Source organism: Cricetulus griseus, chromosome 4 (assembly GCF_003668045.3).
Source record: "Cricetulus griseus strain 17A/GY chromosome 4, alternate assembly CriGri-PICRH-1.0, whole genome shotgun sequence".
NCBI classification, from domain to species: domain Eukaryota; kingdom Metazoa; phylum Chordata; class Mammalia; order Rodentia; family Cricetidae; genus Cricetulus; species Cricetulus griseus.
This window is the reverse complement of record NC_048597.1, coordinates 195869526-196013704: the sequence shown is the minus strand read 5'-3', so window position 1 is coordinate 196013704 and position 144179 is coordinate 195869526. Positions and strand designations below refer to the sequence as shown.

Genomic DNA, 144179 nt, shown 5'->3' with positions numbered 1-144179 from the left:
GTCACTTTTCTTAGCGAGAGTGGCCACTGGTAGACTTTTCCATGCTCCAGTGGGTAACCCCTCATGCAATACGGGTAGCAAGTTGGAGGAAGTGTGGGGAGTGGCTATGGCCAAGATACATTGTATGCCTGTACGATATTTTCTAAGAGCAAATAGAAAACATTTTAAAAATGAAGATAGGAGGTTTCGAGAGTATCCACAGGCTTTATTATTAATAAGACTGCTATGCTAGTTCATTTAGTTCCACTGCCAGCAGATTTTTGTTTTGTTTCTGAGTTTTTTTCCTTAAAAAGAAAATACCAGAACAAAATGGCAAAAGATGAACAGATGAGTTAACAAAGAAAATATAAAAGGCCTCTCAACATATTAAAAGATTGTCAGTCTTACTTACAGCAAGAATTGTAGAAATCAGAGTCATGCAAAGATAATATATTCACAGGGTGAGTAGCAAAACTTTTTTCAAAGGATAAGAGTTTCCAACATTGGAAGCAGGGACATAAATTGTCGCAATCAATCATCTCTGAGCAGTGTTTTGGCAGTCACGATCAGAATTAGAAAGGCTCAGATCATATCCTTTAATCAAGAGTTTCGCTTCTGAGGCTTTATCCTTTGGGTGTGTGACACGCGTGGGAGATGACATATGTACTCAGTCACTGTTGCAACACTTGTGATAGTAGAAGGCTGAATATATCCTGAGAGTGGGGGGCTTGAGTAAAGCATGAGGCATCTGTTTGTGGTGGATGGCACTGGGAGCCCCACTTCTTCAGGCTTCCCTTAGCGGCAGCCCTTTTCCATGTCAACTGGTAGAGCCCTGCCACCTGTGCCAGAGAATGGTCCCCTGTGCCTTGGCATCAGAGTTTGATTTGCTTTGATGTATGGCACATGGATAGATGTGGATTCAGACAACTTCTTTAAAAGACTCTCTTGGATTAGGGTGGCTCACTCTTGTGGTTATCTATTGCCAGGAGAATAACACATTCAACTATTCCATTGGTCTTGGGAGGAAGCAAACTAATTTGTCTCCAAGTAAGTTGGTCCAGTTCAACTCAGTCTAAAGTAGAGCCCAGCAGTCATTTTGCCAAAGCACCGGCATGTCCTGGTTAAGAGTTTGTTGGTGTAGCCCAACTCACAACATCCAGTCCTTAGACAAACCACAAACCCAGTCTCTGCTGTCAAATAGCTTTTGCTCTCCACCACTGAGTTCTGAGGTGGTGTGGTGCACAGCACAGTTGCTAACCCGCTCTCCAATAGGTGCCTACCTGAAAGAGTTGTTGAACTAATAAGAAATAATCTCTGAGAATTATTGTTAAACTAAATATGTGCAATGTTTAATTATTAATGTAAAGCAGTCTGTACACATGTACAAAAGACACACACACACACACACACACACACACACACACACACACACACCCTTAATACTGGCTGATTGAGAGAAAGGGATGGGAAGAGGCTATTTACTGTATGTACTCTTATCACTTTATTACTGTCTCTATTTTGTAAAGAGACAGTAGCTATGTTACCCAAGTTAGCTTTGAACTCCTACACCCAAATAATAGTTGCCTCAGCCTTCTGAGTAACTGAGACTAGGGACACCACCATCCCTTATGCCACGTTGAGATTTTTAACTGTTTATGTATATCATTTAACTTTTTTAAAGTGAATTATTTTTCAAAATGCAGGCTATGGATAGTGTTTTGTGGAATCTAATAGAACAGGGGGAAAGGACATAACAATCACTTCTATATTTCTTCTATAGTGAAAACTATCCAGTGTTCCAGAAGATCCAGGAGGGTTCTTCACTTTTTTCTGAAGTTAGGAGTATTCAGACTTTGTCTAGACATAGAAGTCTTAATTTATTTCTATCCTGGTAGATAGAAAATATATGTAAATAACTCTTAAAATAATCATAACAACCCTAGTTGCCCAATTTAAATGATAGGCAAGTAAATTGATGAGACATTTCAAGAAAGAAGAAGCCTGGCATAGGGGAAATGTTAGGGGGTCCATGGAAATGACCCCAACTAAGAATCCAAGCAGTTGTGGAGAAAAATGCCATTGATGCCCTTCCCCTATAATGAGATTGGTGTCTACCCTGGTTACCATTCCTAGAGCCTTCATCCAGTAACTGTTCAAAGCAGAAACAGGCACCCACAGCTAAGCACTGAACCATACTGCTGGAATACAGTTGTGGAGAGAGAGGAGGGATGAGCAAAGGAGCCAAGATGGGGCTGGAGAGATCTGCAGAAACTGTGGACCTGACCTACTGAGAGCATGGAGACCCTAATCATAAAGCTGGGGAAACAGCATTGAACTGAACCAAGCCCTCTGAATGTGGGTGCCAGCTAGGAAGCCAGGGCAGTCTATGGGACCTCTAAGAGTGGAACCAGTCTTTAACCCTAGAGCACAAATGGACTTTGGGAGCCCATTCCCTATGGAGGGATACTGTTGCAGCCCAGATACATCAAGGAGGGCCTAGCCCCCCCCCCCAAGCGATATGACAGACTTTGAAGGTCCCTTGTGGAGGCCCTCACTGTCCCTTGGGAGGAGTTGGAGAATGGGTTGGGGGGGTTGGTGGGGAGCATGGGAGGATGGGAGGGAGAGGGAATGGGGGATGGACACATAAATATGAGTGGCAATTAAAGAATTTAAATAAAAATAAATAGAAAAAAGAAAGAAGATTCACTAATAAGCATATGAGAAGCCATTCAGCATCATAAATCAAGAAGGAGTGAAGTGAGCTTAGAACATCCAGAGACAATCCTTTCTCAGTACGCCTCCTCATCCCCTAGCTCTCACATTCTTTCTGTTTCCTGTTCTGCAGCATTTCCTAAGTCTTGGGTACTGGGGTGGGTGCTGATGTAGTTGTCCCATTTACAGCTGAGTACTCACAGGCACTTACTCTCAGCACTTTGAAGAGTTAGATCTCTGCATTAACTACTTCCTGTTGCAATAGGAAGCTCCTCTGACAAAAGTGTGGAGCAGCACAACTCTATGAAAATAAACATAAATATATAGAAGGCAGGTTGACAACATGACCTTTTAGAAAAGCACATTAATTTGACTGTGACTTGTCTAGCCATGTTTTTTCTTGTTTTGTTTTTGTTTTTGTTTTTACATGTTTATAGCTACAGGCATGAATTTCCCCTTGTGGAGCAGGTCTTACTTTCAGTCAAGAGAGCAACTGTTACTCCTATAACAGCCTTGCCACTATTGCACCAGTGGGTGCATACTGCCTAGCAGTTTGGTATTATAGCATACAGGGTCCCATACTGTTAAGACCTTTGATGCCCTTTCTCCCAAAGTGGCCTACATAGGCACCATAGCCAGCAGGAAGAACTTACTTCTTTCTAACATGGACAATTTGTACATCAGGGAGCTATTGTGCTTCGGCACTCCTCATCCTAGCTAAAGTTTTAATAATGGGAAAACCTTGTGGCATAACATGTGGGCGAGTGAGAAATCAGAAAGTATGCATTCTATTTTTTGTTAACCCCCCCCAACATACTTGAACCACATAGCACTAGTGCCACAGTCTGTTTCCTCCTCTCTTCCTCCTCCTCCTCTTCTTCCTCCTCCTTCTTTGGGTTTCAAAATTCAAGACCTTGTGCATGCTAGTCAAGAGTTCCATCATTGAGCTAGATGCCAAGCCCCCATACCCCTTTTAAAGAAAGGTCTTGCCATGTAGCTCAGAATGACCTTGGACTCTCTGTGTTCTTCAAGCCAACCTTAAACTCACAATCACCCTGCCTGCATCTCTATTAATTCCTGAATACTTTTTTATAACACTCTACTAGCAACATTTGACAATGTTATTACCCAATGATAGCCAATTAACACTAATGAATTTAGATGAAAAAATTCTACTGATTGAAATTCAGTATCACAAAAGGAAGGTTATCCCTTGAACTATCACGATTTTTGTGTAATTTCAGATATCAATCAACTACTTGGAAAATATGAAGGTAAGTTACCCAAATTGATCTCAGTGCTGTGGATGCTTCCCAAATTCCCAAACCTCGGGAGACACCCCCAACACATAAACCGCCACACAAATACAATTGAGGAGGTTGTAGAAGGTGGGAGAACCTACTCAAAGATGGAAGTCTGTGAAGTGAGAACAGTTCTGGTGGACATTGGACAGTTATCAGATATAAGTTCAACATCAGTATATGTCGCAGGAAAAGGAAGACTGCACAAATTGAATCCAACCCTCACCCCATGCATGTAATTGGAAGTTTCTGACTTTTGAGCATCCTTTAAGTGCTCTAATGTACCATCTTTGTTTTTGTTTTATTTTTGGCCATGTCATTCAAGTTTACTTCTCAATACACTTATAGTACTGTTTCCATTTATCATATTGAAAAAAGTATGCTTAATTTTTATTCCTCTCAATACACTTACCTAACTTTGTTTCTTTCCTCTTTGCCCCACCATCTTGTTTTCTACCATTTTGGTAGTATGTTGACTCTACATTTTTTTTCTTGGTTTTTGCTTTGGGGTTTTTCTGAGACAGAGTTTCTCTGTGTAACCCTTGCTGTCCTGGAACTCACTCTATAGACCAGACTTGCCTCTGCCTCCCAAGTGCTTAGATTAAAGGTGTGAGCCACCACCACCCAACTTCTACCTTATTTTTAAGCACTTTTATTTTTGTGGTTTTTGTTCTTACATTTGTCCAGTTTTAATTGGAAACTTTCTTGTTAATGAAGAATTTTGTTTCCTCTTTTTTCCCATGTATTCCTTTTCTCTACCCTTTCTTTAGTGTTGCAGAATATTTTTTTACACTGTGAAGATGTGTCTTTGCTAAGGATCCTTTTTATTGGTTTAATAAAGGGCTTAATGTCCAATAGCTAGGCAGGAAGAGGTTAGATGGGACTTCCAGGAACAGAGAGGGCTCTGGGAAGAAGAAAGGTGGAGTTGCCAGCCAGACATAGAGGAAGCAAGATGGGCAGATGGAGATTAAGTAATGAGCCTCGTGGAAGAATGTAGATTAAAATATGGGTAAATTTAAGTTATAAGAACTAATTAGGAACAAGGCTAATCTAAGGCCAAACTTTCATACTTAATAATAAGTCTCCATGTCATTATTTGTGAGCTGGTGGTCCCAACAAGAAAGTACTGTTACACTTTAGTTTAACTTTTCATTTGCTCTATTTTGCCCCCACCTCACTGTCTCCTTCTATTATGTAACCTATTTACTACCTCCATGTTTGCCCTGAGTAATTTTTAACATCATAGCATACTCTACCTTAGTTTTTCCATTTTCTGTTTCTGGCCATTGGTGATGTCTGAAAGGACTTGAACTGATTTAGAATACATTTCTATGTTGTTGTGTGATTTGTTGCTATTACAAAAGTCTTTTCTTTTCTTTGCATGGTAGTGAGCATTGGTGACTCAAGAGTAGGTTGTTCAATTAAAAAATTATTTTAATCAATAAAACTGTTATAGCCAAACCACACTATCAGGACATGGAAAAGAAAATACAGATTTTTTTCCCCAGAATGTAACACAAATGGCCTCTAATTCCATTGTCAGTGGTATTCTTATTCTCCTCAGAAACCTCATAGGCAACTTCTTTTTGCTCTCATTCCTGTCAACATTCTGGTCTCCAGAAATCCCACCAGAATGACCCATTAGGGCTTCAGTTGCTGTGGCTCCAAAGTCTTCCATATTCTTTCTATGAACAAGTTCCAGGGACCCACAAATCACATGATCAGGTTAATTACAGCAACAGCCCCACTACTTAGCATCAGTTTTTAACATTATTTGCTTTTCTTATTGACAAATTATCTAACACAAACAACCTATAATAAAAGTTTGTTTTGATTGATTTGTTGATTGTTTGGGGTGGATTTTCATTTTGGGGGTAGATTTTTCTCAGTTAAAAATTTCTTAGAAGGTCTGTAATTGTGTCTCCTAGATGTTTCTAGATTCCACTGACAATTAAAACTTACCATTACTCTGTGTGTGTGTGTGTGTGTGTGTGTGTGTGTGTGTGTGTGTGTGTGTGTGCGTTTATATATAATAATTGTAGAAAGGGGGCCATGGACAGAGAGGAAACAATCTTACAAAATGGTAGAAGGGGGAAGAGAGATTAATAACATACATATGGGAACCATAAGAAATGAAAGGAGTAGAATGTTCTTTTTAAAAGGAGAAAAGGAGCCAGCGAATGGTAAAGTGGTAAATAATATCAAAGCATAGATGCGGCAGGCTTTCTTTTTGGGCCACCAATGAGCTCCCAAATCATGACATGGAGACTTATTATTAGTTATCAATGCTCAGCCTTATCTTATGCTTGTCCCACTAGCTCTTATAACTTAATTTAACTTATTTCTCTTCATCTGCATTTTGCATTGGAGCTTACCTTTCTTTCATTTTGTATGTCCTACTCCATGTCTGGCTGTCTGATGGCTGCCTGGGGGGCTGGTCCTGGATGTCTCCTTCTTTCTCTCTTCTTTTCTTCCCCGCTCCAGCCTAGATTCTTCCTCCTATTTATTCTCTCTACCTACCAGTCCCACCTATCCCTCTACTGCTTACCTACCATTCATTTTTTTATTAGACCAATCAGGTGAGCATATCACCACACAAACACACACACCGAATTAAAAATGAACATAGAAAGAGAAGATCCTGCCTGATCTCAGAACAAATCCCAGACACCATCAGCAAAAGCCACCTCTGCACAAATTAAATTTCACTAGATAAATAGCATAAATATAATTATAAAAGTACTAAAGCATATTTACTTTGATTTTTCCTCTTAATTCACTAAATGAAATTTGACAAAAAAAAAAAAAACACAAGGTTACAATCCACTCTCAGGCAAGAATCAATAGGAAAGTGAGACACCAAAATAGTGTAAAGAAGGAAGATGGGAACAAGTATATATTGAGTTCAGGAAATGTTAGAGATTCTGGCTTAATTCCATACCACATGTGTAGAGTTACCAAGATGTAAAGTAATAAGGTTAACACAACAAACTGCAAATATGTAATTATTCCTTTTCTCATTTTAATTGGTAGGCCTAAAACTACAATGTAATAATTACATTGGTATATTATTGTGTATTCATGTAGTAACATATCTAGAGGTCATATGTCTAAGCATACTATATAAAGCAATGTTTCTATGTCTTACAATAAACTTTGTATACATTTAAATGGGATTCTAGGAGGATATATATACTATAACCCTGAGGAACCATTAAGAAAATAAATTTTTAAATAGCAAAAAGTGGTTATAATTATTGAAATATTGTAGAACATAGCTATTTGATCATAAAGATATCCATAGGAGAGACAGAGTAAAAAAAAAGATGTTGGATAAATAACAGACATGAACTAAAATGGCAAAGATAATCTATATTAATAATACTACTAACTGGGAATATATTGAAAAACTCAATCAAATGATAGAGATTTCATACTGGACCAAAAAACACGATGCAAATATCTTCTGTCTATATAGAAAACTTCATATCCAATGATATAAATCAATTGAAAGTGAAGGAACTAAGAAAGGTATATCATGCAAACAGCAGTGATAGGCAAGCTGTAGTATCAGTAACACTATCACTCATAATGGATTTTAAAATCAAAGTAGAAACAGTTTGAAAGTAGAATAGTTTGTAGAGACGGGGCATTTTGTATAGACAGGGGGCAGCCAAAGGGTTAATCTGTCAGGTTGTTACAACAATAAAAAATCCCCAAAAAGCTGAAGTAGAAATGAGCACAATTCAATGTGAACTTGACAATTCACCAACATTAATTGAAGGTTTCAATACTTTTCCTCCAATAATAGATGGGACATCCGAGCAGGATTTGTGAAAAGGAAATAGAAAACTTGCATAGGTGCACACCCAAACTAAACCCAGGAGACAGTTGTAGAACTCTACACCCCACAACAGTAGGGTATGCATTCACTTGAGCACAGTGAACACTGTCATTACAAAAAAATATTTATTTTATTAATTTTAATTATGTGGGTGTGTGCGTGTCTGCATGTTGGTATGTGCAGGTGAACACAGGTCTCAGGAAGAGCAGCGATGTACAACTCCCCTAGAGCTGGAATTAAGAGTATTGGCTATTCTTCCAGAAGTTCTGAATTCAATTCCCAGCAACAACATGGTGGCTCACAACCCTCTATAATGGGATCTGATGCCCTCTTCTGGCATAAAGTTGTACATGCAGATAAAGCACTCATACATAAAGTAAATAAATAAATGAATAAATGAAAGAATTGTAGAAAATACTTCTCTAATCACAAGAAATATAAATTAATAATAAAAATGAAATATTCACAAATGAGCAAAAATTAAACAATAGAATATAATCAGTAAGTCAGTGAATAAATAAAAAAGCACAAAGTACTTTAGGACAAATGAAAAATGAAGGCATAAAATACCAAAATGTATTATTTTACCTAAGATAAGACAGTAGTTGAAGGAGACTTTATACTCAGAAATGTTTATATTTTTTAAGAAAGAAAAAAATTTCAGCTATGATGTAACATTACTTTTAAGACACCATGAAAGAACAAACTAAATTAACAGCAAACATAAAGAGAAAATAAATAGTTGGGCAAAGAGCAATGAAATTAGAAAGAAAAATTATGGTGTCAGGATATACCAGCAGTCTAGATTCCTTGTTCAGAATGAAAAATCATAAGAAAAAAGTCAACTCAACTGAAAGCTGGTTGTTCAAAAAGATAAAATATCAACAAAATAAACTTCAAAAGCACAAATTATGGATATACAACATGGAAAAAAAACATTGCTACCAACCATATAGATACAAAAGAGGTTAGGAATGAATGCTATAGATTTCAGTGTTCCAACAAACCACATTAGTTGGATGAAAACTTAAACTCCTAAAGACACAAACTGCAGAAGCTAGCTGAGTCTGCAATAGAAAATCTGAATAGATTGCAAGTGGAGACTGAACTGATAGTTAATATTTAAGAAACCTCCCGAGAAAGAGAAGCCAACTGCCGGATGACTTCACCCAAGAATTTCTCACTTACAGAATGATTAGTTCCAGACCCCAGACTTTTTCAAAATCTAGAAGAGGAAGAGAACACACTGTGACTCATCCACTGATGCCAGTGATTCTTCAATAACAAAACCTGACAAAGACACAGCAAGAAAGGAAACCACAGAGCAAGATCACTTGATTATACATGTAAAATCCTTCTAAAGTAAACCTAATCAAACCCTGAGGCAATAAGAGTGACTGTAATCCATGACTATAAGGGTTTGCAACCAGGAATGCAAAGCAGAAGAAGAAGAAGAAGAAGAAGAAGAAGAAGAAGAAGAAGAAGAAGAAGAAGAAGAAGAAGAAGAAATAATCAGTGGAAAACAAACAACAACAAAAACAGAAACAAAATATAACTGTGCCATCTGATAGGGTAAGATAATCTAACAAAAGTCATCATTTATTCTGATAAAGAAAACACTCTACCTACCATAAATGAGAGGAGAACATCTTCATCCTGATGAGGAGAACCAAAAACAAAGCCAAAAAAATTAATACCACAAATGCCATGCTTACAATGACATTTAATGCCAAAAGACATTACTTCATTTTAAGACATTGCATAGATGAAGCATAAAACAAATTTTATGCTGCAGCCTATACACCCATAAAATGAAGTAAAGTTATATTTTGAATTTCTTCATCAAAGAATGGAGTTCTGTCTCTTCCTTTCCAGTCTGAATGCCTCATTTTCTTGCCTAATTGCCTTAGGTGGTATGCCCAATACAATGTTGAAAAGAGCTGGATGAGCCAGACATCCTTGTCTTGGTCTTTACTATAGTGTGAAACCATTGTTTTCTGTAAGTGTTAAATGTCATGTCATCTATGGAGTGTTACTTCTTGCTTCAATTTTTGTTTTTGTATAAATCAATTTAGTAGGGTTTCATTAACATCCCCTCCACTCTATATGCAGTTGGTTATTAATATTTTGCTGAGGTCATTCAGTGGGAAAAGAATTGTGCTTTCACATACATGTGCTGTGATAAGTATGTATATGACAGAAAAAGGACGGAAGGGCAGAAGGAGGCAATGAAAGATGAAAAAGCCAGACTTTGCTGTGTCCCCAAGGAAGGTCTTACACCCACTGAAGAGAAGATGGGGATGAGCAGGAGGTGTGGGAGGGAAAAAAGGAGGGAGGGAGAACTGTGGTTGGTATGTAAAATGAAAAATTGATTTTTTTTAATTAAAAAAGACAAAAAGAAAGATAGATGGAAAGAAAGAAAAGGAAAGAAAAAAGAAAATTAGACACCCTTATTACATACATACAAAAATACCATTACCTCTAATAGATCCTAGACCTAAGTATGAGCCTACTAGTCTTGAGGAAATAGAACTAAGTCTTTATACTCCTGGATTATGACAAATCTTTGTGCATACAACCATGAAAATATAATCAATGGTAAAATATATCCATTCCATTTTATCAAAATTAAAAATTTTTATGCTTCACAGATTGCTATGGAAGTGACAAAAAAAAAAAAAAAACAACCACACAGCATTGAAGAAAAAAACATGTTGAAATCATCTATCCACAGAATATCCGAGCATGACTCATGACTCAACAATGAGACAATAATAATTTTAATAGGGAAAGGAAAAAAAACAGCCTGTCTGCAGAGAGGATGTACACGTGGCTTATAAATCAATGGTAAAATGTTAAATGCCATTAGCTATTAGACAGAAAGCACCCGAGGTAAAACTTTACCCCATCTAAGAGGGTTGTGATAAAAATACCAAATAACAAGTACTGGTGAGGAAGTGGGATAGATGCTTGACTAAGCCCATCACTGTTGGGAGCGTTAAATGATGTGACTACCTGGGAAAACATATTATTAACCTCTCAAAGTATTAAACATAAATATAAAGCAATTACATTAGCAGCTAAGATAAATAAAAAAAGTTGTCCACAAAAAATTTATAAATCCATGTTGAAGTAACATTACCAATATTAATCAAAATGTAGAAACAACTCAAATGTCCATCAAATCCAGAGTAGATGAACAAATATAGTCTGTGTGTAATGGTATTGCATCAGTCAGCTCTCAGTTAACTATAACAAATGATAATCAAGCTATAAAGAGAAAAGCTCTACTCTGTCTCACAGTGGGAGGTTTCAGTCCATGCCCATTGGCCTCACTGCTTCTGGCCTGTGTAGAGACATCATGCCATGGTGAGGAGCATGTAGTAAGGCAAAGCTGTACCCCTCATGGTGACCAGGAACTATAGAGAGAGGAAGGACAAGGAGCTTTCTCCAGCGACATAGAGAACGTCCAGTACATCTCTCTCCTGGAGTTTATACTGCTCCCTATAGTTCCATGCTGGACACTAAACCTATTAACACATAGTCTTTGAGCAGCATTCTAGATCCAAGCTATCACACAGCTATTACTTTACAAAATAAAAAAAAAATGGGAAAGTACTAATAGATACTATAACCTGAATGAATTTTGAAATATACCAATCAGAATGGCAAATATTACAGAAATTTGCATGTGAGAATTCTCATGGAGAGGCAATTCTAGGACTAGAGTGGCTGGATCCCCAGCAGAGTGCTTACAAGGCATGCACAAACCCCAGATTTTATTTCCAGCCCAGAGTGTTGGTCCCCAGCATGTAACCAGCACACGCGGAGTGAGATGTGTCTGCTAAGGGTGCAGATTTATTTGAGGGCAGATGAAATTGTTGAAATTGATCAACTGTGGATATTCCAAAAAGCCACTGAAGCTCAAATTTGAAATGAGTTGATGATATGGCATTCAACTATCTCAGTAAATGTTAAAATAATAACAAAATGATAAGAAATGCATTGGACAAGTGAACTGTAAGAGCTAAGTTGAATACGGTAATGATCATATATTCAGAACATCCTGGGCCTGCAATCTAGAGCTAATAGACTTTAAACCCACAGGTTGAACAGCTTGTTGTAGGACAATTCCATTGGTATGTTTGAATGTCAACAGGTTACAGTTGGTGTGAGGTAAGAAGGAGATCTTGGGGCAGTGTAGCAGGCCTCCATATTACCACACTGTTGGTGTTCGCAGCCTGTTCATGGAGATGTAGAAGCAATGGGAAAATGGGAATTGTGGCTTGTATCCTTATTTGCTTTTGGGCTTTGACAGGGAGTCTTACTATGTAAGTTACGTTGGCTTCACAATCACAATCCTCCTGCCTCAGTCTCCCAAGTCCCAAGACTCCAGGTATTACAAATAAGAGATGGTAAAGGGTACAATGTGATCTCTGCAAATAAAAGTCGAAATAGAAATAGTATTATGTATTTCACGGTATAGATTCAAGATGGATTTGACTGCATCTAACAATTTGGTTTGCTTTTTTAGAAGTTTGGTGATTATAGTCAGTTCTGAAATTAAACAAAACCTTATCAATGGCCACAGAGAGGAAAGAAAACACTAACTCAAAGGTTGTGTTTAGAAAATGTTTTAAATTACATTTCAAATTTATTTTTATTGTAATAGTGCACACCTTTGATCCCAGCATTTGGGAGGCAGAGGCAGGCAGATCTCTAAGTTCAGAGGCCAACTGGTCTACCAAATGAGTTCCAGCAAGATAGCCAAGGTCAGAAAAATGATGCATGGTGAACAATGCCTTGGGAAATTGTGAGAGAGGCTCCAGGAAAAAAAGGCAGAGGGACTTTTACCTAAGGTACATTTTGTTCTATGAATTGTTCTTGGATGTGATTTCCTGCCTCCAGCAACAAACATTTACATTCCATTTATAAGATGTGTCCATTCTTGTTGGATGTCAGAATATAGCTAGAAACTAATCTTGTCAGTGTACCCTGAAAGTGGATATGGCCTTCTGACTTGCTTTCATGCTTTCCCAGATATAATGTGGAGTAGATGCTAGGTTATTGTGTTTAAATTGCTCTGTCCTGAGAAAGTTAATATTTAGTATGTGCTTACTAACATCTATTTACATGTTTTTCTAATCATGTTTTTCTGAACTCAAGCAATCTTCCTTGAACTGTTACTTTCTTTGTTACATCCATGCATAAAAGTACACCAAAACAGAAGTAAGATTGTCTACAGCATTAGATTGTAGTCTGCCCTCTTCTTTCAGGGCCTCAGATCAAGGTCCAGGAGGCATGATCTGCACAAGACAGAAGGGAAGAAAGAGAGAGAGAGAGTGAGAGAGAGAGAGAAAGAAAGAAAGAAAGAAAGAAAGAAAGAAAGAAAGAAAGAAAGAAAGAAAGAAAGAAAGAAAGAAAGATTATTGTGCATGTGTGATGTGGACTGAGAGGGAGCACACTCACACCACAGCATGCCTGGGGGAGTCAGGGGATAGCTTTTTGGAGTCTGTTCTTTCCTTCCACCTTCATGTATCCAATGAGTCTCTTTTGCTGCCCCAGAATACATTTTATAGTTGTCTAGTGTATGCTCTATATGCAGTGGTAGGTCAATGTGGCACACACATTTTGTTGAAGCAGTTCATAGAAAAAAATGACCTTTGGTCAGAATAAAAAAATATTGTACCTGTATGAAAAGTGCCTCAATATTTGAATATGAAATAGAACTGATTATAACATCTAATAACTTTCCTGAACTTGATCTTCTATCATCCTTTCTTATAAATTCTCCTGTAGGTAATCTTCTTATAAATTGATTTTCAGTTAAGGCACAAAAAAAACCACCAAAATATTCTATTTTATGACAAAAGGTACATGACTTAAAAATAGATTCTAAGACCTTGGAGAAGTACTGCTTTATTTCTTGAGGTCTTTTCAGAGGCTATTGTACTTCTCCCGCAAGGAAAATCCACCTGAAACCTCTGTCATTTTTAAGGCTAAAATCTACTTAGTAATAAACTCTGATGTGGTTGTATTCCAAATGAAACTTTCAGAAAAGTTCCAAGATGCAGCTCCTCAGGAGAGCGTTTGCCCAGTACCATGTCCAAGGTTTGATCCAAGAGATGGTGTGGGAAAGAGAATGACTTCAGAGTATGGAACTTGGGGTAAATTTAGCTATTATCACAAGAAGTAATAAATTATTACATCATGTATAAATAATGCCTCTTGTTAGAATTTTCTAGCCCTTTGTGTTTTTTTCTTTTGGATCTAATTTGGTGGGGGTTTATTTTGTTGTTATTTATATGCAATACTTCCACTGTCTACTAGGTTATAAGTAAGAGATGAAGGCTTACTCTCATTTCCCAACACACAGCATTCTCCAGTAGCCTATCTACAGGAGTTACCGATCCAATGTCATTTGAATGTCAAATTTGTCTACCAAAATTCAAGTACAGAAAAGCCAAAGACACGTTTAGAGGCAAATGTGGCTCCACCACAGGTTTAAATGTCCTGATCTGCTAACTGAGCTTGCTTAACAGATGCATTTCATGCTTCTCTCTACCACGTCGCTGTGGAGACTCAGTGGCTCACTGAAGTCTTCCCAGCACGTGGGCTTTGGTATTTTACCATCCTCTAGATGCCTTGAGAGTGTTCAGACACTGTCTTTGTAGAACATGCAGGTACGCACTTGACCAAAACACACACTGCATTGCATTGCATTGGAGGGGTAAAGAGTCCCAGGGTTTGCCACACAGGGCATACTTTCATGAGACGATATAGCTTTGCCAGGACGGAAGTCTCCGCTGTCTCAGAGATAAGGCCATTGAGTCACTGCTCAAGAGAGCTGAATGTAAGTAAGAGTGAGGTAAGGACACCCAAGAGATATGCCAGATGGCGTTCAGAATGGAAAGAAAAGATTGGAGTTCTCATTTATATATTTGCCTGAAAATAGGATATAGAGGATAATTTATTACCGTTGAATATATAGATTGCCAAAACATGCTAATCAATGTGTCCTAGGGAAAGTGGAAGAGGCGAATGCGGGTGCATTTCTCTTTTTGTTTCATCCAATCAGAGCTCCTGATTCTGACCCAATCTTAACCATAACCTTCATTAAATGTAGCCCTTCCCATTCCTTCTGAGTCCACCCAGAATCAGCTTCGGTATGATAAACATTGTATGGCATGCTAAAAGCTTCCCCACGGCTAACAACAGCAGCTGTCTCCTCTTCTTGATCTACACGGCCAAGAAAGTTTTCTCCATGGTAACAAGTGCCAACCTGAAATGAAGGAGAGTTAATGCCAGCAAAGATGACCAGCAAGCACTGATAGATGAAACATGGTGGAACAGAGTCTTGGCCTTTTCATTTTCTAGGACTGGAGGGATAGGGGCACCACATAGCTTCTCAGATAGTCCCTGTGGGGACTGAGCCTGCAGCAAGAGCAAGCTCATCACTTTTACCCTTACTTTATCTACCTTCTCCCTGAACTTGCTCCCAAGCAAACAACTCCAGTTTGCTATTGGGAAAACCCAAAAAGTCAGCGTAAGTATATTCACATTCTGGGTTATCTTATTAGTTGTAACAATACCTGTGATGACATACACATATTTAAGAATGACTTAGGTAGAGAAACTGTATGTTGAAGACTATATCCATGAGTAAGACTGACAAAACCCTTCTGAGTTTAAGTACATTACAGTATCAAAATAACGGCAATCTAATCATATTTGATGAGAAATGAGCAAAAATATTCAAAGCTGTCAAAGGCTATCCAAAAATAGGCATTTACATGCATTATATTGATCAATCTCATTCTATCTGAATGTTGTACCTTCAGGAACTAACTAATAATATCTTGATGCTATCATATTTTTTTCATGTTTTCATAGCACTTTACTAATGTACTAATGTTGGCATAGAGGTACAAATTAATACATGCACCTGTGAATGATTCATGAATCTGTCGTGCAACTATTTACCAAATGGAAGTATTTGAAGGGATCTCCTTACTAGTGAGACTGATTTAAACTCTTGATGGCCCGCTGGGAAGATGCAACAATGAGTAAAGTGCCCACCGCATAAACACAAGGACATGAGTTTGATTTCCTGAACCATGTTAGAACTATGTGTGGCAGCACCCATTGGAAACCCCAGTGCTGGGGTGCAGTGTGGAGACAGGCATATCTCAGGGGCTTGTTGGCCAGCCAGTCTAACTGAGATGATGAGCTCCCAGGTTCAGTCAGAGACCCTATCTCAAAAAAATGAGGTGGGGAAGTGCTCTTTAAAAAGAAACCCCAGCGTCAACCTCTGGATTCCACATGTATCCTCATGGGAAAGCGTGCCTGAACACACATGTGCATACACAGGCATATAATGTGTGCCCACATGTGCACACACACACACACACACACACACACACACACACAGATAGTGTGTAGACAGGAGGCTTTGTAACTAGATGATGATGTAGTTTGAAATCTCTAATTTTATACATGAGAAAAATGAACTCCAAACATTTTGAATTGCTTTCCCAGAACCACACTTTGACTGATGTCAGAACCAACTTATAACACAGGGTTTTTCTGACACCCAATTCAAAAGCCTCTCCACTCTACCATGGAGTGGAAGACTTTTGATTGACTTTATAGTGACTTGCAATAGTTTGTCCCTGCCATGCTTTCTTTGATCCTGCTGGCTCTCCTGACACACACCAGCATTCTACTTCTTTTCATTTGTAAATCTCTTTGAATGCTCTGACTTCATTGTATTCCTCATTGTGGACCCATCTTTTGACCTTCACTCACTGGTCCAAACCACCCACTCACCTTACTCTATATGGTTGTTCCAGAGTGTATCTTATTTTGACTTTCGGGCCTTTCACCCTCCATTCAAAAGTTGCTGATGACCACAGATGACAGGGCTGACAGTCACCAGGGCTGTAAACACTGATCTAAGGTCTGACACAGCTTTAAGTTACCAGAGCACTGCTGTTTGTATCCGATGTTATTGTCCAGTGGACCATACTTTAACCGGCAATGTGCCCTCAAATTCTTTCCTCATTTTGGTTCCCAAATTTGGTAGATCTAGATAAGAGGTTGGATAAAGCTGAGAATGTGTGTTTAGTCCCAGAGGTACATCTCTAATTTCATCAACTTAGTTACTATTGAGTCAGTGTTATAATGAACAAAGTAATTAGGCTGAGTATAATTCAGAAATGCAGAGAAAACAATAGTAACAATGGAAGTAAGAGCAATATTCAGAGTGTGGATTTAAAAGAGAGTCTAATGTAATCTTTGATCTATCATCTATTACCTGCATAAATTCAGATAAGCCAGTCTCCTTTTCCATGTCAGTTTCTCCAAATGTCCAATGTGAAAATAGCCATAGCTGCTTCAAAAAAAGAAAGAAAAAGGGATTGTGAAGAGTAACTATTATATATTGGCTAATTCATTGAGAATAACCTCTGGTGGACAGATAATACAATAGAAACCTTAGGAAACAAGTAGTTATTGTGGAATTGACTAGTGGATGGAGTTATGCATCTGCTCATTTAACAAACGTCTGATGGTTATTTAATTTTATATCTTTATTTCTAATTGTTATTTATCAATTATGCATATTAATGTGTGACAATTCAGGAAATCTTACAGTGTGCACTAATCAGATCCAATCTTCATTTATCAACACTCCTTCTTCTCACACTTCCCAACCTCTGCTCATCACTTTTTGACATGCAGGTCAACTGTTTCTAGCTTCCAGTCTCTTTGGCTCCAGAAGGTACTCTGCAGACTACAGAAAGAGAAATCTGGACACCAATCTAACCACAGAATCCTTTACCCACAATTTGTCCTGACGTAAAGATGTGCTAGGGCAATGGTGGCACAGAACCTGTAGGATTAGCCAACCAATGTATATTTTATCTCAAGGTCACCACTACGAAAGGGAGTCCACACCCTACACAGACTGGCCAGGAACCGGAGACTGGATTGCCCATAGATGTAGGGGAGAACCAAACATGACTGGCAAAAAACAAAACAAACAAAACCCAGTAAAATAATTCCTAATGATATTCTGCTATACTCATAGATCAGAGCCTTGACCAGTAGTCATCAGAGTGTCTTCCTCTGGCAGCAGATTGGAGCCAATATAGAGACCCACAGCCAGACGTTATGTGGAGAGAGTCTAAACTGGAGGTGTCCATTGGACCTCTACCCTAAAAGATGGGGAACAGTGTGGAAAATGGGTATGAAAGATTTTAAGAGTCAGAGGGGATGGAGGACACCAGGAGAACACGGCCACTGAATCCACTAAGCAGGACTCATATGGACTCACAGAGACTGAAGTGTTAACGTAAACACAGGACCTGCATGGGTCAGCATCAGGTCATCTGCATATATGTTATGGCTGTTAGCTTGCTGTTTTTGTAGAACTCCTAACAGTGGAAACGTGTATGTTTGATTCTTTTTCCTGCTCTGAGGACTGTTTTCCTCCTATTGGGTTGCCTTGTCCAACCCTGATACAAGGACATTTGCCTTGTCTTATTGTATCTTGTTTTGTCATGTTTAGTTGTTTTCTCTTGGAATCCTGCTCTTTTCTGAAGGAAAACACAGCAGGGGTGGATCTTGGAGAGAGGGGAAGTTGGGGGAGAATTGGAAGGAGTGGAGGAAGAGGAAATTGTGGTTAGGAAGTATTATATGATAGAAGAATCTATTTCCAATTAATAAAAGAAGTGATACATGGAAGATGCAATGTACCTTGTACAAATTCACTCAACAAATATGTTGCTATGAAAAAAGAAATTGTTACAGGAAGTTGAGGATAAAAATGGTAAGTTAGGACAGATAAGCTTCTCAAGTAGGGAGGCTGAGATGACTCAGCCAGTAAAATATGAGTGTCTGAGCTCATTCCACAGCAGCTACATAAAAGCCAGGCATAGTGGCATATGCCTACAATCTGAATGCTAGGAGAATACCAGGGTCTAACCTAGCCTAATCCATAAGCTCCATGTCCCAGTGAGACACCATGTGAACATGCCCAGCTATGTAACACATAAGGCAGAGGCAGATAAATCTCCGTAAGTTTGAGGCCAACCTGGTCTACATTGCAAGTTCTAGGCCAGACATGCTTTATAGTAATATCCTGTCTAAAAGAAAAACAACAACAAACAAACAAAATAATACACACACAATACACACTCACACACACACACATACGCACATAGTTGTCCTCTGGCTTACACACACACACACACACACACACACACACACACACACAATGTGGATGGCTCCTGAGGAGTGATACCTAATGCTGTCCTCTGGCTTACACACATACACACTGATTTTTAAGGCATGGAAGGAAAGACATAAAGCATTTGCTTTGTAGGAAACAGCATCCAAAGAGATTTTTTTCCTTCCCTCCCCCCAGGATAAAGTCTTCCATAGTTTTTAAGCAGTAGCAAAGGACCCAGTAATTGAATAAAAATAATACTATTATAAAAAGCGGGAAACTTCTTTATTTAGAGAAGATTTTCTCATAAAGAATAAATTTCACAGAGAGATAATGTGACAAGTTCAATAAATCAATAACAGAAAGTAATATGTGGATTGAAACATCTCTGGATGAATCTAATTTACGAATCCACCCACAATTTGTTGGAAAGAGAATGTTTCCTCCATGGGGTGCTTTCATTTCGTAGTTCTGTACTTGTTCTAAAATGAATGAGAATTCTTGAAAGAGGTGAGCAGGAGCCTAGACAGCTTGCCTAGATTAGATATTGCCTCTTTCCAATAGTGTTTCAGATTCAATAAGAATTATAAAGGGGGAGGGAGAAAGGAAGAGACAGACAGACAGACAGACAGACAGACAGAAGACAGACAAAGAGACAGATACACAGACAGACAGAGACTACACGACAGATAGTTCAGTTTCTAGCAGATCTTGGGCAGCAGGGAGACATACTAGAGATGCCAGATTACCTTATGACCCTCAAATTTAAAAAGCCTCTTCTAAAATGGGTAGAGAAAAGTGGCCACACAAGGGTCACAGAAATGGAAAACCAGGAGTGGAGCTTATCTTCATCTTCATAGCTTGGTTCAAAGCCCAACCACTCCCAGTCCTGATGCAGTGATTTAAAGAATGGGTTGATAGATTTTGAGGTCAGATATGAGCTTTGCCAGTTGTCCTTCTACTTGGTAAACTGGAAGCTTAGAAAAATTTAAAAGCCTTCTGGCGGTTTTGACCACAGCTCATTCTGCAGGCAGGTTATGGGAGCCCTTTAGCTAGACCCCTGGTCTCTGCTATGCTACAACTTGCTTTCTCAAGTCTGGTCGTCAGGTCCTGGAAAGTAAGAAACTGGTGGAAAGGTGGCCTATGTGGAGGCAGAGAACAGCATGCCTCTGTGAAAGTCTCTCCATTGAATTCTCACTTTCTTCTTAACTATTGCCACCAGGATGAACTCCAATAGGCCAATGTCCCACTGTTTGGCTAACGACTGATAATGGTTTATTATGCTATCCCTTTGAGCTATGTACATTTGAGGCAGAGAATTCGCTAAAGCATTGACTCTGAAGCTAAGAATTTTGAGTACCTTGGAATACTCTAGGAAAGATGTGCAAAGACTCAGAACTCCTCCTAACACTTCCTTAGTTATACCATATAAACAGCAGCCTATACTTAGCTTTGACAATCCTTGGCAGGCTCTAAAGCTAAGGATACTAAGAATAATGATCATGTGACCAAAGTCCTAATCTGAAACTCTGCCTTGTGGGAAAGTCTTCATGAACCAGGTAAACCAGATAATGCCTCTTTCCCTTGGGTGGCCCCTGTCATGAATTATCTTTGACAACTAACTGTATCATGTACTGACCCCTTTTGATACCCATTAGCTAAAGTATATCTCCCAACAATTGTCTTTATGTGAGAAAGAAGAAAGGAGAGGTGGGGTAGACTTTGTACTCTATAAAGGTAAATCCTCAGGCCACTTTCAGGAAATAAAGTAATTTCATTGTTGAGAAATTTAGCCTACAAGAGCACTAAACAACTATGGGTTCATTGAGTGGTATTATTTGTAGAAAACAATATGCTTACCACTGTGTGCCAATACAAAGGAGGAAATAATAGCAATTACCAAGGAAAGCACGGGCACAGGAAAAGCACTCATGTGACCCAACATCATTGTGTGTGTCAGGAGTAAAATGTGAACTGAGGCCCTGAAGTCACACCTAGCTTTAAACCAAAGGCAATACCAAGCTCTTGCCCTTGTCTTTGGATAACACAACTGCCATCAAGAGCAAGGCAATGTTTTTGCTTTTTATTTTCATTTATTTCTTACCATCACTCTATGGCATTAAGAATCTCAAGGGGTTGCTCAGGGACACCAGACTGATAGCTGGGAAACCAGTATAGGACTGTTCCAGACCCCCTGAAGGAGGAAGGAAGTCAGTTTGGAGGTCTGGACAATCTCCGGGACCACTGGTAGTGGATCAGTATTTACCCCTAGTACACAAATGAACTTTGGGAGCCCTCTCCACATACAGGGATACTCTCTCAGCCTAGACACATTGGGGAGGGCCTAGGCCCTGCTCCAAATGATATGACAGACTTTGAAGATCCCCTAAGGAAGGCCTCACCCTCCCTGGGGAGCAGAAAGGGATTGGGATTCGAGGGTTGGTGGGGGGCAGGGGAGAAGGGGAGGGAGAGGGAACTGAGATTGACATGTAAAAGAAACTTGTTTCTAATTTAAATAGGGTAGGGTTGGAGAGATGGTTCAATGGTCAAGAGCAATGCTACTTCTTCCAGAGGATCGGGTTTCAATTCCCAGCACCCACATGGAAGCTCATTACTGTCTGTAGTTCCAGTTCCAAGGGATCCAACACCCTCACACAGACAGTAGGCAGACACAACACCAATGCATATAAAATAAAAATAAGTAAACCATTGAAAAAATTTTTTAAAAAGAAAACTATTTTTTAAAGGATTTCAGAGTATGAGAGCTTCAGAGAAAAGAGAGTCAAAGGTTATGTAGCAGATGGGCAGCCAGGATGAGGGAGGGACAAGAGCCAGGACAAAGCATCCCAATTGGCAGTGTAATTGGCTTGAGCACAATTCCATGACACCCTCTGTTTGTAAGCGCTCAGGTGACTGGAGTCACAGCAATTTCTTACTTTCTCCATGGGAAGAGCATCTTCAGTTGAAGTTCTCACCACTCCCAATTATCTCACCCATGTGAAAATTACACAGGGCTGTTGCTAATTTCCATTTTATTCTTAATGACAAAGATTGAACACAGCAGACTGAGGAAATAATTTGTATAGCAGAGGCTATACAAAGAACACTGTGCAGTGGATAGATGACTCTACCGTCTACTGATGTGGAAAGATCTATGCGTAGACTTCCTAAGATTGCTGAAACAAAGAATCGCAAGCTGTGTGTCTTAAAATAACACAAATTCACTATCAGCTTTAAAGGCAAGCAGTCGAAAATCAAGATGTTGGCAGGGCCATGCTCCTGCCAAAACCTGGAGCAGAGAATCCTTTATCTTGTCTCTCTCTTGCTTCTGGCATTTTGTCAGCAAGCCTCACAGTTTGTTTGCCTCTGTCATGTCATCTGCCCCCATGTGCCATTCTCCCTGTATGTCTCTGTACCCACTGCTTACAAGGATACCAGTAACGTTGGACAGAGAACCCACTGTTCCAGTATAAATTAATGTTAACTAATTATATTTACAGGCAACAGATTTCCACATGATGTCACTTTCTGAAGTACCAAGGCTTAGGACTACAATGTACCTCTAGGGAGATACAGTTCAGCCTGTAATGATAACTAAGCTAACATAGATGAAGACAGGAGCCTGCAGGGCAGAAAACACAATACCTTTGTGTAAAAGAAGAAAAAATACACACAGGCAAACCACACGCATATGAAAGCCCATTGAAATATGTCTACTGATGAATTACTGAAGTGCTAGTGGCTTCCAAGCAAGGCAACTGCACAGTTGCCAGAGATGACACAGTAGAATCATGCTTTTATCAGTCACTGCTTTTCTGTGCTGTTTGAATTCTGTGTCAATTTTTTTTTCCAAAATGCTCTCTGTACAGTCATTCTTCAGCTAAATCTATTTAACATGCAGTTCTACCAAATATTGGAGGAAGGTTTTCAGACGTTTCTTCTTCTTCTTCTGAGCTGTTTTGGCAAATGAACCAGGGAATTCACTCAGTTTGATGCTATTCCAAAAGGCTGAGTGCAAAGAGAGAAACCAGCATGAGGATGAGACTGGACTCAGGTATTGTGTGGTCAGCATCAGAATTTAAGCGGACACAGGAGGCAGTATGGAGTTGGGATTTTCCTACAGAACACACGGGGTATAAGGCCAAGTGGAGGTCAGGGTCAGGAGTGGACAGCAAGCCTACAGCTGTGGCTCATACATAGTGTTTTCTAACCCTGCCAATCCCCAGAATCAATCATCTTTTCATCAACAAATGCCTAGGCCCTGGGGATTTGGGTTCAGTAAGCATTCTGCTTTCTGAATATGCAGACAGAAATTTTGGCAAACACTGAAGATTAGAAACAGAACCTCAGTAGAGGAGAGGACACTTAATGATTGTTTTGGTGTTAACCACTTTCTCTACCTCAATCTGGCTTAAAGCAAACCCTGATCCTAAAGGGTGGGCAGTTTAGAATGCTGGAATGTCCCAATGCCAAGCTGTCCCAAGGGCATTTTGTCCACATTTCTGCTTCTTTCCAATAACTTGGATACAAAACCTTTTCTGATACAAGATTCTATTTTTGTCCCACACCATTTAGATCAAATGGGAAGATGGTCAGTTTGATATTCTGAGGAGTTTAAGAAAGTAATCCTCAGATACTAGTTCTAGAGTATTACTAGTTCTTTCCAAGACAGAATTAACAAGCATGTTGCTGCTAAGAAAAAAATTCCAAGCTTTGTTTTAATGTAATTTGCTTTATAATAACTCATTGCTAATATACTATCCAAATATAACTGGCAATGAAAATAAATTTATAAAATGCTAATAGTTATTTTTTCTTCTTAAGATTTTTAAATTTGTCATAGTTAAGGCTCTAATAAATCTTGATATAAAGAAATTTACTTATTACGTTGAGCCCACAGTTCATAAAATGAACTTCACTTCACGTATCTTTCTTTTATTTTGGTTATTAAAGTATTCTTATATAGCTGAAATTCCAAGGAACTTTAGTCTATATTCCCCATGAGATACAACTATTTTTGGATTGATTTGTTTATTTTAAAAGCATTTATTGAGCACTCAGTAGAAGAACACATTAAACGAAATTTTCCATAAACTGCAATATTAAGGAAATTTATTTACTCATAAAGATGTCATAAAAACAGTATCAAAAGGCAAACGGGAAGTAATTATTAAATAAATTAATACAGGTATATTTTCCAGCTATAAAAACTATGTTTCTAAATTGAAATAAATGCTCAGTACAATGAGTAATTAGTAACTTGTAATAATGTTATTACATGAAACAATAATAATTATTAGAATATTTATAGTAATAATAGCTTGTATTAATGGAGGGTTTGCTTTGTGACAGGCACTAGCTGCCATACCTGATAACCTGTGTTTGATCCCTAGTACCCACATGGTAAAAGAAGAGAAGTGACTCCTCCCACAGATTGTCCTCGGACTTCCATATATGTGCCATACCACCTAAGTCCCTATACACTTACATACACATGCATATATAAACAAATGTAATAAAATGCTTATCAGTTGATGAGGTCACATCATATCCATGCATGTAGATGTTCAATAAATATTTCTTAGGTTGATTTGAGTATTCACAGTTGTACATGTGTATAGTAATTTAATTACTTATTTTCAAGAGAAAAGTTTCCCAGAATAAGACATAAAACTCAATCACTTGTTCTCAGCTGTGGCAGCATATTAGAAATATGGGGGATTCTTAAAAATTCTGATGTCAGATACAATAAAGTATTCAGGAGTGCAGACTGAATTTTAAAAACCTTCCTTGATTCCAGTGTGTACAAAAGAATGAGAATTTTTGCTTTAGATCATCTATAGCTTTATTTTCTAAGCCTCCTTGGAGATCAGAAGCAACTTGGGATCTTCCTAAAACTATATCCCTTCCAATCCCACACTCAGTGATGTCCGCATGGTGCTCACACTACTACTGCTGTTTTTCTCATACATTGGATTAGATTTAAGTTGCAGTGGCTCATGGCTTATTGTAGGTGATCCTGCTAGAGATAATATTTTGTTTAAATGGTATTGATGAGCAACCCTTCAACCGTGCTTGTTTTCCTTTCCCTGAAACATCTCTTTCCTCCTCCTATGAGCCACAATTTCTTCCTGGAATGGAGTTTTGGAAGTTTTAACAAAATACTATCTATTTATTCTCTAACACCTGGGGATTTGAACTGAGTGACACTGCTGAAGTGCCCTAGAGAATGTTATAGTTGCAAACAGTTGTGTTGCTCTTTCACCAGAAACAATTAATACTAAAAGGTAGTTTAACCCAGTACTTTAAATACTGTTTTCACCACAAATAAGCATGTATATGTTGCTAAATGTAATTATAAGCTTAAAGAAGCTTTGCTGACAGTGTTTCATATTGGGGTATAATTCTGACTTCACACAGAATCAAGTAGAAGTTAAAGCTTGTTCAGAGTGGTCAGCGGGAGTCCCTGCCACCTGGTTTCTAACCTGTGCTTTTTCTACTTCAATATACTCAATTCTTTATGGAAACTTTTCTCTTTTTTCCTCATAAATACAAACAAATCTTTATTAAAAAGTCATATTTGGATATAATTCCTGTAATTAATTTTAACACTTAACAGAACTTTGGCAATCAAAATTCAGACCTATTGAGGAAGTTGACATCTGTATTGATAGGATTTGATGTCATGATGTCTTCTGCAAAGAGAAACAGTGAGAAAAGTAAGTAAATAAATGAGTGTCTATGTCTCTTACTCTAATGGCCCTGTTCCCTTTTGAAAAAGATGCCAGACTTCACGTTCTAAGTGTGCAATTCATTTTCTAATGAATGTTTCTCTTGCAGAACAAGAACATCTGGGGTAGTGGTTATTCTAAGAAACCAGGCCAGTATAATTTGTGTAATAATTCTATGTGTTACTCTTGTTCGTAATTTTTCCACATGGAAATAAACAGCCATGTTTAAAAATCTATAAATTTCCCACAAAACTGCCAACAGTTCGACTTTGAAACAGATATTTTCTGTCTTATAAAAATGCAGGAGAGTTGGGAAGAAACAGAGGAAGCAGCCAGAGATCTTGCTTCTGCTGTGCTTATTTACCATGTACATCTGAAAATGGGTGTTGGCACTCCTGGTATACCTACCTTGCTCATGGGACTCCACAATAAGACCCAATGGAACCTTGCTGCGCAGAAAACAAACGTTTTATGCAGAAAATCCAAAAGACCAGAATGATTCTAAGATGTGATTGCAGGTATTTAAGTGAATAAAAATCAGTTTAGTCCAGTAGTTCTCAACTTGTGGATCTTGACTCCTTTAGTGGATTAAGGGCCCTTTCACATGGGTCACATACCAGATATCCTGCATATCAGAGATTTACATTACGATTCATAACAGTAGCAAAATCACAGTTATGAAATAGTAATGAAAATAATGTTATGGTTGGGGGAGTCCCCACAGCATGAGGAACTGTATTAAAGGGTCTCCGCATTAGGACGTTTGAAAACCATTGATTTAGACTCTGCAGAGAGAACTCACCTTTCCCCAGCTGTATGTTCCACATTCTCTTTTGCCCCTGTGACTACTGACCCCTTGGCTGTGTTTGAATAGATGGAAGCCACATTTTTGAGAAACATTTAGAAACTCTGGAGACCTAAAAAGGTGAAAACCACATCAGAACTTATCTAATCAAGCCTTAAGACATTATTTCTTCTTCATCATAGACTTCTCAGAGCCTCTATTTCCTCGTCTATGAAATGAAGGCATTAGACTAGAATGATCTTTCTTCTCAGTCAGGCCTCTCCACAACACTGTGTTTCTACATTTCTCAAATTTAATATTCATTCAACAGGGAATACAGCAGAAATCTAAATTTTCATGCAGATCTTTGGAGAAAATTATTTTGCTGCCAGTAGAAGGGGATTCTTTTTTCAATTTGCAATTGTCAAAAATTCTTCGGAACCTAAACATCTAGGATGCATACTTAAAAGGCAGAAAGTTGGACCCTGATCATCCTGCTAAATCAAACCCTTTTGGACAGAAGTAAGGATTCCAGAACATGTGCATCCAAGGACAGTTCTGAAAATAAAACATCTATGTGGTCAAAGGATACCTGAAAGAATGTTCCGTCTCTCTAGGCTTGAGAGACACGGACATAGATACCACCTCACATTTATTAGATTGGCTGTTATCAAACAGAAGAGTGGACTGGAGAGATGACTGGGGTTAAGAGCACTTGCTATGCAAGTCTCAAGACCTGAGTTCAAATTCCCAGAGCCAATGTAAAAAGCCATGGCTGCATGTGTGTCACCTCAGCACAGGGGGGAATACTGTTGAAGCTTGCTGACTGCTAGCCTATCTCCAAGCTTAGTGAGAGAACCTCTCTGAAGAGAACTAAGCAGAAAGCAATGGAACTGGATGCCTGACATTCACACTCGTGAATGAACATACAACACACACACACACACACACACACACACACACACACACACACACAAGAAAACTTATGTGTTGTCAAGAAGTGGGAGACAGGAAAGTCTTATACACTGATGATGGCATTGAAAATTAATTCAGCCATTTAAAAAAAAACAGTATTGAGGTTCTCCCGCACACAAAAATAATATTATTAAAGTAGAACTCCCATGTCCCCCAGAAATTCTACTTCTGGGTGTGTATTAAAAGGATCAGTAATCAGCATATCAAAGAAAAGATATTTCACATTGCAGCCTTATTCACAATAGCGAGAATATGGAGACCTCCTGAGTATGCATCAACAAATGTGTTGACTTTTTATAATGAGGAATGCACTGGGGATTATATTCACGCTTTGGAAGACAGGGAATTCTGCCATTTGTGAGAACATGGATTAACTTAGGGAACATTATGCTAAGAGGAATAAGTCAGCTGTAGAGAAACAAATGCTGCATGAACTCACCTATAGATGGAACCAAATCAAAAGCTCTTTACCAGAGTCTGGAGAGAACAGGAATGGATGGAGAATGGGGAGATGTCAGTCAAAGGGCACAAAGTTTCCCTGAGAAAGTAGGAGTAAGTTAATGGTGTTTTATTGCACAGCAAAATGATGGTAGTTACAGAAGCTAAATAATAGATTATAACTCATCTCGCAAAGAAATGGCAGCTATATAAGGTGTGGCTGTGTTAATTGACTTGGTTTGATCATTCTAGAATGCACAAACACATCAAAATTCACAACATACTCCATTAGCACACAACATTTATTATTTTTCAATTTTTAAAAAGGATGTGTGTGCGCATGCATATGTACATGTGTGTTTGTGTGTGTGTGTGTGTGTGTGTGTGTGTGTGTGTGTGTGTATGTGTGTGTGTGTGTAATGACTTCCTTAATGATTTCCTTAGGGATAACTGTTTCCTCTGAGGTCTGAGAACAACTGAGAATCTGAAAATAAGTCTTTGAAGAGGGAAGGAGATGGAGACAGTGGAATGGTAGAATAAATCTAGTTTCTTCTCTGTCCTGTGTTAAAATCCTCTGACCAAAAGCAACTAAGGGGAGGAAGGAACTTATTTCAGCTTGCTGGTCACAGTCCATCATTGGGAGAAGGCAGGCCAGGAACTCATGAAGGGACCAGCAGACAGAGCTGCTTGCCATTTCACACAACATTGCCTCTGACGGAGGGAATCACAGTCAAGAAAGTATAACAGAGACCATTGAGAAACACTGCTGACTGGCTCACTCACATTCCCATGCATAGCAAGCTTTCTTGTGCAGACCTATGTGAAAATGGTGCTGCCCACAGTAGGCTGGGCCTTCCTCCCTCCATCAGCAACCAAGATAATTCCTTGCAGAGATGCCCATGAGCCAGTCAGATCTACACAATTCTTCAGTTGAGTCTCCCTTCTCAGGTACTCTAAGCAGTGCCAGGTAAAGCTAACAAGAACTCCAACCCCTCATACTGAATGAGAAAGAAGCAAGTGGCAGGAAACTGAGGTCACATAGGGAGAATGTCCCTCCTCGCCAGCATCTCCCACCTGGGCTGCACTGTGTTTACAGACTCCAGTCTCTAGTGGCAGTGAGAACTGCGTATGCAAACATCCCTTGCACTCACTGCATCACCGGATATGCCGGCTTTGGTTTTCTGTGATGTTTGGTACCAGAAAAGAAGTTGAAGTTATGTCTCACTCATGAGAAAACAGCATTCCTAGGGAGGCAGAGAGAAAACTGAAGAACATGGAGTAAATTTAAGATTTCTGAAGTTTGTGGAAGCATGGAAATAAACCCATTGGTAAATTCAAATATGTTCATGCTATGGTCGGTGTTTTGCTCAAATTTGCTTTGATTTGCTTTGCATGTGTCTATAGTTCTAAAACGTTTAGGCTAGTTCACTGATGAGACTCAGTGAAAAAAAACACACTCTTTATCACCATGATTGCATGGCGATTTTAAGTTTTTACAATGATGCTCTTGGAAACTTATGCAGCATCATTGTTCTTTTTGCACAAACATACATACAACATAGAAAAGGGGAAAAAATTCCTCATCGTTTGGTGTCTTAACTTGTGATCAACCATCTGGTCTGCATTTTTTTCAAAGGAAATTTGGAAGCAACAACAACAAGTATGGGCATTTACAAAATCAAATTAGTAATTCTATATAAGTTTTTTTAAAAAATGGAAGCAGGCACAAAATAACTATATACACATAGTGTTTTACTGTTGTCTAAACAGAAACACCTATTAATAACTCACTTAGACCAATTAAGTACTCCATTTACAGCCCAACATTCCTGTCTTAGTTAAATTCATTGTCATATATGAATTCCTAATCATGGAAATGGATTTTACATTCAAATGATCCACCATGTCTTTGCCTTCATTTTGACCCCAGCCCCGTATTTTCTCAAGCCAAGGAGGCTGCTAGAAGCAAAGACTTTAGCACCAGACAGGATGGAGTTGTACTATCAACTCTGCTAAGTATAGCCATGTTCTCCAGACACATCTTCTCTGTAAAGTAGGGGCAAGTGATTTGCATCTTTATGTTTATTTTGAGGTGATTCATGTAAAACATTTATCTCAGCCCTTAGTGGATTGGAAAGCAGGTATATTCAATATATATATTATATATATATATATATATATATATATATATGAGTTATCATTTATTCTGGGGAAAATAGACACATATCATGGTGCATGTGAGGAGAACAGAGAACAACTTTCAAGAGTCAATCCTCTCCTGCCATGAGGACTGAACTCAGGTCATCAGGCTTGTCAGCAGGTATCAAGAGCCTTCCCATTGAGCTGTCTTATAAGGCAAAAACACTCCTTTAATTTATCCTAAATCAGATGGGAGAGAATATACAGTAGCCTAAATTTAGTTATAAAGGCCACAGGGATGGGGGAGATGAAACAATATAAGTTATGGTGTTACTCATGTGTGCATATGTTTGGAGATGAACGCTTGGAATTGGATCATCTATCTGGGGCTTGACCCTAGAAAATACTTCCTATTCTTTCTATTCTTCCTGGGAGAGGAAGATCTAGAAGAAAATGCTGAGAGATCAGAAAGAAGGAGCAAGCCACGGCCACACCTTGCCTCCTTAGCATCTCAGCAGAACAGAGAGCGAGTTCCTCTTTCTCCCTGCTTATATCATGCTTCTGCCCAGATTTCTCACTTCCTGTCTGTCTGTACAGACCTCCAGACCTCTATGGTTAGTTGGTGGCAAGCTCTATTCTCTGACCCTTACACAAGCTTTAGTTGTACAAGCAAGATACAATGGGTAGTAATAAAAACTCAATTCAAATGAGCTTAAGTCAGACAGGAAAAAAAAAAAACAAAACAATGTATTGGAAAGGTCCTGAGTTTCCAGAAGATAGCCCGTGTACTTTGGTGTAATGATAAATCTTTCTGCCAAGCCACCCAAGCCCCGATGCCATGTGGGTGCTCAAAATAACACACAGAGATTAATATTAGGTACAAATGCTGCTGGCCAATGACTAAGATTTCTTATTTGCTAGCTCTGTCTTAAGTATCAACCATAATTATTAATCTATATATTTATAAAGACTTATCAAGGATGCTGGCAGAATGCATCCTGTCTTCCTGGCAATCACATGGCCACTGTGTCCCTTTCTTACACTTCCCAGAATCCTCCTTCTCTCCTAGTCCCACCTAACTTGCTCCCCTACTGGCCAACAGTGCTTTATTTATCAACCAATAAGACAAACATATACACAGAAGGACCCCCCCATCACTTTGGTGTTAGATTTATTATGTAGATTGGCTGTCTCCTTGATGAAGATGATAATTCCTGACATCCATGATTTTAAAAATAATCCTTTAAAGTAGACCACACTACTTGGACAAAGACATTTTTTACCTTATTCTTAAACTATAGATCAATACTTCTAGAATTCTCCCCACCCTCCTCCCTCTGACTAGTGTTGAGAGGATGTCTTGTATTAAGGACTTGAAGCTAGGAAACCTAGGAAGTCCTTGTCCTTTTCTGTTCTTCCTTTCTTCCTCTAATTGCCTAGAAAACCAAGCTTTTAATTCTCTCCACAATACTCTGTACTTCCTTCTAGTGGAGAACTCTTCTCACCTTGCATCTCATGTATTTAAGTATGTGTTTCCCCATGTTCTTCCTACCTTTATCAATAGCAATGTTCTTAAGCTTACACTTACTAAGGGTTTTTTTGTGTGTTAATGGGAGCTATTATCTGTGTAACATATAGTGATGATCAATAAATATTGTGTGAATGAATGAAAACATTATTATTTGTAAAACAGTAATTCTCTGGTTTGGTAAAAAGACAAGAAAATAGAATTCAGGAAAGCATTTGTAAAATGCAAAGTATCATGGGCGTGCCAAAGTTAATATCTCAGTATATAATCACATACTTAAGTGCATCTCATACTAGATTTTGTTATGAAGTAACAAAATCAAATGTTTAAAGAGAAAGAATGAAATTTAGATGCATTTTAGAGTCAAACACACCCAGGTTCCATTGCTAGCTACTCTGGTTGTTGTTACTACATGATGAATGCCCCTAACACTTAGTGGTATGACACAGCAGGCAGGTAGCATTCATAGAAATCTTTCATGCTTTTGTTATACATAGAGAAATCAAGCTTTGACTGGACTGGAAGTTTTCTCCCTGATAGTTAGCTTTTATGGTGCTGAAAAGTGCTGTAAAAACTGCTGAAGGAGAAAACTCACTAGCAACATATAACAGTAACCTAGCAGGCAAAAGTTGACAACTCATGCAACAATGACATAACTTACATGGAAATAACCAACCACTTTTTGATTAGATTTGAGGCCCACTACACAGAAAGAACATAAAACTGGTGCTGTAAACCTGTTCAAAGAACATGTCTTTGAATATCAAAAGCCCTCAAAAGAAATGTACTACTATTAATTGGAATGGTATCAAACTTCCCTCTAGATATTTATGTTTATACACATAGATTAGTGCTATTTTTAGCCCCTGGTCAGAGAAACTTTGTTTCCTGGAGGCAATAGTTGAAGCATAGACCCATAATTGATCAATGTGCTGAGAATAAGTGACTGTTGATTAGTCAGTCCTAAACAGGGCTCCAAAGCTCTTTCCCTCTCTCTAAAGCTCAGGAAACATCACAGAAGAGAGAACAGGAAGAGTTTAAGAGCTGGGTGGAGTATATGAAAGAACTCCATAAACCTCTGTCATTCTTAACATGGCATGGAATTTACACCCATGAACCCTCAGCAGCAGTGTCTACCTGCACAAGACTGATCCTATTGACATCCATCTTGGATGGGGGAGGGCTCATAAAGCTCCATCCCTTCCTGAGGAGCTATAGGCAGCTCATGATTGCTGGAGGACAGGATGTCATATTCCTTAGTTGTGTAGCCACTGGTATGCATTGCCTTTATTCATGTAAATAATCGTCCACTCATACTAACGGAGGCAATCTTTCTTATTAAATACTGTGGGCCATACATAAACATACAAAAACAGGCATGAACATAAGACAGTCCTTGTCTTACATGGGAGGGAAGGAGGGATTTGATGGAAGGGAGAAAGAAATTAGAACTTTGATTAAAGAAAGTGTGTGTGTGTGTGTGTGTGTGTGTGTGTGTGTGTGTGTGTGTTATCATGAAAAATATTTTTTTTACAAAAAGAAAAAATAAAAAAAAAGAAACAAACCTCTCATGCCATTGTAATCGGCCATGGGGCCACAATAACTGATGGCTGCATAGTGTTGTCCATTTAATTGCCTCACTCTCATGACTGATAATACAGAACTGTTAAGCAGAGTGCCTGTATGTGGCTTCCCTCAAATGAAGGCCTAAAGAAGATAAGATTTCATATACACCTCCTTGGTTTCTACTAGAAAAAGCACCACAAAAGAGCAAGGTGAAAGCTGCATGGCCTTTTCCCACCAAGCTTCAGGAGCCACTCCCAGTGGGTTCTGTTAGCACTAAGTGAGCCACCGAGGTCAGCTCTGTTTCAAGAGAAAAGAACATACTTTAAATTCACCACACAAGCTCCACCACCTAGCATTTGAGTAGGCAGCAGAAAATTATTCTTTTGAAGTTTTCTATCTATAAAATGCAGTCCTTTGAGGATTAAAGGAGATTATGAATGCATTTATCTCAGTAAGCTTTCAAATATTCTTCTACCATTGAGAAAAGATACATGGGGAACCCCTTGTAACCAAGAAAATGGCATCGGTGAATTCTATCACCCTGGCTATTAGAGAAACACATTGCTCTCTTGCATTCTTCTCTAATAATTCCTTGGAAACCTCCTGTGTTTTGTAGGAGTATACTTGTAAAACAACAAATTCTAAAATATTCTCAGCCACAATCATTCCCAGTTCCAATGAACCCAACTGTGAGTTTGCTGAACCGAATTCATGGGTTTGTAACTGTCAAGCTCTCACCCATACCTGTGCATATAGCTCTATCTCTTATTAGCTCTAAGTATTATATGCAACATTGTAATTCTGTCAAAAATGAAAGAAAATATTTGACCAGAAAAATATCTGTTTTTGTGTTAGGCAAAGAGACAGTAGGAGAGACTGGAAGTTGATCTTCATTTAATACAAAAGCAAAAAGCGGAGATTATCAGGTTCTTGGCTAAAATGTCACACTGAATCAATAGCCAGACACACAATTAGTGAAGACAGAAAAAATCAGTAACACGGGTAGGACAGTCATCCTTATTATCAATCTGTGATCAATTCCTCCAAGGAGATTAATTTCATCTAACAGTGTCCAGAGTTGCTCCCTTCTTGTTCTTGTTCTTTGCTTTTCACAGACCAAGAAATATTTGATCTTAGCACACACACATAAAAACAAAACTTTCCCCCAGAAATATATTAAAAGGCTTAATCAACAGGAAACACTGAATAATATATCTGTCTAATAGCAGGAATGATTCTGCACAGAGATATCGGGGATCCCTGAGAAGGCTCTGCCCTGGAAAGCCCATTGTTGCAATCATTCTCTAACACATTATCCCTTTTTCTGAGAATTTGTGACAGACATGGGTTTGCCGTAATTTCTATATTCAGCATCTAGTTTTCTAGAACTTTCCTTTGTGTATGGATCTTGAAACTGACCAAGAATTTCCTCTTAGCTCTGATTATGTTTTCTCATCTCCGGAGCCCTATGCTCTGTTTCTCAGGCACTACCTCACTTTCCAGAAGGTTTCAGCACTAGAGAAACAGTTTGCTACGGAATGCAAGCATCAGGAGCTCTCCCTCCCTCCCTCCCTCCTCCCTCCCTCCTCCCTCCTCCCCTCCTCCCTCCTCCTCCCTCCCTCCTCCCTGCCCTCCCTCCCTCTCATGTTACTAAGGGGAAGGGAAGTTAGACTCTAGCAGTGCTTTTTAGCAGACCACCAGCTGTTTCTATGACAATATACTAATCTTGGCCACAGTCTTGTCCCTCCCCACTGGGTCTTTCACTTTTCATTCTCCTAGTGACTCTTGATCAGTGTCAGTTGAGGAGACTATCCTAATCCCTGAAACATCTTCTTTTGTTGCCTTGTATCCACCCTGCTCTTCTCTGAATGCAGGTGATGAATAAAGATCAATGTTCAGAAAAGTAGGAAAGAAGGTAAATGCTCTCTGTTCTTGCACAAAGTTTATTCTATGTTATTATTATTACTGGAGCCCCAAACAGGCTGATTAAAAGCATGGGAGACTGTCCTGTGTGTGTGTGTGTGTTTTATTGTAAAATGACTGAAGTCAGGAGGAGACTTGAGAGGGTTCTGGGAAATGAGCTCATTGCTACAATTTAGTTTGAAGTTGACAGGCAGCTCCCACAAAAATTCCCCTGGTACAGAAAAGGGTGGCCTGCCCAATCTCCTCATGGATGACACCACTGCTTGAGTCAGGGCAGAACAAATGCATGATGGATAAAAATCAGTGTGTAAATTATGCCAGCAGCAGAATAGATCAGAGCAACCAAGAAAACTGCATATAAGGAAAGGTTTAGTTAGGGTGTTCCACCCATTTGTTGTTCACTGTCTCTGGAGTTAGCCAGATCTCTGTTCATTTAGTCATTTTACAATTAAGGATTTCTATAGGTTTTTAAATATCTTACTTTTTCATATTAAACCACTTCTGGAGAATCAGAAGTATAAATGTCTATGAATTTTTTTCTGATGTTAATGAGAATTAAACATATATACCCAAAATACCAATGCCCAACTAATCTCACTATTTAAAAAAATCAGCTATTACAATCTAATTAAATTGATAGCTATCTTTAGTTCATAGTAATTCATTCCAGAACATACAAAATATAAAAGTAGATATTAAGCATTAAGGAATCATTTACTATACTTATTAAACATGTATCAGTATGCAATCTTCAAGTGTACAAGGCTATAATTTTAAGCCTTAAAGCAATGATTTTGTAGTAACAGAAGCTTTTGTGGAAAGTGTTAAAGGCAGAACTCTACATGTCACTGACTAATGCTTTTTGAAACAGCAAAACTTTCAAAATTATTCAAAAGGCTACCAAAGTAAGATGCCTCTTTCATCTTTCAAAGTTTTTTGTATATAAATAAATACCATGCCATCTACAGTAGTGAATCAAAGACTATAAACGAACAACAGGCTCCCATTGTTTCTCTGTTTTAAAAAAGAAATCATAACTATATAAATCACTTATTATTTCAAATCGAATTGTGTGTGCATGTATGTATGTGCACGTTTTGTGTGTGTGTTTGTGCATATAGTATTATAATCCACACTGGGGTTTCCCATTTCCTAAATACAATTCTAAAGTAAATAGTGAGCAAGAGACATATGGCAAGCACATGGAAAGGACTCTTTCTTTTTTTATTTGAATTAGAAACAAGATTGTTTTACATGTCAATCCTAGTTCCCTCTCCCTCTTCTCCTCCCTCACAGCCCTCCCCCAACCAAAACCCTACGTATCATATATCCGGAAAGGGCACTTTAAATATCTAAATAAGTGAATTAATTTGGCCTTCAGATGTGATCTGGGACGAGAAATTTTTCTCCCGAGTCCTTATAGACCATATGATCATATTCACTCAAATATCACTAATAAATATAAACAGAAAATTAAGCCTGAGAACTAGCATGTTCTCTCTGTGCACATCAAACTTAGGATGTCTGAGAATGCGAGAGTTTGGATAAATGATTCTGATGACAGTTTAGTAACAAGCAGGTCCTTCTTGCTCATTGCCTCACCATCTCAATCCACACTTAGACATAGCTCTCCAGGCTGCTGTTGTCTTCCCATGAAGGGCTAGCACTGTCCAAGTTAGGAAATCCAGAGACCAAGCTCAGTCAAACGAAAGGAAATTGCAATAGAAACTGGTCTATACTGCAAGAGAGCTTGTGGTCTTGAGCAATATTCCATCTTTCTGACCTTTAATTTTCTGCTTCATAAAATGGAGATGATCAAAATTTGAAGAAGTTTGCTGCGAGGATTAAATAATGAACATAGAGTGGTGAGTCTGTGCCTCGGAGTTGCTCTAATGAGCACTAGTCTCAGGTCGGCATCTGTCTTGAGGAACACTTGTGTGTAAATACCTCCTGGACTTCCGACATGTTTCTTTATCCCTTTATTAGTCACTCACAATGGACCAGATTAGAATTGCAGCTTTTGATCATCCAAAAGTGGATGCAATAGTGTTCAAACTGCCCTCAGAATAACTGAGAAGGTAAATGCTATGGAAGTCCAGAAGCCATTTACCCAAAATAAGAGTAAATGAAAGAAGCCTTCTAAGAAAGACAGAGAGGAGAAGCGAGGAAGGAAGGACGGAAAGAAGGAAGGAAGGGAGGGGGAGGGGGGAAAGAAGAAAGAAGAAAGGAAGGAAGGAAGGAAGATATAGAAATAAAGTACTAGACACCAGGAGATGCCAGGAGCACAGGATAGACAAGACTCTAGTGCAGTGGCTCTCAACCTTCCTGATGCTGCCACCCTTTAATACAGTTCCTTGTGTTATGGTGACCTCCCAACCATAAAATTATTCCATAGCTACTTCACAACTGTGATTTTGCTACTGTTATGAATCATAATATGAATATCTGATATGCATGATATGTGATATTCAACCCCCAATAGGGTCACAACCCATGGGTTGAGAACCACTGCTCTATTGAGAAAGATAAAAAAGAGCACGGAAGACATCTAGGGAGCTATGACAGCAGTGTGAGCATGGAGACTGGGAGAGAAGTGTTGGGTTGACCAGTGATCTTAGTTTATAGTCCTGAAAACCTTTCTTTGGAAATTTCTCAGTTCTACAAAAAGGTGACAATTGATCACCCTAGCTCTGGGACTCAGAGCAGACTAGTTAATGCAACCTGGGATAGCATAAACTTATTGAGACCATGGATGAAGAAAGACTTTGGCAATACTCATTAAGTGGGGGCTTGGTTATAAAGAAAGATTAGGAAGCACACCATGATGCATGTAGAACATGGTTCCTAGAGCTATATGGGCGGGAAGTGATTCAGATGTATCTGGGCACTTGTTATCTGGAGAGAAAAGGCTGACAAGATCACTGCCTATAAGGATCTTCTATTTCAGTATGAAATACAACTGAATACACACATCATTGCAAAGTACACCATAGAATGACGTGAGAGCAGGTCAGGTAAAAGCTGGTGGGATTCGGAGAAGTATGTTATAGGGCTTGCCTGGAGGAAGGTGATCTTGATTACCTTGGGATGACTTCATGGAGTAAATAACCTGGGAGAAAGAGTGAAGGAGAACCGCAGGAGGATGCAGAGAGGTTCACATGGAAAGCCCTGCTCTGCGGGAGGGAAGCAGAAAATACACCTGGCACCTCATACTCTGGCAGAACAGCTGAAGTTATGATGAGGAGTGAGTCATTCCTCCAATTTGACTCTTTCTCCCTCAAAATTTCACCCCCCACCTAGTATTTCCCAGGGGTTCTGTAAAACATACTCAAATGGAGTTAGTTCAACTGTGGCTATCCTTCTCTTTCTTTGTCATTAGACTCACTAGCTCTTTCTTTAGTTGCCTTTAGTCTTCAGTGTTAGCACTAGCTAAGCTGGCCATATGCATATTAATAACCATCTTCAGAGTGATTATTCTCCACAACATTTGCTTTTCAGGACTAAATGTGGTGGCTTGAATGAGAATGTTCCCAATAAGCTCATACGTTTGAAAATTGACCCCCAGTTGGTGGAACTATTTGGGAAGGATTAGGAGGTAAGACCTTGTTGGAGAAGGATGTATCACTGGAGGAGGGCGTTGACATTTCAAAAGATTCTCACCATTCTGAGTATTTCCTCTTTGTCTCCTCCTGCTTACCTTCAAATGTGAGCTCCTGGCTATTCCCTGAAGTCAGACCTTTGCTCTACCATCATGAACTCTAACCCTCTGAAACTGTAAGCCCAATTAAATGCTTTCTTTTATGAGTTGCCCTGGTCATGGTGTTTTGTCCCAGCAATAGAAAAGTAAGTAAGATAACGAGTTGAATGGGAATTGGTAGCAAAGTTGAAACTATATGTTTTTCTAGTGATCTGCTTCCTCCGTGTCACTCGCAGCTCCCGCAAAATGAGTCACACTGCTGAGCCACGCTGTTGCTGCTCTCCAGCCCCAGCTCTCCCTACTATGAAACACACCATTCACGTCTCATTTCTCAGCAAAATTATAAGACATGCTGAGTGTATTTTCACATTAATAATATTTTTAGCTAACAACACTTTGAAGAGTCTACAGACCATTTACCGAGGAAACTAAATTATTTTAAATACTTGTGTCAAGATTAATGAGCCAAAGCTTTTCTAAAGTAGTAACCTAACGTTTTATTGTGGGTAGAAGCACAATTCCCCAATCTCTGAAATCCAGAATTCTATATTAGATTCTTTCTTAATTACTGAGAGTAAAAAGAATGTCGTGCTCTGTATTTTTCCAGTTTTAGTCGCAGCCATGTCCTCTCTAAAGTAATTCAAATGATTATTAAACCCTTTTCTAATGTAAATGTATCTTCAGAACATTGTGGAATTATTGCAAACGGGGAGTAGAATTTATGTTCTTGTCATAAAAAATAAATGTGGAGGCTAAGCTATCTTTTGTTTTGCCTTTCTTCTTGCCTCTCCTAATAGGTGCTCTTGGTACCAAGGTATTCCCAGATGCTGAGAGGCACACATTTCGTCTGAACAGCAGGCTGACCTTTCCAGAAAGGAGCCAGTGTTTGTAGGCTAAAACACAAAGGAAGAGCGGAGTTACTGGGTGACTGAGTGCAGGAAGAAAGGTCATTAAACCAGCAGCCCCAAGTGTCCATCACATTTTTGCATTCCTTCCTCGCATTACTAGACTGGTCCTATTGCTGCTTCAGGAATGGAGGAAAGTCTCAAGCTCTGACATCCTAAAACTCTCTCTGGGGTGCCTGCTCATTTCCTGGGGGAAGGGGGTGCAGAGAGAAAACAGTAGATGGCGCACCAGCTGTGAGGAACACAGCCCCCACTGCTCCTGGGAAACAAGAGTACATGCAGCCTGCTTCAGGAAGGCAGGTGACCTGGGTTACCCCTCCCCGCCACCCAGTCACACCCATACCATTTTGTGTGATTATAACCAGATGTCCTCATTTCCCCAGGCTCCAAATACACTTAACCTTTCTTCTAAACTGTTCTGAATTCTTTACCCTTCCCTTAACTTAAAAAAAGAAATGGCACAGACTGCACTTATCCATAGTCTGACTTTTCACCACAGCCCGGCGTGCCCCTTTCAAATATTCACTTCCTGTCTCTGTTCGTTTTAATCTTACAATTTTGCTTTTCAGCAACCCACCAAAGATTTCTGTGTGTGACTTAAAAGAAATATTACAAGACAAACCTTCTCTTGGTCTAAGCTCTGTGGAATTATTTGCATATGTAATCTCTTCCGGAGTCTTCTGCTAGCACAGGCCTTTGGGCCTTTTCATCTCCAGTCCTCATGATCTAACAAAAGAATGAATTATGGTATTACTGATGGAACGAACATTAAGCCCACAATCTTCTGAGGCTCTGGCAGTTTTAATGGGAACCAAGGAAAATTTAAATTATACATTCTTTCACGAATTTATTTCTCTTTCCTGTTTCCCTCTCCTGTATTATCAATTTTCTGACCTTTTGTTTATTCAGTTTCCTATCTGTTATGGAACAACCCTGAAGCTGCCTTTGAACCGTTCCTCAAAGCCAGTCGGTATTCATTGATAGAGACGTAAAGGATTGTGTATTGCTTTGTTAGGTGGTTAGGTTTATCATTAAAGATTTATTTAAATTAATAAACCACCAATTTCAAAGAGGAAATGGATTGCCTTAGCGTTTTATGTTTATACAGCGCCATCTAGTGGTAGAGAAATTTTAAACCCCCATGCCATTGGGTCTGGTTTAAAATCTCCAAGGCGTTAATTCCAGAGCTTTGGGGGATTTTGGTTATTTGGTTTGGTTTGGTTTGTTCATGTGTTTTGGCAGGGGTTGTTTTTTATTTTCCCCCTCCTGTTATGGGGTCTCCTTTTGTGGTCACCAGGAGTTTGAAATTCTAATTTGTTTTGTGTCACACAGGAAAGACTAGGCTACTTCAATATTTAGAGGAATTATTGCCTTTGAACTTTGGACTTTTCTATACTTTTATCCCCAGCTGTCACAAGAAAATAGAAGACATAATATGACGATATTAGGGGAGAATTAGTAATCCAACAAAACAAAAACCATGGCTGCCCTGTTCTCTGTTTTAAACCCTTCCAACTTAAATCTGTCTTCCTTAGTTTTCACATGCCCCAGAGTCTTTAAAAGGCGTGTCCATTATAGTTATTAAAGAGATACATTATCTATGAGGATAATAGGCAGGTTTTAGAAGCTGGCTTACTCTTAGCAGGATTGAAAATCACCATAACCTTCCCTCTGTCCATTTGGAAAGAAAACATTGAAGATCCTACACGAACCAGAAACTTCTGATTTATATGATTTGTGCTTCTCAGAATCCATTTGCTTGTTCAAGACCTTGATCTTGTCCTTGAAGGACAAGCCTTCAAGGATGGCTTTGCTTCAACTATGAGGTATTCCAGGATGAGGTCTCTTTTCTGTTCCCACCTCCCCAGCTGCAGGGTTTCCAAAGACCTTTCCTAGGGACTCTCTTCAGTTGGCCCTCACCAGCTGACCGAATATGCAAGAACCAATTGACACACACACACACACACACACACACACACACACACACACACACACACACCACACACTGCTGGTTGTCCCCTTTGCCCCTGGAGGGCTAGACTTGCCCAGGCTCTCTTTCGAGTTCTATTATGCCTTCTTTACACTGTGTCAGGGTCTTCTGGATAAGCTGATAGACATGAAAGCGAATTAAAACATGCTGAGAAAGTCTTAAATGTTTTGACTGGCAGGAGAAAAATAAAGAAATGACTTTTAGACTTCACATGATGTCTGCTGAAGTTCCCAGTACAACCCCATCAGATGGATCTTACTCATTCCGTTTAATGTTCTTCTCAGGGTTGTTTAACACATGGGAAAAGGCTTCCTTGTATTTGTATTTTCATCATTAAGATACAAAATTGAGCATCCATTTTCCGACTGGCAGATTTTCCAACACATTTGCTGTGTTTATTAGAATGAGAACAGGTGGAAGAGCTGCACACGTCCAGAGACGCTTCTGTTTAAAAGGACTCGGTCCAACACCTTGTTCTAAATTTCAGTTAAACTACTACAGCGCTCTCCTTTCAGAAGTGGCATGGTGAGCTCGTGATCTCTTCCAACACCGCCCCCAGACTCTTAATGCAATGGCTCTTATTCTGTAGATGGCATTAGCAGTGATTTCATAATTGGTGGTTAGAACTGACAAGCAGTGGAGCTTAAATGGTTGTGGGGATCCTCGTTGATTAAAGATTTTTAAATTAAACACCAGTTCAGTACTCCATGCTATTGAAAGGGCCAATCTCACTCAGCAGGAAGGTTTGTGGAAGAGCGCCAGGCAGCATTCACTTTCAACCTTCTCCAGTAGTGCCAAGTTTATTATATGTTAGAAACGGAACAGGATTAAGCAGCGCATTTCTAGAATGTAATCATTTAATTTTCACGTCAAGATATGAAGGCAGTTTAATTATTTTTTAATTGCATAACCACACCCTGCTATGATACAAGATTGCGATGAATACACTATCTTGCAATGTTAACTATGGAAAAAAATCTTTCTCTTTCTTTTACACACACACACACACACACACAAACTATTTATAGAAATTTATTTAAAGTAATACATAATCTACAATCCTTTATTGGTAGCTCTCCCCTTTGAGTGGCCATTCAGTCACTCAAACTTTTCCTAAGGAATTTCTTTTTTTTCTTTCTTTTCTTTTCTTTTTTAAAGAAAGAGTCTTCCTTCAGTGTTGCTACAGGTTATCTAGTTCCGGAGCTTTCTAGGAACCTTAAGATACTGTGCTGGTTAGTTTTTGTCAATTTGATACATTGTAGAATCATTTGGGATAATGGACCTTCAACTGAGAAGATTTCTCCATCAGATTGACCAATGAGCAAGTCTGAGGAGCATTTTCTTGCTTTATGATTGATGTGGGAGGATTCAGCCCACTGTGGATGGTGCTACCCCTGATCCTGTGTACAAAAAACAAGTGGGGGAGCCATGGAGAGCAAGTCAGTAAGCAATGTTCCTCCATCATTCCTGCCCTGACTTCCCTCAATGATCCATTGTTATCAGGATATGTAAGCAGAATAAATACTTTCCTCCCCAAGTTGCTTTTGGTTGTGATGTTTATGACTGCACTAGAAAACAAATTAAGACAGGACAGCTTTTCTGACTGTTCTTAAAAGCAGAGCAATGAGACTCAGTAGAGAGGGTGGAGAATAACCTCAGTTGAGAGGACCACCCCCCTCCTCCTCCTGGAACCCATCTGCTCATGGCTGGCCTCCGTTCTTGTTGGCTGCATAGAGAGCGAACACACATAGACATCTCAGGTGGGACTCCACATCATCTCCCTACTTCAAAATAACACAGCATCTCTGTAGTGCTTTATAAATACTTTATAAAGTATTTAGAGTTCTAATAAAATTTTATAGAGTTTATGGGTAGAGTTAAGAGGGTAAAGGACATCATCTTAAGAGACAAAATCAAAGTCTGACAATTCTGAGGGACAAATGATGCCTTATATTACACTTCTTATCTTATGGGGATTTTTGTGCTTTGGCTACTTAAGAGTGCTTGACTGCTAGGGATGAAGACAAACGGATGTTTGCATCTTCATGCTCTAGAATTCAGTTCAATATAGGCAAAAGGACTGATTTGATTGTTGTAGAAAAGGGACAAATGATTCCTGTGGGTTACAGTAAAAGGAAGGTTCCCTCATGGAGACTTCGATCTCCCCAGACATGGGCCTTTGACCAGGTTTATTAGAATCAGGCATGAGCTCCTGTGGAGCAGGTCTCAATTTCAATCAGAAGGGAGCTGGTTAATCCCCATAACTTTCATACCAGTGTGTACAGTTCACATGTCAGATCAGTATGCAGGGTCTCACACTCGATACGACCACCAGTGAAGCACCACCTTCTGGTACTGTGAACGACAGCCAGTAAAGACAAAGTTTGGTTGTTCTACAACCAAAGTATGTGGCATCTTCAGTAGTAGTGTCTTATCATCTTGTTATGGTGAACAACCAAGACCAATGGCAATAGCTTGTGCTGTGTGTGTGTGTGTGGGGGGGGGCGTGTTCCAAGACTCCCTGACCAATAACTAATAAGGAGGTATCCAAGCACTGAGATTTTCATTTAATTAACTCCTATCTTCTGGCATTGTCTACCCATGCAGGACATCTGTTTAAACTCCTCTTGTTTTATTACATTTTTAGTTAGCTTATAAAGTAATAGGTTTACATAAGGCTTTGTTTTATATCCATAGTTCTTAGTTTTGACTAAGCCTCCACACACCCCTTCCTCTCTCCCATCCCTCATCTCTGTTCAAATGTTTAAACCCCAGTAGTCCTGTGATCTTTCATGTCGAATACCCTCTGCTATCCTCTCCCCCACTAAGGCCTCTTCCCTTACTTCCCCAATAAGCCTCCTTTCTGGATTTCTGACCCCTAAAGATCCCACAAGTTAAACATAGAAATCTAAAACGAAAGGTAGGCTTCACAAATAAGAGAGAATATGTGGCATTTATGTTTCTGGATTTCTTACTTAGCATAAAATTTCCCAATACCATCCATAGGGGCAGAATTACTCATCTTATCCTTTGTTTTTCTACCTTTGAACTCTCATCCAAACTTTAAAGTTTGAGGTGTGTATTCAAAGGCTCAAATAAAGGCACAATGGAAAAGATATACTATTAGTTTTTTTTTTTTGAGAATTATGTGCAGATTAAAAGTACTAACATTAAAGAAAAATGTTTTAAATAGGATACAATCATGACTCTCATACAAGTGTGAAATTAACATCAAAGATTTTTTCATAAAGCTAATACTAACCAAGGAAGCAATAAGATCCTACAACTGATTAAATTGATACACATTGTACGTGTGTTCTTCAAATTACCTGAGATAGAAACTGTGTTGGGTTGAATGAGAATGGCCCCATAAGCTCACACGTTGGAATGCTTGGTCCACAGTTAATGGACTGCTTGGGAAGGATTAAGAGATGTGGCATTGTTGGAGATGTGTCACTGGGGGTGAGCTTTGAAGTTTCAAAGGCCCATCCAGGCCCAGTGTCTCTTTCTGTCTGCCTGCTGCCTGCAGATCAAGATGTAAAGTTCTCGGCTGCTGTCCCAGCACCATGCCTGTCTGCTTCCTGCCAAGAAGATCATGGACGTTATAACCCTCTGGAACTGTAAGCAAGCTCCTCATTAAATGCTTTCTTTTATGAGAGTTGTCTTGATCATGGTGTCTTTTCACAGCAATGCAACAGTGACTGAGACAGAAACTTAACCCTCAATACAACAGCATCAAGAGTGTCAGAGGGAAGACTTCAAAGGTTGATCAGGCCACTGTCCCTCTTCCATTATGAATGGATCAGTCATTATGTCAGGATTGTATTATCAGAAGAGTAAATTAGTGGATAAAGGTGAGTTTCTCTCCTTCCCTCCCCCTCCATGCCTTCCTCCTGTATCCCTCTTTCCTCACTCCTTACCCTATCAAATGGCACAATACCACACAACAATGAACCCCTTACCACAAGAAGACCTCCTTGATTCAGTGCTGGTCAGCTTCTAGAACTACAAGAAATAATACTTTTTTCTGAGACAGGGTTTCTTTGTGTAGTCTTGGCTGTCCTGGAACCGGTCCTGTAGAACAGGCTGGCCTGGAACTCATAGAGATCTGCCTGCCTCTGTCCTCTGAGTGCTGGGATTAAAGAAGTACATCACCACTGGCTGGCCACAAGAAATAAATTCTTATCTTTTATAAATGACCCAGTATCAGGTATTCTGTTATTGTATCACAAAACAAACTATGATATTTGGTAAGTAAAGGTAGAGTCCAGTCTATCACCCGAAATTAACTTCCACATCTATCAACTAGAGTTGATGACCATCAGCACTACTCTTAGTCATCTAGATAAAGACCAGTGACCTTAAAGAATCAGTCAAGCCACCTGGTTTCTCTTTGTAGTTGTTTACTCAAATTCTATTAAAATCTTTCTAGATGTTGAAGACATTGAAATTATAGATTGCTTTCAGATGCTCAAAAAAAATAAATCATTCCAAGCCCCAATTATTCACAAATAACTATAATTAGAAATAGTCCCCAACCCCCCTTAGGTGACTATGATTGTCATTTGTACCTTGACAGCCCCATTGTCTCTTATGGGAGTGTTTTATTTTTCTATCAGTGATATATACTTAGGCATCTATCTTTTTCCATATATAGAAAATTAGGTGGCTGTGTGACCCTTTGCAGTGGCCGTCAGAGTACTAACATATGTAATGTGCTCAATAGATAAGTTTCATTAAATTTAATGTCTCTCTTATATTAATTTAGTTAGTTAGGATGAGCTTTGCTTGCAGGTAAAGATACCAGCTTCCTACCAAGTGAAGTCTTGGAATCTCTTCCTCCACATTCATATAAATTCCAACTCTAGGCAGTATTTTCTTCAGATCTAGTCTATTCCCCAAACTCTCTCTCTCTCTCTCTCTCTCTCTCTATATATATATATATATATATATATACATATATATATATATATATGAATAACCACAGAAACCAGGAAATTATAAAGGGGGAGGGTAAAAGGGGAAATAGTGGGATACAGGTGATATGAAGCTGGAACTGGAAAAATGGGAAGGGGCGCTCCAATTGGGGAGCAGGGAGGGATGTCAACACAGGAGGGAAAAGAGGGGGGCAAATAACACCAAGGTTGTTTGATAAAAGCCTCAAAGAATCTTATTCTTTATATTTCCTAAAATCATACAAAATAATATGTCTAGGAATATACATATTAATGTATATATATGTACACACACACACACACACACACACACACACAATATATATATATATATATTATATAATATATATATATATATTATAAAGGTATTTGCGCTACTAGGGCTGGCAAGGCCCTCCAGAAGAACTGTAGATTGCCAAAATCCCTCCAGTACTAGGCATGAGAAATCTCCTATAGAATGATTAGTTTTCATAGCTTAAGTGATTCACAAAACATACAGACTATGGTTGTTGCCTTTGGTTATCTCTCAGTAGTTGAAGGCACCCTTGTTGTTAAAGACACTGCCAGAATACCAAGAAGTCTGCTGTGAAACAGTCTGCCACAGAAATGGCTGCACAATGAGATCTTATACACAGTCAAAACTCATGTATTCTACACAATGAGATATCAACAATGGCAGCATTACTAGACATGCTGATTTGGCAAGAGTAAAAATCTCACAGGGTCACACCCTAGGACAAGGAACTAACTGCAGGCAACTGTTTGAGAGAGGGAAAGTTAGCCTCTCCCAGGAATGAGTCCCCTAGTTGGTTATCCAATACAAAGTGGTCCACCCTAAAACCACATACACACAAACAACAAAACGAGATCCACAGGTTGTGTCTATATATTTGTGCATACAGATACATAAATGCACATGTATATGTAACAATAATAATTGGGGAAGAAGAGACTACCAATTTGAGAGTGATGAAGAACATGGAAGGAGATGGAGGGAGGGAACTTGGGAGGGGGAGAAGGGAAGAAGAAATGATGTAGTTATATATACATTAAACACATACAAATATTTAAAACTATTAAAAATCAATTTATCTTTAAAAAATTATATGAATGTTTCTATGTGTGTGTTCCACATATGTGTGGGTGCCCATAGAGTTTAAAGGAGAGCATCAGATCTTTTGGAGCTGGAGTTTTAGAAGGTTATAAGTGATCTAATGTGGATACACTAGAAATGAAACTCTGGTCTTCTGGAAGAACTGCAAGCACTTTTAACTACTTTTGACTTTTGCATTTAAAAATTTTAAGCCTAATTTTAAGGATGCCTCTTATGTTTTGAAACACAATTTAGATCATGTGTGGGTTGGTAGTTTACTGAAATTCTCTCTGTCTCTCTCTGTCTCTCTCTGTCTCTCTCTCTGTCTCTCTCTCTCTCTCTCTGTCTCCTTCTCTCTGTCTCTGTCTCTGTCTCTGTCTCTCTCTCTCTCTCTCTCTCTCTCTCTCTCTCTCTCTCTCTCTCTCTCTGTGTGTGTGTGTGTGTGTGTGTGTGTGTGTGTGTGCCCATTCTGCGTGCATGCATGCACAATTGCGTACACCTATTAGTACTCTGAGGCCAAAGGGGAAAGCTGAATGCTGAGTGTCGTGGAGAAGATGTTGAGCGTCCTACTCTATCACTTCCCACCTTTTTCTCTCGAGACAAACTGTACTAGAAGCTTGCCCTTTTGGTTTGACCATCAAACGCTAGCAGCCTTCCAGTCTACACTGCCAACAACACCGGGGTTACTGGCTAGGCATGTGCACATGCCCGGCTTTTTACATGGATTCTGGGTATTGAATTCAGATCCCGTGGCATGTGCAGCAAGTGCTCTTACCCACTGAGCCATTTTCCTAACCCTACACTTACTTTCTCTTGATGTCATTAGCAATACAAATAGACCCAGAGAGTTTAAAGTATTTCCTTCAAAACTAGAAATAAGTGCGTTGGAACTCAAAAGTGGTTGGCATCCCTGCATAAAAGATGCTTGATGTCAATTATTTGTGCAGTAAATGGATCTAGAATTCCAGATTAAATTATTCACAGTTTGAGTCAATTAGCTTTTGATTCAATGCCTCTGTCTTTAATGACAAAGTTATTCCAGGAAAAGTTGAGCACTGGAAAAGTTTCTCCTACCTAAGATCTCCCTGAAGGGAAGATGTGAGTCACTCTGTACTTACATTAGCCAATAAAACCACAGTGCATATCTGCTCCCTGCAGGTTTTAATTTGCACAACAATAAACTGCAAGTAATGGGCCTTAGGTTAAATGGTTGAACATAAAGTTCAAGTCAGAACTGGGATAAAAGGTGTCTTGACAAAAGGTGAGGTAAATGTCATAAACCATGTGGTCTGAGAAGCCTCATAGAAATCTTTCTCCCATCAGGTAGCTGATTTCCGGCCTCCACCCCAGATGACATCATGTGTGTTTGCACTTTAGTTTTTACAACTAAGTTTCAGTGCTCACAGCCTCTAGGGGGATGGGACAGAAATATATTTTTGTATTGTCAAAACATGGATTTCCCTTCAGTGCCCCTCCTTTAAGTTACACTTTGATCTCCAAGTAAAGTGTTTGGGCTGATTTCCCCCCTTTATTTATTCATAATTTTTAATGTTTTTTTTCTTTATTATGCACTCACTAATTTTTAGACTTTAATTCATTTTTAAACAAGCAACTATTAAGAATCCAGTGGTTTCTCAATGGGTGTGACACTGGTATTTTTCATAAGAGAATCCTTGTTATTAGACAGTCTACTACATTTCAAGATGGTACATAGGTACACATAAGGAAGAAAGTGAATCAAGGTGCCATCTTTGACGGTCTCCTTTCCTGGCACCACTTGAAAAATATGAACAAGGCAGGATCATTGGTTAGCAATACCCTATGGATAAAAAATTAAAAAGTTTGAAAAGCAGGCAGAGTTCAAGTACTATAAACGAAAATCTCCAAGCTATTGGTCACTCTTTTTCAAGCTCTGGCTTTCATTGCTGAGAAGTAGGCAGCCTTGGCTGTTTAGTGAGTGATGAAAACTGCTAGCCAAGTATAACAAACAGCAGCACTAAAGGTAATCAAGGCCTTAAAAGGATCCAAGGATAACATAAGTAGAAGTAAGCTGATAACAATAAACATAACTAGTTAGTTATTACCCTTGAGTTATAGGAAGCAACTTCTAGCTAACAGCCAGGCTAAATAATATTATGGTAAATCATTTTCACCTTCATTCATCCAGAAGAATGAGCAGCTGCTTTTTCACTTAGGACTCAAGTGCCAGAAGAGGAGCGCAATTGTGTTCCTTCAATATGGACTATAAGGAAAAATGACCCTGGGTACATTTTTCATTTTCTTTTTCTAAGTATGTCCACCTGGTCTTCCAATGTCCAAGGTCTTTCACCTTATACTATCTTTGTCAGTATTCTATCTCCTTCCTCCTAGAACTTGCCAGTATCACCAGCTTGTATGCCTTGTTGGCTTTTTCTTTTTGACTCCAATAAATTGCCCTTGAGTTTCCTTCTGTGTCTCTCCTTAAATTCCTTTATCAAGGAGATAAAGACCTGAAAGGGGACCTCTTGCCACACTACTATAGCACAGACATGGATTACACATGGGCTCCTTCACAAAATAACCCTCAATTCCTGAACAACCTGGCTCCTTTACCCTGCTTTCTCCTCAAAAAATTGCAAGACAATTCACTCCACAATTTGCATTTCCAAACACTGCTAAAGAACACTGGGTAAGGTCCACTGCTGGATGGTGTCAAGATAAGTAAAACAAGATTATGAACTTTAGGAACCTCCCAGGGAAAGTAAATAAGAAAACATACTGCAGGGTGATTTAGACAATCCACACCACCAAACTCTGACTACCAAAGAATTTCAAAATGGCTTCTTAGACAAAGAAATACTCAAGCAAGAGACTGAGCCAAGTCTTGAAGAACAAATACAGTTTATCTTGACAAAGATTTCCAGACTCAGAAAAGGCCAAAAGATGAATCAAGGTTCAGACAAATGGTTTGGAAGAGTCACAAGCAAACTCATAAAAGCTGGTCAGTGAAATTGGAGTGGGGGAGATGTTTCCTGATGGACAATTGGAGAACAAACAAGCAGATACCATAGCAAGAACATATTCTGAAGCAATTGGGGCATGAGATGATACTACCAGATCTGAAACTCAGAAATATAGTTCTGGAAAGGACTTTAGTGTAATCAGACATTTCTGTCCTGTCCACCTATTCCCAAATATCCAGGGGAAGCTTCCCAAATAATTGATTCAGAAGCTTAATATTACTTATAGTCAGCCACTAGCTCAGGCTTATTACTTACTAGCTCTTTCATTTTAAGTTAACCCATATTCCTTATTTACCCTCTGCCACATTGTGGTACCTTTCTTAGCATGGCACATTGATCTCCTGCTCTCTCTGCACTTGGCTGGTGACTCCTGACTCCCACCTTCTCCTTCCCATCATTCTTAGTTTGGTTGCCTTGCCTATACTTTCTGCCTGGCTACTGGACCAATCAGAGTTTTATTAAACCAATTTGAGTGACAAACCTTTACAGTGTACAAGAGGATTATCCCATGCCTTGGGAGAAATAGATCTGGATACAAGGAAAACTATTTTGTGAATATTTGAGTAATTCAGAAAAGGGGTGAAGGACACAGGTATGGATTTCAGAGAGTACATAGATATGGTAAGGACTATGGTAACACTTCTGGCAAGAGCCCACCAAGAATATACCTTTAATTGAACAAGTTGCCTTCATTGCTCATTATAACAGGGAGGCTTCTCATCATGAGGAAGTAAGGAGTTTCAAGGAGACATTAGTATTTGTTTTGAGTAATTTAGACCATAGTTTAAGAAAGTGGACTTATACAATGGGGCAATTTTATGTTTTGGTATTTCAATACATCTTACATCTTTAGCTGGAGAGGGACTGGGTCCATATCTGTGAGTGCATAATTAACTTTTTTTTGAACCCATTTTGTCATGATTTACATTGTGTAAAGACGATAGATGTTTAGCAATGAGTAAATGAGGCAGCAGTCAAAAGACAATGATTTAGTGAGGATTGTTTCTTCATTTTCATTGTTAGAATATTTGAGCAAATTAATAAACTGAGGAGCAACACCAGAGAGTGGAATCAATAGGGAGGGATAACTGGAATAGTACTCTGTCTGAAATCATGACTTTTCATTGGTGGACTCCACATATAATTTGATGCCTCATTTTAATACGTACTAGCTAAGATACGAAAATGTCAAGGAAATGTGCTTCTTATCTACAGTACCTTTTCTGTCTAGTAGCTATATGATTCCAAGGAAATTGATCCTTTTTAGCTCCCATGGTAATGTAAGACTATCAAAAACTCTAGAACTCCAGCTTCTAAAATTTTTGCTCAGGGTTCAAAAAAAAAGTAACTACAAATAAGCAAAGGAACTAAAGTCTAAGGGAAAAAGGAAATGACTCACACAATTGCTCCTCTGAATGTTCTTTATTCTTCTCCTGCTCTCGTTCTCTCTTGCTGTTCTGTTGCTGTTTCTATTTCTCCATTTCTTTGTCTCTAGAATTCTCCCGAGTTCTTGGGTTATGGACATGTATGTTGTTTGCAGCAGTAATTCTTTTTACAATACAATAAGAGGCTTGAGTTTCTCAGGGGCAGCAAGGCAGGTAAGATTTATGCACAGAGCAATAAGCTAAAACTGCTAGGAGAAACTTTTAGCAACCATAACTTAGGGCTGCAGGTCAAAGAGAGGTTCTAAGTTTAATTTGCACAAGAAACAAAACCTGGCGCCTTCCAGTGCTCTAGTCTCAGTGACAGCACAGGCCTTCAGGAAAGTTTACCTATCCCTGAGGATGAGCAAATGGGCTGAATACCTTTGTCATTATCTTCTCAGGGGAAATGGGAGGGAACAGGAAATTTCTGTGCTAAAATCTTGGGTTAATAAAACAAGAAGTTTGAGAATCTTTTAGTACAAGATATTTAGGTTATTGCTTTCTCTATCTGTCACTGAGGTAAAGCTAGGGCATGCTTATTTTTTTTTTCTATCAAGGCAGCGATGAATCAACAATTTTGGACTTGTAGTAATTCTATGTCCTTGGGTATTTGGGAATGTCTTAGATGGGATGCTTTCGCCTGGGCCCTAAACACTGACCAAATGCCTGCCAATAAAGGTAATTGCAGGAAGGCAGGTCTCTGTAATTACAATGGAGAGGGGAACAAGGACCTGATAGTGGGAAACAGGTCTCACACATAGCTAAGGAATACAAACAGGAAACTAGGACCTGCTAATAGAGAACAGATATTTGCACATAGCTAGGGAGTGTAATTAGTTAAACTCAAAATGCATGGGAGAAATTTGTTCCCAGTAAACGATCAGATAGTGCTAAACTGTGGGAAGTAAATCCTAAATTTGTTACAAAAAGGAATAAGCTACAGAAAGAATCTACACCAAAACACAGCCAATTCATTCATGAGATTATAATGGCAGGTACAGCTTTGTACTGGTTTCATCCATCAGGAGAATTCTTAATTCTTCTGAATTATCTCATGATACATTGGCTGTATAATTATTGTGAGATCTTGTGGCTTGTAGCATAAGACTGAGTTTCAGTTTACTTTATTCAGTCTTTCATGGCCAGAGGGCATAGTTTAATGGTGTACGAGGACCTATGACCTTGGCTGTGCATATTGGAACATACTCTTTATGTTTACCTGTTCGATATTAATAAAGAATGATTTGCTAAGGCCATCTTGAGACCATCAGGGTCTGGTATGAATGTAAAGCCAAACCTAAGAAAGAAAGCTGAGAAGAAAGATAAAAAGAAATTCAGCCTTGATCACATTATTTGAACTGAAAGATTAGAATTCACCTGGAGCCAATTTTAACTTTGGGATTTTCACTATACTTGCAATTTGCTAATTGGGAAGCCTAAGTTCACTTTCCAATGGTTTATAACTTTGTCCCTAAAGAAACCACCATATGGAGTGGGCAAAGGTATGTGTTGCCACATCTGGCAACCTGAGTTCAATCCCTGGGACCCACTTAATGAAGGAAGAGAACAACTGAAAGAAAATTTCTGCTTCCCCCCACACACATGAAGAGAAAATAAAACATAATACAAAGGATGATTAAGATGATGGTGACAGATTCAATAGACAGAAGATTACCTGGCCTACTTCACTAAATTATACAATCAACCAAGGTGTCCATCAACAGAGAAACAGATGTGCTGTTCTGAATTGTATCTTCTGAGAACTAAAACTCTTACTTTCATATAATTTACTTAATTTAAAATGAAAAACATCAATTTATTTGTAAATACACTGTTAAATTTTGTAAGAATGTATGTAGACTTTTATTTCTGACTCAGTCCTTTCCTCTCTCTTTCTCTCATCTGTCTATCTATCTATCTATCTATCTATCTATCTATCTATCTATCTATCTATCCACTATCTATTATGTATATCTATATCATCTATCTACTATCTATCACTATCTTCCTATCTCTCTGTCTCTATCTCTGTCTCTCCTTCCTTTCTCAGTCCCACTTTCTCTCTTTCCCTCCCACTATTTACATGTTAAAGAGTTTTTAAAAAGAAAAAATGTAAAGAAAGCCTAAGTGAGCAGGTCAGATGGTAAATCCAATGAATGGGTTTGTGAAATAGAAGGCAATTTTCCAGTCAGCTAATATGGAACAATTATAGAAGATTCCCCCAGGCTATTTCTTTTCTTTTCTTTTCTTTTCTTTTCTTTTCTTTTCTTTTCTGCTAATCTGTTAGTACTAGAGAGGACAATAGGCTTATTCTGTTTCTATCTCTGTGACCTTTTGAGAAAGTCATTTAACCTCTTGAAACTTCATCTTTCTCATTTAAAGTATTCTTATTCTAAAATTTAAGTGATACACAATATAATAAATTGCTGTTAACAATAGTCATCTCATTGTGCTTTAGAACGTTTGAACTTACTCTCTAGCTTTTTGTGTCTTTTATCCAAACTTCCTCTTTTGCTGTCCCTTCTCCAGTTCCTAGCATCTAGAAATGTCTCTTCACTTCCATGAAACTGACTATTGTAGATTGCACAGGGATGGAGAAGATGCAGTATTTGTATTTGGATCTCTGGCTACCATCATGTTCTTCAGTTCTTCTGTCCTTGTTGCTGCAAATTATTAGACTTCACTGTTTTATGGAGAAATAAGATACATCTATCTTTTTCACCTTGGTATGTGCTGTACTCTTGTGAATAGTAAACACTGGGATGCAGGCATCTTTTAGTACAGTGATTTCACTTCTTTCAGCTGAATTAGATAGCACTTCTGTTTTCACTTGGAGAATCTGCGCACTTACATCTTGTCTGTATTCATTTATATTCCTACCAACAATGTATAAGACTCTCCTTTTAGCCACACTCTCACTAGCACCTGTTTTGGTTTGTCTTGTTTGGCTATGGTCACATTAAGTGGGTTAAGGTGCTACCTCTTTATGATTTTGATTTGCCTTTTCCTATGAATTACTAATGCTGTGCATTTTTTCATATACTTGCTGGATGCTCTATATTCTCAGGGAGAAATGTCTATTGCTCATTTTTAGTTACATATTTTTTACTGCTTTTAAGTTTTTTAGTTCCTTATATGTTCAATATATTAATTATTGGTAACATGAATAGCTACCAATTCTGTAGCTTGTCTTTTCATGCCATGTTATTTCACTTGCCATGCATGATCTCAACGTAATCCCATTTGTCTGTCTGTCCTCCCCCTCTCCTTCCCTCTTTTCCTTTTCCATTTTCTATTTATTTTTTCAAGACAGGGTTTCTCTGTGTAGCAGCCCTGGCTGTCCTGGAACTCTCTCTGTAGACCAAACTGGTCTCGAACTCATTGAGATCCACCTGCCTCTGCCTCCCCAGTGCTGGGATTAAAGGTGTGTGCCACCACCACTTGCCCCCCCTTTTTTTTCTTGAGAGATAGAGTTTCACTATATAGACCAGACAGGAACTCAGAATCCTCCTGCCTCAGCCTCTCAAGTGCTATGATTAGTATTTTTGTATTTACTGCCTAGAGTACAGGGTTTTATAAAATAAGTACTGTTTATGGTTATAATTGAAGTGTTCCCTGCGTTTTAGTATGGTGGTTTAACAGTTTCATATTTCACCTATAGTGCTTCAATCCACTTTGAATTGTATCTTAATATAGTGAGAGAAAGGGCTCTGGTTTTATATCAATTTCCCCCAGTACTGTTTATTGACAAGATCATTCTTTCTCCAATGTATGTCTTTTGTTGTTGTTGTTGTTATTGAGTGTGTGTGTGTGTGTGTGTGTGTGTGTGTGTGTGTAACTGTCACAGGTCAGGGAATCATAGCTATATGGACTTGTTTCTAGTTCTCTATTCTATCAAATTGCTCTATGTGTTGTTTTTTTATTCCAGATGCATGCTGTTTTACTTACTATGGCTTTATAGTATGTTTTGAAAATGTCTATACTACACAAAGTGGTTTATAGGTTCAAGTCAACTGCCATCAAAAGCCTAACAACTTTCTTCACAGAAGATTTAAAAATCACAAATTTCATTAAAGAAAAAACATGAAATGGTGAATACTCAAAGCAATTTCAGTGCAGAGAGAGAAAGCTGAGGTTTCACAATGACTGACCTCACTTAAGTTCTTTAGAAAATATTTTAAGGTTATACTTCTTTCCCGTAATTGTAGAAAACTAGAACTATAAACAGGAAACAGAGGGTTTCAAACAGCTCATAAATGGAAAGTACTAAAGAGACACCTAGAGATAGATGGTGGTCTTTGGCTGACACGGAGCTGCCTCAACTTGTCTGTTGTCTTTTAAAAAAATTCTAAGTATCCCGTGGTAGAAACTTTGAAAAGACAGAGAAGAAACAAAAGCAAAGCAGTGTGCACCCCTGACAGTTCCTTTTCCCAACTCCATTTTGGGGCATCCCCTTTGAAGCAGTTATGCATGATTTTAGGAAGTGCATATCTGACACTAACAAACAAAACTAGGACCAAGAGGAAGGAAAAATAAAGCTGACAACTTCTATATGGATCAGAGTTAAGTTCTATTCAAGTTATATGTGTCTGTGTTTCTATTTTTGTAAAGTTTATTAATTTCTTCATAATTGTAATCTAAGTACATGGCATATAAAGTCCCTAACACCTATAGATTCTATACTGGGTAGTTTTAATTTTCAACTCTAGAAACACCTGGAAAGAGATTATTAATGAGGAATTATCTAGATCAAGTTGGCCTGTGAGCAAGTCTGTGTGGGAACTATCATGATTGTCATGATTTTCATGATGAAGGAAAAGATTCAGCCCATGGTGGGTGGCACCATTCACTAGACAAAGTATTGAAAGATTTAAAAATTAATGAAAGACTTAAAAATTAGCAAAGAAATATAGCCCAGAAACTGACCAAGGCTACTACTATGACTTAGTGCCTGGAATTTACCAGCCACCAGCAATTACTCCCTTACAAGGCCATAAGATAACTGGGTACCAAGAATTCCCAGATGGCCACCCTCCCAGAAGGGCTCATGAAGGAAACAGATTGCCCCACCGGCCAATGTGTCAATCATTAACAATTAAGGGTCCCGGTGAAACAAAGAGATAGCTACCATTAGTTAGCACATCCTGAGTTCTGCAGGTTTTACAACTGGTGGGGTCAGGAGGCTATCTGATTCCCAGGCCTCCCCTCAAGACAAAGGGCTTCCTAGGAACCCATGACTAGTCACATATTCAATGGACAGAGAGTCGAGGCCCCTCCCTAAGCTTATGGTTTTTGCCTTTAAAAACGCCTGTGCCTGGGGGACGGGGCTGCTCTCCAGCCTGCATGCTGAGGGAGCCCGTTTGTACAAACGTCCAACTTTCATTAAAGCCTCTTGCTGTTTGCATCAAGTTTCTGCCTCCACTCGGTTGGGGTGGCTGCAGTCCTGGGAAAAGATTCTGGAGGCCTGAGCTTCTGGGGTCTTACAGTATCTTGAATACGAGAGGAGAAAACTAGCTGAGGGGAAATAAGTATGTGTTTATTCTCACTCTACTGTTGACTGTGGATGCTTTGTTTCTTCCTTGACTTCTCCAAAATGATGGTTTGTGACTTAACATTGTAAGCCAAATAAATACTTTCTTCCCAATGTTCCTTGTATTTAGATTATTTTGTCACCCTGACAAAAACATAACTAGGACAAATTTCTACCCACATAAACATTTAGTACAAAGTAGTAATAAAGGAAATCACTGAAATGTGGATTGGGGTGCCCTCTAAGATACTGCTCTTTCTCTCCTTTTTTGAACTTACCCCAAATATAGGTCCTAGTTCTTTTCTGAACTACGTGTTTCACTTTTTTCCTTTTGCTTGACCTGAGTATCACTCCTTATCACCAGACTGCTAAGGGCTACAGTAATGATGAGTTCAGCTTTCCCCTGACCCATCAAGAGAATTGTCCTTAGTCTTTATCTAGTGCCAAGCATGAGCAGGAGGTTAGGACAATGCTGTGTATCATTACATTAATGTGGGGAAAAGGAAGAAAAATTGACTTCCTCGGCTCAGTTGTATACATAAACATTCCAGTTTCCTGAGGATTTTAGAAAACCCAAATGCTGACAGAATGAGGGCCACTAATACCCACAAGGCAATGTAGGCTACTGTCCATTTTGCTGCTAGTGTTAACAAAGCTGCTGTAATCAGATGTTCCTGAGGTATATTAGCTATCCATTAATTAATTCCTTGCTTGTATCAACCTCATCAGTGGCTGCAGTGTATGAAGATAAATTAGCTTTACTTATCGCTGTCTTAAATCTCTTAGGAGATAATGACAGCTAATTGAAACTATCAGAATTAAAAATTAGTTAGCCTTCAAATCAGCAAACTAGAACACACATTGTCTAGTTTAAGCAGAAAAGTAACTAATTAAGATGTGGGAAACTTACCAAATCTCCAAGAAAGTCCCACAGAGGGTAGAGGGCCTATAATGATTAGGCTAGAAGGCTCCAAGTGAAACTCTCCACTCCTGCTTCTAGAGAGGGGGAGGGAAGACTTCACCCTCACACTTCCAACACTGATTCAGGGTTCAGTTAAATCTAGAGGCCTCTAAAAATGACATGCACTTCTTTTCTTTGTGCTTTGCAAAAAGCACAGAGTCCCAGGAAGTTGCAAAATTAGTTCAGACAGGCCTTTCCAACCCATCCACTAGTGTCATTCAATGGTTACATTTTACATAAATTGAAAAAGAAGAAAATTGTGTTGGGGTGTATATATATATATTTCTGTATAACTGCATAGGTTCATAAAGGCACAGTACAATCAAGATGCCATACTGTTCCATTGCCACAACCATTTCCTTCATACTTCCCCTTCATAGTCACACCCTCCCTTTCTCCTCCCTCACCACTAGCAATCATCCATCAATCTTCATTTCACTCTGTTTTCAAGGTCACATAGTGATTAGAACTGAATTGCTCATCACAGGAATTTCTCCTTTGCCTGTAAAGAAAATCATGTGAACAGAAAACAGAACTTCAGTAGGCAGAGAATGTCTTTGGGAAGGAGATGTAGCAGGCTGAGCTCAGAGCAGCCACTCTCAAGTGTAAGATGAAGACTGTGGTACCCAGAGATCAACAGCAACTCCCACACAGGACTAAAAGTAATGAGGTAGCAGTCACGATCACAGAATTTCACAAATAAAAATAGTTTATACTTGGTGTGTCCAAATTATGATTCAAAGGATATCTATACATTAAAATTTCCTTCCAGCCTCTTTTCCTTTTAATTATTTTTAGCTTAAAAATTTGAAACATATATAAGAAATTTAGAATTCTACTATATGCAACTGGATATAAATCAAGATTACACCATTATCATTTAAGCCTACTTTATCACATTTCCATCACTTATTCTCTTATCTCTCTTGGATTCTTAGCTGCATTTTGTACAACATTAGAAGTATCCTTGTTGTGCCCAAATTCTGAACCCCAAAATTACCAAGAGGCCCATTTTGATGCAAAAGCAATGAGTCTTTTATTGCAGTTGTTTAACGAGCTATCCCCATTAGCTCAGGCCTTTCCTCCTTCCACCATGGCGGATGGCTGGGAAAAGACCTGGAGAAACCACCAGACAAAGGTCTTATAGGGCAGTGTAAGGGGAGTGTCTAGGGGTATGCATAATCTCAGGATTGGTATACCTCCAGGCTTGGAGACCTGCCCTGTGTTGATTGGTTAACTGGCTGTTATGGCCCATAGGCTCTCCCAGGGCGGTTGCTATGCTCTGCACATCACTGCTGTGCACTTGTGCGTAAAGCACACCCACAGGCATAAAGCATAGCCCCACTAGCTAACTTCTGATTGGTTCCTTGCCATGAGGTGGGCATCTGACCTTCTGGTGACCATGACATGCTCAGAAAGGTCAGGCAAGCACGTGTTAGCCTGTCATAGCTGCCAAAACGGGGGAGGGGGGCTTGCTGGTCCCTTCATTCCCCACTTCTCAAAATATCCATGACAGGACTCAATCCTGAGTCCTGAATGTTAGGGGCTCAAAGGTGTGTTAAAGGGCCCTGCCATTAGCTGACAGATTTTTCTGAGGGAGTGACATTTGCATCTGTTGTCATACTGTCCCCTATGTAAGGGAGTTTCCTTTTTGAATTAGCATTTCAACCAGGGAAAATGGGCAACATATTCTTTCTCATGCTACCTCCTGCTGACTTTGGGATGCAGTTAGGGAGCCAAGAGGGCTGAAATTCTAATCAAAAGCAAAAAGGCAATTTAGGCAATGAGGAAGCGGCTGGTTGGCAGACTCTGTTGAAGGGACAGAGGGTGTCCACGTGGGCTGGACTGGTTCAGATCCACAGCAAGTCCAGGGCTTGCAGTCCTTAGAAGCAGGCTGTAGTCAGCAGCTGACACTGAGATGTGTCTACCAGAAGCAGAAACCTGTTTAAGACATGTTTAAACTGGGAACAGAATTTAAAACTTATTTAATTGGAATTCTTTTTTTTTTTTTTTTTTAAGATTTGGTTCATTTATTTTGTATACAGCATTCTGCTTCCAGAAGAGGGCACCAGGGATGGTTGTGAGCTACCATGTGGTTGCTGGGAATTGAACTCAGGACCCTTGGAAGAGCAGTCAGTGCTCTTAACCTCTGAGCCATCTCTCCAGCCCCTTAATTGGAATTCTTTAGACCCATAGTTTTAGTCATCAGGAAGGGTGGGAGTTCCAAGACCAGGGCAGAAAATCCCATCCTTAGGAACAGACAGGTGGGATAACATAGGTTGTATTTATCTGGAGTCCTTTTGACCTGTGAGAAGTGGATCCACAATTTATGACTTTTGATCCTCTGAAGTCTACATGAAATTGATTTTAAAAAAAGGATATAACAATTTTAGATACATTGACATTATCAATCTGTACTGAAACCCACATTGCAGAAAAAGCAGATATCTGGGTATCTGTTAAACAGCAGGAACGTACTCATATTTTTGTGTCCTAGCAATTAGTCTTCTGTCCAGAAAGCCAGGTATGAATTGGACAGAGGTGCCTTTGGCCTGATGTAAAGCCCTTTAAGTTTATACCCAGATGACAACCAAAATAAACCTAAAAACCTTGAGCTTGTGACTGAACAGCAGGTAGTCACTACTCTATCAGCTTATCAGAACTTTAAAACTTTTATGTTCTTACATCCTTAGATCTTTATTAAGGAGCAATATTAAGGCTTGGTTTTTACATATATAAAATGAGCTACCAAGGTGACCATAGTCTTATGGATTTGGCTGCCTGGTGCTGCCAAGCTGACAACCATTAATACTTTCAGAGATCTGAGAAGGGTAAATTTATACATTTTCCAAATCTATTAAAAAGTGACAGGGGCCAGTCTATATAACTGTAGTTAGCCATACCCAACTGTCAAAGCAGAAGTATCAAAGAACAGCATCAATCTTCACCAGGCCTATAAGATGAGAGTTTTCTTTCTCTCTGTGGAAGAGGGACATGGAAAAGACTAACCTTGTTTTGTCTAGGCAAAGGGGGTGCAGTCAATTTTCCAGTATCCAGAAGTTTTGTCCACAGTCTGGGCCAGGTCCTGGTAGTAGGTGTTGCATCTGAGCATCTTGTTCACTGGTCAGCTTCATCATCCAGGTGCAGGAACTGGGGTGCCTCGTAATCTTCTTTGGAGACTTTGGGTCACTGTCAGGATCTGGCAGTCTGTCTGATATTATAGACTTTTAAAATAACATTTTAAATGTCACATTCTGCAGGTCTCTGAAGCATTAGAGGTTTGTCTGTTTAGTTACTTGCCTTAAGCACATAGGTGGCTAGGTAAGGCCTTATTTCTGTAATTAATTAATTTTTAGTCTGACTATAACAGTTTTTGACAGTAAAATATTTGAAATTTCTCACAGTTGAATTTAAATTGCATATAGTTATCCTATGTTCTTTAAACAGTAGATACATGTACACATTTTAGTTGCTTGCTTAAGCATAACTTCTGAAAAGAAAAACTGTATTAACTTATATTTTTAACATCTTACAATAGATTAGCAGCTTTTATACAACCAGAACTTCACATTGTCAGGTTTAGCTTTAAAAATAATAATTTTTAAATTGAAGCTCTTTAGGTACAAACATTAATAAAAACATTTTAAAAGCATAAACATCTTATAATCTTATAAATTTAAACATTTTATAAAAAACTGTTCTTAAAAAGAAATTTAAAATCTCTTAAAATAAAATACTCTTTATGCCTTAAAACCATTATCACCTGGGTGACTGTTAAATTACAATGTTTAGCATCGCTGTATATAAAAGCATTAACATTTTAAATCTTAATTAAAAAATAAACTTGTTTATAAAATGGTACCTCCTGGGCTGGAGAGATGGCTCAGTAAGTTAAGGGCACTGACTCTTCTTCCAGAGGTCCTGAATTTAATCCCCTGCAAACACATGGTGGCTCACAACCACCTTGAATGAGATCTGGTGCCCTCTGCTGGCATGCAGGCAGAAGAGTGTATACATAATAAATAAATAAAATCTTTTTTTTTTTTTAAAAAAAAGGTACCTCTTAACTTCCATGTGGTCACCTTCAGTCAAGATGGCAGTCCGAGTATCTTTCAATTTCAGCAAAATGCCTCACAACCAGACATATGACCAGCCTGCCACATGGCTGACTGCAAAATGGTGGCAACCTGCACCATTTTTTTAGCTGTATGCTTGTAACAGAACTTAGATTATGCCAGATAGAGCTTTTTAACAAAACAATCATATATAATTTTTTGAGAAATAAACAGAACTTTTTAAACAGAACCTAATATGGTTAAAATTTTAACATATTACCAATTTTTAAAATTTACTATTTGTAGATATGAAAAACCATAGCAAACAGTTCACATTTCCCTTTCGTAGTTTTTAATAACTTTAAGGCCATTCTGTTTTGGCTCACCCACCTCGTGCTGTGTGCTCAGGGCAAACACCTGAAGTGGAGGTGGGGGTAGGGATGGGGGGAGGGGGCTGCCAGTAAGCCCATGCCTGATTTTAAAGGAAATGCTCAGGTTTCCCTTATGCAGTGTAAAGGTGGTCACAGGTTTGTCAGAGTCTTCGTTACATTAGCATGTGCTTCTTTTCTTTCTAATTTCTTAGAGATTTTATTATTAAGATGTTGAACTTCATTAAATTCCTTTATACCTCAGTTGAGATTCTCATGTGATATCTAAGCATTATGTGTATTAATTTTGATACTGTTAGACCCCCCGAAAACTCAAGTATCCGGGGTCCCAGGCCACGTTCTCGGTCACCCCAATCACCAGGCGGATTCGAGAGCTTGCTGCAAACTGCACGAGGCTTTATTGTAATTTAACGAGCTAACCCCATGTTAGCTCGGGTCTTTCACTCACCCGCCATGGCGGATGGCTAGAAAAGACGGCTCCTAGGGGCTCCCAGAAGATCTTATAGGGCAGCATAAGGGGAGTGTCTAGGGGTATGCACAGGCTCAGGATTGGTGTGCCTCCAGGCTTGGAGGGCTTGCCCTGTGTTGATTGGTTAACTGGTTGTTATGGCTCATAGGCCCTCCCAGGGTGGTTGCTATGCTCTCTACGTCATTGCTGTGCGCTAGTCCGTAAAGCACACCCAGAGCCATAAAGCATAGCGCCACCAGCTAACTTCTGATTGGCTCCTTGTCACGAGACAGGCATCTGACCTCTAAGTGACCAAGGCAGGTTTATGGCAAGCACGTGTTTGGCTGTTATGGCTGCCAAAAGGGAAGCTGGTTCCTTCAGATACATTTAATTGTCTTTGCATCTCTGGAATGAAAGCAACATGTTCATGGCATGGGTCTTCATGTGTCCTTGATTTCAGTTTACAAAGATTTTACTTAGAATTTTTGAGTCTATGATCATGAAAGGAATTGCTCTATAGGTTTCTTTCTTTGTTTGTTTTTTCTGTTGTATATTTGTCCCAGTTTGGGTACAAATAATGCTGACAGTGTAGAATGAGTTTGGTAATGTACCTTTCCTCCTTATTGTTGGAACACTTTGAAGAACTTAGTTAGCTTGTCTTAGAGAATGGGTAGAACTTGACAGGAATCCATAATTTTTTGTTTGATTGTTAGGAGGCTTTTTATTGTTTGCTTTGCTTATATCCTTTTTATTTAATTTTGGTGGGTCAAATGCAGTAGGAATTTATTTCTTCTAGATTTTCCAGTTTTCCTGGATTTTAAGTTTCAAAGTACTCCCCAGAAATCCTCTTCATTTGTTGTAATAATTCCCCCCCTTTCTTCTCTGATTTTATTAATTTTGATCTTCAGTTTTTTAAAACTTTGGTGACTTTTTCTATTTTGTTTTGTTTTTCAAAAAATGCACTCTGCTTGAGCTTCATAATCATTCTTTTAGTCTCCATTTCATTAGTTTCTGCCTCAATCTTTATTACTTCTTTCCATCTACAACCTTTGGACTTGCCCTGGCTTTGTTTTTTTTTTGAGGTTACACCAGTAGGTACACAAGATGACATATTTCTGTAGGGTTTTTTTTTTGGGTTTTTTTTTTTTTTAGTTTTTAGTTTTTTGTAATTTTTATTGTAATAACTTATAGCTATAAATATTCCCCTTAGAACTGCTTTAGATGTGTCATGAGTAGTCTGGAAAGTTTTTGTGGTTGTTTTAGTGAGAATGGCCCCAGTCGGCTCATATGTTTGAGTACAAGGTCCCCAGGTGGCAGAATTGTTTGTGAAGGATTAGGACATGTGACCTTGGTGGAGGAGGTATGTCACTGAGAGGCTGAACTTTAAGGTTATGGAGGATGCATGTTCTTCCCAGTGTTGATCTCTACCTCCTACTTGCAGATCAAGTTATGTGAGCCACCATGCCTTTGTTCTGCCATCATGGTCTCTAACCCTCTGAAACTACAAGTCCCAGATTAAACTCTTTCTTTTATAGGCTGCCTTGGTCATGGTGTTCTAGCACTATAATTGTAAGCAGTATAGTTGAGCTGGAATTTTCAATTGATCTCAGAATTTCACCCTCCCCCCCAGTTTCTTAGAAAACCCACTGGCTGTTCAAAAGTGCATTGCTCAGTCTCTGACTCTGAATAATTTCTCTGGACATTGATTTCTATTTTTATTGTACTATGATCTGATACTATACAAAACAAAAACAAAAACAAAATCCTTCTAGTTCTGCTGCATTCATCAAGACCTGCTTTGTGGATGACTGTATGGTCTATTTAAGAGGAGATTCCATGGGTTGCTGAGAAAAATGTATCTCCTATGTCTGTTAGATGAAATGTTCTGTATACATAGGTTGAATCCATTTTATCTATGATGTAAGTGAAGTCTGAGGTTTTTTTGTTGTTGTTTTTGTTTTTTGCTTTTTGTTTTTTTTTCCGAGACAGAGTTTCTCTGTGTAGCTTTGGAGCCTATCCTGGCACTCACTCTGGAGACCAGGCTGGCCTGGAACTCACAGAGATCCGCTTGCCTCTGCCTCCCGAGTGCTGGGATTAAAGGTGTGCGCCACCAATGCCTGGCTAAGTCTGAGTTTTTTTTTGTTGATTTTTCAGTTTGGATGACCTATCAAGAGATGACAGTGAGATATGGAAATCATCCATTATTATTGTTTTAGGACCTGCCAGGCCTCTTATACCCATTAGAATTTGTTTTATGATATTTTGAACCACAACGTTTGGTGCATATGTATTGCAGTTATTATATCTTATTGCTATTTTATGGTTAAATGTTCTTTCAGAATTTCAGGAGTAATTTATTTACATTATTTCTGACAACACTCTCTCCCTCCAACTCTTCCCATGTATCTCCCTATTCCCTTTCAAACTCATTACTCTTCTTTTTATTATTATTGACCTCTGTGTGTGTGTCTTGTTAGGACTGATCAGTGGTTCATCTCTGGAGAAGACTGTTTATTCTTCTCTTACTAGTCATTAATTGCTTTAGCTCTTCATCTAGAAGTAGGACCTTGTGAGATTTTCCTGACTATGTTGACATGTCAGCTGGTATTGTCATTGTTTAAGTTTATGTGAGGGTTTTGTCAAGGTTTAGGGCATGCAACTCCTTGTCATATGTAGCAGACGCCCTGGTCCTTTGGCTCTCTGGAATAGGGGTTGTGTTTTAGATGTATCAGTTGCATATGGGCACCCATAGTCGGTCATTCTCTGCATTTTGCCCAGCTGTGAATTTCTGTGATGGGCTCCATCTGTTGCAAAACAAAACTTCCTTGATGAGAAGTGAGAGCTACACTTCCCTATGTGTAAATCCAAAACATTACTAACAGTATACTAGAAAGGAAAAAGGGAGAAACAAAAAGCAAGTAAGAAAAGAGGGCCAAAAAGGAAAAGATTGCACAGTGGTGAAAAAAATGCATAGAATTTTTAGACGAAGGCATAGAGGGGGAAAATAAAAATACTTAAAAATATAATGGCTTACAAATATTGCTAAACCGGTAGTAAAAGAAAAAAGGGTGAGTAAAAGAGATGGAAAAAGGAAAAAAAGATGAAGAGTTGGCTCAGTGTCTTTCTGTTTCCAAAGGTAAGACAGGCTATTTACTTTCTGGTGAAATGTGGTTAATTTTCACCTTGGGAGTAAAAGTTGGGTAGTTTGTTTTCAGTTTACAGTAAAAAGTGAGATTTTCATTAGCTTGGAGTTTCTCTTTTATTTTTTTGCATAAATGTTATTATCCTCTTCATATCAGTCATGAAAAATACAAATAAGCAACAGAAAATGAACTCAACAGGTTACAATAGTATATTTTTATGTATGTCTACATGTAAGAATAATTTTAAAAAGAGAGAAAAATTGGCTTGACCTAATCAATTCTGGCTAAAATAGGTGTGGACTATAACTAATCATGATTTCCTGTAGTATGTTTTAGGCTTTTATTATATAGCTTACCTTTTGTATAAACCCTGATAACTTGAAGTTTCTTAACTGGCATGGCCACCTGTAACCACAATATTTATGATACCTAGCATTCCTTTTGGGCCCAACAGTGTATAAAAATATGAAACTTATGCTGTTTGCGATAACGACAATAACGTTATGTCAAAGTATCTCTCAATCTGGTCAGCACCATGACAACTGTGGCAGGTTAATTTTTACTTTGCAAGTAGTGTTCTAATATTTTACCCTTTGCTACTTGTTGAAGAGGGGCCAGTAATGTCCCCCAGTCCCAACTTCAAAGACATTTCTTGGCATGACAATGTTCTTTTTTCTCCTTCTTCTAGTTATTTTCTACTTCTGACCTAGTTTGTCATTTCTTTGGGAAGTCAGATGAAATCTGTACTACTGTACTACCACTACTACTGTAGTGTATTTTTTCACATATTTGTTAAAGTTGCACTTAATTCTTTTGTATAGGATTATGGCTATATGAACATTTTGTACTCCAATGTTTACAAGTGTTTTCAACATGACAACTTCTAGATGAATGGATACTTAGAATAATTCAGGTAGGGACATACTTTATGTATAAAAATTAGCCGTGTGTGTGTGTGTGTGTGTGTGTGTGTGTGTGTGTGTGTGTGTGTGTAGTGTTAATTGTGTGTTTGGCACTCTATTCAATGCTATAGATACATGTTCACCATAGCAAAAATACACTTTGTGGATGAGGAAATAAGGCTTCAGAAAACCTAAATGATTTACTCAGAGGATCCAAGGAAGAGATAGATAATAGATGTGAGCTCAGGTCAACACATTTATTTATATTAGTTTTGGATCACTGGGCTCCTTTGTTCATCAATGTGTGATTATCATAAACAGCTTCCACTCATTGTTTAGACACTACAGACTGGTTTTTGTTACACGTCAAAGTAGGAAGTAGGAAAGCAAAGAAAGTCCTTGTACTGGGAGAGCTGGGGAACTAGGTCTCCAGTGTTCATTTCTTCCTCACTTTGCACTAGCAACTTAATGTTCTACAAAGTCTACAAAACAGGTAATCAGGCTGAACCAGCATAAGAAGATACCGAGTTTAACTCTGTTTATTAGATTAAGAGTGCTAGTGGCTCATATAGTAACACAAACATGACAGAGAGGTTCAACCAACTCCAGGATCCTAGCGCTGTTTTTCTTTTTTTCTTTTTTTTCTTCTCTGAGTCATGCTACTCCTCCCTGAATACTTATTTACTTAAGCGCCTCTGTATCAGACTTCAGCAGCAGCAGTGTGTTTCCCATACTGGACTGATTATTGGCTTGCTTTTCTCCGTAACAGTTTTCAACTTTTAAAATGGCCTTTAGATTTAGAGTTAAAGGGAGAAAACCTATTGCAAGCCTTGCCTCAGGTACCGAGTGATGAGTGATGTGACCTAAGTCAGCAGCTGATCGAACAGTGGGGAATCTGAAAATGCTATAGTGCTTTCTGACAAAGGGAGTGACACTCAGACAATCCGGGTACATCAGGGGCTCACAGAGCAGCAGGGCTGACTCTTGGGGAGAGGACACCTCTGGTTTCCCAGTCACCCCACTTTGCTAAGATGCCTATGCTTTCACTGAGTGGTGACGGCTGCTTGGGTATCCAGCCAGCTTCTTGTTTTCTCCGTCCCGGCCGTATTCTCCCTTCCGAGTCTTGACCTGCCGGGAGACAGATCTACTAGGATGACATCTGGCACCAAGAGGGACACTGCTGGTTCTGGGTGCAAGGCGGCAAGCCAGTGTCTACAGCCCCAAGGCCGGCAGGGTCAAGTTCCTCTGGGACTCTAGGGGAAGGCCACAGCTGAGGTGCTGCCACGCTAGGCCTTGTGGGCAGGCCCCGACCAATCACCGTGGGGTATACACGAACTCCAGCCAATCAGCGCCTGCCTTGTTCCCGAGTCCCGCCCGCTCTAGCCCAGGTCCCCGAACCCCGTCCCGGCGCCGGCATTCGCGGCTGTCGCTGCAGCCGCCTCCGGAGCCGACTCGGGCAGCCCGGTTCCTGGCGTCCTTCGTTGTCCCCTGTCGCCTTCACTGAAGATGAGTCCCTGCGCGGCCGCGCGCTTTCCCAGCGGAGACCCCCGGCGCACCTTCATCTAGCGACTGGTGAGGGAGGAGGCGACGGCGTCCTGCCAGCCCGGCGGGGGAGCAGGGCCCGGGGAGGGGACTCGCGGAGGGGTGGCTTCGAGCTCCGCGCCGCGTGGCACGGGCGAGTGGCCCGGGAGCGCAGCCCCGCCGCCCCCTCCAGCTAATGAATGGCCTGGTCCCGCGAAGTGCTACGTCGCCCGGCTGCCCGACACGCCCTCCAGCGACGTTGCACTTCTAGTTCCGAGAGTTGTCTGGCGTCACTTCCTAGAGGCTCCCTTGTCCCCTAAACCCTTAGTGGAGTTTACAAAGTCTGAGCTCAGGTGGACCTTGCTGAGTTTGCAGAAAGATTTACTGCTGGGTGGAGAGGGACTGTGTCTGTTGTGCAGAGATAGGATAAAGAGGCCTTTGGCTCGTAGCTATCAGGTTGCAAGGGAATGTTAGTTCAGAGGGGAAGTGGCCAACCCCATACCTAAGGCCAGGTTTGACTTGATTATCTGATGTTCCAACTTAGTCGTAAAACTTGAGTTGTGTTAGCCAGAGGGGATGTTTTGCAACAAGCAAATGCTGAGTAGCCCTGTTCTTTTACCTCGAAGTAAGACATTTGAAGAAATTCGTCAGACATACTGAAAAGAGTGGTGGTGCCTTAAAAGATTACATTTTTTTTTTTTCGTTTTTAAATAGTGTTGCTACCTCCCTAATGCAAATTCGCAGGCATTTTTGGTCAGTGCCTCACTTCCTTGTTGAAATATTTTGATTTGTTTTTTATTGTGTTAGACCTACTTCATGGTAAATGTGGAGACAGAACTTTTTTTTTTTTAAACGTGTTTTCTAAAAAAGTGTTTGCAAAACTTTAGTCATATCGCAGTTTGAAGAAAAAGGTTGGCTATGTTGGTTTTCACTTTTAATAAAACTTTTTTGAAGGACTTTCGGTATGCTAATTTTTGTGTGATGATTTCACTTCCTTCTTAACTTTCAAGATGCTTCTGGATTGTAAACTTCTAGACTGAATGAGTGTACTTACTAAAGGATGTCGGTATGACTTGTTACTTTCAGTGACACAAATTAGTTTCTTATTACGGGGGACTACTGCTTTGCCACATCCGGATGCACTTATTGCCCCCTAAATTTTGGGCAGATTTTCTTTTATGAAAACGAGATAGATACTGACCTAAACTAAGTTTCTAGGTCTTTTACACAGAGAATATTTGAGAACGATATGAATTACAGTATCAATAGAACTAAATTATTTAAACCATTGTAAGTGCTTATTTTTAAAAATGTGTTTAGGTTTATAAAAACTTTTCTCTGATTATGACTTGTAATCTGCAGCTTGTAGCACTTACATTAATAAAGATACAGGTGTACAGGGGAGGTGTTTTGGTGTTAAAGAGCTCAGTGAAAACAGTCCTGCTTACTGATTGTGAAAATTAAGAGGAAGTATAACGTGCTTCCCTCCCATCCTGCAAGGACACATGTCAGCAAGGCATGTATCTCCAAGGGAGGTCATTGTCAGTAGCTCACAAAGGAAGAAATGGAGGAATAGGGACCTCGAGTCACTTGTCTATGGTTCTAGGTGTAGCAACCCCAAGGACAGTTTTTCTTGACTACACAGTGTTATATCCTATTGACATTCCTAAATGTTGTCTGAGAGCCAGTTGTTTAACAAGTGCCATCCAGGGCACTCCTCTCTCTGTATGATTTTTAGGTAGGCTACTTGTTTCCTCATGGTAAGGTAGTCATATTTATAGTCACTAGTAGGGTTGAAATGAGACTTCGTTACTTTAGGTAAAGCTCTGTATGTACATGTCCATATGAAAGTTCAAAAGATGGTAGATACTATTTTATAAGCACTGAAACGTAGCCTTTTAAAGATTTGGTTGACAAGTATTTCAAAAAGAAAGGGTCCTAATATAGTATAGATGTTTTCTGACTTATTTACCAAGATGTCTTAGAACAGGTCAAGAGATACCTTTAAATCTCCTTTTTACAAGTGAAAATATTGAAACTTAGAGAAAGTAAGTGGTATGTTCAGGGTCCTTAGGTAGTTATGTACTTGCCTTAACTAGCTTGGGTGTTCTGAATTCAGAATCTGAGCATTGTGTATTCTATTACACAGTCTTAGTTACTGTTCTGCTATTGTGAAACACCATGTCCAAAGTGACTTATAGACAATATTGAATTGTTATTAGCGTGCTTACAGTTTCAGGGTTAGTCCTTGATATTTTGACAAGGAGCATTGGCAGCAGGCATGCTGGCATGGCTCTGTAGCAGTAGTTCAGAGCTCAAGTCTGATCCTCCAAATAGAGGCAGAGAGACAGAGACACTGAGACTGGGCCTAGTGTGGGCTTTTGAAACTTCAAAGCCCACCCCCAATGACATACCTCTAACAAGGCCACACTTTCCCAACATAGCCACACCCTAACTCTGTTCAACTAAGTGAGGACCAGACATTAAACATTGGATCTTTTGGGGGCATTATCATTCATACCACCACAAATACCTGTGCCCATCTGAAACTCTACCTGGGCTTCCAACGGTATTTTTTTTCTTGTTTGAGAATTTCTTACATGCATATAGGGTCTTTTGATTAAACCTACTTTCCATTTCTTCCCCTCCAGTTCCTTCTCACCACTGTTCTCTTCCATTTTAATATCTTAAAAACAAACAAACAAACAAACTCACTTAGGCCACTTAATGCTGCCTGTATGTGTATGGGTGTAAGGCCATCTACTGGAGCATGGGTAGCCTCTCAGGAGCCACACCCCTGATGAAAGTGACTTTCTCCTATCAGCCATCAATTATTAGTAGCTCCTCAGCTAGGGAAGTGACTTCATGATTGCCTCCCTGCCCCATGCTAGGATTTTGTCTGGCTTTATCATGTTCATGCAGTCACAGTGGCTATGAGTTCATATGTGCAACCATCATGTTGTGTTCAGAAAATCACTGTTTTGCTGTATACTTCCTCTGGCTCTTAAATTATTTTATCTAGTCATCCACAATGCTCCCTGAGCCTTGGGAAGATGATCCAGAAACCTCATTTGGAAGTGAACATTCCACAGTCTCTTAAATGCTGCATGCTGACCTGCCCCGTGGCTCTCTGTGTTCATCACTATCTACTACTAAAAGATGCTGTGATGAAGGTTGAGAGATGCAGTGATCTATGGATATAATGAGAAGTCCTTAGAAGTCGGTTAAATGTTATTCTCATTTAGCAGAATAATAGTAGTAGATTCTCTGCTAGGGCCTATGACCTACCCAACCATTAATTGGCCCCATTAGTGGTGCCACATATGAGCTCCGTCTTATGAAACAAGCAATAAGTCCAATCAGAAAGTGTTTACTCCATAACATGTGTGCCACTATTACAACAGTGAACATATCTTGTCAGACTGGTTGTTGTAGTTCACAAAGTTCAGATGGGTAAGATTGTTGATTTAACTGTTAGTTAAAGCTGTTTTTAACATGTGAGACATTGTTTTTTTGTTTGTTTGCTTGTTTTTCCGCTTTCTTTTGTTTGGGATATATTAAGGGAGTAGGTGATTAGATTAGTTAAAAAATATAATTATACTCTTAATTATTGATGGATATAAGGCCAGTGAACCGTTGTTCAGGACTCAATGTTGACTGGCTAAAATCTTTGTGGTGGGACAGTCATTGGGGTTGAACCATTGCCAGTAGCTAAGCTGGCTAGCTATGCTTTGCCAGCTCAGTTTCTCTTCAGCATTTCATATGTATGTCATGTATAAGACAAAGTTTGATTTGTAATTTGTTTGTGCATTATTTACTACTGTGATAAGACATCATGACCAATACAACTTGTAAAAGAAGAGGTTTATTTGAGGTGATAGTTTCAGAGGGTTAGAGTCTATTATCATGGCAGAGCAAAAGCATGGTGGGAAGAATAGCTGAGAGCTAGCTCACATCTTTATCTGCAAGTAGGAGGCAGAGAGAGACAGTGGGAGTGGCTAGAGTCTTTTGAAACTTATAAACTGGTTCCCAGTTACATGTCTTTTCTGAGGCACACCTCATAATCTTTCCCAAAATGGGTCCACCAACTGGGGACCAATTATTAAAAAAATACAAATATGTGGGCCATTCCCATTCAAACCAGTATAGCTTGCTATGTTTGTTTCTGATTCCCTTACTTTTTTTTTTTTTTTTTTTTAATTAGCCCATCACCGAAGCCAGGAGCCTTGCCATTTTAGGATTTGGTGAAATGTCCACTTCAAGCACAAAATGCTCTCTAATATCTAACCCACCCTGATGTGGAACATGCAAGAGTGGGGTGGGTTTTAGAGCTTTGGAAGAACAAAATTAATGAGTTGACTATTTTGCTATATATTGTGCTTTTAGTTTTAACATTTTTTAAAAAGACTTATTTATTACCTATGAAGTATTCTGCGGGCCAGAAGAGGGTACCAGATCTCATTACAGGTGGTTGTGAGCCACCATGTGGTTGCTGGGAATTGAACTCAGGACCTCTGGAAGAGCAGTCAGTGCTCTTAACTACTGAGCCATCTCACCAGTCCTAGTTTTAGCATTTTAAACTACTGAAGGCATTGGTTCCTTTTTCTTGGTGCCATTTAAATGCCAAAGACTTTTATTCTTTTCTTTTAGTTTCAAACTAAGATTTTTGAAGTAGGTGGGTTTTTTGTTTGTTTGTTTGTTTGTTTTGTTTTTGTGGGAGTGTGTTCAATTAAAAACTGTATAGGTTTGCAGAAACAGACCTGGAGTTAGAATTAGAATTCAAGTAGTTCATTGCTCTCATCAGAATAGTCAGTGTCAGAAAGCCAGTTCCATGTAAGACTTCTGACTTTGATTGGGGTTTCAGGTGGGTATGGAAATAACATATCTAGACTCTTCGATATTTGTATCTAATATACTGGTTTCCACTGTACACACAGTGCACTTGTGCCTCACTCTAAAGAGTCTTGTAACTGTTTTGTTTGTTTGTTTTTTGTTTTTTGTTTTTGTTTTTGTTCCCAAAGAATAGATAGCAAGGAAAGGTTTTCACCCTACAAAGGAAAGGTTTACATACTATGTATTAGGGAAGGAAGATTTTCCTTTTTTTTTGTCTTTAACATTTTATATAGTTTTACTAGTTGTATTGAATCTCATCATCATTTTATACTTTGAGATTTCAGATCACACTTTCTGTGCATGGTGATTATAAACTAATTTGTATGTTTTCATGGCTGCATTTTTGTCTTTGTAAACCATCTAGAGTTTATATTAATATAGGTATAAAGTGTCAAAAATTATTTTTTCCAGATAGCTTTTCAGTTTTTCTGATACTCTTAGTTTAATTATTTCCCCCAATGACAAGAGGCCATTCAGGTGAGCAGACACATTGTCTGCCATGAAGTAAACCAGAGTAATGGGTTGTTTTGGTAATGGTTATGATGTAGTTTTTGGGGGTGGCCCGTTGGAAGACATTCTCTTGAAGATAATAGATGTGAAAGTGTTTGTAGCTTCTGGGGATGTAGCTTATAGAGTTTAAAGGTAGAGGAGGCAGTGAAAGAGACCAACATAGAAAGGTTAATAGCCTTTTTTTTTTTTTTAATGAATGAAAGGCATTTAGATGTGGAGCTATTTACATTGTAAAGTACTTCAAGAGAGTTAGATTTGTAATTTCGCTTTTCCTTTGTTTTCTTACAGGTCACCCTCGCAATTATGGATATTTGAAAGGCTCAGACGGTGTGGAGGGGGAGTTCCCCTCCTCACTCCCCCTTGGTGCTTGACTCTAGGAATAATTTCTAAACTGGGATTTTTTTTTAAATGAAGAACTTGTATTTGATATGAACTTTATAGAACTATTTATAACTTTTTGATTGAAGTGCCAAAAGATTATACAAAGATATATAGTTTTATATAATTGTTGTGACTATTTAAATACCCCAAAGGGTCATATCTTCTTGGTAATTCTTCTGAATATTATCTTTGGGTCCTATCTTTTTCATTTTTAAAATTCACTTCAGTGACTCTTCTGAAGGAGTAAGCAATACAAAAGCAATTATGATGGATTCTGCCACCCCTGACTGCACATCAAAATGCCGATCGCTGAAGCATGCTTTGGATGTCCTTTCTGTGGTAACAAAGGGGAGTGAGAACCAGATCAAGGCCTTCCTCTCCAGTCACTGTCACAATGCTGCAACTGTCAAGGATGCCTTTGGTAGGAATGCCCTGCACCTGGTCTCCTCCTGTGGGAAGAAAGGAGTGTTAGATTGGCTTATTGAGAAAGGAGTGGATTTGCTGGTGAAAGACAAGGAGTCAGGCTGGACAGCATTGCACAGGAGCATTTTTTATGGACATATTGATTGCACTTGGTCTCTGTTGAAGGTAAGTGTCAGTTTATCTAAAACTGACATTCACTTTTCTTTTCTTTTTCCTTTTTATTGAAAATGTACTCTCTCTCTCTACACACACACAAACTTTTTTTTTCTTTTCCTCCTACCTCCTCCCCATCTCCACTTCCATCCAGATCCACTTCCTTTCTGTCTCTGATTAGAAAGTAAACAAGCCACACCTTTAATCTAGGTTAATGCCTTTATTACCAGCACTTGGGAGACAAAAGCACCTAGGCAGATCTCTGAGTTTGAGGCCAACCTGGTCTACATTGTGAGTTCTAGGATAGCCAAAGCTATACAGTGAGGCCCTGCCTTGAAAAAAATACCAAAAAAGAAGGAAGGAAGGAAGAAAGAAAGAAAGCAAGCAGGCTTTTCTAGGATAATAATAAAATGAAGTATAATAAGATAAAACAAAAACTAACACATTGCAATTGAACAGAACAAATTGAAGGAAAAGAGCCCAAGAAAAGGCACAAGAAACAGAGAACTACTGGTTTCCACACTCAGGAGTCCCATAAAAAATTGCTAAACTGTAATCCATATTATATACATAAAGGACCTGTAGAGTAAAAAGATAGAAAAAATATAAGATAAATAAAAGTAAAGAATAGGTAAAATTTAAAAAAAAAATGTTTGGATATAACATTATAAGACAAAGAATCTCCAGTGTTGCCATTGAGTTTATTTTCTTTTGGCTATCTGCTGGACGCATAGCCTGCACTTAGGAGTAGTTTCTTTCCCCAGTGAGACTCCCTTGGAGAAAACTAAATTTGCAGGTGGTTGTCAATTGGAGTATAGCTTCTGGGTTAGGGGTGGGGGCATGTGTCTACTCCTCCTTTCAGCTCTGGACCCCCTCTGGTATTGAGTGTTGCAGGCTCAGTGCACGTTGCCCCAGTCTTTGTGAGTTCAGATGTATTTCAGTCCTGTTGTCTAGAAGGTCATGGTTCCTTGGTGTCCTCTGTCTTCTCTGGCTCTGACATTCTTTTCACCTCCTCTTCCACAGGATTTCCTGAACCCCGAGGGGAGGGATTTGATGGATCTATCCCATTTAGGGCTGAGTGTTCCAAGACCTCTCACTCTCTGCATATTGTCTGGCTGTGGGTCTTTGTATTTATTTCTATCTACTGCAGGAGGAAACTTCTCTAATGATGGCAGAGCAAGGCACACTGATCTGCTTCTGTAGCTGGAGTTTAGGCATGTGATTTTCTTAATCTATTTCATGTTGCATTTTCTAAGAGAAGTTTATATGTGTTTGATACTGTTACTGTTATAACTCATCTTTAGATTTAAAGTACCATAGATCTTATTTACTTATATGTTTTATGTAAAATTTCAAATATACATCAAAGCTCCCAACATATAATAATGAGCTGTTGTGCAATTTTATGTTGTGTGCACAGTATGTTATGTGCGCTGTATGTTAGTGTCAGAAGAAACCTTGGAAAGAATTTGTTTGAAAAAAGAATGATTCATGAATTGGACAGCACCTGATACCAGAGAGGTTCAGTGTGGAGATGTAGCTTAGGGGCAGAATACTGCCCAGGATTCTCAAGACTCAGGTTTCCACCTCTAGTACCCTATTTATACCTCTCCCCCAGAGGCTTGGAGAGCTGTTTTGGTGCATGTGCAGAGTGGAGACCTCATTAGAGGTTAATTGGTGCTGGTGACTGGTCAGGTCTTCAGTTTTTCTCTGTTTATGTTGGGCTTCTGCTTGCTTACAATGAAATCCACTGTGAAAGCTACTCCAGTCTAACATCATTCTGCTGAAAAATTTAAAGTATCTTCGAGTTTAAAAGATGACAAATTATCATTGACTATTTTACCAAGGTACTGGTTGTTGAGCATCAGTTAGGGATAAGAATTATGGTTTTGAATAATATGTCCACTTCTTGTTTATCTAGAATAAAAGGTTTTTTGCTTAAAAATTTGATAATTAAAATCAGCTTAATTTATCTGAAATTTCTCACTAAGTAGATTCTGTGTAGGTTTCTTTTATGAAGTGTTTTGAGAAATACCAGTGTTACGGCAGTAATGAATACTGAGTCATACGTTGTAAATATGCAACTTTGCTTTTTATAGGCATTTTTTTTTAAAGTTTATGCAGGCCTAGAAAATACTAAACAAGTTTTCTATCCTCAAGGAATTTGCAGTTAAATTAGAAATCTTACCATTACTATTTTCATCTTTTATTTTTCAAAAATAATTTTTTACATAAGATTATTTTGGAAAATATTTTCATCAAAATAACTTCTAATGTATATTGGTAGTACACTATCCTTTTTCTGTAGCTAAATTGTATAAGTGCCCTACTTATCGAGTCATCGCTGATAAATGTCCAAACATGGAACCTCAGTTGTATCTACAAAAGGAGAGTAGTAGTCCTTCCTCATATCTGCCCACTTCTTTTTTTTTTTTTTTTCTGGTTTTCGAGACAGGGTTTCTCTGTGGCGTTGGAGGCTGTCCTGGAACTAGCTTGTAGACCAGGCTGGTCTCGAACTCACAGAGATCCACTTGCTTCTGCCTCCCGAGTGCTGCTGGGATTAAAGGCATACGCCACCAACGCCCGGCCTTTTTTTTTTTTTTTTTTTTTTTAATATCTGTCCACTTCTATAAGGGGCATCACCAATCCCTTTTCTCTCATGTAGGGAAAGCTGAAGACTTAAAGCATCAGTTGGCTCCAGTCTTACCCCCTCTGAAACCTTGGCTGGGATATTGTATTGTTGCTAATTCCATTGAGCTTTTGAGGTTTCTTTCTGTTTGAAAAGTTGCTAAGCATTTATCCGTATTTAGGACTTTAATTAGAAACAGTTGTGATTTGGCCTGAATTTGGGCTTTCTTGCTATGGATTTTCATGGTAGTATGGGTGTGTGTTGGTTATGAGAAGTTGGGATATTGTGCTTTGGCTGCTTTGCTTAGCTTGACTGTTTTACCATCAAAGCCTTATTGACCACGGATAGATAACTAATAGTAAAGTTTCAGTGATAAAACATTTCTGCCAAAATGTTCTTCCAAAACTGTTCAGTATTCTCAGGTCGTAAAATAGCTGCTTAGCCTGTCCTTTCCTTTGGCCTTGCAATTTCCCTTTCAGTGGAAAGAGCTGCAGGACTAGTCCTTCATTGAGGGGCTTCATGTCAGTTCTCTGCTGTACACCACAGTACTTCAAGTGTTACTCATTGACAAAACACTATAACCACAGATGCATGTTCAGTAAATTTACATCTGATAAAACTTAAGAACTATAGAAATTTTATGTCAAATATACACCCATATTGTCTATACTATCAGTCCTGATTGCCAAATGCTGGAGACCTTATTAGAAAGTCATTGCCTTGCTTTGACAGCTTTATTTCATGATGAGACTGAATGCCACAGGCTTTATGTTTATCGGATTCTTCTGCATGTGTTGCAGTGTACTTTAAATGCTTTCCTTTGTAATGCTGGGGTGAGCCTAGGGCCTCAACACATGCTCATGGCTGCACTATACTTAGTCTTTATATAAATTTTGAGGCTAGATCCTGTTTATTTTCCCAAGCTGAATTCAAATCCTACTGCCTAGGCAGGAGTCACACTACGCCTGGTGCCGTTGTATTTTTATACAGCTGTTTACTCACTGGTCTGGAAGAACTTGCTTTGAACTTTGCTGTTGTTATGAAAAGCTAATATAATTCTGAATTTGTAGATACACTAACTGCAAAATATTTAGGACAAATATCTTTTGAGTATACGATACATGCCATAGAGTGATCTATGTATTACAGTCATTGCAGTGAGCTGACTGAGCTCTTTTTTTGATTGAGTTTATATACTAGTACGGGGAGATGGGCAAAAATCAAGTAATTAAATATAAATGGAAAGTGCTCTTAAAATATTGTAGTGTTAGAGTTTTGCACATAACAGAGACCAACAGTGCTAACAGAAGCAAAAAGATCTTAGGGTGTCAGATACTCTACAGTGGAGACAGCCAGAACATCCAAGTGACTACTGTAGACCTATAAACACAAGCCACATTTTTAAACTAAAATAGAAAACCTATAAACTAATTAGAATAATTGATCTGAAATTTTATCTTCCTCTAAACCCCAGGAATAATGATTTTTACCTTACTCTGTTTTAAGACTGCATAGTTAAAACAAAAACAGATGTTACTGTTTCCAGTAGCATTAGTGCTCTGTGATGGAATGATGTATAAAGCCCATCTGTTGCCTGAAGAAGACCATCATAAAATACCCAGGCTCTTAAGCCTGCCATAGACTTAAATGCTATTTTGTAAATTACACATCTGGGGGATGTATGCAGAAAGAATTGATCTTAAATAAGTGGTATATACTGAGCATATACTATGCTCAACATATGCACCATTGGCACTCAAGATAAATACATTAGGAAGTATTAGGAGCTCCAGAGAACATGAGTTCAAAGTCTTGCATTCTGTTGAGAGGCTCTTTTAGACGATGCAGACATATGTGGTAAGTAAGGTCAAGTGGGAATACATACAAGGTAAAGTATGTGAATCTGAGTTACTGAGTTCTCATTTGTCATACTTTTAGTTTGGAATATTATGCCTCTAAGACTGCCTTTCTTATATAAGATCAGGGCAAGTGAGGTGAAAGAGATGGGGCACTGATGATGACATTATAGGAGACAAACCTTGACTGCCACTGCCATTGCTGTGAAATCTTTGTAATCCTGATGTTTATAGACATGAAATCTGACTGTAAAAAGTGAGTGTGTCTGTAAACATGCATAACTACCCATAGACAAATATCAGTATTTCTAGGCAACCAGATCTACTTTATTTGTTTTGTTAGATGTTACTGTAACAAAATACTTGAAGTAAATTACCTTATGATGAAGAAATTTTATTTTGGTTTATGATTTTGGAGATTTCAAACTCATTGGTACCATTGCTTTTTTGAAAAATATCCATTTGGCCCTACTTGTCAAATGGTCTTCTACAGAGGCATCCCACAGTAGAGAAGTATTTACCTTGAAAACTTGTCTTATATACTCTACTTTGATTTAAAGTGTTGTTTTGGGGCTGAAGAAATGACTCAGCAGTTAAGAGTGCTTGCTGCTCTTTGGGAGACTGTAGCTCATTTTCAGCACCCACATTGGGTGGTTCACTGTAATTCCAGTTCTAGAGGAGCACATGTCCACTTTGGCATTAGTGGACACCATTACACACACACACACACACACACACACACACACACACACACACACCAAAACCACAATTTTAAAATATTATTTCTTTTCTTGTTCTGCCAATAGTTGAACATTTGACATTTTTTAGTTCTTTTGTTTATCAGTGAAAAATTTATGTTGATGTGAGAGATAATTATTACATGGTTATTTTTCTTTTTAAAATGTGTTTATGGTATTGATCATTTGATTCTGATAAGTTACTGGTTTAGAGTAGATTGATAATATGTACTTTTTTTCCTAGCATGGTGTTAGCTTGTATGTGCAAGATAAAGAAGGATTGTCACCTTTGGATCTTCTAATGAAGGACAGGCCAAATCACGTTGTGTTTAAGAACACTGGTAAGAATAGCTCCACATAGTTCAGCAAGTAGTATTTATTCTGATTAAAATATTGTGGATTTATTTGTTTGAATATCTACAAAGAACTTTTACTTTCACATCTGTTGATTATTTTTATTTTTTGTATTCATAACATCCTGTTTTGTCTTTTTAAAATTATATGTTTAAGAGTTAAGCACAGCCCAAAGGGTTGGCAGTTTATAATTGTTATTTTAAAGCCTTAATGTGCATCCAGAAAATAAGGTCAGCACCCTAAGTAACTGAGAAAAAAGTAACTATTTTACCCACACATTTTAAGACTTAAAAAAAATAACCAGTTTATTTCATAAGTGTCTTCATGTATGTACATATATTGTGGGTGTATGCCTGCATTTGTGTATGAATAGGGATATGCTTATGTGACAAAGTGCACATGTGGAGGTCAGAGTCTCGCCCTGGGTATTGGTTCTTGTCTTTCACCTTGTTTGAGATGCACAGCATCTGCCAAATTAGCTGTTCTCTAAGCTTCTTGGATTCACTTGGTTTTGCCCATCTACTTGTTGGAGTGCTGAGCTTACAGATGCTCACTCCATGTCTGGCTTCTACATGGGTCCTCGGGATTTGAACTTAGGTCCCCACACTTCTGTGGCAAGCACTTTTGCTCACTGAACCATCTCCCAAGGCCTACTTGCACATACTAGCATCACTTCTTCCAATTTCTTTGCCCTTTTGGTTTTGGAAATGTGAATTTACAGGAAAGAAGAAGAGAATTCAGTGGGCTGTTGCACAGTTTTTATCTAAGCTTAGTGAGAACACAGCTTTGCACTACATTGCTCCCGATGATCAAAATTTCATTGTAGAATACTTTTCAGTCTTCCAGAATAAAACTGAAGGCTTATCACAAACTTTCCTCTGATTAAATTAATTAAAGTAAAAGGCTCTTTGTCTAGTCATTGTGATTTTGTGTATCAAGAATGAACTGTGAAAGTTAATGTTAGTCTTGGGTGTGTTAACAGCTGTAATCCCAGCACTTGGGAGGTGGTGTCAGGGTGAGGAGGTCACAGCCATGTTCTGTTTCAATATGAATTCAGAGATCATCTTGTACTCTGGAAATTCAAACTCAATACCCCAATTCCCCTAAAAAAGAAAAGTTAATGTTTGTATAGTAACACATAGTAACTGATACTATGCTCACTTTTATAAACACAGGTATAGTTATAAATCTTACCCTCAGGTTTTCTTGGAAACAAGATAGACATAGCTGCTGCTGATTCACTCAGCTGGAGGTTACATGTCAGCTCTTAGTGAGGGCCAAATACTGTGATATTCACATCAGATTCAGGCTTTCACTCTGATTTGCATTTTCTGAGTTTTAGGATTTCCTAGAATTACATACTGTGCTAATAGAGTCATTTGTAGAGCACTGCAATCCTTCTAAATATGCAGCTAAATTAGTTTCTATTGAGTCATGTTTCAGGTAAACTGATGATTACTTTGTATCTATAATTAGGCTAAATTGTCATTCACTTAAACTATAACAGTATGAAATCTTAATGTTTATTTCAGATCCCACAGAAGTCTATACTTGGGGAGATAACACAAATTTTACTCTGGGTCATGGAAGCCAGAATAGCAAGCATCATCCTGAGCTGGTGGACCTGTTCTCCAGGAGTGGGGTTTATGTCAAGCAGGTATTTTGAGAGATCTTCTGTGTACTTTGAGAGACAAGACAAAGCATTACTATATTTGATAGTTTGGGTTTTTCACATTTTTGCTCGCTCTCTCTTTTTTGTTTTTTTTGTTTTTTGAGACAGGGTTTCCCTGTGGCTTTGGAGGCTGTCCTGAAACTAGCTCTTGTAGACAGGCTGTTCTCAGACTCACAGAGATTCACCTGCCTCTGCCTCCCAAGTGCTGGGATTAAAGGCGTGCACCACCACTGCCTGGCTGAGAGAGTAGAGTGCTTCCCTGACTGGGAATCGAAGCCAGGTGGACGCTGTGAGAAGCTGAATCCTAACCACTAACTAGACCACTAGGGAGCCATTTTTATTCTTTTGAAGGTCTAATAACATCTTAATGACCAAATCCATTAGGAATTTGCTACTTCTGGTTTTTGCTGCATTAGCTTCAGTCATATCAATACTAGACAGAACCCCAGATATATGTGTATGGGGTGTTAAGCCATTTGTTTCTCAAGTGCATGTGTTGCAGATGGGTGTTATTTTTGGTACATGATCCTGAATTCTTAAACGTGAGTGAGTGTGCACTTTCAGCTGGTAACATGTGAAGCTTTTCTCCATGCTGTCTATCCTGGTGAGCGATGTACTTTACTTCACCAACTGTGTCACCGTCAGTGTGCTCCTCCTGTCTAACATTACGTGTGTGTGCGCGCGCATGCGCGCCCGCCCGCATGAGAGCCCAAGCGACACATGCTTAATGTCTTCAATGTTACTCCTCTCTTAAGCTTTATTTTCATTGTATTCTGGGCAATCTTGTAAAGTATTTAAATTTAACAAGCCTGAAAGTCTTATTTTTGCCACTGACACTACTCACTTTAATGCTAAGATTTTTACATTTTATGCCTCAGATCCCATCATTTGAGTTCATCTCTGTCTTATGAGCTATGTTAATCTTTCAGTTACTATAAAGAAATGCCTGGGATTTATTGAAAGGAGGAAAGATTTATTTTGGATCAAGTTGTGGAGTCCATATTTAATTGGCCCTGTTTTGGGGGTCTGGTGAGATGGTACAGCCTGTTGGAGACTATGATGGAAGACACTGCTCTCCTAAGAGCAGCCAAAAAGCAAGTGTGTAGGACACTGGTATTCCATAGTTCTCCTTTGAGGCCATGCCCCTAATGATCTTTAACCTTTCACTAGCCCCACGTATTGGATTTCTACTACCTTTCAGTAACACCAACCTGAGGACCGAACCTTTTACATGATGGGAAGGAAGCAAAGAAAGAAATGGGAAAGAGAAAGACTTAAAAAAATATAAAATTCTTTAAGGCTATATAATGATATTAAAGCTGTATTTGATTACAAAAAACAAAAACAAACCAGAGATCAAAAAAGGACAGTGTTTCTCCAACTGTGCATTATCAAATCTCTCTAAAAATACCTTTTTGATGCTTCTACTATTTTTGTTAATAACAGATTCTGTTTGATAAATCTTATTCTCCATTTTTTACTCTTGCTGTTTGACACCTAATTAAACTGGAAAACAAAGGACAATTATTTTTTTGTCATTGAAGACTGAAAGCTTACATTCCAGTGTTAATCTCCCACTTAATTGTTTGCCCTCCCATGTGAGTGTTTATAGGTATAATTTAAAATGAATATATACGTATTCATTATATATATACATACATATACATATACATATACATACCCCTGGACCCATTATCTAACTTATACAGTTAACAATATTCCTCTTATAAAGATTTTTTTTTTAAGAGTTTTAATAACACAATTCTGTTTTTTTCCTTAGGTGGTGCTTTGCAAATTTCATTCAGTGTTTCTGTCCCAGAAAGGGCAGGTTTATACCTGTGGGCATGGTCGTGGTGGACGGTTAGGCCATGGAGATGAACAGACATGCCTGGTAATTGAGTCATTATATATTAGACATTAGTAAGGTCATGTTGAATTGGAAACATTAGTTAATTTTTTATTCTAATTGTAAATAAAAATAATTTCAAAATTAGTGATAGTTTTAAGAAGTCTGAAATTGAAGACTTAAATAAAAGTGAAAGTATCTCAGAAATATTTGGCATACAGCAAATACTAAGTCAGGAAATATGTGTTATTTATAATATATGTGTATATATAGTATATGTATGTATATGTATATGTAAATTATAGAGTTGAAATTAAAGGTCAGACTAATTGTAAAACCCTTTCTCTGAAGAAACACAAGTTTTTATTTCCTTAAAGTAGTCATGATCTGAAAATGTGAACAATATTTTCTTTATAGTATTAGAATGGTAGTTTTATGATACTGAAACTTAGTGGTAACTGGAAGAAACCTAGTTTATTCTATACCAGGAAAAGGCTGATTTTTTAAAAACAATCTATGAAAGGAAAGAAAGCTACAACATCAATAGTAACTGTTGTTACTTATAGTGAGCCTCACAGTGGTCTCGTCAGCTGCAAGCACTCTTCTACATTTTGTGCATTACAGTGACACTAAGAAAGCAGTCATGTATTGATTGCTTAGTTCTCAGACAAGGAAAATGAGGAAAAGAAAACTTGAAACTTTGATTGAGATCAGATAGCTAGTAACACATATTTCCTGAGCTTTGAGTCCAGGATGAGTAACTGCAAAGAAACAGGGTGGTGTCTGTTTGGTTATTCCTTGAAGGGAAGTTATTTTCTTTCCCTTCCTCCCTAAAATACTGAATAGTGAAGGGCTCTGTCTTAGTTAGGGTTTCTATTGCTGTGAAGAGATACCATGCAAGGCAACTCTTACAATGGAAAATATTACATTGAGGTGGCAGCTTGCAGTTTCAGAGATTTAGTTTATTATCATCATGGTGGGGAGCATGGCAGTGTGCAGGCAGACATGGTGATGGAGAAGGAGCTGCTACATGTTGATATGCAGGCAAGAGGAAGTAAACTGTCTCACTGGGTGTGGCTTGAGCATATATGAGCCCTCAATTCCGCCTTCATAATGGCATACTCCAACAAGAATACACTTACTCCAACAAGGTCATGCCTCCTAATAGTGCCACTCCCTTTGGGGACCATTTTCTTTCAAACCACCACAGGCTCCTTTTTATTCATGCCAGTAAATTTGCATTTGGGATACAGAAAGGACTTAAAGTCACTGGAGCTCCAACAGGTTGGCTAAGCTGGTATTTGGAGGCCTGACATGTTGAGATTGATTCCAGGGGGAGATCCCACAAGTTTTCCTATGACGTCCATACGTGTATCATGTGATGCGTGTCTGCGCACACAGGCAGGTGCATGTGCGCGCGCGCGCACACACACACACACACACACACACACACACACACAGAGAAAAAAATTCAATAAACAGTTTTTAAAAATGTTTTAAAACTCACTTGAATTATTAGATTGACGTTCCCTACTGGTCCTATATCTGTTTTGCTCTTAAATAATATAATTTTAATAGTTTACCTGCCCTTTGATGTGATGTAGACTTTGCCTTTGGAATGGGCAGTCTTTTAGTCAAGCCATTTTGGATGTAGTGTCACAGAGTGTGTGTGCGTTTTTACTATAGACTAGTGTATAATAATCAAATTAACTCCGTTTCCTAGGTTCCCAGGCTTGTGGAAGGATTGATTGGTCACAATTGCTCCCAAGTAGCAGCTGCCAAGGATCACACTGTTGTGTTAACTGAAGATGGGTGTGTTTTTACATTTGGTCTCAACATTTTTCACCAACTAGGAATTATTCCCCCACCTTCCAGCTGTAATGTACCCAGACAGGTAAGCTCCTGTTTGTAACCAATAAGGTGTTTATTTGCTATAAAGTGTATATGGATAACAGATGTAACTTATTAATGAGTAACTGTATTTACTTAGTTAACTTCATCTTCAGTGATATGATACATACTTTTCTGATGTGACCATTGTAGCTTGGGTCCTGGAATTTTGGCTCTCACTAGTAGTAGTGAGAGCATGAAGAAAGGATGGACAGACAGACCTATGTATAGGAAAGCTGGGATCAAGTGGTAGTGTGCTTACTTTGATGGATGGTTACCTACTGCCACCAGCACCCTGGAACCTCAGCATGTGTATTAGGAGCAGCACAGCAGGAAGGATTTCTGGTTTTGGTAGGAGGCCTCTGCATACAGTCTCAGGCTATAAACATCCAGGAGGAGGGGAAGCTGCAGTTGCTAGTCTTTGCCCACACTGGCCAGTTGTTCATAAACACTCATAAAGCTCCGGAGGAAAGCTTTGCCATTGCTCTTGAGCCTTACCCAGGTGAGGCTTTGCCATTCCCTGCAGCTGAGGAATTAGAGCCCTCCACATGGCTGTGCCCATGTCATCAGAACACATTAGCTCGGGACCTCACTCACTCAGGGTTTCCTGTGCTCCCTACATTTTCTTTTTCCATAAGGAAACGACAGTACAGACTAGCATTCATTTGAAGTTAAAAATAAAAGCACTGGAGAGGTTATGCACTTGAAAGATTACCTACTAAATTACCAGAGAGTTAACTTTAAAGATTATAAAAAAATTACTTGTAATTGTGTGTGTGTCTCTGTGTAAATGTGCACCTGAGGACAGGTGCCTTCTGGATGTAGAAAGGAGCTGGAGTTACGGGTGGTTGTAGACTGTCCAACATGGTCCTAGGAACTGAACTCAGGTTCTCTGCAAGCAATATGAGCTCTTATCTCCCGAGCCATCTCAGGAGCCCACAGATTTAACTTTAAAGTGTTTAGAAACAGAGATGAATGTGGTTTGATTTTTCATTCTGTTTTTCCGTTTTTTGGTGCTAGAGATCGCATTCAAGATTCTTGCAAGCTAGACATGATTTTTACTATTTCATTTTACTCTCAGTCCCAGAGTTTTTAGTTTGAAACTTGTTTTCTTTAAAAAGAAATCTATCAATATAGATATACCTGCACAAGCAAGGCACTAAGAAAAAAGTCTTTGCTTTATTAAATGTGTCTCTACTCTAGTGTCATGCCTGCTGACAAGAGAGTATGTGGGTCAAAGTCCACCATTCTCCCACTTCCATCAGCACATGGACACCATCAAAAGGTGCCTGTTTCCCAGACTTAGAAACATGGACTAGGAGGAGTACTCTAAACTAATCTTTTATTAGACTCATCACCCATGACAGATGTTTTCAGTTTAGGATTTATATGTCTTATATGTTAAATTCCCTTATCCTTTAATCCTTTGTATCTAAAATTATTATTGAATTGACAGTTTTAATCAAGCATATAATTCTTTCTCTTTTCTCTTCTGGATTGCAAATGGATCAGCAGTATTACTCCAGGATATTTGGGTGTAGCCTCTAGTTGGATACTTTAAAAAAGATCTGTGTCTTCAACTTATCAGCTTGTGGGTATTTAGTTTTGTGGCATTCTGTAGGAACAGCACGTAGATTGCACTCCTATTTTATCATCATTTTATAGGCACCTTGAAATCCTGGGTTGACAGGGAAGCTTCTATTTCTCAGGGGCCACCTGGCAGTATTTGAAGACAGTTTCAGCAGGAGTGGGATGGTGGTGTTGATGATAGCTAGCTAGTGGGTAGAGTCCATGTGTGCAGAAGACAGCCCTTCATGGGAGAAAATCATCTGTGCTAAAATGTCAACTGTATTACCATTGTGAGACCCTGGATAGAGAAGATTTAAAAATCCCCATTTCTTTTTAAGAATGGTTACTTTGTAAATTTTTTTCTATGGCTGAAATCTGATGATTTGCGTTTTGTACAATGCTAGTTTGAGTTGTTAAAACTGATGCCTGAAAGTGGCTGCATGTGTGTTCTGAGGATCTGGGTCTTGGTGGGAGTGGGGAGATGTGTTAGCAGTTAGATGGCAGAGGTTGTGAGGAGGATGTTTATTACCCGGTGTACTGTGTCTGAGAGAAAATTGCACTAGATTTTAGATATGTAGTCAGCTGAAGTCTTGCTTGTCATTTTCAATAGATACAGGCAAAATACCTGAAAGGAAAGACTGTCATTGGAGTAGCAGCTGGCAGGTTTCATACCGTGCTGTGGACTCGAGAAGCCGTTTACACATTGGGACTGAATGGTGGACAGCTGGGTAAGAAATCTCCCATGCAATATCTAAAAACTACAGTATAATCTTAGAATAGATATCTTATGGTTTGCTTATTTGTGTAAATTTTTAGGTCACTTACTGGATCCCAATGGAGAAAAGTGTGTCACTACCCCCCGTCAAGTCTCTGCCCTTCATCATAAGGATATTTCTGTGTCTTTGGTAGCTGCAAGTGATGGCGCCACTGTCTGTGTGACCACAAGGGGAGATATTTACTTACTTGCAGACTACCAATGCAAGAAGATGGCAACTAAGTATGTGTGTTTCTGGAAAAGAAGCCTGTCATTATAAGCTATAAGAATTCAGCTCTCCAGCTGTTCACTGACTGCTAGGTTCATGCTGTGCTTTGTGAGAAGACAGAATGGAAGGGAAAATTTCATGGTTTTCTTTGATGACTTTTTTGTTTTTTTGATAAGGATCCAATGGATATATAACAGTTTGCTAATTATAAAATAATATTTTTGAATCATATGTAACATAAGATATGTCCCAAAAGGTTTAGTTTTCTTCTTAATGTAACTGTTACACAGAATGAGACTAATCCTCATTCTTGGTTTATAACATGGTCGCTATATCATCTGTAGACTTTAATATCTTATATACTATTTATTAAAAACAATTGTTTATCATAAACACTCTATCTAGGCTCACTCTTTACATCTTAGTGGTATGCTGCTTATCCTTGTATAGTGTAGCCTGTTGTGTTTAGCATGCCGTGGCAACCTGCAGTAAACTAGCTGTTACTTGAGATATCAGAGACTGAGAATCAAATTTAGGCATAGGTGCACATGCCAATTGTAGCTCTCTGCCTTTCACTTATACATGTTCTCATAGTATTACACCTGTGATTTTGTTTAGAGTGATACAGAGAGCAGGTATTTAAAAATAATTGTAAAGTAATTTGTGTTTCTGATACATTTCAGTCTTTAGTAGTTGATTAACCCACATCTGATTTGACAGTATATTGTTTTAGGTCCTTCCAAAGTATTCACCTGTTGTAGAGAAATCTTTTTTTTTTTCAGACTGATATTTAAGAGCCATATTTGAGCAGTGCTTCATTCTATCGTATTTATTAGAGTAGGGAATACAGGCATGGAAATATTTTTTTGCCCAACTATAACTTATTCCTGGAAAAATATAACTTGGAAACATAGAGAACATGTTCTTGCTTGTGCATGATAGTGATGCTGAGATAGGGACTTCTTCAGGTTGTTAACGTGAAGCAGCTCTGAGCTGAAAGTGTTACACCCAGGTGGCACAGCCTGTCTTCCCTATCGGACGTTGATTGTAGCTTGCATTTTTGTATCAGAATCATGAACATGTGATCACCTGTGTTTCTTAGAACTAATTAAATAAGGTGTGAGTTGACTTGTGGAATGTTAAATTGTAGTTTTATTAACATTTGTAAAACATTTAAAAGTTTTTCCTGAACATATTACGTTGTATAACTATACCTTCCTTCCAAATTTTCACTAAGAAATTGTTTTGATGCAGATTAAATTAGTACATGATAACTTTGAAACTAGTATTTTTTGTCAAAGCAGGTAAACTTTCTGAGAGGTTAGACAGTTGTAGAATAGCGGCAGTTGTAGGGCTGGCTCTATACTGTGTTCTGCATATCAGACATACAGAAAAGCAAATGTGTGCCTGATGGATGAGGTATTAGCCGCGGTGATGACTTTCATGGTATGTGTGACTTTAGGATTGGCCATATTTAGGCATTTTTGTCTTATTTTTAATTTTTTTATGTTAAGATATGGATATACTTAGGAGCTGATAGAGTTCCAGTGAAAGAACCTTCAAGTGAGTATTTACCTTAGCCAAGTGGGGTTTGGGTAAGTAGAGGCTTTGAAAGGAGAGATGTGCTGTAGGAAGAAAGATCTGCCTGGGAGGGCTGCAGTGAGTTGAGGTGGAATCTTTCTATTTTCCTTGTCAATAATTGTTTGAATAATATTTCTATAAAATTAATCATGTGTGCTTTAGAGAATGCTAATTTATAATTTTTTTTTTTTTCCACTCAGACAGCTAAACTTGAAAAAGGTTCTTGTGTCTGGAGGTTGTATGGAATACAAGGTTGATCCTGAACATTTGACAGAAAATGGGGGTCAGAAAATATGCATCCTTGCTATGGATGGAGCTGGAAGGGTGAGTATCTATGTTAAGGACAAAGTAATGTGATTTGTGTAGATGTGATAATGTGGAGTGTAGTGCCTGGTTTTTGATGGTTACTACTGATGCTCCTTCCCTTCTTTGACATCCTAGTGTAGAACTTGGGTTCCAGAGACACACAGGACTGTCTCTAACTCAATGGTGCACAGTAATGTTGCTGAACGGCAGCTTAAAGCTTCACTTGCTGTTCTTAAAATAAGTAGTTTGAATTATTTGATATGTAAACTGAATATCCGTAAACAGTGTTGAAAGTTGTAGAAAGAAGATAATGTCATATAATCATTTTTATATCAGTAAACATGCAATATATTACACATTTGGGCCATAATTGAAAAGATTGTCCCCAAATGTATGTATCGTCTATGTGTGTAGAGATTATGATGCCATTTATTCTTTTAAATGTATAAATAATGTGCTTCTAGGTCTTATCTCTTAACTGTAATTTCATTCCTGTACAAATATATCAATGCATTTCTCTAACAGAATGGCTGGTTTAAGTGTTTTTAATTTTTAAGTTATTTGTGTGTGAGCACATGCTGTGGTACACTTCTATGGAGGCCAGAGGAAAAGTTGTGGGAATTCCTCTCTTTATATTGAACTTAGGTCATCAGGCTGGCCAGCAAGCATTTTTAACTGGGAGCCCATTTCACCAGCTCTACCTAAATTTTTTTTTTTTAATGATAAAGACATGCTTAATACAGGCTCATAATTATATTATAAAATACAGATATTTTAAATTTTAAATAGTATTATGAAGTTTAAATATATTTAACATTACATTTAACTTTTATATATTAGTAATACTGATAAAAATCACATGCTGGTTAAGAAAACAGTTTTCTTCTCATAAAATAATGACAGGATAAGATATTTGTGAGTTTTAAATAGTGATATGAAGCTTGAAATTTTAAAAATTGAAGAATCACGTCTGGGCATGTTTGTCAGAACCACAGAGTGCCCCTTCCTTCCTCCTGAAACACCGAAGACTTTAGACAGGCACAATGGTGCTTTCCTGTAGTCCTAGCACACTGGAGACTGAGGCAGAGACGTTGTGTTGGAGTCCATGCTGGCTGCATAGGAAGATGCAGTATAGCTTGGGCTGCTTAGAAAACCCTGTTTCAACCCTGCCCCTCAAAGATAAACAGACACAACAAGATGGAATTGCAAAGCTCCACCTCCTGGTGTGTGTACAGGCACAAGTTGCAGCCATTATTTTCAAAAATTGATTATGAGGACTCAGACTTTTGGAAATCATCAGTTTTAGCTGGATATGGTGAACCACTCTTTAATCCCAGTGCATAGGACAGTGAGGCCAGTGTTCAGACTAGCCTGGACTGTATAATAGGCTCCTGTCTTAAAACAAGTCAATAGCTCCTCCTTTGCTATCAGCAGTTTCAAACGTAGAAGGTGACATGTGACCAGACACAGGTGCTGCACCTGTAGATAAGGTTGTGCAGGACAGCCCAGCACCCTCCCCTTACATCCTTCAGTACGTTAGCAGTACTCCCTAACCTATTCCCAGGACTGCTAGGAGTCACTAAACTGGGGTCACTTATTTATTTAAGACTTTGTTTTAGCTATACAATTAAGTATATCTTCTTTTTATCCTTAGGAGTGAATTGGAATGAGTTTGGTAATTACATTAAAGTGTTGGCTCTAGCATTTTGGTGTGCTAATAATACTTCAGCGGGACTGTTTGCCCTAAGCAACTCATATGGGAAACAGCATCTCCTTCAGGGGAGTGCCACGGGAACTCATTTAATATTTCATGTTGTTCAGTCTACTTTCCTGAAAGGTGTAGTTCTCCAACATCATCTTGATTTTTGTAGTATCTCTCTCTTTGTTTTCTTTTTTTAAAAGATTTATTTTATATGCAGTGTGTTTTTCCTGCATCTCTTTTATATGGAACAATAATCATCAAAACACACATGTTAAGGATTTTATTTTGACAGCGCCAATTTTAAATTCAAATTTGGTTGTTGTGATGCTGTGTTGCTTTATATTGTGCTGTGGTTTGATTTCATTGTAGGTGTTTTGCTGGAGATCACTTAGCAGTTCTCTGAAGCAGTGCCGATGGGCTTATCCACGCCAGGTGTCAATCTCCGATATTGCTTTAAATAGAAATGAAATTCTGTTTGTCACACAGGATGGGGAAGGATTTAAAGGGAAATGGTTTGAAGACAAAAGAAAAACTTCTGAAAAGAAAGGTCAGTTTGTATGATTGTACTTCCGTGCTCTAGTCAGCCTTTGATGCGATGGTACCACTAAGGTTACCCCTACATTTGTGGATTTGCCTGGTTAGTCCAGTGTCTATCTCCTATAGACAGAAGGTCACTCATGGCACAGGGCATGGGTATCTCTCTATGTTGCTAGTGTTTAATGTATTCCCTGGCACGTCATGGTCCTTCATTACTCTTGAATCAATGAATTAGTTGTTACATGTTTACAGTATATCTTACAAACATTCATGATTACTCTGAGAGTTATATACTGCTTAAAATTATTAAATATAAAAGGAATTTTACATAATATTGATTTGTTTTATTTCTTTATAGATGCCTCAAGTCTGTAAAGATTCGAGGTGCACTGACTGTGCTAGATACAGGGCAGGGTTTGGTTTTTTTTGTTTGTTTTTGTTTTTTAAAGATTTTATTTATTTATTATGTATACAACATTCTGCTTCCATGTATATCTGCACATCAGAAGACAGCACCAGATTTCATAACGGATGGTTGTGAGCCACCATGTGGTTGCTGGGAATTGAACTCGGGACCTCTGGAAGAGCAGTCAGTGCTCTTAACCTCTGAGCCATCTCTCCAGCCCCCAGGGCAGGGTTTTAATGATTAAAAATGTGGGAGACAAGCCCCCTCATAGCTTATGGAGTGCAGAGACACCTTTTATTTAAAGTTCCCTGAGGTAGATAACTAGTACAATGTGCATGTGGGTTTCTTATGAGTGTAGGGATGGGAATAACAGTAGTAGAGGAAGCATAGCAAAATCCAGGAGACTGAAGTAGACTACATTTGAAAGTGTAACCAGAGCACAGGTCTGTCTTGTAAGAAGATTTGCGAGTCTTTAGATTTACGCCACTCTTTTAGTGGTCTGATAGAATCCATGGCCTCATGCTCCCAGCTGCTCTTCAGGGTTTTCACCCCATGCCCCTTCCTGTACCAAGTTGTACTACTCCTATCTTAGATTTTTTATTTTAATTGTTCCTTTCCCCTCTCCTAATTGATTGCTATAGTTCCAATTTATACCATCTTTTATTATTTCTGTGTGTGGAATTAAAGTAATAAGAGTCTTTATGTATATTCTCTGATTTAAACTTTTATTTTCTGCTGCAGCCAGAATAATGACTAGTGTAGTCATTTCTCTAAGGTATGATTTCCTTGCTAGATTAAACTTTTGAGGGTAGGGACATTTCTGTCCTACTGACTCTTGATTGCCCTGTATTGGTGATCACTGAGTCACAGTGGCACTGTATGATCATTCCAGTATTTGCTCAGTCCCTACAAGAGAAAGGGAGAAACTTGTGATGACACTTAGGTTCATACCAAGCTAATATGGATAGAGCTACCAGTGTGAAAGGTGACTTCAGTTGCAGTGTGGAAAGTGTTTGTTGGGAGAAGAAATTGTGGCTAATACTGAAAATTCTCTGTATGTAATAAGTATGCAGCATCTAATCTGAGTTGAAGATGGACTAAATTCCTCAGAAGGACTTCATGTGTACTTTTATATTTTTCAAATCATTTTTTTATTCCAGTTACTCCTAAGTCTTTTTAGTGATTTCATTGCAGCCTTGATTAATGATAGTTCATTTATTTTCTTTTTAGCAGACATTTTACCAAACCTGCATCATTCCTCATCAGATGTGTCTTGTGTGTCTGATACAAATAGTGTGTATGAAAGAATTCGACTGGAGAAACTTCCTTTTGCACATAGAGCTGTTAGTGTCAGCACAGATGCAAGTGGGTGCAACTTTGCAATCCTACAGTCAGACCCTAAAACAAGGTATAATCGTCTTTAATCCGTTTTATTTGTAAAAGGAATAATCACTAGACCTTCTTCTGTTTTCAGTAGCTCCTGATGAAAATTAAATTGAGGAGCTGTTACCAAGATCTAGACAGCTTTAACAAATGAGTGTGTTACAAAGGAGATCAGAAGGGAGTGCTTGTTACACTGGGGATAGTGTGTTTCCCCGAGTTTATAACCTGATTTTGAAAACATTCAGGTAAAATGCACATGGCTACGTAGGGTCTGTCTTTAGTACATGTTTGACTCCGGGTTCTCAGATTCTGAAGAATGGATTATAAATATTTCTTAGGTGGTACAAAAGTTCCTGACTCTTAAATGTGATAATTGATAAAAGAGGTGGTATGGTCACATGTTGGGTAAAGTCCCAGGGAACATGTTCTAACTACATTAGTAGAGGGAGAAGATAAAATCAGTGGCATTTGAGAGGGGGTGGGTGGGAGCGGGGCTGGAAGTCAGGTGACTATCCTTTCTGGTTTGCCCAGGGTCCCAGTTTAGCACTGAAAGTGTCATAAGCTGGGAAACCCCCAGTGCAAGGCAGAGCAAGAACATTAATTGCCTTCCTTGGTAGAGTGAAATGTAGATGAACAGGGCTTGATTACAGGCATACAGCACTCATGTTTGTAAAATGATTGTATATAGATTTTTCACTTGCATGAGTAACTATCCTTGATCTATGACTTTATTTGCTTGGTTCCTGTTTTTTTTCTTCACTTGTAAAATAAGTTTTGTAAAAAAGGAAAAACTTGGGGACTTTTCTTATTTTTATTGTTTTCAGTTATGTTGTTTAAACATTATAGAAAAACATTAAATGTTTCTAGAATATTTAAACAATTTTTTTGGGTGATATTCTGGTATTTAGTAAGTGCCAGAGTTGAACATTTCTACGTTTAAGTAAAGCATTTCTTTTCAAGGGAATCAGCTTGGGATCCATTTCTGTGTTTTCTTCAAAGTAGTAATTATCTTTGTTTCATTTCTAGTCTTTATGAAATTCCAGTTGTGTCTTCATCCTCCTTTTTTGAAGAATTTGGCAAGCTCCTGAGGGAAACAGATGAAATGGACAACATCCACGATGTGACATTTCAAGTTGGGAACAGACTCTTCCCTGCTCATAAATACGTGTTAGCAGTACGCTCTGACTTCTTCCAGAAGCTGTTTCTTTCAGATGGCACTCCTTCAGAACTGACAGATGTGTACCGGAAAGATGAAGATGCTGCAGGGTGCCATCTCTTCGTGGTGGAGAAAGTCCATCCTGACTTGTTCGAATACCTCTTACAGTTCATGTATACAGATACTTGTGACTTCTTAACTCATGGCTTCAAACCAAGAATCCTCATGAACAAAAAGCCAGAAGACTGTAAGGGCTCCTCAGATTCTCATATGAATAAAATGAATTGCCACATGGATGATAACCAGAAGGCAGCATTTGAGGTTTACAAAAGCAACCAAGCTCATACAATTAGTGAAAGGCAGAAAAGCAAACACAAATCTTCCAAAAAGGGAAAAGGTGTTGGGGAAGATGATCCTGTAAGGATGTTGCAAAATGTTGCAAAGAAATTTGGCCTCAGTAATTTGAGTAGCAGGTACAGTTCTCATCCTCTGTTTTTGAGTTTACCTCATTCAAAGTCCTCCTTTGAAGTATTTGTTGCCTTTTCTTTCTTTCTTTCCTTCCAGTTCCCTCTCTGCTTCCCCTTACTTCTGTCTTGGGGGAGAGGGATGTGGATATGTACCTTTCTCTCAGTGCTGTTTTCTGGTACAGTTACCACTTAGGAACTTCCTTGTTAAACTAAAGAACAGAAAGGTTGCTGGTGGGTTTCAGGTGCTATGCCATGAGTGTCTAACAGGGAGAGTGCTAAGTCCTATTGTGTTTTGGAAAATCTTAGGTTTCAGAAAGATCTATGTGTATGCTTCATCTCTCTGCTTATCCAGGCCCAGGGCAGGCTTCTATGGATCTCAGTTTCTCAGTTTGTAAAGTCCTTGTGTTGTTGATAAAGACTTGCCACTGAGTTACTGAGGTGTCTCATGGTACCTGCCACATTATGAACCAGCAGTAATATGCTCTTTCTCTCACAAGGCTTTCATATGAAGCTGCTTGTGCTGGAATAAACGTTGTTATGGATTTGGGGCAGGGAAGATTGTGCACTGTGATTCCTATTAGAAAACATGGAAATACTGTTACAGCTTTGATATGTGACTTGTCAGTAATGATATTAAACATTTTAAATTCTAATTAAGACTGATTTATTATAGCTTGAAATTAGGTTTGTTGATACATTCTGGGACAATGACATAGCTGTGTTTACCTGTAAGCCTGACTGAATTTTGTTGTGTGTTGGTTGTAGTAGAAGACTATATCCACCTGTTGTCAATTTATATTTTTCCTTGATAGGTTAGATGGAGTCAGATTTGAAAATGAAAAAATTAATGTTATTGCGAAGAAAACTGGTAATAAACTGAAGCTAAGTCAGAAAAAATGGTAAGTTAGTAAATGAGGATCAGCTTTGCATATTTAGATTTTTGGTTTATAAGACAGAAGTAGAGCTGCTTGCAGCTGTCATGAGAAGGGAGACACCATTTACCTCTTACCTCTGCTGCTTCTGGGAGGCTGAGTCAGACAAAGCACTAACTGCTCAAGTCTGCTGTATTCAGAAGAAGAGAAGGATTTTAACTGTTGCTTTTTCTTCAGTTGTGAGTCTTACAAATAGGATTTTATGCAGATACCCCACAATCAGTTTATTTTCATTATGATTGTTTTGCTTAGTATGCTTTTTTCTAGAATAAATATATTATATATATTGCTAAAAGTTTTGTGTTAGATACTTTATGGGTGCTAAAGTCCTGAAGAAAGAGAAACTGAAAACTTCTTGATTACCTGGCTTGCAGTAAGTTGTTCAAATAAGAGAATTAAAGGGCTTTGAGTGTGCCACTGACTGTCACTAATACCTTGCCTGCAATAAAAAGGAAAATCAAGTGGAAGGTTTTTAAGTTTTAATATTCAGTACTCTTTAAAACATTTAAAATGATTTGGCTACTATTGTCTTTGCTGAGCTAGTGAGAGACGAGTTGCATGCATATCCATGAGTGTTTTTGCTCTTGCCAGTGTTTGACTAATATTAAAGTTAAGCCAAATCCTTAGGCTTTTTCACCCCTCTGTAAATATGCAACAAATTGATCTTTGTTTGATTAAACTTTTTTTTTTCCAGTTCATTTCTGTATGATGTTACCATGAAGTCCGTGGATGGAAAAGAGTTCCCCTGCCATAAATGTGTGCTCTGTGCAAGACTCGGTAGGTGGCATCTTATTAGCTGCTGAGTCCTTTGTTGGGTTCTGCTTCCCTGTTCTCACTGCACTGTTTTTCTTCCAGAGTATTTCCACAGCATGCTGAGCAGCTCATGGATTGAGGTGAGGTGTAAATGGAGAGTATGTAGGCATTCCTGCATATACTGGGGGCTAGGGAGCTATACAGTAAGACATTCAGAATTGGAACTTGGTATTTTGGGTTAGTTCTTCATTTTGTTTGTGTTACATTATGTGTGTTTAGGTTTGTTAGAAAATACTAACATTTGGAAGTTAAAATTATTACCATAAAGCTGCTAAAAACCACACTGTCACCACATTATTGAGACACACATTAGAACTGTCCTTGTATGTTTTGTATTTTGAATTTTCTATATTCCCCTTTTTTGGGTTATGTTTTAAAATTAAGTGTCTCATTTTAGATTTATATTTTATAGATTCTTCCAAGGATCTTTGATATGATGTCCTCTCTAAAGTTTTCATAGTAATAACTCAGCTTAGCATATGATAGTATTTTGTGGTTTCAAATTAATGAGTTTATTTTGTCTTATGTCTCATAGGCCTCCAGTTGTGCAGCTCTGGAGATGCCAATAGAGTCTGAGATTCTGAAAGTTGTTTTGGACTACCTCTATACTGATGAAGCTTTGGTGATAAAAGGTACTAAGAGGAGGAAATTTAGCCAGTTTGGCTATAAGAGGAAAATGATAAAATCTACATGGATCAGTTTCCTCTTGTCCTGTCTTTAGAAGCTTAATTTAAGATGAGTAACAAATGGTAATCAAGTAGAAAATTTACATTTTCATTGCCCCAAATCATTCTTTTTAGAATCGTGTGTCATGCTTGAAATTAGTGTTAGAAGTTTTATCTCTCTAGCTACTCTGTTAAGATCGATGAATACAAGGAGTGTAATTTTTGACAAACTCTCTTTGAAGTGTGTTCACCTAAGAGCTAGATTCTGAAGATTTCTGTACCTGATGGGTAGCTGAGACTTTCAAATGTGTATTTGAAATGACTAATATATTTTAAAAAGAAATGTATGTATTTTAAAAACATGTTTACATCCAGTAAATTACACATTTCTAAAGTACATATCTGTTATTTGTTAAAATTTAAAATTGTGCCCTTGTTATCATTTTCAAATTGTAACGTATTTTCACCTGTAGATTAATGTGAGAAAGCTGCCATTTTAACAGTACCCTGAGTATAGGGTATGAGGTGTGAGTCCATAGTTTTACTCTGTTGTTTTTTGTGTATAGACTTTGCAATTACTTCCTTTGTTAAAATAATTATTCCCAGAATTCTTTCTTCCACTATTTTAAGTGGAAGTGTTTTCTTTATTTCTTTTTTAAAGTACGTGTGTGTGTGTGTGTGTGTGTGTGTGTGTGTGTGTGTGTGTGTGTGTTTAGAAAAAGTGGTACTTTTTACTGTGTATAAGTCAGACATTCTAGTAGCCTTTTGTATTGAAATAATCACTTCAGGCTGATCATTTTATGGTCCCATTGTGAGAATGTATGAGCTACGTGTGGTTAGTGGTTAATGTTAATTGTCAAATAAACAGAAATAGAATTAACCAGGAGGGAGATGGGTCTCTGGACACATATGTCTGCCTGCTGGGATTATCCTAATTATGGTAATGGAGATAGGAAGAACATTTATTAATTAAGGTAGAAGAACCGTCCACTGTGGGGGACACCATTCCCTGGACAGGGTCCTGGATTGTCTGAATAGGAAAGGAGGCCTGAGCAGCACATGCATCCTTTGCTTTCTTCTCACTGGTTGCGTTGTCTCCAGCAACTTTTAAGGTCCTGCTTCCCTGACTTCCCTACTGTGATAGGCTGGGCCTCGAATCAAGCCAGAGTAAACCATTGCTTTAGTTTTCTTTGTTTTGTTTTGTTTTTGTTTTTTTTCATAGTAATAGGAAGAGAACTGTTAGATACCAAGGCTTTTAGTGGATTTTTTTTTCTAGTTGTCTACCTAAGAGATACAGATAGTTTGATGTGTTCACAATTTATTGTATTGTCTGTCTGACATATAGAAAAGAATCATAAGCCTCTTTACCTTGATGTTGTAACTTTTTGTTTTTACTAATTAAAATGGTTACGGAGTAATAGAGTACTTTTTTTCTTTCCCTTTTTCTTGTTAGAGTCTCAAAATGTGGATTTTATTTGTAGTGTTCTTGTAGTGGCCGATCAGCTTCTCATAACTAGATTAAAGGAAGTTTGTGAAGGAGCATTGACTGAAAAACGTGAGTATTAGAATTAGGGTATTGTCATGTTTTCAGATTGTACTTAATAGCTTTATTTTTCCATTATGGTGAAACACTGTTGTTAGGTGTGTGTGCTTTTTAAAAAGTTGAGATGGTTGGGCATGGGGGCACACGCCTTCAATTCCAGCACCTGGGAGGCAGAGGCAGGTGTGTCTCTGTGAGTGTGAAGCCAGTGTGGTCTATATAGAGATGTTCCAGGCCAGAGGTCCTGGTCTCCATAAACAGTTCTAGAGCTACATAGTGAGACTCTGCCTCAAAAGCAAACAAAGAACAAGCAAAGGGCAAGACATTTAGATTGTTACATGCCATCATTTGTAAACACATTTTTTCCTTAGAAATAATTGGAAACATACATACCTTAGACTTAAAGTATTTTTATTAACATGCTGGGAAACCATAAATAATGACAGTGATATCCAGTCCATTTGGGGGATTTCAATAGACTGTTTCCCTGGTTCATTCATTCATTCGTTCATTCGTTCATTCCTCCCTCCCTCCTTCCATCCCTCCCTCCCTCCCTCCTTCTATTTCTTTCTTTCTTCCTTCCTTTTTGTTTTCCAACCCATTTTCTATTTGCTGGAAATTTTACATAATTCTTCCCTTAGTTTATCTCAACAAAATCCATGGACTTTTTTTTCATCTTAGATATTAAATATTAATTTTTATTTGTGTTGTGCCCCACTTCTTTAAGTTGTATAAATGACTTAGCTGTGCAGGCCATGTGTTTTCCATTTTCCACTGTTTGGTTCTCCCTGTGTTGAGCTCAGTGTTACTGATCCTTTCAGTGCATTCCACAGTGGTCTTTAACTGCCCTTTCTCCTTTCTTCATTTAGATAATTTTATTTATCCTGATATGAAAGTTGCAGTTTTCATAACCTGAAATACAAGCTTTTTGGCTAGTTTTGTATGTTTCAGTTCATACTTCTTTGGAAAATATGGAAGATGTTCTTTTAAATTGTTTTGATTTTTGATAGAGCTTGTCAGTCTCTTGTCTTTTTGAGTGTTCTGTCTTCTCCATGATTAGCAATAGGAAAATAGCCCTGATTTGTTTTTTTCCCATAATCAAGAAAAGATGCTGTGGTAAAGGACTTACTGTGGCAAGATGGACAATATATATCTAGATATTTCCATTGGCTCAGTGGTCTGTGCTGATGTCGTGGGTTAGTCTTTCCTAGTCTTTGCTGCACAGTTGTGTTTACTGGTGGACAGATTCCGTGCCAAAGGGTTCCAAGGAAGCCTGTTTAGTCATTGTGCACATCATTTCCAACTAAACAGTTCAAGGAAAGCTTTTGTGTGATCTGCTTTTGTTTTGTGAGATGATTTCATCATCACTTGCAGTTTTAGCTTAGTCAGAGGGAGGCAGAGACTGTTATTGACTGATAGCAACTTTGACAGTTTAGGGGAGAAAGAAAAAAGAAATAGGAGAAGACATACTGTAGAAAGCAGCTGTATTCTTCTGTTGACTGGAACTCAGTATGAGCAAGAAGGTGAGAGTTTTAGGTAGCTGTAATTACCATCAGACAGAGTATTCTTGGAGGGTTTCTAGCAAAACGACATTTCACATGGAACATTACTAGACGTTAGTAGTCCTGAGTTCTTTTGTAGTCTTATGCACTGGCATGGATCATACTTAGTTGCATTTTCATAAATACAGATTAGTCATCATTCAGCTTCTCCTCAACTAAATGCCTGTTTGCTTGTAGTTGTTGGTTCGGAGACAAGATCTTATTATGTAGTCCAGTCTGGTGCATGCACTGAAGTCCTGCACAGCCTCTTGAGTGCTGGGATTACAGAGTGTACACTGTCATGCCCAACTGTTGTTTTAGTGAAAAATATTCAAGGGTTTTGGGAGGAAGAATGGTAGTTTTTAATTTGCTTTCAGATAACAATAATCCCCCTACAGTATTTTGTTATCTCTAAAAGTTTTGTGTGTGCAAGCTTATTTTTTCTCTTTGAAACCATTCAGTTAAAATTACTTTAGCATACTGTAATGAAACTCATTTCTCTATTCACCTCAGTATTCATTCCTTTGTCTAGGGAACAGTTTTCTTGTTTTAAATGTTGAAATTTTGTAACTTTAGAAATGCAAGTATTTCACTTGTTGAAGTAAGTCACTTTTCATCTAATTTTGCAAATCTCTTTTCTCTGTAGTTACCCTTAAGAATGCTGCTATGCTGCTGGAGTTCGCAGCAATGTACAATGCTCAACAGTTGAAACTGTCTTGTTTACAGTTCATAGGACTGAATATGGCGGCCTTACTTGAAGCAAGGTTGGTTGGGTTTCTATGCTGTGTATAATACTTGAACAAGCAGATGTTTATATGTAAATAAAAGATGCACTTGATTTTGAAAGTGAATAATGTATTTACCAAGATGGAAAGAATTTGACAAATGCTGAGTAAGGAGTCATCACTTTCAGAATTAGAGGGACCATGGAAACTTCCAGTATTTCTAACAGTGATTTAAATTTATTTTTTGTTGACATAGGTTCTGGCTATGTGGCTCAGGGCAGCTTTATGCTCCAAATCAATAGGGTTCTGTATGTGAACCAGACCTGTTTACACATGAGTTTCTTGTTTTTTATTTTTAGTGAAAGATTTTATACCTAATGAAGATAAAAATAGTACTTCTCACTGTTAAGTTGGTGGTAAGAAAAATGAGGCTACATTTGTGAGCAAAGATATTTGGAATTGGAGTCTTTGGGTGTCAGTTTTCTTTTAAGATATTTAAGATTAATTTGTCTTCTCCTTTGTTCTGTGATTTGTTTCAGTAATAGTAATAGTAGCTATTACTACTTATTATATATGTAGTTTTATATTTTGTTTGAGTACTTACAATGATTAGTATTTAGTGTTTTCTATATCCTGGACATTTTTCTAAAAGTGTTACATAGACTAATTTTCACATACTTGTGAAAAAGTTTTTCTTTTTTTTTAAAGATTTTATTTATTTATTATTATGTATACAACATTCTGCTTCTGTGTATATCTGCACACCAGAAGAGGGCACCAGATCTCATAACGGATGGTTGTGAGCCACCATGTGGTTGCTGGGAACTGAATTCAGGACCTCTGGAAGAGCAGTCAATGCTCTTAACCTCTGAGCCATCTCTCGATCCCCCCAAAAAGTTTTTCTTAATATCCTTATATTGCAAATGAGAAGAAGGCTTGGGGAACTTTTGTCCTTTTTAATTTGTGAGGCAAGAACTGAGAAAATCTTGATGATTACAAATGATAACAAATGACATGGAGGTGCATGCCATTAATCTTAGTAATCTGGAGACTGAGGCAAGTGGATTTCTGAGTTCAAGGCCAACCTTGTTTTCATTGCAAGCTCTAGGCCAGATAAGGCTATATCATGTAACTGTGTATCAAAACAAGAATAAACTTAATAAACAAAGCAAAACAAATGATAACAACTTAACTACCCACTTTGCAAATTCAATAAGATTTTTAATTAAACTTGTTCTAAAACATTGAAATAACTGCTCTGCTGTTTTCTTGAGATAAATCACAAATGGTCTTAATAATCACCACCTAGGACTGGTTTAAAGAAAATTCTATTGCCATTTGAGCACACACACACACACACACACACACACACACACACACACACACACACACACGGATGTAAACCGTGTTTTTCATTTTTATTGATGCTTAAAGTACCCGTTGGAACCTGTGGGACTTGAATTTGTTTTGAATATAGTTGATGTAATCCAAACTTTCATTTATAATGGAAGACTCAGAAGCACAGTGAGCTCCTGTTGGTCATGGAGATAAATGAGACTAGTGATAATGCTAACAAGAACCTGGATACTCTGAAGCTTAAGGCAGTGTTCTATCTCTGCACTGCTCCTTACACAGCTTGTCTTATGTGTGTGTGTGTGTGTGTGTGTGTGTGTGTGTGTGTGTGTCTATCTGAGGTGTTGTTTTATATATACGAGATGTATGTATATACATTCATATACATTTATTGTTTTTTAAAGTTATTTCTACAACTATCACGAAGCAACTTTCATATTTAAACTTATACCATGGCAATTTTCAACACTTGTATGATAATTATTTATATTAGCTTGTATTGCTAAGTATATTTTGATACAGACCTCTTTTTCTTAGTATTTCTCTACATGTTTACTTTGAGCAAACACATGCCTAATTAAGAAGTAAGTACTTCGTATCTTGTTATAGTAGAAAAGATATTTATTCCCATTCCAAAGACTTCCTTCAGTTCTATCAAGATATTTGTATAATATGTTTGCTGATTACCTGAAATCCATAACATATAACTAGACCTATTTCCAAAAGAAATTTTTGTAGTTAGTGTATATAAATTTGAAAAAGAACTTTGCTACTTATTTGACAATTTGAAATAAATATACTTGAAAATCTTTTTTTTTTCCTTTGGTTTTTTGAGACAGGGTTTCTCTGTGAAACAGCCCTGGCTGTCTTGGAACTCACTCTATAGACCAGGCTGGCCTCAAACTTAACAGAGATCCACTTGCCTCTGCCTCCCACAAGTGCTGGGATCAGAGGTGTGCACCACCACCACCCGATTGAAAATCTTCACAGCTGCTACATCATTTGAGTCTTAAGCTAGAATTTTACTTCCTGTTTTTCAGGTCCCTTGATGTTTTAAGTGAGGATGTTTTGAAGGACCTTTCCATATTTTACCGAAAAATGGTAATATTTTTCTTTTCTTGTTACAGATTTTGAAAGCTATGGAATTACCTTTTAAAACAGAGTATTAGATCAGACTTGACAATGGAATAATTTTATAATGAGTGCAAATACATTATCTTCTAGCAATTAGAATTTCTTTCAAGTCCCACAGATAAGTGTGAAAATCAAATTGAAGGCATAATAAAATTAACAGATCTCTTATAATGTCTTTATAATAGAAATTGCTGTTTCAGAGTTTTAGTTACAAAGGTCAGGATACTACAGGACACTACAGAGCATGGCTTCACATGACTCCTGAGGGATGATTAATCTGCACTTAAAAAGAAAGTGGAACTGCTTTCAGCCCCACCCCAACAGTCTTATGTAACATTCATTTTATTGAATCTGTTCAAAATTTTTCCTTCATTGTAGACTTCTCCTAGTTAATGTTACCACCTGACATTGTAAGTGATATATTTCATGAATTTTTAAAAATTTTACAAATTTTATATTTCATTTTGTAGATTCCAGCAATGGAGCGAAGAGTCATTACACCATATCAAGATGGACCAGATATTAGCTACATGCAAGTAGATGATGGGGATGTCTTTTTCAAAGAAGAAATAAATATGGAACCAAATTACTCGTAAGCCCTGCTCTCTTTTTCTTTCCTTCTTTTTCTTCTTCCTTAATCCATTAGATGCCTGACACTTTATATTAATATTGGAAATATGAATTAAGAAGTTCTGATAGAGGCAGTATGAATGTGCAGTTTTAGTTTTGATATAATACAAAGTAATTATACATGATTGATATTTTAAATTTAAGCTGTGTAACATTTAAGTATAAAAATGATGTAGCCTTCAGATAGATATACAGGTTAGTTAAGTGTGTTTGTCCTAGTGACCTCCTCAGACCCCCTGAAGATACGGTAAAGACATTTAAAAAGGCGTGCTGTTGCATGAGAGTGGGAGAACAGCCAAGTTACCTTCGGGGGTCAGATGAAGCTGCTGTTGCCTGGAAAGTAGGGACTCTGTAGTAATGATGGCACAAAACTTGAAATGGTTCTGTAAATGTTTGGCAATTATGGCAGCCCGCTCATGAAGATTAGGACAAGTGGACCCCATTCCTTTCTAAGCCCTGTTCAGCCAAGTGCTTGTCTCTCCTCCATCTTGGTAGAAGAGTATAGGTTTGTACTCGGGAGACTGGACCTGAGAGCATCTGGAGAGGAATGCAGCAGCCATAGATGGGATCACGTTTTCTCAGGAGTCCTCTTTCTAGACCCTGACTGCTTTGGTAGATGGTGACTATACTAGCTTTTAGGCTTTGTGGGAAAAATTCCCGAGAAAAACCAGTTAAAGGTGAAAAGGTTGGCTGTAAGCTCCAGCTTCTGAGCATCTGTCCATGTCCAACTGGCTCCTGCTATTAAGGCTGGAGGTGGAATATCACAGCAGTGACTGCCTTGTAGAGCAGGGTGGCTCACCTCATAAGGCCAAGGAGAGAGAGAGAGAGAGAACAAGGGACCAGGGCACAATACTCTTCCAAGGAATGCTCCAGTGATCTCGTTTCTCCAGTTAGGACCTTACTTTTGAGTAGCACGTTAAATTGTAAACTCATAAATTTGTTATTTCCATTGATGAAATTGAACTCCTTATTGTCCAAGTCTTTTCCTGTGCCCCTAATTTTGAGCCTTACTCCACCTGGGACCCCATTGTGGGAGGACATTTCATATTCAGACCCCAACAGTGATCCACAAAGGCTGAGATTTAGGAGTCCAGAGTCTGTCACAAAAATGTGTTGTCTAACAATTTTGACAACCTCTGCATAGAATAAATACCTAATTAGTATTTTAGGCTAGTGCCTTGTTAGTATTTTAGGCTCACATCATAGAATTACTTATGTCTGTGGAACAAATAAGTTGTTAGGGTGAAGCCTTTGGGTGTTGAGGTCATCTGCTGTAGACAAGGAGCTATGCACCTTGCAAAAAAAAAAAAAAAACAAACCTATTCTTGAGCTCCAGAAGTGTTCTTTTAATTACTTTCTGAACTTTTTTTCTGATGTGTGATATCATTTTGGACTATGGAAGTTAGACATATTGTCCTTAAATGTGAACACAGCCAGGTGGTGGCGGTACATGTCTTTAATCCCACATCTCAGATCATGTTGGTGAACTTGGTGTTCTTGGGAAGTGCCTGTGGAAATGGGTGGATCCCAACCTGCTGGTGTTCTCCATCACTTGGTAGCCCTAGTAATGACTCCTGGTGATATGGTTGTGCAGAACTCTCAGTGCTGCTCTTGGTGGCTACTGTGGCCGACATTGGGTTCTTTAACTTTAACTGCTCTGGGGCCAGAGCAAGGAATAGATGACACTGATGACTTGTAAGGTTATGATTTCCCTGGCCTACCTTGGCTATAAATGATGCCTACATATGCTTATGTGGTTTGTGCTTGACCAAACTCTTTGCCCTTCAATTCTTTGTTTGCATTTTCCCAGGGAAACCATGTTCAAGAAGGCAAAAACAAGAGCTAAAAAGAAGCCACGGAAGCGCTCCGACAGTTCTGGAGGCTACAACCTTTCAGATATTATTCAGAGTCCACCATCTGCAGGTTAGTGTGTTTGAGCTTATTTCTGGTCTGTGTGGAAGACAGAGAACAACTTTCAGGAGTGATTTCAGTCCTTCACTAAAAGTGGGTTCTAGGGATCATATTCAGGTCATCATGCTTGGTGGCAAGAGCCCTATTTTGAAAATTTTTAGTAACTGAAGATATAAAGGATGCATGCATGCACACATGTGCACACACAAAGGTATGAACACCTTTACACTCTGTTTAGACTCACTGTTAATTTATTGCCATATTCTCTTCCTTCTGTCCCTCCCTTTCCTTTCTGTGGTGCTGAGGTCTGACCCTGGGCCACATACTTGCCAGGTGGTGTCCCCATATTGCAACTCTGTACAGGTTGCGTCTTCTGAGATGCACAGCTTCTTGTCGCTCAACATAGTCCTCTAAACATTCCACACACAGCATTGACCAAGCTGTTTTTAACTGATCTGCTTGAAATACTTTGTAGGTATGTTCTTTCTCAAAAATATTGTAAGATTCTCTTAAGAATGTTTTCCTCCAAAATCCCAATACCAGTATCAGATCGTTAACACAGTTTGTTAGCTTTACCTAGTTTTAGCTTCTGTATCTAGATTTCCACGATTACTCAACAGTGTTTTTAGAACTTTTTTTCAGCTGTTGTCCCTCCCTCCTTCCCACCCTCCCTTCCCCTCCCTCCCTTCATTCCTTCCTTTTTGTTTTTTCGAGACAGGGTTTTTCTGTGTAGCCTTGGCTGTCCTGGAACTCACTCCAGATCCTCTGGCCTCCCAACTTACAGAGATCTGACTGCCTCTGCCTCCTGAGTGCTTGGATTAAAGTCATTGACTCTTGTTCTATCAAGGTTAACACTGCCTTTGCTTATTATTCTCTTAGCTAGAACAGTATCCTCCATGCTATTTGTTTTTTGTTGATTTCTCAAACATTAGGCTAGTTGTTTCATATATTGTCCTATATTCTGGATTTATCTTATCTATATTTAAGCTATGCAAAGTGTTAATGGTTTCTTTAGGTATAATTGTGAAGTGTGACCAAAAAGTAGCAAGACCACAGTGTGGCTTTTGAAGTGGCAGGCAGTCAGACATGATCTGGTGTATTTTCTGTTACAGCATTCACAGGCAGACAACCCTGTGTATTGACTTATGTTCCTTGGAAAAAGGTGGCTGTTATGCAAGGCAAAGAGAATTTTGTTTTTTAATTTTACAAATGAGGTATTTGATATATTGTTACAACTGTAGGAAATGTCAAGAATAATAGGTTTAAGTAATACAAAAGATACTTAAAGGAGAGATTATTTGCCTAGATTGAGTTGTGAAGCATTAAAGGTAAGAGTCAGGAGATCTAGAAATGAGAAAGACACATCTTACTGTTTTTTCAAAGCATAAAATTCTGTGATTTTTGTATTCTCTGTTGAATACTTTACCTCTAGCCTAAAGACAAAGCATAGGTAGGTTGATAAAAGGATGAGTAAATGGTCAGACAGTTAATGAAACTGGGGATCTTTCAGTTACCTAATGACTTAAGGAAGAGTAGATACCTGATTTTTCTTTAAATAGTATGATTTGATTGCACGTGTGTGAGAGAGTGTATGTGTACACATAAGTCTCTTGGACTAGGGAGTTGTTCAGTGGGTAAAAGCATTAGCTGTGCAAGTGAGTTATAATCCTCAGAACCCACGAAAAGCTCAATATGGAGCGGGAACATACGTAATTCAGTGCACTTCTGGGAGATGGGAGACAGACAGAAATCCATTAAGGCACACAGGCCAGTGAGCTCTGCCTGGTATAGATAGCAGTAAAACAGCAAAGAAATTTGCTTCAAATAAGATGCAAGATGATAATCCACAATATTATCATAACTCTGATCTTTTCTGTTGTACGTGTTCAGTCATGATCACACATGTGGATACACACACACACACACACACACACACACACAGTCTTGACATTTCAAAGCTGATTACTAAGGAAATACTTTGCATTGGTGGCACACACCTTTAATCCCAGCACTCAGGAGGCAGAGGCAGGAGGATCTCTGTGAGTTCGAGGACAGCCTGGTCTACTGAACGAGTTCCAGGACAGGCTCCAAAACAACACAGAGAAACCCTGTCTCAAACAAACAAACAAACAAACAAACAAACAAACAAACAAGCTACCACCACCACCAACAACAACTAAAAAAAACCCAAAACAAGAAATACTTTATACCTCTTACTTTAAATTTGTCATTTAACCTTCAGGAAATGAATCTGGAAATATGATGATCTGAGATAATGACAAAAGGAATAAATAGTATTTGCTCTATGAGTCAAGTTCCATATCATTCTGATGTTGCATCATTTCTGTGGCCCAAGCAGATAATGATGAAGGGTGAAACTTTATTGGGGACCAAAAGGAAGATTTGAGTACAAGGCACATTCGTCAGAAACAGTTACGTGGAGACCTAACATGTCTTCAAGCTAGACAAGTGATTCTGTGAAGGTGTTCTGTTTTGATCAAAAACAATTGCTTGCTTAAGACAATCATTTATTTGATTCTCATGATTTTAAGGTTTTTTGATTTTTCGAGACAGGGTTTCTCTGTGGCTTTGGAGGCTATCCTAGAACTAGCTCTTGTAGATCAGGCTGGTGTCAAACTCACAGAGATCCGCCTCCTGAGTGCTGAGATAAAAGGCATGTGCCATCACTGCCCAGCTTTAAGGAGTTTTGAAAGCATACAATTTTAAGTGTAATATCTGAAATGAAAACTATAAATTTCTGTGTTAGTAGGGGAAAGTTTGAATGTCACTGCCAACGTGTTTTTAGTAATGGACAACAGAAAAAGACTACTACTGTGTGTCTGGTGATCTCCTTAAAGGGACAACACTTCTGAATGTATAAGAGGTAGCACACTTTATTTTCAATCAGTTGTATAGCTTTTACAACTCAGATAATGTCTGCATTTCCAAGTTTCTTTTGACACTTCATATAGATTCTAATTAATTTGAAATGTGTGAATTATCACCTGAAATGTATTATGTTTGTGGTGAACCAGAACATAGGGTACAGAGGTGGGCATTTATGTCATCTCAGGGGTTACGCTAATTAAACATTTCAAATGACAGATATTTTTACAGAAAACAAACTGACGAACCCTCCAACAGGCTGCCAGAGGGGCCAGTGGGAGCCTGTGTTCCTGGGCTGCCTGCTGGCACACAGACCTTTAGGGTACTTCCTCTCTTACATTGGAGCCATTCCCTCCCTGCAGAGCACAGTGACATGATAGCTGAAAAGGAACAGGCAGGGATCGGTTGCTGTGCAGTCAGCCATCTCTTCTCCCTTCTTACCTTTCTTGAGGAATGAGGTTAACCATCTCTTCAAAGCAGATCCTATGAAACTTTGTGTTGTTGAAATTGATTGATTAGTTATAGAGACAGGATGAATTAACAGTTGTGTTACTGTCTCTCCCACGTTGCTCTTTCACTTAACCAATGTTTTTGTCATCTTCGTCTAACTAGAGTACTGTTGGTGTGGTGAGTACAATTTAACTGTTATTGTAGTCTGGATCAATAAGCTTCTTGCTTTCCATTTGGCTCATTGAGTGAAATGCATATATGCTTAATATGTCCAGTTAAAGTTTATGTACTTTATTTCACATTTTAGGATTATTAAAGTCTGGTAAGACCAATTCTGTGGAGTCTCTTCCAGAACTGTTGACCTCAGACTCTGAAGGAAGCTATGCAGGAGTGGGTAGTCCCAGAGACTTACAGTCGCCTGATTTTACAGCAGGATTCCATTTGGACAAGGTCGAGGTTGGTCTGGTAAAGAAAGCATTGTTTCCTCACCACGTTTGGATGTGCCTACATTTCACCTTAGTTTTCATTGTATTCTCTCATACTTTCAAATACTTTCCTGGTGTTAACAAAAAACCCTAAAACCAATATGTATAATGTATATTTTTTCCTCAGTTATGTAATTATTTTATTTGTAGAAATTTTAATATTGTTTTGAATCCTTTATGATTTCATTTCTAATCTTTTTGCAAGTAAAATACATGATGCTATAATGTAGTATTATTGAATAGACATATTGAAAAGTATATTTGTAGCTAAATTCCAGAAATATTTTAGGAAATGTCTTTTAAAATGAAATAAAATTTATCCAAAAAAAGTAATTTTGAAAGTAAACCTGGTTTCAAATTAATTCAAAGTAAGCTTTCTTTATGGAGTTAAGGGACACAACCATCCAGAGCTGTTCTGCCGGGCTGGAAGGCTGCATGACTTTCCCGCTGTGGAGCCAGCCCCTCCTTAGCTCTGAGGAGGCTTTCTTTAACATCCTTTCTCTGCTCCCTAGTGTTTCTTTACATTTTTAGAAATTGATTCATTTTCCTGTAACCTTTTCCACATTAGCAGAACATATTGGAACACCTAGGAATTTCTGAGACTTACTGATTTATTTTTCTTATGAAGTAGTCAAGTTTAATGCAGAATTTTGAAGGAAATAGTTGTTTCCATAAGGTTAATCTGGAGGACAGTGAAGTGTAAGGAAGTTGAAGGCACATATCGACTGTCTTATGTACATGCCATTTAAGACCTTCCTGAGCCTTTTATAGTAGCAGTGACTTTAAGGCCCTCTGAAGTGTCAATATTATTGTACTTTCATTTTTATTTAAAGTACTGCATCATAGAGTAGATTATAAGATAGTTATACCAAATTGTCCTGTCTAAAGTGAATTTTATTTCTAAAATAGGAATTTTAATATTAGTGTTTCATATCTTATATGTCCTGCTTTTATTTTTATTTTGTTTGCTATTTGTCTGAGTAGAAGTTTAAGGTGTGCATTTAGTTTCCTGTGTACAACAGCTTGTAGTAAGTGATGAGGGTGAGCTGGCGAAGAGGTGGGCCTGGAGACAAATGGCAAGTGCTAGCTGATCATGTGTCGCTGACTGTTCACACTAAGCTACTAAGTTAGACGCTTGCTGTTACTACTTAGGTTCTCTTTTTCTCCCAGGGGAAAGCCAAACCGTATGTGAACGGTACACCTCCTCCATGTGCCAGGGAAGATTTCAAACCATGGGAAAAATCACCAACATCTAAATCTGCTCCCCAGTTCATTCCCAGGGACAGAGTCGACACTGCAGGCTCTTCCAGTTGGGTTACTGGCTCTTTCAGGTAGGAGTTTCTTTTTTCTTATTTATTTTAACTGAATTTTTTTTTTTCATATAATATATTCTGGTCATGCTTTCCCTTCCCTTATCTCCTCTCACATCCTCTCCTACATTCCCACCCATCTAACTCCATGTCTGTCTTCTTTCTTTAGAAAAGAACAAATCAACAGAATTAAAACAAAAAGAAAAACTATAGGAAATACACATAACAGATAAACACACAGAAAAACCAAAACCCATAAAAACAAAAAATCAGAAATCATGATGTTATAGACAAAAGACTAGAGAGATTTTTAAAAATGCCCAAACGAAGCAACATGAGACAAAACATCTACAAAACTACTATTGAGTTCATCTTGTGTTGGCCATGTGCTGCTGGGCATGAGTTCTACCCATAAGAGTTGTTTCCCTGGTAAGACTTCACTGGATAAAGCCAAGTAGCCGTTGTCAGTTGGAGATACTTTCTGGCTTAAAGATGGGAGATCATGTCCATGTTCCCTCTCAGTACAGGGACCCTCTCTGGCTTAGACCTGTGCAGGCCCTGTGCATGCTGCCATAGTCTTCATAAGTTCATTTGTATGTCAGTTTGTTGTGTCTAGAAGATGCTGTTTTCTTGGTGTCCTCCATCTCTTCTGGCTCTTAAAATGTCTCTGCCTCCTCTCCACATCATTTCCATAGCCCAGCGGGAGAGGGGAGGAGGTTTGATTAAGATATGCCATTTAAGACTAGGTGTTCCAACATCTCTCTTCTCTGTACATGGTCCACTTGTGGGTCTCTGTATTTGTTCCTATCTGCTGCAGGAGGAAGCTTCTCTGATGTTGACTGAGCGAGACACTGATCTATGAGTATAGCAGAATGCCTATTGGAGTCATTTTATTGTTCAATTCATTTAGCAGGACAGTGGTATTTGGTTTTCTCTTAGGTCACCCAAGCAATTTCAGGCATGTGTTCCATCTCATGGAGTAGGTCTTAAATCCACTCAGTCGTAATGGAGGACAGGAAAGAATGAAAATTACCTACCTGAGTCTCAGTCTGGTGTTGCCACTTACAGATAGAATTTTCATCCTATTCTCTTCATCTCTGAAAGATTACTGTGTATTTTTAACCAAATGAATATATTCAGTAAAAAATACTAATTTATACATGGAAAATCATCTGCATGAATAAAAATTGCTAACCAGCTATAATAGGCCCTTCCCTCCACTGGGCATAATTCATTGTAATGTCATAAATGATACATAATTTGTGTGAGCACCTAGAACCATATTCAGTTGTTTTGCTAAACATTTAAATGATAGCCAGTAAAAAGTCAGTAGTGAGACTGGTATTCTGCTTCAGCACCATGTACATTCACAAAGTCCTTAGCAATCATAGTATTCTCAATATTAGTGTATGCACCAGCACTTTATATTACTATGAAGTATTGCCTAGCGAGAATAATGAGCGGATACTGATATTTTATAATTAGTTTTTAATTTATATTGTTACTCTTTTGAGAACTTCATATGCCAGTATTGGATTAACATCATTCCCACTGCTTCCCAATAACTCCTCCTGCCTCTCACCTTCAAACTCATGATCTCTTGTTATATAATTATTTATATATGTATGTGTATACACACACACAGACTACTGAGTTCATTTAGTGTTCCCCATGTGTACATGTGATTAGAGTTGACCAATGGGATGGGATAACCTATCAGGCAGCTTGTCTCTAGAGGATGGCTGCTGAAATGATTTTAGAATAGAATTGCCTGTGGCTTCATCTGTGGGAGGGACCTTCTGCAAGTTCCTCTCTCCATGTTGCCATGTGTCCTGGTAGTGTCATTATGTGGGCCTTGATTAGACAACCTTATTGTTAAGCTTCATGGGTACATCTTTCCTGCTATGTCTTAAAACATCTAGCAACAGAATTTCTTAGTGAAAATAAATAAATGATGTATCAGTCTTTAATATGTAATAATGTGAATTATTCTTAACTATATCATAGATTTCTCCTGTATCAGAAACTATTTCTAGAAATTGTAGAATTTTTTTTTCTTATAGTGCAGCTCCTATACCCCCAGGGACCTCTATTTTCCCCTTATATTGCAGCTGCCCCCCCCAGGGTGTCTTCAGTATTTGTGGAGCACCCCCATATTTTCTGAAAAGTGTCTTTTTTTGTTAATAATAGAATAGATGGTAGTAAGGATTTCATTTGTTTTTGAAAATGAAATGATTTTCATCTTTCATCTCTAAGGATAAGATTTTAATTGGAACTGTAGTGAGTTCTTTTGCTTATTTAGGTGACCTAGGACTCCTTTGGTTGTTTGGATTTTGTTTTGTTAGAATAATTTCAGGTTATTGCTCAACTTGAAGACTTTAAATTATTTAGTTGTCATATATGCATTTATGGGAGTAGCTGTCCTTCAGAATACCTTTTTTTGAGGTTTTTGAGGTTGGCTGAAGCTAACAAAGTGAATTTAATTATTACTTAGACTATAATTTAATTATTACCAGTCTTACATATAATTTACAGGGTCATTTAAGTTTGGTGTTGGGCCTTATAGGTAATGAATGCTGTTTGTTTTGTTTTTTCTTTTAGTCCTACAAGTCCTCCTGTCGTGGATTTTAGAACCATCATGGAAACAGAAGAAAGTAGACAAAAATATGGCGCAGTACCAAAGTTAAACTTAGGGTTGGTAAAAAAAAAAAAAAAAGAAATTAAGAGAAAAGACCGTGTGTATTTTTATTTCTGTCCTTCAGAATTGGAACAACATACTGCATCTTTTGTATTATTTTTGTACAACTGATATAATAGTTATAAATGCTCCATTAGATAACTTAGCCTCAGTACTGTTTGCTAGCTGTGTGCTAACTATTGCCTTAGAGTGCAGTGTTACATGCTAGGGGGCTAGTGTACAGTTGTCACCAAAGTGAGCCTTGTGATATTGTATTTCTGAAGAAATGCACAAGTCTGATTGAGGCCTTTTGAAAAATATTCTATTCTGGGGTCTTGTGATAACCATTGTTTGATCATCAGCAGTATAAACGGAAACTTTAACTATTGAAACTTAATAGAAAATATGTTACGATGACCTTGATTAAGCTGAGGGGTTTAATTTTGTTTCAAGTATAATGATTTCTTAGGCAACTGAGATTTCTTAGAAATGGTGAAGCCAGGACAAGTAATTGGTTTACTCTAATTTAATTTTTAGAAAAATTATTTCTCATGGAGTCAAACTTTCTCAGAGGCAACGGAAAATGATTGCATTGACCACCAAAGAAAACAATTCAGGAACAAACAGCATGGAACCAATTCTAACAGCTCCTTCGAAGTCCCTCAAGCCAGCGAATGCATGGTATGCTCTTGTTAAAAATTACAGAGGTCTTCCCTTGGCTTCTTAGGCAGCTTTTGGCTTCTGAGTTCCCCTGCATGTGTTTCTAAAGTCCTTTTAAATATTTCATTTTCCCTGGTGGCTTTTAACTTAAATGTTGGAACTTGTGCAGCACAGACTTCTAAAACAATTTTGTTATTATAACTTTAGATGTATTAACAGACGCCATGGTTTCAAAGGTGTGGATTTACTTTTTACTTTTGGGTGTCATTCTTGCCATTCTGTAGTTTCTGATGAAAAGAGATTTAGTGTTTCATTTTAAAATAGGGAATAGCTACACTAAAGTTTCAGGAAAGCAAACTTGGCTTTTAGTAATGGGACCCTTTTCTCCTTCTGTGTGCATCCTTAGTTGTCTACATGGTGCAGCTGAAGCAGCTGTCAGTTATCCCAGTAGTGACTTTGAATTTCAGCATTAGAGTTTGCGCCATCACAGTTTTCCCATGTGGCCACATTGCTAGGAATCATCTCCAAAGATGAGCTGTGTTAAATGTTATTTTTGCTTCTTTTCTAGTCTCCCTTTCTGGAAACTCATAATGTGTGGAACGCAGTTTAAGAGAAAGGCACGTGGATAGAGGGAAGGGCAAGACAGGGACAGGAGAACCCTGTCTCACAGGATTCAGGGGGATTCCATCAGTGTTCATGCCTGTCACTTTGTTCCTGAAGGTTTTTTTTCTCCCCCACCACTGAGAATGTAAATTATTTTGACTAGAATAACAAACAATTGATCTTATTCTGAGTGGCAAGTAGAACTAAGTCATTGCCTGCCAAAGGTACCAGTAGGTGTGCAGCATGGTTAGTGAGAAAGGAAGCAAAGGAACAAGAGATGGGAGGACCCAGCCAAGAGGTGTTGAAGATTTGAGGTGGGACTGTTGAGGCACTGAGGTGTTTTCTCTAAACACAGGCAAAACTGGGTTTTAAAAACCAGTGTCACAATTCTAGATGTTACTATAGTCTGAGAGAAATGTTAAATACTTGAGGATACTTTGAGCTTAATAATGTGGATTTTGCTGTGTCATCAGTTGGCTTGTTTTAAAAGCCAGCAGTAAACAAGGACAGGGAGTTTCGGGATTTTTCCTGGCATCACCTTTCTTGGCGCCTGTGTTCTGTGGTCTGTCTCGTTTGCTGTGGTGCTTTTTGGCCTTGAAATAGTGTTCAGGATTCAGATACTATGCCTGATCCATTTACTCTGTAAATGCTGTTTGGTATGTATGAAGCAGAAATCTATGTATACACACTGTAAGAATGTCCATGTCAATATTGCAATAATTAAAACCTGATAGAGCCTTGTCATCTGTCATTGATGAATGGCTAAACGTTTTTAAAAATTATAATACTGCCGAGTAATGAAAGGGAGTATGACTAAACATAACTATGTAGCTGGATCTTAGCAATATATTGATATAGGAAGTCAAAAAAATCATTCTGTATGAGTCATTCATAAAACATTAAAACTAGTGTTTGATTGACACTGCCAACGTTTCGGAGGTCTTTTTGTCTTATAGTAGTATATTGGTTCTTTTGCTTTTGTTCTACAGTTAGAAATACTGTGTGCCTGTGTGTATAACTGTGCAATTCCATGTAGTCTCCCTTCTGGGACCATACATATGTTGGTGATCTTTGGTGTCTTTCCCTATCTCCCGAGATCTGTGTTTTCTAACAGGCAACTCTTGCTTCCACTGACAAAGGTCTGCATATTTAGGTGCTGGTATTCTGGAAGCTGATCAGGGTAAGGAGGTTACCGCTGATGCTAGTTCTCAACATTTGTTAATTTTTTTACGTGCTTTACCATTTCAAATTTATACTTGATGCACAGCACACAGCTCAACATTCCTGTTGGCCATTTGACTTGTGATTTCAAATCAGGCTTTTCCTTGTGCTAAGGTCGGTGACATCTGGCACCCCAGCCACACCTCAGAGTCTCTAGTCCTGAGGGTGTTCCTGGCAGGCAGGAGTTTGTGGGGCTCTTTCTGACCTGCCTATTCAGTTTCTGGTCTTCTACACACTCACACCAGTTGTCCCTGTAGCTGTCTATTGCACAGTCTAGCTGGCCTCAGGCTTCTGGGGATTTTTGTCTTTATTTATTTGGATTTTTTTTTTTTTTGTGTGTGTGTTCCTGTTGTATGGGATTTTAGTGAAAGTAATGAGGTATTTGAAATCTCAGATTTCGATGTTCAAACTTAGTCAACTCTTTTTCCCTAGTAATCATTAGCAGCATGAGCTGAGCTCCACATGGATGGCACTATCTTCCCAAAATGCAGAAGGAATCTAGTATTGCTTATTAAGGAGAGTGCTAGGAATATGGGGAGAAACATGCCATTGAGTTTGGCAGAAATATGAGGATATTTTATTTGAAAAATAATTGTGCTGTGATTAAATACAAGGGATATTTATTACAAACTTGATAAAAATACAACTGAAAAACTTAAGTGCAAACAAATGAGTGATTAATTTTATATATCTTAAGATATCAAGACAATTTATACAACTGACCAAATACAGATTATTTTGAGTTCTAAGTAGAAGTGGTATCTGAATTAATTTATTAATGTTGAAAATAATGGTTTATGCTTAATGTTCTTTTATAACTTTAGACTCAACTGCATTTCATCTTCAAGGTTTTTTTCTCCCTTTGGTGCTAGAGATTGAACCTAGGGCCTTAGTTATGCAAGGCAAGCTCTCTGCCACTGAACTATACTAAAGCATGCTTTAGAGTCTTTCCAAAACTGCTTTTCTGTGAAACTCTTTAGGATATATTATACATTGCTTTTATTTTTACTTATCAAACATTAAACTGAAGCAACTTTTAAAAATGTATATACAAGTATATATGTGTAGATATCTATTTAGAATAATATACATAATATGTGAATATAATAGACTGTGAGGTTATATGCATTTTATCTTGTTATTGGCACAGATCAGAAAGTATTTGTTATAAATTTAAAGAATACATTTATATTATTAGTTATTGGGGGTTTTTCTTTCTTGAATTCCTGTATGTCTATATAGCTTAAATTGAGCTTAAAATTAAAATGAATATAATATGCTTCTTTTGATATATTTTATAATTGTTAATTATGCACAGAATACATAAAATACAATTAATCACATTAGTCAATGTAATACATAATTTGAGTTTTAAGTCAGATACAGGTATAATGTATGGTGACTACTCCTGAGACACCATCCCTTGTACATGCTAGTTGAAAAATAATTGTCAGAGTTTAAATTATATTCTAGTTTAGAAAAATAGAAAATAAATCTAAAATTAGTATTTGATTTGTAGGCTATCTTTACAGAAAATATTAATGACAATAGTGATTTTTTTTTTTATTATTTCAAATTAGGAACAAGCTTGTTTCACATATCAATCCCTTCTCCCTCTCCTTCCCCTCACCCTCACCCCTCCTACCCCACCCTAACCTACCCCCCACCCATCCACCCTGCACTCCCCAGGCAGGGTAGGGCCCTCAACGGGGGCTCCACAAAGTCCACCACATCATCCTGCAGTAGTGATTTTTTAAGTTACTTACATTTCATTATCTGCAAATCACCTAATGAAATTTTTCTTTTGTAGATGTTTTTATATTTGTCTTTATATTAATGTTAAATGTGTAGTTAATTAAAGCACAAATGAGCCTGCCAAATCTTCCACTGTAATTGTGGTAGAGTTTACTGATCTATTCACATATACATGCAATAACTCTCTACGTTCCCAAGATATAGTTGTACCCTTGCTACCTACAATTAGGTGTGGCCATGGAAAATGCTAACTAGCATGGGGTTTTACATTAGAATGAAGTTCTAGCCAACTGAATTTTAAAACTAATATGAAACATTGAGTGTGTGTGGGATCTGGGCACTTTTCATTTTCAAATGTTTTACTTGGAGAAGTATTTTTCACTATCATCTTGTGGAAAATATATGATCTTTGTGGCCTGGCTCGATGTCTGAATGTAAATTCTTTTGAGCTAGCTTATGTAAAATAATTGCAGTTATTTAACCTTTTTGACCTGGAAATTTTATTCATTAAAGTTGCTGAGGCTAAGGAACCAAAATCCTGACTAATTTTTGTATGGATATAAATTTCTGCAAATATTTCTTCATAAATTTTATGTGGCTTTTAGAGTAGAAAATAGCCAAAGCCTGAGTTCGGAAAGTAAAATTGTGGGAAACAAGACACTGTATTAAATCTGGGCATAACCGATGGAAAGGGCCAGACTTGCTTAGCTGGCTGCATTAACTGCCTTATAGGTGGTTACCCTGCATGGCTAATGAGTGTGTGAGTTTAAGATAGTCTGTAACTGCTCTTATTATTCTTTAGTAGTTTTATTATGCTAAGCGAAGAACTGTTTTTGTCTGGAAAGAACCTGGCAGGGTATATGCTGTTTACTACATGGGAATTCCTAAATTCTTGAGCCTGTGCTTTCATAGTGGGAGTTACAGAGTTCTGTATTTAGAACTGATCTGCTTGTCTGTCAGATTCCAGTCACTCATGGTCTCTGCACCTTTGTGCCATCCTTACTTTCAGATGTGTGACTTAGGGTTGAGACTGCAAAGGAAATGAATACTTTTGATTTTTGTATTATGTGTGTATGTGTTATGGCCAAAATTTTTATGATAAAGCCAAGTTCAGATTTAATTTTTTGAAAGTTTTCATTTTAACACAAATACCTCATTAGTTCATGGTTCCAATGCAGATTTGTAAAGAAGTTTTTTATCTCATAGTGCTTGAGATTTTACTTAAAATAAATAACCTTAAATGTGGACACAGCATCTGCTGATGAAAGGGTATATTTCTGGAAGTGAATGTGAGTTTAGTCTAGACTTGTTATTGAGTTCTGTTAGGTCTGTGTCCTCCTCCATTCTACCGACATGAGAAATGTCTGTCAGCATTGAAATCAGGGACCATTAAGTTCTCAGACATTTTCCAAAATTATTTACTTTTATCATTTGCATGTTTACATGAGTTTTGTCAAAAATAAGTATTAACAGATAAAATACTGATGGGCTTTTTTGTTGGTAATTATTTTAAATCTGTAGATCAATTTGAGGACTGACAATTTAGTATGCTCCAAATTGTAAACATTAAACCCTTAAGGGCGTTTTCAACAGTGTTTATCATGTACAAATCTCACATATATTTATTCCTAAGTATTTTGTTTGTGAAGCCTCTGTTGACTGGATCACAGAACTTTTCATAGGATTTTTCTCATCCTGTCATCTTAATATGATGAATTACATACATTGTTTAACTTTTGGTATGTTTTTATTGTTACTGAAATAAACCCCTCTTCTTAACTTTATATTGTTGTTTTTATGTATTATTGGATATTGCTGTTGTCTTAGAACATTCTCATTGGAATGTTCTTTCTAATCATTGTTCTCTTCTTGTCCCAAAGCCAGTGATTGGTAATTTTCTTTGTTACTGGTAGATTAGTTTTATCTATTCTAGAATGTAATGCAATTAGAATATATGTAATTGGAATATAATATGTAATTTCAGTAGAATTGGAAATAGGTGCATTTTCTGATTTCTTCCACCTAGCCTCTTCTCCAGATTTATCTCTGTTGGGTATACGAACATTTAATCTTTGGTAATAGATTTTCTTTTAAATACATTTGCCCATACCATGTAAATTACCATACTTTTCTCCATTGGGTTTTTTACAGTAGTTCCTCATTACCTTTGTAATTCCTGTGGTCCATTGTGTTATCTGTTGTTTCATAACATATTTTCCCTGCAAAGCAGCTTCAGTGTTTATTGTCTGGTTCAGGGGTCTTGGCCTCTGGCTCTTATCTAACACAGTCAAGACCTGTTAATGGCTTTAAAGTTTTATTTGGAAATGTAAGCTAGACTAAGACTTTTCTTTTTCTTGGTGTGTTAATGATTTCTTTCTACTGCTTTGTGTTTGTTTCTAAATCAAATTAGCCTTATTAATATTGTGATATATTTCTGTGTCTGCTTTCAGGTCATCTACCACCACCACCACCAACACCACCACCAACAACAAACACTCACGAATGCACTTGCATGCACACACACACACAGAGTCACACACACAAACATAACACACACACACACTACTCGCACACACTCACACCCACACTTTTTCCCATTTTGGTACCAAACTCAGGGCCTCTTGCATACTAGGCTAAGTGTGCTGGGCCCCAACTTTTCCTTTTATCTTTAAATCAAAATTTAGTTTGCCTAAGGGCAGTTTTCTTTGCATTTGTCTTTGGGGTTTGCTAACATTTTTTAATCTTTAAATTTATGTTTCCTACCATTTGTGGAAAAATTTTAGCCATTGTCTGATTGACGTTTTTGTCTTTTCTATCTGTCTGCTGGTTCTGGTTCTCTAGTTCTGTAGGTTAGCCACTTAATGTCTCATAACTCACCAAGGCTGACTTAAATTAGTGTCAGTCATTGTCATTCTTCACTTTCAACAATTCCAGTGATTTATCCCCTTTACTGACTCAGTCTGCAAGTCCATCCAAATAAACTGTTTTTAAACATTGTGTTTCACTTTTGAGATGCCATTGATATGTTTTCATTTCTTTTCTTCTGCTAAGTCCTTTATCTGTCATGTAATCCATCCTGTCCGAGTTAGGGTTTCTATTGCTGTGATTAAAACACCATGACCAAAAGCTATTTGGGAAAGAAAGGGTTTGTTCCTCCTTATATCCTCGTCATGGTCTATCATTGAGGGAAGTCTGGGCAGGACCTCAAGCCAGAAACTGAAGCCAGGGAGGAATATACTGGGTTGCTCAGCCTGCTTTTTATACAACCCAGGACCACCTGCCCAGGGTTGGCACTAGTCACAGTGGGCGGTGCCCTCCCACATCAGCCATTAGTCAGTGAAGTGCCTGACAGACTTATAGAGACAATTTCTTAATCAAAAGTCGCTTTCCAAATGACTCTAGCCTGTGTCAATTTGACAAAAAGCTAGCCAGCATACATCCCAAACAGATGAACTATTTTAGTAGTAGCTATTTTAGTATCATTATTTTTTAACATCCTAGAGTTTATCTTCAGCTTAGGTATATAGTAATTCATTTCTCTTAAGGCATAATTTTTATTGTTGCAAAATTCCAAATTTGACAAAATTCTAACTACCACATTGAAAGTTATAATTAAATTATTGTAAAAATTTTAGAGACTATCCTCCCCTCTTATTATTTTTGTATACACTTTGAATAGTCATTTAATAAAAGTGCTTTCTTGTATCTTAATTTGCTTTTCTTTTACTATGTTAAAATAAAGACCAGAACCAACTTGGGGAGGAAAGGTTTTGTTTGGCTTACATGTTCCAGGTCATAGTCCATCACTGAAGGAAGTCAGGGCAGGAACTTCAAGGCAGGAACTGAAGCAGAGGGCATGGAGGCAGTTGCTTATTGGCTTGGTTCCCGTGGTTTAGGACCACCTGCCCAGGGTGGTCCAACAGTGTGCGGGGCCTACCTGCATTAATTATTAGTTAAGAAAATTCCTCACAGATTTTCCTACAGGCTAGCTCGATACAGACACTTTGTCAGTTGAAATTTCCTCCTTTAAGATGACCTAAGCTTGTATCAAGTTGACAAAAATAAGTATATCATGCCTTGTTCAACCATGAGCACTGAAGCTCTGTTGGAATAAACAGTTGTAGGAGAAAACAAAAATCTGTGAAGCTGGTCTGTTTTTAAAACTTTTTGTTTAAAAACCTATGCAATCAGTTTTTATATTTTTTTTTTTTGTTGTTCATTGACAGTTTCATACTATATATTGTCTCCTTTAATGTCCCTTTGCGAAGTGTTTTAACATGGTCTTTGTTTCCTTCTGCAGGGCTTCTCTACACTCACCTTCATCCAAGTCATTCCGGGATTTCTTACTAGGAGAAAAAAAACCTGTTACTGGCCATGGTTCAGTAGATCATGTCAAAAAAGTTGGTTTTAAAGGAATTGAAAACTCTCAGGCCCTAAATGTTGTGAGGTAAATAAATTTAACTAATATATTTTCTACCTTAAAATATTCTGTGGGGGCTTCATGGTCTGAAATGATGTTAAAAGTGTGCAGGGTAGACATTATAACTTCTTGTACATTCAGAGTTAGTATTAACAAGTAATGCTTGCTAGTCTCTGTTTTTCTCAATAATAGTCTATTTTAGTTCTTGAATGTTTAATACCTACACTAAACTTCATAACCAAGGCTCTTACCCCCACTCATACCATCATGACCCTTTACCCTAGTTATAAGTGTGGTTCCATGCCTAGTCTTTTTTCTTCCTTTCCATCACTACATTGAGTCAATGTGTTCTCTTTTAAAGATATAGAACTTAATGCTTTGAGGATAAAAGGTTTTTATTGTTGTGTTTGTTGTTTGTTTGAGACAGGGTTTCTCTGTGTAGCCTTAGCTGTTCTGGAACTCAAACTGTCGACCAGGCTGGCCTCAAACTCAAAGAGATCCTTCTGCCTTTACCTCCTGAGTGATGGAATTATAGGTGTGTGCCACCACCATCCAGCAAAAGCTAGAATTCTTGATACAGCCTTCAAGATCTACAGAGCCTGGCTTCTGTCAGTTTCTTTCACTTTGTCTTAGGAAATAACCTCTGTATTATGCTATCTTTGACTTTCTCTTGTTCACACCTGTCCTTTGCATCACCTGGACCTTTGATTCCAACTCTTCATAGTCTATTCAGTTGGGTATTTAGAGGGTCTTACTTCATTTATTATTATTTTTATTCCTCTTACATATTTCTATCGTGCTTCTGTTGCATCATTAGAGTTGTTGCTAGTGATTCTTTTGTTTGCTTGGAAATAGGATCTTATTATATAGTGATGGCTGGCCTGGAATGTGCTATGTAGATCAGGCCCATCTCAAACTCACAGAGATGCACATGCCCCTGTGTCTGCCTCCCCAGGGGCTGGGACTAAAGGTGTGAGTCAGCTTATTGTCTGATGTATGAGTGCTGCATTTGTTTACATTTATCAGTATTATTAAAGCAAGGATGATGCCTCTCTTTGCTGGTCATTATATACACATGTTTAGAATGGGCATTTAATGAGCATTTGGTGAATGAATAAATAAATGAATTAAAATTGTAACTCCTGGGCTGGAGAGTTGGCTAGGGTTACTGGCTGCTCTTCTAGAGGTCCTGAGTTCAATTCCCAGCAACCTCCTGGTGATTCACAACCCATCTGTAATGAGATCTGGTGTGCTCTCTTCTAGCCTGCAGGGATATATGAAGACACTACACTCTATACAAAATAAATAAATAAATCTTAAAAAAAATTTCAGGTAATATTTGTTTTGAATGTAGTGAATTTCATTGGCTATCTCTGATGCATAAATTTGAAAGTGTAAACATTAATACTTAAGTTGCGATTTGTCATGGAACTCAAAAAAATCTTAAGGATCTGTGGTTTGCTAGTTGGTCACTAGGGTGTGCTGTCACATTGGGACTTAACTGTGAGAAGTATGTGCTGTTGTATGACTTTGGAAGTTTGAGTTAAAAGATCATGTATCAATAACTTGATGTGGGAATTAATTTTTATATAGATGGCTAATTGATAAAGATTTGGAAAAAAGCATAGCTTGTGTTTCCTGTTTTATTTAACCATGGAAAACATGTAAGTCACAAGTAAGTTTTTTCAAAAAGGACATACAAACACTACAGACAAAATACTCACCAAATTATGGGATACTGTGTAGAGGCACAGAATTGTACTGGCTTCTGTTGGCAATATATAAAAATATAATATACAGACGTAGCCCTTAATGGGTTTGAAGTCTGTTTAATAAATGGGAATCTGTATATGTGAAGTTAAATGGCCCAGGCAGAGTGAAATGACAGTGCAGTATAGCAGCATGGAAGAGGACACCATGAAGGGAGAGTCATACATGCTAGAAGTATAGGAAGAGCAAAAGCTCTGGATGCTACAGCCTTAATCTGCCTTGTTTTAATGTGTGACCATGGGGATAGCAGAGAAACAGGCCATGGCATTGTTTATCCTTTTTATTGTCACTGGCTTTGGAATGTGGGCTGAGATTTTTAAAGAAGAAATTTAAAAAAACAGGAGAAAAGACAGCATAAACAGGAAATAGTGGGAGAAAAGCAGGAAGACAGGAATGCTGGTGGTCCTCGGGGGTCAGAGTGTAAGGATTGGGACTCAGCTGAGGAAGGTCTACACACCACACATTATGTCTTAATTGTATAAAATGTGACTTTAAAAAAAATTTTGTCCCTAAGGCAATGGCAGGCAAAGAAAGACAGTATCATCTGGAGATGTTAAAATGCAGAAGGAAAGGATTTTTCGTTATTTCTTTTAGTTCTTTGTTTGTTGTGTTTGTGCTTTGTTTTTCTTTCACTGAAATAACCCTGTTTCTCTACTGGGAAACTGTGCACTGTTTCCAATCACCACAAAAAACTATTTTAGAACAAAATTACTAATATTATATATTAGTTCTAATGGTAGATAATTTTTTAAAATAAAGCTAGTATAAAATCTTATAAATAGATACTACCTAAGCAAAAATAGCTTAGTTATTTTAACATCTAAAATAGACAGTACTTTTTAATTTAAACAAAAATCTTTAAAGAATATTTTAGAAAACCTTTTGGGTTTTTTTTTCTTTTTAAGAAGACTAATTACATACCAGTTTTATATTGTAATGCCTGGTTTTGTTTTTATATCTGAAACTTAATAATTTTATATTATTTGAAAGCTTAGAAATCTTAAAAATTCTAGCTGTTTTATTTAATAGCTTTCTTATGTTTTATGATGAAATTTTGATGTACTCCCAAGTTATTTGGATAAAGAAATGATTAATGTAACTACTCGTTAAAGATTATTAGTAGAAAGAGTTGTGGGATTATAGTCTTATGAAACAGATTTTCTCCATTTTAAAAACTTCTGGGGATTTGCTAGCCAAGTGCTCTCCATTGTATAAAATCTGCAGTCCTCAGATTGATGTTTCAGCATAACATTGTAGCCCTTTCTGAATGTCATCATATAGGAAGTAAAGGCCATAATACCCTGTTGTACAAACCTATTGAGGCTTATTGTAAAATATGAAACATTATGTAGAATAGAATAAAACTTTATTCTTAAAATTTTAGTTTACGTAGATTTAACAGGCCCTGGGTTTGAAACCTCCTTAGACTATTAATTTTGTTTTGTTAGCCAGCAGTGCTAACAAAGGATTTTTTAATCCTTTATTTGCTAATATTAGTTGTAGAAAATAGTAGTTTCCTTGTGGTAGTTCCATATATAGCTATGTTGAACGTTGATCATATCCGTCCTTTATTCCTCTTTAATAGTTGGTAACTACTGATGTACTGTAGTTATTTAACAACTAAGTAATTATTTGTGTGTCTTTGAAATTGTCAGTACATTTAATTGGTTCCCAGAACCAACAGGATAATTTTCAGCATCTGATGTGTGGTTGTAAACAGTAATTTGTCTCTGAATCAGGAGCTTATGGCTCTGCTCTATGTAAGTAGTTTTGCTAATATTACTGAAAGCCTTAATCCAAGTTTTTTGGAATTTGTTTTACAGATGTTCAACTCATGGAAGTCCAGGACTAGAAAGCAATCATGTTTCTGATTTTCCACTACTAGAGAGTCCCAAGTAAGCTTAATTGATTACCTGTGGCCCTTGAAATTAATTAACAAATTAATTTCTTAAGTATATTTAAGAAATGGATAATTGGGTAGTTGAAATTACTAGACTGTATTGTTTGAATATCTGCTTTTCTAAAATAAGAGTTAGTTATATAATTTCTGTTATACCTTTACTTTTTAGAATTTTCTAAAATTTAACCTGTAACACTTATTTAAGTAAAATAATTTTCCTTTTCTGTGTTTTCACTTCACTATTTTGTAATTTCTGCAAAAGCTTCCAGGTTTTATTAAGTAATAATCCCTAAGGGGAAAACAGCATTGCTAAGTAACATTTTATAGGAAATTTTCCGTGCAGAACTTTGAGGACCTGAATAAAAGCCATTATTGTCATTCTTACAGTCCTTGGCTGTCTTCCTCACTGGCTGCTTCTACCGCAGTCGCTCCTGTCACTTTTGCGTCTATTGTAGAAGAAGAGCGGCAACAAGAAGCCGCACTCATCAGAAGTCGGGAGAAACCCTTGGCTCTCATTCAGGTTAGTGACACACTTGCTCAGCTTTAGCTCGGCGAAGACTGTTCTACATTTCAGTCCTAGGTCTTTGGGTTTTGTTGTTATTTGTATTTTTGAGATAGTGTCTAACTTTGTAGTCCAAACTGGCCTCGAACCCATGGCAGTTTTCCTGCCTATGCCTTCCAAATGATGTATTATTGGTGTCACTATCACATCCATCTATAGATCTGTAGGAAATTTTATTGATTGGCTTTGAACATTTGACTAGATCTACTAAATTAAAATTTAAATGTATATAAAACTAGACTGAAATATCCATTAACTTGAATATGGAGTTATTCAGGATAATTTGAACTAGCACATTATGATCAGGTTTCTGTTTTTAGTATTGGCAGTTCTTTGGACTGTTTTAAGTTTTCAAAGAACTTGGTGGTGGCTGCTCTTCTCAGTTTCTACCTCAGCTCGTAGATAATAGACAACAGAGAGCATCTGTGGCTTACCTTATGGTAGAGTATTTATTTGAGAGATGGAAGATTTCACAGACATATCTGAAAGATTAGAGAGGCGGGCTGGGAAAAGATAAAGCCCCATGACACTGGAGAGTACAAAAGCAAGTTGTAGAGGATTGTGCAGGAGCAGTAGAAGACCTCACAGGTTGAAACCGCCAGCATGAATGGATCCCAGGAATTCAATTCAGTTTCCTTTCCCTTAACTTTAGGATGCAAATTAGCTTAGAGCATGCATCTCTCTTTTAAGGGACCTGGATTGGTTCTCAACTCTAACATCGATTAGCTCACAACCATTAACTCCAGTCCTGGGAGTTCAGAGGTTCTCTACTGGCCTCCAAGGATGCTGCACTTGCACACAGACATGCACTCAGACACTCACACATGGACATGCCATTTTGAAGAAGAGGATTGAATTGAAATAAGAACAGGTATCTGGTTATTCCATCTCAGACTCAAGGTTTCTAGCAAGGCCGGGTAACTAGGAAGCTTTCTGATTCAGTTCTGCTGTGTTGTGTCTATATCAAGCCTCAGTTTCTCCAAAGGAAGTCAGAAAACTACTAATCCCACTAATCTGTTCTACTTTAAAGAGAGAAGCAAATCTTCTTTCCTTCTCTTCTCCCAGGTTGAGGAGCATGCGATACAAGACTTGCTGGTTTTCTATGAGGCATTTGGCAACCCTGATGAGTTTGTCGTCGTTGAGAGGACAGCACAGGGGCCTCTGGCAGCGCCTATGTGGAACAAGCATGGGTGCTAGCTCACTGGAGAGAGGCTGCTGCTCCCAAGGTTGTGGTTGCTACACTTACATAAAGAAAACCCTTGCACAAGCGTTCGTACATATTTGGTAGCATGTTGTTCTAGTCAGAATAAAAGTGGATATGATTTCTTCCTGTAGTTTATAATGTTTGTATGACTAATGAGAAATTTTTCAAAATTGTGATTTTAGTAACTGTTATGTGACGATGTGTCAGGAAAAATGTTAGGCTAATATTGGTTGGATTGTTTCTTCTAAATTACCTTACAATGGAAAATAGGGGTGAAGTATACAGTTTAGGAATGATTCATTAAAATTCTCAAATTTTCATTTGAGAATATGAAGCAATTTAGAAGAGTTTACCACATATGTTTTTAAATAAGATATTGATGAGATTAAGGTAGGAGCCTCAGTCATTACTTCTGATCACTAATGGCCAGAATGTGCTGCTTGCCACAGGAAATGTCTGTTGTTGCCTTTTCATTGGGCTGTTAATTTCTTAGGCCTCTTTAAAGTTGAACCTGGTGAAATGCTGTGTTCTTCCTAGCTGTTCTGGACAGGTTAGTCAACAATCATAGCTTCTATGGGAGATTTGGATTCATGAATTTTTGTTGGGGTGGGAAGGTAGCAAGAGAGGTCATAGGAATGACTAATTGTGAAAGAATCAGTTTCTTAAAGTGTTAAGATTTTCTAAAACAAACATAGGATTACTGAATAGTTTGCCCTAGTGATTGTTTATAGTTAATTTTTTGTACTGTGTAATCAGAAGTTCTGTGAGCCTAGATTATACGTGTACATGTAAATTTTGATTTCTTTATAGTATGCTGTTTGGTTTGTTTTTGAGTGTTTAAAATTAAAAGGAAAATGATGTTAAAATGTGTACTTTGATATGTAGATAAAATGAGAATGTTAATGCCTAAGTTCTGGGAAAGATTCCTTGGGAATATGTAGGCAGTTTACCGCTTGACTTCAGTTCATGGGAAATTGACTGAAGCTAACTCAGTGTTTCAGTTCAGTTCCACCCACAAGCAGCAGATGTGTAAGCAAACATGCAATAAAAAGTAATCTTGATCCACTTCACTACTAATGTGTTTGATCTTGCGTGTGGGACTAGGTTGACACTTTGAGGGAATGATTTCTAGCTATTCCTAATTATTTTCCTTATGTGCCGCAGTGATAGCCAGTATATATTTTTACTCTGCTAGAAATCCTGTTTTATATTCTGTATGTTTGAGTAATTTGAGGAAAAAAAATGAATTTCACAATGTCTTTTTGACGTCAATAAAGAAGCTTTAGGAAGTCATTAGCTCACTGGAGCTTTGGTACTCTGAAGACAAATGTCAATGGTGGTTTTCTTCCTGTCTTCCACTCTGCCCAGGAAGCATCCTCAGGAGTCTGCCCTTGTTACAGGTGGAAAGTGTGAAGGAGGAGCTGGGGCTCACTGAGCTTGGGACTCTTGTCCTTTGTTTATAAACCATGACCAGATTGCTTGTGCTTTATTGTCTGTTTTATGTAGTGAGCTACTGTATAAAATTTCATATGGGAAGAAATGTTCCTGCAAGAAAAGTGAAAGATAAGCCTCGTTGTGAACTATAGTTTTCTATGAATGAGTCCATGGACATGACAGCTATTATATTGCCTCAAAAACCCAGGAGGATGATGGTGGTTTTTCCTAACAGTACTTTTTTCCTGTAGTAACTCATCCATTTGTACTTGTATAGATTTAAGAAAATCCAGTAGAACTGAAGAAAGTCTGTGAGTCATCGACTGAAGTGATCACTGGGATGGAGATGCCCTTTAAGACTCACAAGCCCAGTGCGTGCTGAGTGTATGAAGTGTTGGGGTGAGGGAATGTGAATAGTCTAGAAAGGTAATGATGTATGAAGTGTTGAGGTGAGGGATTGAGTACCAACAGAATGTGGTTAAAGTTTGTGAAATTGGTTGGGCGTTGGTGACACATGCCTTTAATCCCAGCACTCGGGAGGCAGCGGCAGGCGGATCTCTGAGTTCAAAGAGATTTTCAGGATAGTATCCAAGAAATCTATAGAAAAACCCTGTTTGAAAAACCAAATAAATACATACATACATACATACATACATACATATATACTTTTTTTGTGAAATCAAGAAATGTCAAGTCAAGTGAATTTGTTGACAGAATACTAATATTTGGGTCTCTAAATTCTAAAGACACGTCTTTTAAGCAAACTTTGCTTTACATGGGAACAACTGTAGTCTGAAGCCCAGCCATGGGTTTGTCTGTGTCCCTTCTGGAGGGCATGATGCATGTGGTGTTTTTTGTTTGTTTGTTTTTCTAAGATAGGAGTTGATGCCCGTTTCTTACAATTTTAGATCTAAGGAAGCCCTATTGATTTATCTCAGGCAGTTTATTTTACATGCTGAAGATAGCAAAGTCCACAAATTGACCAATGAGAATGATGTCTTCTATCTTTGTAGTATGGTTTTCTAACAACAGCAGGCTGTCTCTTTAAAACTGTCATTTATCTATGACAGTTAGCCAAGAAAAAGAACTGTAAAAGACCACTTAGTTAAGTAATTATAGTCCAGAGACTTCCAGATTTGTCAATACAGAGATGCTTTTGAGAGAAAGTAGAGCTATCTTCCAAGAAGAAATTGGAAACAATGATCTGAGACAAGCTGAAGTCTAGGTAATGTCTTTCTAAGATAATGTCAAGCTGTGACAGATATCAATCAAAGCCACCTTGGTCCTATATGTGTTACCTACCCAGCTGTGTCTTTGCTTCAGGGCACACGTAGTTCATTTTTCTAGCTGTTTCTCTGTTGTTCCCTGGCCAACCTCTGTTTCATGTTGAAGTGAAATTGTACTGTTCCCATTATTTTCTTGTACCTTAGTCATCCACCCAAATCATTAAGGCTGAACCTGTAGGACATTCCTTTTTTTTCATTTTCCCCATTCTACACACTTGCTGGTCTCAACATCTATCACTCTGTCTTCTCTGTATCTTCTCTCCAATCTTTCGTATGTTGTCCTTATCACTTCTAATGTATTTGCTGTGTTTTGAATTCTTTAAAATAAACTCAAACTTTTGGTCTCAAAATCCTTTTACTCTCAGTTTAAAAGGATTTATTTATTTGTATATGTGAATATTTTGCCTTCATCTATGTCTGTTACACTGTGTGTACATTGCCCACAAAGGCCAGAAGAGGGCATCAGAGCACTGGAACTGGAGTCACAGATGGTTCTGAGCAGCCATGTCAGTGCTGGAATCAAAGGCAAACCCATTTCCATCCTGTTTGCCTTGTTCTAAGGTGATGGTCAACTGAAGTCTGAAGATGGTTTTTCTCAGATGTCCTGAACTAGAAATCCTGCTGCACACCATATGGTTCCTGCAAAGCATCTAGTTGAACAAAGGCACATCTCCTTCAGTCTTTCGTCATCTCACTTGCCAACAAGTCAACCTGAATCCTTTGTGTGGTGGGCGGATTATTTTCAGTCTTCGCTATTTCTTCATGTAGCCAGAGGGGGAGAGAGTGACTTCTGAGAAAATAGTCCTTGTGTTCCTACACTTGGCAAAGTTTGATGCACAATAATAATTCCTACTTGGCCAGATTATGAAATATTATTGATTCATATAAAGAACATAGAAGTTGGTGAAGCAGAGATCACAGATGTAGCCAATATAATTCCTCAGCAGAGAAAGACTGAAAGAGCTGTGGTGTGTTAGAGGACACCTGCTTTGTAAGAGAAAAAAATATTCTGTCTCTTTTGTAGTAAAATACACATGATTTGTAATTCACTGTTAAACTAGGTGTTTTCATATGCATTATCATTTAATTGTATGACAATACTGCTGAGCTGTCATGTCCTTTGTGTCTGCCTGTTCCCTAGTACATAAGGACTTCTCTCAGTTCCCTTATGTAGATTCAGGCACATCCTTAATTTCTTCTAAGGGAGAAACTGGCCATCAAAGTATTACCTCATTCAGTAGAAAATGTTTGGCAGTGAAAGGGCCCATTCTAAGTATGAACAACAAGCTCCAGGCCCTAAATAAACACACACACACACACACACACACACACACACACACACACACACACACCGTAAAAACAATCTGATTGCAAAATAGGGGAACAACAGTGGCCATTACACCATATGAGGGGGTAGAGTTGATGGGTAAGCTCATGAAAACATGTTCATTAGCTAGTAGAAAATAGCAATTAAAACCACAGTGGCATATCATTGCACACCTACTACCATGGCTAAAACAAGAAAGTGTGAAAACACTGAGTGTTGATGTGGACTGGAAGAACTGGGTTTCTTATTTTCTGGTAGGAATGGAAAATGGTACAGCTATTCTGGAAAACTGACATTGTGACCAATGGTTGTACCTAAGTATTTTTCCTAGAGAAATAAAAGTTTATACTTACACAAAACTTGTACATGGATGTTCTTAGATTAGTTGTGATAGGAAAAATACTGGAAACTCACCAGATCTCAACCTACATCCGTTGCATTGTGGGAGGATTGTTTTCATCCCTTGCTACTGTTTACCTATGTAGCCAGGGCAGGAGAATATGACTTCTGAGAGGGAAATTGTCCCTACACAGCCCCCCCCCCAACTATGTAGCATAACCAATGGCAAGAAATGAACTGTTGGTACATGACTGCAACCTAGATAGACCTCAAGGACAGTATGGCTGCTGAAAAACAAACTCAAAAGATTTCCTATTGTATTTAAAAAACTTCAAAATAATATTATAGAGGATACAGATAACTGGTTGCGAGGGGACAGGTGCCAGTTGTGGCAGGTCCCAAAATACAAAGTAGCCATGCAGCAGAGGTAGAATGGTTGTCTGTCTTTATTGTGGAAGCTTGTTACATGGAAATATGTAGTACATAAAAGTGCTCTAAAACGAGTACAGGCTCAAAGATGAAAACAGTAAAGTCTACTGAGCAGTAACAGACGGGTACCACTTTCCTAGTTTGTGCATTATGCTAGGTTTGTGATGTGATATTGCTGGTAGGAGAAGTTAGTCGATGGTTGTCTGCAATTGTAGCATTTTTGCATCTTTCTGTAAGACTAATTATTTCAAACTTAAAAAAAGTTCTGTTTTTTTGTTTGTTTTTCTAAAAAAAAAAATAGGTGAGATAATAGTGATTGTTGCTCCATCTTGTTCATGGGCTACACAGTCCCTCAGGTTTGAGGACATAGTGCTACAAAGACTAAGAACCTGCAATCTTTGAGCCAGTAAATGCCATGGTCCCAAATGAGGTACCTATATTTTGTCGAGAGCACTGGGGACAGGACTCAGTTCTTGATATTGGTTGGCAAGAACCATCAAGGCCCCATCTCTATTAACTCCATTAATGCCAGTCTTTGAGGGCAGAGAATTTACTGCATATGGAAACTGTCAAAGAAATATTTCAAAGGGCAACCTAAGCAGAGGCCCAGTATTGAAAACAAGATCACTTTGAAGGAGCAAATGAGTGAACTTTGGGTTAGGCAGTGTCTTGGGTTTCTATTGCTGTGATTAAAAAAAAAAAAAAAAAAAAAAAAAAAAAAAAAAAAAAAAAAGACCAAAAGCAATTTGGGGAGGAACAGGTTTATTTCATCTTACACTTTACTGAGGTAAGTTAAGGCAGGTATTCAAGTTAGGAACCTAGAGGCAGGAACTGAAGCAGAAGCCATGGCAGAGTGCAGCTTACTGGCTAGCTTCCTGGGCTTATGGTCAGCCACCTCCCAGGACTGCTTACCTAGGGATAGCACCACCCACAGTGGTTGGGCTCTCTCATACCATCGATCATGAACATGCCCTAGACCTGTCTATGGGCCAATCTCATGGATACATTTTCTCATTTGTGGTTCCCTCTTCCCAGGTAAGTCTAGCTTGTGTCAAGTTGACAGGGGAGGAAATGCCCAAGCAGACTCCAACGGTGTCACCAGGGAGAATCTTAGCCAATGGGTCCTAGGCAGGTCATTGAGACTTACTATCAGATCCTACAGGTGGCTTTCAGAAGTAGATGAAATGGGCAGATTCTTAGAAGGTCTCTGGCATGGGACAGAGCTGATGGCAGAGAGCAAGTGAAGGAAGATAAGACAAGCAAAGGTCAGAGCACAGAGCAAACCTTCACCAGGAGCACTGCGTTGTGCTCCCTTTACTGTGGCGTCTCCCACATGTTCTTAGTTAAGAAATGGCTGCAAAGTTCTATACTTCTCTATATAGCATAGCTACTAATTTACTAGGCAATGTAAGGCTGCATTCGGTGAAATCAAACCATATTCCTTCATAGTCCTTCATAGACACTGCACAAGGAAGCAAGTTTAGTTTATAATTTGTGGCCAGAATTAGAGGTTGCTGTCAGAAGAATTGAATTTCCCCACTAATAGAAGAGATCAGAAAAAATTTTTCTTTTAATTGGGGAGAGAATTATTTAAGAGTGGTGTCTACTTTTCTGTTTGGTACCGATAGGTATGTTCCATGACCTGCCCACAAATCATCTAAAGTATCTCAGTAACTGAGTATGCATTATCAGGCTTTGCTAACTGCTGTATGTTTTAACCAAACAGAAAATATGAATTCTGTTTGTACTCTGGAAATGAACCAGGAATCCCAATCAATCTCTTCAGAACATTGAACAAAGATTTTAAGCATCTGGGGAAATTGCTTATTGGTTAAGAGTGCTTGCTGCTTTTGTAGAAGCCTTGAGTTTGATTCCCAGCACCTACGTGAGGTAGCTCACAACTAACTGCCTGGTAACTCCAGCCCCAGAAGATTTGATGCCCACTTCTTGCTTCCAAAGGCATCTGCACACATGTGGATACACATAAGCACACCACATACATACAAGGAAGGATAATGTAAATCTTAAACAGAAACAAAGAGAACCCTAAGGATCCAGCAGGTAGTGAACTGCTTTGTTAACCTGGCTTCACTGAGATAGCCTTTACTTGACTAAACCCACAAACAGATGTTTATGACCAGCAGTGCCGTTCGTAGGATGGAGCAAGTGTGGGGTTGTTTGATTTGATAATGTAACAACATCATTATTGTCATAGAGGTGATTGTATTCTGTAGATGAATTTGTGCAATTGACCTTGTGCCATGAATGCCTTTCATTGCAGGGGTAATATAGTACATAATACCAACTAGTAATTTGCCTTCACCAGAACTTACTGACACACAGTAGGTTTCAACAAATGCTTGGCTTCTTAGAAAGCATCCTTTAGATGGGAGGCCTATTATCAAAAAGGAGGTGAGGGGGTGAGGTGTTCTTACCGTGGACGAGAGCACAGTAGAATGCCAGGAAGACTAAAGTTCTTAGTTTTGGTAGTGAGGACTGTGGGTGTTTTTGCTGTGTTAATTATGCCACAGCATTGATTCTGTGCTTTAAGAAGATCCCATCTTGACACCTAAAGTAATCCCTGATGTAGGACTTTAGGACTTTCAAGAATCAGCCTTTTCCTCCATGACTTTATGCTACTTTCCATAGAGTACCAAGTGGAAGCTTTTACCAATATTAACTACTCATACCATGATTTCGCCATTTATATCAAATTTAGCAGTTTGGCAGAAGTCCACTCAAACTGAAGAGCCTGAGTGGCCTGGGTCATTTGGAGTGTCAGTGATCATTTTTAGAGCCTCCTGTGCTTTGGATATAGAAGACCAAAAACCTCCCAGTTCTGAGGTATCACCAATAAGGGCTCCTAGTAACCTGCCCATTGCTTGCGTTATAGGAGTGCTGTGGGAACTTGTGCTTGGTCATCTTTTTTTCCTGAGCCCCACTGTGAAGCAAGAGGAGGTTACTCAGACTGAACAAGGCTTGCTAACCCTTCATTGCACTGGTAGACTTTTTTATGAGCACTGTTAACTAATTGCACGGACTCTAGGCATCCTTCCTGGAATGCTAGAAATAGCATCCAGTTCTTTGACTATTTCTAGATGAAGTGAAAACTGTGGTAAGCAGCAGTATTGTCACCATGCAAACCCAGGACATATGGGAAAAGTTAAAGATGTGGTATGCCTGTGGGTTATGATGGATGTGAACAAGATGCTCATTTACCAACTGCAAAGAGTGCTAATGTTTGGGCTTCAAACTGGAACTCCTCCTGGGACTTGCTTAAACATGCTTTCTAATTTCTTAAAATAGTTTTGGAACCTATAGTTGAGATACAAATAATAATAATCACAATATTGATTTTACTTTTAAATTGCACCAAGAAGTAAAGTTGACTAACATGCAAGAATTAAGTAGGATAGACTCACAGCCTGTCAGTACATTCTCATTGGATTTGGACTTGTGTCTATATACGGGGTGCGTTTTGAATGTTTTCTGTTAGAGTTTTAGTTAGGCAGGGGCTATTGCCTCATGAGTGGTGAACTTCTAGAAAGGCAATTCCAGCTCCCCCTGAATCCACTGAAGCTGTAATTCTGTGAGAATGTTTAATCATACCATATTTTCTGTCCTTTTTTCCCTAAGGCACAACTGTGGGAACTAGTCTGGGGCTTTTTTAATGAGTCAGTGAGCAGTCACATCTAGTGTGAGCTATTTGCAGGTGCTAGTGTGCCCACCAGCTACCATCCTGGGAAACACATCTTTATTACTTCATTTTGAGTTTTTTGTTGTTGTTTAAAAGAAGTCTCTCTCTCTCTCTCTCTCTCTCTCTCTCTCTCTCTCTCTCTCTCTCTCTCTCTCTGCCTCTGTGTGTGTGTGTGTGTGTGTTTGTGTGTTTGTGTGTAGAAAGAGAAGATGTTATACAAATAGGTGCTTCCATTTGGTAGGGGTATCACATACTATTTCCAAGACAGAGACATCCTGTGAGAAACAGATTTCATTAAAGAGCCTGAAATGACAGGAATGGTTTAGATTTAAGCATTGGGGGAGGGAATAGTGCCTCTAGGTAACATACACTTGAAATGATCTCAAATGTTTTATCTCATGCCAGATGTGCAGCCTTCTGGATAAGTCATCCCACTGCATATGCTTCTGAGGGTGTAGTACAGTGGGCCCTGCCTGCCTCAGAAGAAAAATAGCCATGGCAGTGCTACCCTCTCTGAAGGAGTAGTTCCCTCGGGCCCTCAGCACTTCCTGTGGTATCCTCTCAGCTCCAAGCTCAGTGTGGTACAAACCAATCATCTCTGCCCGTTGGGACTGTGTTACCCTGAGTACACTATCCATTCACTCCTACTAATTTTCCCTGGGACCTGGTGAATCATCTTTTGTGCCATTGTACGCTGTGTGATTCATTTCAGGCTATTTTTTGCCCAGTCTTAGAGCAATGGCTCATTTGGGGGAACAGCTTGCTCATCTATTAAATGTCACAGTTCACAACATTGCACTTCGTTGGAACCCCATGTTTGCTTCACCGAGGATTAGCGTAGTTAAATAAGAAGATGACAAAGAAATTGCTTTTGTGTGGGTGAGACTATCCAGGCCTCCCAGGCACTTATTTTAAGACAGTAAGTTTCAGGGCTCTTTATGGTGATGACATTGTCAGGCTTTATAATTTCATTCCCTTTGCTTTTATCTAGAGACATGTGTGCTTCAAATGCGGAGTATGAAATCAGCACCCTCTTAACAATGTCCTCAGAACGAATGCGGTTAGTAGGTCTTCCCATTTCCTGATGGCTTCCCTTACACTCTCTATCGTTTTTTTTTTCTCCTTTTTTCTTGGTATATTTTGGAGCTAGAAAATTGTTTCTCCTTGTGTGCTCTTTAAAATTTATGACAAAATAGTTTTTCCACAAGAAGTATTGCTGATTCCATCAGAGAAAAATTGGTTCCTCTAGCATACGCAGAGATGGTGGATTTCAACTGCTCCAGAACTATTAAAAGAGCTAATAGCAGTGCTTCTATCCAAGGAGCAGAAAAAGACCAGAAGTGTCTTACGGCCATTTCAGCTACAGGGTCAGCATGGCTACCTTCCTACCTTGGCCAAGATTCCTAATGGGTAGGCTGGCTGGGGTCCTTAGGCTCTGTTCAGTTTTCTCAGCAAAACAAAGAAAATATTTTTCCAATTGCCTTATTTAATCACACTTGTTTTTGAGAACAAATTTTAGCTAGTTTTTGGGTTGGTATTGTTTTGTTTTTAAAATGGGTAAGATTCAGCTTTTCCTAGATTAGGAAATAGATTATAGAATATTTTCCTGGGTCAGAAAAATAAATACCACCTCTCCCTAGGATGAAGTCAGGATGGTGTTGAGGCCCAAATGCCTGGAAAGTTTGGGGGAAATGGGAGAGGAGACAATTTTATCTCCTTGCTTGACAGTTGCCCGATGAGCAGAAAGTCCCTGTTATCTGCTCGGGGTTGTCTTGACTAGAGAATTGCCTTCACAGAGAGCTCCTGCCTGAGCCATCACTGCCCAGGGATAAGCTGCCATTCCTGCAGCTGCAGCCCAGAGGTCTTAAGAATGACATGCTTTTGCTGTGTGTTTTAAATTAGCTTCGTCAAGCTATAAATATTTTTAGTAATTTCTAAAAAATGAAATATTTCTGTCTACACCAGAAGAGTGAGTTGTGCAACCCAAATTAATTTCTTATGGAGATGAGTCCTGGAGAACAGCATGGAGGAGTTTCTGATGCTGCCTGGCAGATTCGGGTTGCTTATAACTGCTGTCATTTGGTGTGCTGCTTAGTTTTTTGTCAACTTGACACAATCTGGAGTCATCTGGGAAGAGGCAATCTCAACTGAGAAAATGCTACCATCAGATTGGCCTGTGGGCAAGTCTAGGACATTTACTTGATGGTGAATGTTGAAGGGCCCTGCCCCCTGTGGGCGGGGCCACTCTTGGGCAAGTGGTCCTAAGTTGTATAAAAATGCAGGCTGAGCAAGCCACAGGGAGCAAGCCAATAAGCAGCTTCTTTCCATGGCTTCTGCTTGAGTTCTGGCCCTGACTGCCTTCACAACACACTTGAATCTGTGAGATATAGGAAACCCTTTTGTGTCCAGGGAGCTTTTGTGGTGATGTTTATCACAGCAGCAACAAGGTAACTAAAACACTTGCTCTGGAATTTCTAAGGTGTGAAACTCAAATTCCTGTCCATTCATTCTAATGACTTCTGTTGAACACATACAAGAGCCTGATGGGAGTGTCTGTTCCTTAGGCAAGCAGCATTCTTATGAGCTGCCAATCTGACTGGCTTTGACTTTGCATCATGCATGACTTTGCATGAAAATATATACATTTTCATGTTTGTTGTCTCCATTCCCCTTGTAGTAGTAGTGGAAATGCTCTACTCCCAAGAACCTCTTCTGAAGAGGTTTAAGCCATATCTAATTATTTTCTCTTCGTGAAGTATACTTATAGTCCATCTGTGGCATTCACAGGACATCCGTCCAGATGCTCTTAGAACACCAAACTGCTCCACACTGCAGTCTGGGTTAGAGTGATGGAAAGTTTGTGGGGGTGGAAATAAAATATACATGCATAGCTTCCTTCCCTCCCTTCCTCCCTCCCTTTCTCCCTCCCTCCCTTCCTCCCTCTCTCCTTCTTTCCTTTTTTACTATCTTAAAGCATGGACAAAGTAAGAGATGACGAAGAACATACTAGCTAAAGCTGGAGTTTTGAGTTGAACAAACTTGAACTGAACAAACTTGAACTGGAAAGACCGTTGTGCCCTGAGGTGTTTTTTTGTTTGTTTTTTGGGTTTTTTGTTTGTTTGTTTTTTGACTTTGGGAACAGTTTTAATGTTAAACCTGGAGCATCTTGTAGCCAAAATTCTGTTAGCACCTTTGCAGTGTTACCTGGTCATCACCCTTTGTTTCCATGATCAAGAAAACCAAGTTTTACAGGGCTGATACTACTCAATAATCTTTGTTTTTCTGCTGGTCCCAGAGTGGGTGGGAAGGATGCAAGCAGGAAAGGCCCAGATAAACATAAATTCTACCATATTCAGATGACTGCATTTTTATTATTTGTTGAGTTGGTTCTTGCATTATGATGGGCACAGCCAGCAGAAGTTGTGCAATATTGTTCTTTTAGTTCTAATGAGTACAGAGAACACAAAGTATCAAAAATTGGGGTGAAAAGTGGGCTTGGTGTGTAAATTCAGGGTTAGCGTCAGGGCAATGAAATGTAGAAAGCTTGAAAGATCTAGGGAAAAATGGCTGACAGAAAAGAAAGGCCTAGTTTAGTGTGGCATGCAAGTTTCCCCTCTGGAACAGGGTGAGCAGTTGTGTCAGTTGAAGATGAGTGTATGCCAGCCCTGATTAGTGCTGGAGCGGGGTCTGCATTTATATGACTGCCAATCACTGCAAAGCTAAAATGGCCTGTCAGAACTTTCTAATTTCTATTCTTTACTCCACAAACCTATCTCTTGACTATATTTCTCTTTCCCAGTAGTGGCATCCACTCAAAGAAACTCAGTTACTCAAAGGAAAAAAAAAAAAAAACCTCAAAGTAATTCTTAGTTCTTTTTTTATTTGTTATTCCTGCAACCACAATATATGTCAATCTACTTCCAAAATATATACCAGAGATGTCTCTTTTTGTCTCCATTGCTACCACTTTTCTACCTCAAATAGAAGGTTAAACCAATGACTGTTTTAATGACATAATCCTAATTCTCTCCTCTCGTTTGAAAACAAAAATAGGAAATGACCATCATAATGTAAGGTTGTTTTTATTGCCTCTTGTTTTACATCCCTAGACCCTTGAAAGGCATCGAGAAATGAGAGAGCTCTTTCTGCCAGGGAAGAGAGAGGAAAATAAGATGCTTAGTGTCTTTGGGCTGGGTGGGTTTCTCCCTTCTGTGGTGATGGCTGGGCTTATGAGTTAGGTCCTATGTTTATGGGTCTCTGGAGGTGTGTTTTTTTCTCCTTCCCATTTCTTCTCTGCCTAAATTCTCCCCCATAAAACCATCTTCAACTAGGGGACTTCAGAACACAAATCCTGTGGTACTGTTGTTTCCCAGAGTGGGATTTCCACTTGAGAACACTTGGGGAGGGAAGAATACCAAGATAACACTTCTCAGTCGCAGGGGAATTCACTTTGGAGATTACGAAAGATGGGAGCTATTTTTTTCTCTCTCTCTCTTTTTTTTTTTTGTAGATTGGACTATAATACATTTTTGTTGAGAGTTCATTTACTATTGAAGAGGCTCTTTTCTCCATATGAGTTTTTGGTTCTGTTGTTGAAAGTCAAATGAGCATAGCTGCATGGGTTGGTTTCTGGGTTTTTGATTCTGTTTCAACAACCTATGCATCTGAGCTTGTGCCAGCACCATGCTGTTTTGTTCCTATGGCTCTGTAGAGCAATTTAAAAATCAGGGTATCATGATATTGCCAACATTGCTATTCTTGCATAGCATTGCTTTGGCTATTTGGGTGTCTTTTGTGCATCATTATGCAGTTGGACTTGCATTTACTTGATGGTTGGAGATGAAAAACATTTTTCATGTTTTTTTTCTTTTTCCCTTTTGTTTTTCATCCTTTGAGAATTGTTTGTCCATTTCTATCTCAGTTATGATTTCCACTGTTGTAATAAAACACTATAACCAATATAACTTGAGGAGAAAAGGGTTTATTTCACTTTACAACTCTCAGGTGTCACTCCATCACTGAGAAGACTGAGAGCAGGAACTCAAGGCAGGAACCTGGAGGCAGGAATTGAAGCCAAAGTCAGGGAGGAGTGCTGCTTACTGGTTTGCTTCTCATAGCTTGCTAAGTCTGCTTTCTTATAGATCTCAGACCACAAACCCAGGATGAGCTGGTACCACCCATGTCAATTATTAATCAGAAAATGTCCTACAGACTTGCTTTCAGGCCAATCTTAGGGAGCTATTTTCTCAGCTGTTGGTCCCTCTTTCTCAGATGACTCTAGCTGTGTCAAGCTGCCATAAAACTAGCCAACATAATTTCATTTGAGCATTTATTGATTGGATCCTCTGGTTTGGGGAGTTTTTTGAGTTCTTCATATAGCATAAAATTTTATCACTTTCCAGATAAATGGCTGACAAAGATTTCTCTTCCATTCTGTAAAGTATCTCTTCATTCAGTTCATTGTTTCCTTTGCTGTATAGAAGCTTTTTTAAAATTTTATGCAATTCCATCTATTAATTCTTGCCATTATATCCTGAGCTGATGGTATCCTTTAAGAAAATCCTTGTTTATGTGGATATCTTAAATTTTTTTTCTGAAGCATTTTCACTTTCAGGATGTGTTTAAGGTCTTTGATGTTTTTAATTTATTTTTCTTATTAGCCTGCTCAGAATGACTATCATTTAGAAAACAAAAAACAAAATTCTGGTCAAGATGTTGGGGAAAAAGGAAAACTTAATATACTGTTGCTGGAGGTGCAAATTAGTCTAGTCACTATGGCAACCAATATGGAAACTTCCTCAAGAACTTTAAAACTTTAAAACCAAATCATTCTTCTATATCACTCCTGGGGACATACCCTAGGGAGTACCCTAAACATACTACAGAGTTTCCAGCTTGTCTGTGATTTTCATGGCACTATT

General features: G+C 38.4%; 1 protein-coding gene and 1 long non-coding RNA gene across 5 annotated transcripts; one reads left to right on the top strand and one right to left on the bottom strand.

Moving 5' to 3' along the window:
• Nucleotides 1-58979: 58979 nt before the first annotated feature.
• LOC118238701 lies at nt 58980-62608 on the bottom strand. Its single transcript, XR_004769707.1, has 3 exons — nt 62570-62608; nt 61717-61931; nt 58980-60668 (listed from the first exon to the last, which is right to left on the bottom strand). It is a non-coding gene; the product is annotated as an uncharacterized LOC118238701 (long non-coding RNA).
• A 6402-nt stretch (nt 62609-69010) lies between these two features.
• On the top strand, nt 69011-130816 carry LOC100751546 (inhibitor of Bruton tyrosine kinase). Of its 4 annotated transcripts, none has more exons than XM_027411025.2 (29): nt 69011-69216; nt 74857-75537; nt 80992-81088; nt 82634-82758; nt 84554-84664; nt 86343-86513; nt 88689-88806; nt 88895-89075; nt 90843-90966; nt 93020-93197; nt 94827-95001; nt 96003-96605; nt 97412-97498; nt 98226-98308; nt 98387-98424; nt 98880-98976; nt 100463-100564; nt 102737-102854; nt 105209-105269; nt 105773-105894; nt 107743-107855; nt 111487-111644; nt 112835-112995; nt 115576-115668; nt 116189-116332; nt 124191-124337; nt 127904-127975; nt 128368-128500; nt 129608-130816. In XM_027411025.2, the coding sequence occupies exons 2-29, from the start codon at nt 75214-75216 to the stop codon at nt 129737-129739; spliced, it is 4068 nt and encodes a 1355-aa protein (XP_027266826.1). In that variant the 5' UTR covers nt 69011-69216; nt 74857-75213; the 3' UTR covers nt 129740-130816. The 4 variants fall into 4 exon arrangements, with proteins under 4 accessions (XP_027266826.1, XP_027266828.1, XP_027266827.1 ...); XM_027411027.2 differs by having other exon boundaries at nt 69012-69216; nt 111487-111635; XM_027411026.2 differs by having other exon boundaries at nt 69012-69216; nt 94824-95001; nt 111487-111635.
• The last annotated feature ends 13363 nt before the right edge of the window (nt 130817-144179 follow it).

Coding starts and splice junctions, on each gene's coding strand:
- LOC100751546 (XM_027411024.2), top strand. CDS start 75,214: ATGATGGATTCTGCCACCCCTGACTGCACATCAAAATGCCGATCGCTG. Junction 93,198..94,823: donor AAAAACTTCTGAAAAGAAAG/GTCAGTTTGTAT, acceptor TTTTCTTTTTAG/CAGACATTTTACCAAACCTG. Junction 115,669..116,188: donor GTACCAAAGTTAAACTTAGG/GTTGGTAAAAAA, acceptor TTTAATTTTTAG/AAAAATTATTTCTCATGGAG.